We start from the raw sequence: 122,554 nt of genomic DNA, 5'->3' as shown, positions 1-122,554 counted from the left end.
TGGCCCTTGCAACCAGGCAAAAGAGGACCTCTATGTTCCACTCTTCAGGGGGGCAACACACCAACCGGTGTATCACAGTCATGCAATCTATTATCCGCCATTATCTTAAAAACATTAAAACCTTTCAGGTGGAGCCATCTTTAAGATTTCATTTCGCCTTCCGTTGAGGCTGTAATATCTCAGAAATGTGAGACAAGGCTAAATTGCTCTGCCATTGCGTCATTTGTCTTGGTGAATAGGTTCAATGTGTCTCCAACTTCCTTTGATTGTTTTGTCTGCTGGTAGACTTACACAGGGACACACACACTTTACACTGACAATGAGAGTAACCACATGAAATGCACATGATGAGGTGCAGCTTTGTATTGCAGAGTGGAAATTGGGAACATGGGGAATGGTAACAGTGGTGTCTACAGCTTTGATATGACAAGTTGAGCGTTCTTAAACAGTTCCCCAAAGAGGCATTAGGCATTGTTTTTACGGCCCCCGTTATGAAACGTTCTCGGCAATGATGGCGAGATTAAGGAACGAGTGCAGGTTGTGTTACAGTATTCACATTGCTGAAATGGGAAAGTTATTCTGTAGCCTACAGTGCCTCTGCCAATACTAAAATGATATTAACCCTCAATGGCATGATATCACAAGGAACTATATATTAAAGCAAGTGGTACGACAACAAAGAAGGGAAAAGAGGACTAACTTATTTTGTTCATTACTTTTCATTACTTTGCATTATTTTGTTAACATAGATTTTTACATGGACTCTAATGTGACATTTGTGGATGCTGTATTTATGCAAATCTGGTGTGTTTAATTTATGATGTGATCATAATATAGATTAATTCTCTCATTTACAGTTGATAAGAATGCAATTAATATTTAAATACAGGTACAATGCATTACACATTATGGACACACATGGTTTGTTATTGTAGACGTACTTTGTCAGGGACTTGTGGAATAAAAAAAACAGAAAAATCCGTTTAATGACTTCGCAGATGTGGGGAGTGTAAATTATTCTAACACCATGCAACAGGAGAGCTGCAGCAACTAAATAGTTAACTTCCTGGGGAGTTTCCTTTGGTGAAAAGTTTCCTTATGTATAGCACCTGTTGGGTCGTCAGTTGGCTTCTCCAAAAATACAGATGCGGTAGTCCGGGTTTTAGCGACAGCTAATAGTTCCAGTCTCCAGCAACCTCACTAAACAACTGGAGTCATGTGTGCTCTGCAAAATCATCCACTTTACAAATTGTATCAAATTGCGCTGCACTCTCGTGGTATCTGCGATGACTGTGAAGTTTATTCTAATGCCTGCTAATCTTTGGACTGGAATTGCTTTGGCAACAGATTTTGGAAACTGAACGTCGCGGGCAGGCTACAGTATCGCACTTCTCCCTGGGCAAAAAAGTTGTACATTTCAGCATTTGCGAAATTTTTCACTCAATATGTAACTCATTTGTTTCATTTGATGGAACCTCAAGCTGGATATGGAAATTATTTAAAGCGCAGCAGCAATTTTCTAACGTCCAAGCCAATTTTCCATAAAAGCAACAGGTGCGCATCCGAACCAATAAGACTAGCGCATAACGGCCATTAGTTTCAACGTTTTCTTATTGTGGACACTAGAGGATTTTTATGACGTACATTGTTTTTCTCAAAGGACTCCGTTTTTGAATGAGGTTATGTGGATTTTACTCTGCGTTTGTCCGCTGCAAAATGTCTCCAAAACAGCATTGGTGTCGTCCAAACAACTGTTGTGCGTGGTGATCGAAAACGTCCCGTGAACAGTGCATTGTAATCGCTTTCTGCCACTAATCCAAAAACTAATCCAAATGATCCTTCCATTATTCATCCTACTTGTGTCGCTTCTCCAAAAACATGGCTCAGAAGCTGAATCAAGTCACATCAGCAAATTCCAACAACCAAGTTTAAAGGAACAAAACGGTAAGTTGCGTGTTTTGGACTGTGTGTGTGTAGAGTTGTAACTTTTAACATGGTTTGAGTTGGAAATAAAGGTGTTGAGAATCTCACACATCCATTGCTGCTCATAAACTAATGGGTTTTTATAAGAGGAGCAGGTTTAAGCTACATCTTGCTTGAGTTTAAACTGCAATAAATATATATCTTATTCAGCTCAAGCAGCATTATCCGGGATAGGAAGTGGAAATGGCCTTTTCAAGTGTGCCCATGTGTGTTTTTAAGGGGGGACCTGAGAGCGTTTTTTTATGATCATAAAAGGCTCCATTCATTCAGTGGTAGTCACTCCAGATGATGTCATTTTACTTACCCTTTGAACCCCACTGATTTAGAGTGTCAAATAAAACATTTCCCGTTTTAAAGTAAAAAAATAAAAAATAAAAAATGGTGAAACACATTATTTATTCTTTCCAGCATGTGCAACTTGGAATCAAGCTGTTTGTTGTTGTGATGAGGTGTATATGCATGCATGCTTAAGTGCATAAATAGCCTATGCGCTTGCGCCTAGGTAGTGCTGCAGTTAATTTAACATTATTTGATGAAGCATACACAACGTGACCTAGCAATGTACTCTGTCCATCATTAATGTATTCTATGTAAACAGTTTGCAGGTTTTTGCTTTACACTGATACTGAATCACTTTCTCTAAAACATTGTTTATTCTACACTTACCAGCATCCTTACCAAGTCATTACAAACCCAAAATCGTTTCCTAATGCAGAGCCCCCTCATGCTGTGGCAGTTCATATGGCACTCTATTTTCTACTTTAAGCTTTAGTAGTCGTTGTCCTCTTCTACCGTCATCCCAAACAGCTCATTTGCATATTTCCATTCCTGCATGCGGCTCCTCTATCTGAATTTAACCGGAGATCTTTATATAATGATGAGATGCTCATGTCTCCGCCCTAAAACTAGGCAGGCGACAAGCATAGGTCTGCATAGAAACCCATTGGGCCTATTTTGGTGAGAGTGAAACCTCTCGCTTCACCACTTCATCTCTAATTTAAGTACTTGTTAGCATATGGAGGTCAAGGGCAGGAAGTGTTGTCCTTCCGTTGGGCCCTGATCAAAGCCTCGCCCCAGGATCCCCATCTAATCAATCTGGCCATGGACAAAAACAAGTGGGCTGTTGAACCATAAAACCTGCTCTTAAAACATTGGCCACACATGGAATGATATTAATGGCCCTGGCTAGCGGTAATCGTTGACTGATGTGTGAGTCGTTTCACCAAGAGCTCTGGTGTGGTTGATTGCTGATGCTCGGCCACAATTTGATATTGGTCTGCTGGAAAAGCTAGACCTGTCTGGCATGTTTAGTGGTGGTTGCTGGGAGAGTTACAATCTGGGGTAATTTAAGTCTTTATTTATCTGTTATTTTACCAGGTAAGTTGACTGAGAACACATTCTCATTTGCAGCAACAACATGGGGAATAGTTACAGGGGAGATTTAGCCAATTGTAAACTGGGGATTATTAGGTAATCATGATGATTTGAGGGCCAGATTGGGAATTTAGCTAGAACACCAGGGTTAACACCCCTACGATAAGTGCCATGGGATCTTTAATGACCTCCGAGTCAGGACACCAATTTAACATCCCATCCGAAAGACTGCACCCTACACAGGGCAGTGTCCCCAAATGTGCAGTTTTTCACGTGTACACGTGAAATGTCTGGGGAATGGGGATAGAGAAGTGCAGTGTGCATTCAAAAGGTCCCAATAAGAACAAGTCAACAGGCAATCTGTAACCGACATGCATAATGGGAGAAAAACATGGGGTGGTATAGTTGTTCGCGACAGACCGAGAACTTGGGACTTGAAATGTGTACATGGAAGTGTAACTTTAGTTTCATACATTGATGTCAATGGATATCTGCATCAAAATTCATGTTACTCGTGCAAATCTCAAGTCACCCTCTAGTCTAGCCCATATGTATCTGGAGATTTGACCAAACCTCTCCATGTAATTTTTTTACTTACTCTACTGTAGTTTCATACAAAGCCAAGCATAATTTCCTCACATCAAAGCCATAGTCTTTTGTGTGGCATGGGATTGGTTGAAGTCAGCGTATTGCATGTTTTGTTCTGTTTAGGAAGTAACGCCTCTCCCTATCAGGCAATTATTACCCAACATTTGCTGGCTTGACTTACTAGGGTGGTTTATATAGCTGTTAGCCCATGCTGTTGGCAGCTACCAGCTTGGCAGCTTGGATTCACATTGCCAGTCTGTTATTGTGTTAAATGATTTCCATAGTAGTTTATATTTTAATTGGAAATTACGGTATAGCTGTAAAACTGGTGACATGGCACCAAAAAGATTTGGAATATACAGTTATCCTTTAATAATAGAAGTTTCTCTGGGAAAAGTCGTTTTCAGTTAGAGTAAGTTGTAAATTGACAAATCTTAACAAAGAACTAATGTACAGTTACTCGCACTATAGTAGTTAGCCTACACTGACAACTACGGTCTAGTTGAGGAAAAAAAAAGCTAATTGGATGATGCTTTACTTAAAGTAACTTGCAATGAAACTGCAATACAAATATACCTGAAAATATACTGACCACACAAGCGCTTTCCCGCGCTGAGACACTAAACAGTCTGTCTCGTTGCCACAAGCAGTCCATGTAGACTTATTTCCCCCACACCACTTCAGTCTCAAGTGAGGACTAACAGTGAATAACAGTGTCTATATTTTTGCTGTCAGTACAACTTGAACATCGGAGCACTGCATTTGGCAAGCGAGCATGCCACCGCCTGCCTGCTGTTTGTCATTTTGGGCAGCGAGTGTACATTCTCCTCAGGCAAGAGGGAGTTTCTCAAGGGAACTGGGTCACAGTTTTTTTAAGCTCTGCATTGGCTGAGAAAGCCTCCAGGCAGGCAGTAGCTTCTCTCTCATTTGCAGTATCAACATTGCCCCAGATACTTTGGAAGGACCTATTGTTTTCAGCAGAATCAATGTCCTCTTGAGGTCAGTATGCAGCTCAAAACATCTTGACATTGTCATCGATATGTCCCTGTGAGGAGTGTCACCCATCCAGCCAAAGGTGTGTGTAATGTGCGTGCCTTTTCTTTTAGTATCACAATAAATGCCCTCCGTGTCCTTTTAAATAGTAAGTGTGGAATAATCTTGTTATACTATGTGGATAGGGAACACCTGCGGATTCTCAACTTTTAATTAATTTACCAGTCAAGGCCTAAACTATAGCCAGTATGCTGATTGTCAATGCCAATTATGGATTCATGTAAATCATGAATAGAAGTGACATGTACGTAATATAATTTTTGTTTTCAGCTTGAATCATTTCAATGCAACAATTTGGCTGTTTCCACCTGTGAACCAGTGACCAAATAACTGTCTGGAGACACAGAGCCAACCAATCCCAAGAACATTCTTTCCTTATCTGCTGCAAATCCTTATCTGCTGCAAAATGAAATGCCTCATTGGAAAAATCAATTCATGAGCGATTCTTAGATAACATTCATTAAAATCTACTGCTATCAGCTGCATACAATTGCTTCAGCACATGGAATATAGTGAGCACTTCTTTAGCTATTTCATCGATGGATTAGGTCTACAGCTGAAAATATATTCAGTATGGAAATGAGCACCGAGTCCAAGCACAGAGGTCCCCAGAGGAGACAAAAATATAAAGAGCTCATAAATTTGGTCATATAAACGCGCCACTGTAAATAGCCCAATGCTAACATTGACATTGAATGGGAGAGAAGATACAGTCTAGACATGAGTATGTCTGTCTCAAATTAGGATTACCTGTCAGTGCAAATACCTGTCATTTACTCCTCTGCAGAATCTTTTCCTCAAGTTTCTCTTGTTTCTCAGCTGCACTTCGGCCAGTGGTTTATGTGCTCATTGCCACGCACACGACGTAATCCATTGGCATTTTCAAAAACATTGAGGTGAAATAGGCTACATGTAACTACTGTGTTACATAAATAAAATAGACATTACATAGGTCTAGGCATACATTTCCTTGGAAAATGTCTTGAGGAGAAAGCATTTCTGAAATGACTAAACGAGAAAATGTAAATATAGCTGTTGGCATAATCAGTGCATTGCTATTGGGTAATTAGCGTGTTATCATTCTTGCGGTGGCTTCGTCTCGAGTGCAGCTCATATTGGCACTTCCAAATGGAATACATTTGTACATTGCTGGAACAGCCCTGCACTTGAATGGATTTAAACTGTCTGTGGGGATATTGGCTGTTTTGAAAGTAAACTGAATTCCATTAGACTTACAATTTTGACCTTGGTTACCGTCTCTGGAGGGTATGTCTACATAGTTTTTGCAGATGTCATCGCCCCCTTTCAGAGAACTATTTGAAAGTGTCTTGTTCTGTCAATACGCCGGGCTTGTGCGTTGCCTTGCAGTTGATTGACAAGGAGCGTGACCCTGAACAAGTACCAAAAAGTAGTGCAGCAGTGGTTTCTAATATAGAGATGGATTGGGAGAGGCAGATGCAACATTTTGCTGTTGATTCTGTGCTTACATTTAGCAGAGAAGGGAACAAAGTAGTATTGCTTTGGTACAAGAAGAGCAGAGCTGGTTATTGAGGGATTGGTCACTATGCTAAATGTTCACAAAATACTCAAGAGATGTAAAAAGATTTGGCATGGGTCCCCAGATCCTCAAAAAGATCTACAGCTGCACCATCGAAGGCATCCTGACCCGGTTGCGTCATCCAGGTTTGGCAACTGCTTTGCATCCAACCGTAAGATGCTACAGAGGGTAGTGCAAACGGCCCAGTACATCAATGGAGCCAATCTTCCTGTCATCCAGGACCTACATATTGTTGAAGTCAGAAGTTTACTTACACGTTAGCCAAATGCATTTAAACTAAGTTTTTTTCACAATTCCTGACCATTAAACCTTAGGTCAGGTTGGATCATCACTTTATTTTAAGAATGTGAAATGTCAGAATAATAGTAGAGTGATTTATTTCAGCTTTTATTTCTTTCACATTCCCAGTGGGTAAGAAGTTTACATACTAATTTAGTGTATTTGTCAGCATTGCCTTTAAATTGTTTCACTTGGGTCAAATGTTCCGGTAGTCTTCCACAAGCTTCCCACAATAAGTTGGGTGAAATTTGACCTGTTCCTCCTGACAGAGCTGGTGTAACTGAGCCAGGCCTTGCTCACACACTTTTTCAGTTTTGCCCACAATATTTCTATGGGATTGAGGTCAGGGCTTTGTGATGGCCATTTCAATACCTTGACTTTGTTGTTCTTAAGCCATTTTGCCACAACTTTGGAAGTATGCTTGGGGTCATTGTCCATTTAGAAGACCCATTTGCGACCAAGCATTAACTTCCTGACTGTCTTGATATTTTGCTTCAATATATCCACAATTTTCCGTTCTCATGAAGCCATCTAGCCATTTGTGAAGTGCACCAGTCCCTCCTGCAGCAAAGCGCCCCCACAGCATGATGCTGCCAACCCCCTAGCTTCACGGTTGGGATGGTTTTCTTCGGCTTGCAAGCATCCCCGTTTTTCCTCCAAACATAACGATGGTCATTATGGCCAAACAGTTCTATTTTTGTTTCATCAGGCCAGAGGACATTTCTCCAAAAAGTTAGATCATTGTCCCCATGTGCAGTTGCAAACTGTAGTCTGTCTTTTTTATGGCGGTTTTGGAGCAGTGGCTTCTGCCTTGCTGAGCGGCCTTTCAGGTTATGCCGATGTGGGACTCATTTTACTGTGGATATAGATACTGGAGGAAATAGGTACACAAGTATTTTCATAGGGTCCTTTGCTGTTGTTCTGGGTTTGATTTGCACTTTTCGCACCAAAGTAAGTTAATCTCTAGGACACAGAACGCGTCTCCTTCCTGAGAGGTATGACGGCTGCGTGTTCCGATGGTGTTTATACTTGCGTACTATTGTTTGTACAGATAAATGTGGTACCTTCAGGCGATTGGAAATTGTTCCCAAAGATGAACCAGACTTGTGGAGGTCTTGGCTGATTTCTTTTGATTTTCCCATGATGTCAAGCAAAGGTGCAGTGAGTTGGAAGGTAGGCCTTTTTAAATACATCCACAGGCACACCTCCAATTGACTCAAATGATGTCTGAAGCTTCTAAAGCCATGACATAATTTTATTGAATTTTCCAAGCTGTTTAAAGGCACAGTCAACTTGGTATATGTAAACTTCTGACCCACTGGAATTGTGATGCAGTGAAATAATCTCTGTAAACAATTGTTTGAAAAATTGCTTGGCGTGCACAAAGTACATGTCCTAACCGACTTTCCGAAACTATAGTTTGTAAACAAGAAATGTGTGTAGTGGTTGAAAAAACAGTTTTAAGGACTCCAACCTAAAGTGTATGTAAACTTCTGACTTCAACTGTATATACTAGGTGCCTGCCTCTGTGGAAGGCCCAAAAAATTGTGAAGCACTCTAGTCACCCGTCAGAGCAGTCTATCTGCTACCACAAGGCAAGCTCTACAAGAGTTCCAAGTTTTTAAAAGGCTCCTTAACAGCTTCTACTCTGAGTAGCTCAGCGAGGAGTGATGCAGCGGTCTATGGCACTGCATCTCAGTGCTAGAGGCGTCACTACAGACTTGGGTGTAATCCTGGGCTGTATCACAACCGGCTGTGATCGGGAATCCCTAATGGCGGCTTACAATTGGCCCAGCGTCGTCCGAGCTTGGTTGGTGTAGGCCGTCATTGTAAATAAGAATTTGCTCTTAAATGACTTGATTAGTTTACTTTACACTGCTGATTTTTGCTGTTACCTGTTGTATACGGAGCATGCGACAAATCAAATTTCATTTGATTTTATGTAAGCATATGTTGTCTTTCAATTATTGACCAGTTATCAAACCCAGACTATTATATTCAGAAATTGCCATTCTGATTAATTATGTTTTACAACTTCCATTGTGACCATGGATTTCCTGAATAAGTGTTGAATAAGTGTTTTACAGGCATGACTCCAATGTATGCATCCAGCAGCCCCCACACACCAAAGAATAACAATTTATCCTCACTTTTGGCATGATCCAGGGTGGCAGGACTACCAATCCAGCAGTCTGGGAACAATTACATTTACATTTAAGTCATTTAGCAGACGCTCTTATCCAGAGCGACTTACAAATTGGTGAATTCACCTTCTGACATCCAGTGGAACAGCCACTTTACAATAGTGCATCTAAATCATTAAGGGGGGTGGTGAGAAGGATTACTTATCCTATCCTAGGTATTCCTTGAAGAGGTGGGGTTTCAGGTGTCTCCGGAAGGTGGTGATTGACTCCGCTGTCCTGGCGTCGTGAGGGAGTTTGTTCCACCATTGGGGGACCAGAGCAGCGAACAGTTTTGACTGGGCTGAGCGGGAACTGTACTTCCTCAATGGTAGGGAGGCGAGCAGGCCAGAGGTGGATGAACGCAGTGCCCTTGCTTGGGTGTAGGGCCTGATCAGAGCCTGGAGGTACTGCGGTGCCGTTCCCCTCACAGCTCCGTAGGCAAGCACCATGGTCTTGTAGCGGATGCGAGCTTCAACTGGAAGCCAGTGGAGAGAGCGGAGGAGCGGGGTGACGTGAGAGAACTTGGGAAGGTTGAACACCAGACGGGCTGCGGCGTTCTGGATGAGTTGTAGGGGTTTAATGGCACAGGCAGGGAGCCCAGCCAACAGCGAGTTGCAGTAATCCAGACGGGAGATGACAAGTGCCTGGATTAGGACCTGCGCCGCTTCCTGTGTGAGGCAGGGTCGTACTCTGCGGATGTTGTAGAGCATGAACCTACAGGAACGGGCCACCGCCATGATGTTGGTTGAGAACGACAGGGTGTTGTCCAGGATCACGCCAAGGTTCTTAGCGCTCTGGGAGGAGGACACAATGGAGTTGTCAACCGTGATGGCGAGATCATGGAACGGGCAGTCCTTCCCCGGGAGGAAGAGCAGCTCCGTCTTGCCGAGGTTCAGCTTGAGGTGGTGATCCGTCATCCACACTGATATGTCTGCCAGACATGCAGAGATGCGATTCGCCACCTGGTCATCAGAAGGGGGAAAGGAGAAGATTAATTGTGTGTCGTCTGCATAGCAATGATAGGAGAGACCATGTGAGGTTATGACAGAGCCAAGTGACTTGGTGTATAGCGAGAATAGGAGAGGGCCTAGAACAGAGCCCTGGGGGACACCAGTGGTGAGAGCGCGTGGCGAGGAGACAGATTCTCGCCACGCCACCTGGTAGGAGCGACCTGTCAGGTAGGACGCAATCCAAGCGTGGGCCGCGCCGGAGATGCCCAACTCGGAGAGGGTGGAGAGGAGGATCTGATGGTTCACAGTATCTAAGGCAGCCGATAGGTCTAGAAGGATGAGAGCAGAGGAGAGAGAGTTAGCTTTAGCAGTGCGGAGCGCCTCCGTGATGCAGAGAAGAGCAGTCTCAGTTGAATGACTAGTCTTGAAACCTGACTGATTTGGATCAAGAAGGTCATTCTGAGAGAGATAGCGGGAGAGCTGGCCAAGGACGGCACGTTCAAGAGTTTTGGAGAGAAAAAAAAGAAGGGATACTGGTCTGTAGTTGTTGACATCGGAGGGATCGAGTGTAGGTTTTTTCAGAAGGGGTGCAACTCTCGCTCTCTTGAAGACGGAAGGGACGTAGCCAGCGGTCAGGGATGAGTTGATGAGCGGGGTGAGGTAAGGGAGAAGGTCCCCGGAAATGGTCTGGAGAAGAGAGGAGGGGATGGGGTCGAGCGGGCAGGTTGTTGGGCGGCCGGCCATCACAAGAAGCGAGATTTCATCTGGAGAGAGGGGAGAAAGAGGTCAGAGCACAGGGTAGGGCAGTGTGAGCAGAACCAGCGGTGTCGTTTGACTTATCAAACGAGGATCGGATGTCGTCGACCTTCTTTTCAAAATGGTTGACGAAGTCATCTGCAGAGAGGGAGGAGGGGGGGGGGAGGGGGAGGAGGATTCAGGAGGGAGGAGAAGGTGGCAAAGAGCTTCCTAGGGTTAGAGGCAGATGCTTGGAATTTAGAGTGGTAGAAAGTGGCTTTAGCAGCAGAGACCGAGGAGGAAAATGTAGAGAGGAGGGAGTGAAAGGATGCCAGGTCCGCAGGGAGGCGAGTTTTCCTCCATTTCCGCTCGGCTGCCCGGAGCTCTGTTCTGTGAGCTCGCAATGAGTCATCGAGCCACGGAGCGGGAGGGGAGGACCGAGCCGGCCTGGAGGATAGGGGACATAGAGAGTCAAAGGATGCAGAAAGGGAAGAGAGGAGGGTTGAGGAGGCAGAATCAGGAGAAAGGTTGGAGAAGGTATGAGCAGAGGGAAGAGATGATAGGATGGAAGAGGAAAGAGTAGCGGGGGAGAGAGAGCGAAGGTTGGGACGGCGCGATACCATCCGAGTAGGGGCAGTGTGGGAAGTGTTGGATGAGAGCGAGAGGGAAAAGGATACAAGGTAGTGGTCGGAGACTTGGAGGGGAGTTGCAGTGAGGTTAGTGGAAGAACAGCATCTAGTAAAGATGAGGTCGAGCGTATTGCCTGCCTTGTGAGTAGGGGGAAGGTGAGAGGGTGAGGTCAAAAGAGGAGAGGAGTGGAAAGAAGGAGGCAGAGAGGAATGAGTCAAAGGTAGACGTGGGGAGGTTAAAGTCGCCCAGGACTGTGAGAGGTGAGCCGTCCTCAGGAAAGGAGCTTATCAAGGCATCAAGCTCATTGATGAACTCTCCGAGGGAACCTGGAGGGCGATAAATGATAAGGATGTTAAGCTTGAAAGGGCTGGTAACTGTGACAGCATGGAATTCAAAGGAGGCGATAGATAGATGGGTAAGGGGAGAGAGAGAGAATGACCACTTGGGAGAGATGAGGATCCCGGTGCCACCACCCCGCTGACCAGAAGCTCTCGGGGTGTGCGAGAACACGTGGGCGGACGAAGAGAGAGCAGTAGGAGTAGCAGTGTTATCTGTGGTGATCCATGTTTCCGTCAGTGCCAGGAAGTCGAGGGACTGGAGGGAGGCATAGGCTGAGATGAACTCTGCCTTGTTGGCCGCAGATCGGCAGTTCCAGAGGCTACCGGAGACCAGGAACTCCACGTGGGTCGTGCGCGCTGGGACCACCAGATTAGGGTGGCCGCGGCCACGCGGTGTGGAGCGTTTGTATGGTCTGTGCAGAGAGGAGAGAACAGGGATAGATAGACACATAGTTAACAGGGTACAGAAGAGGCTACGCTAATGCAAAGGAGATTGGAATGACAAGTGGACTACACGTCTCGAATGTTCAATGTGTCTGTTGCTCCATTAGAACAGTGGTTCTCAAACGTATTTAGGCCAGGGACTCTTTTTGTGATAGCAAATTCATCAGGGACCCCCCTCATGAATAAAAATAGCGTACAAGGAGTTCTACTCGACCATGGCAGTGCAGTCCCAACGAACCAAGTCTCGGGCCCCGGGAAGGAACATTTTTAAGGCCCATCACTTGACATTGGAGAGAAAATGTTACAGTTGTCAAGCAAATAAAAATAAAAATAGTCACGGGACGAGTATTTTAATCAGCTTTAAAGCCAATATCCTGTAATTCTACACATTTTGACATGAGGCTGAGAAAGAAGTTAGCCGTTTTAGAGGTTAAATTACAGTGCATTTTTTACAAGAGAACAAGAGAAAGAGAAATTCTAAAGAACAAATTCTTATTTTCAATGAAGGCCTAGGAACAGTGGGTTATAACTGTCTTGTTCAGCTCGGATTCGATCTTGCAACCTATCTGTTAAAATATATATGCCTGTTTCTGTCCTGCCCTTGACTTTGGTGCATGGCATGTGATGTTCATAGCCTCTTCATTGCAAAACTCCCTGATATTCTCAAAAAGATGCATTTGTCCAGCTGTGTCCAGGTGATGCTTCTACATGCAGACCATCTATGGGAGGATGTCAGCGTTGCGCAGCAGCTGAAACCTGGTCCCGACTGAGTCTGAACTGCTCCTTGGCGTCAACAACACCAGGCTCCAGAGCATCGAAGCTGTAAAACAGGAAATAAAAAATAAAAATTTTGAAGACATTACAACATTACAATTCACCTCCCAAGTTTAGATAAGAAGAATAACCCCATACAATGAAATAAAAATGATATTCACCTGAAATGCTGGTACTGCTTGAACTGGCAGCGGCGTGAAATACGGAGTCAGGTGTTGCCACCCATAGCTTTCCACCAGCACCGTACCATCCTCCAGTCCAACCAGCTGTGTGTTGGATGTTGACCCCTGTGCTGGTGTTGTGAAGGACACCAATGTGAATCTCAGACAAAATGCCAGTCATGTTGGAGGTCAATTAAATATTAATGTGTTTATTCTTTACATACCAGGTGCTATCATCAATTCCTTTGGAGACGCCACACTGCTGCTTTTGTCACATTGGCTGGCAGCAGCTTTCTACCAAAATGTTTGTCCTGGGTGGCGTCCTGGTAATACTATTCAGTTATCCTCGGCGTAGTTGTTTAAGTTCTCCACTCTCTGCAAGTCCTCATGCTTCAGCTGTAACCCGTGCTTGCTTGGGCAAGCTGTCTAATGCCTCCAATCAAAAAGACCATTCTTCAATATTACTGGTGGAGGAGAGTCAGGAGTGTTCTACTGATGCTGAAAGGCAAATTCCAGATACAAATATTTTAGCATTATTATACAATAGATAGCCGTAATCACCGTCAGACACACCTGGCAAACTTGATAGGTTGTCAGCTAGCTAGCTAACAGTAAGCTTTAACTTGGTCTTTTGTTTAGACATGTAGCTCGCTAGCTAGCTTAACAATGAACAGTAATCCCAATTCATGGAGTACTAGCAATACAAACTGATTGTCAAAGCTAGATAAAGTTAACCAAGTAGGTTCAATGTTAGCTAGATAACTAGCTAACATTAGGCTATAACCAGCAATGTGAAATGGCATCCTGAGAACATTAGTACAGGCAGATCATAAACATAATGTTAGCTAGCAAGCCATCCATCTAATGTCAGCTAGCTAGCTACCAGTAAGCTTTAACTTGCAATGAAAACAACTTTCTGACAAAATTAGATGTATAATATCTGAAACTGTAGCTAGACTTACCCGTGCGTATACATGGATGAATGCTTCACGGCATACTGCAACCCCTTTCATTAAGTAAGATTTTGTTTTTGTTTGTACAGCTTGCTTGGCCTGTTGTGTCAAGTTACTCTGGTTAACACTGACTATTTGCAATGCCACAATCATCTTAAGCTTTACTTCCCACCAACTGACCATTTTACTCGCACTAGCAGAGCTGTTTTCATGTTATCTAGAGCGTTGGTCACTGTAACAGCGCTCCTGGCAACAATTTAATTACGCTTTTTTCCCCGACGTTTACCTACACAGCTCAACACCTATTGAATATGGCCATTGGTAAAGTCATCAGTTATTCTGCACTCTGGCACATTCAGATGAGAGTGCTCTGAAACAGTTGTCGCAGTGACATTCTATTGAAATGGATACTTGCATAGTAAAGTCTTGTTAAGTTTTACTATACGATACATATACATAAAAATAGAAAAGGCCTTTGTTATACAGGATTACCTACACATATTGACCAGCTGAAATAGACAGAAGCGTGCTATATGGCAGACCAATCCAAACATCTCTCTGCTTGTCCAGCCCACTCATTATCTCAGTCAATCATGACTAGCGGGAAGGTCGATTTTTTTCTGTGGCTTAACCAGCTACGCTCGTAATTTAACAGTTATCTTCGTGTTTACAGATGGCATACACGTCTGGTATTAAGGCACATGAAAGTTCACATGTTCGAGAGGGCATTTCTGCCAAAAAATGCAATTTGATCAACATCGTTGTAACTTAAATGACTCCTGTGAACTAGTGACCTGTGACATATGCCAAGTTTCCTGAAACGGGTCACATTTCTGCCAGAAAATGCATTTTGATAAAACAAATGTTTACGGTCAAATGCCTCACCTGTGAAGTAGTAAGTTTAGGCTATTTACTCCATGGTGCCGGCCATGTTGCCAGGTGAGAACTTTTTTTGTCTGTGCTCGCTCCTTAACATTCCCACCACCACAATACACAAGACTCCTTACCCCCTAGTCACACAGTGGGTTCCACATAACGTTGGTGAGGACGGCACACCCTAACAGGTCATGGTGAGGGAGGTACCAGCATAGTCTCTGGCGACAGCCTCTGTGCCTGTACACTACACACATGCTGCCCCTCGCAGTACCCACACTAGGTCCCCTTGGAGGGGGTATCCAATTGAATGAAAATGTACATTGGAATGTTAGGTAGCTCTTGCGACCTACTGATGATTTGAGCAACTGTTCTGGAGATACGTTTGGTGCACGGTGCAGACCGAATGGCCTGTCAAGATAATCGGGAATCTCCTTTTTTGATGAAGGCACATTATTACAATCGGTCCACTAAAGCAGAGCCAGGATGGGTCTGTCTTATTGGCAGGCATGGCTGTCTGACAATACAGAATGACATTGGCAGCAGATGCAGATTTTTTTAAGGTAAACATCGTCTCAGGCTTTTCACTCCCAATGCCAAGAACACAAGGATTGCATCAATCATGAGGTGATTGCATTTGGAAACAATAGCAATGGGCTATTATCCCTATGTCAATAGTCTGCTAGTGCAAGCGTAGCTACCCTGATAATGCAGTCAGGGCCAAAAAAAGGATGACAGACTGGGTAAAGATTGAGCAACAGCAGCGCCTGAGGGGAGGCCTAATTTATCAACCAATTGCCATCTGTATAAAAAGTGGTAGAGTGACAGGTCAGCTGGTTATTTTTAAAGGTGGTAGGCCTTCTTTTTTTTCTCCTCAACGGCAAGGCAAACATCTGCTCAGCGGTTTCTCATTAGCGCTTATCGTTGACAGTATTGAAATCGCCCAGGAGCCCTGCTGGTTAATGAGATGCCATTGACAAGCCCAATCTATCATGTGTCACCTCTGTTTGTCAAACTCCATCTTTCATTCTACTCAGCTTGACAGCCAACGTTTGTTCAAGTCGTCTCCCCTCCCACTTGTTGACAGGCATTATGCAGACATTTAGACCTAGGTCATTGAGTTGGCTTGTATCTGGAACAGATTGGAGATTTTGCTAGACCCAGTAACGAGTCCAATGCTATGTGCACTGTGATGGTAATCAATATAATGTGGCCCTGGGGTACCAACATAATCAAACTACGATGGATCTTCCTTTAAAAGTTTTGAGCTTATGCTGTGACCGTTTGCGGTAGATGGTGGTAAATTGCGTTGTTCTGCTTCACAGGAGAGCCAATTGAATGGAAACTTTTTGTAATTTAACTCGTTTGTCAGAAATGCCTTCTTGAACATGTGAACTTTCACGTGACTTAACACATTTGTATGCCATCTGTAAATATGAATAAAAAGATTAAATTACGAACCTAGTTGGTTAAGCCACAAAGACAGGAATCTTTCCGTTAACCATGATTGGCTGAGACAATGAGAGGGCTGGACATGCAGAGAAATGAGTGTTGGATTTGTCTGCCATATAGCACAATTCTGTCTATTTTGAGTTGGCCAGTATGTATTGGCAATCCTGTCTAACGAGTCCTTTTTTGAAATACAGGATCAGTCTAAGTTTGGACACACCTACTCATTCCAGGGTTTTCCTTTATTTTTACTATTTTCTGCAATGTAGAATCATAGTGAAGACAGAAACTGTGAAATAACAAATGGAATCTTGTAGTAACCAAAAAAGTGTTAATTAACCTGAAGGGGCTGCAGGTTCCCAACTGGGAACACACCCCCCCCTTCAGCCCAAACGGTGGCACAGGGAAAGCAAAAATATTCTTCAAAATATTTAACCTCCACACATTAACAAGTCCAATAGCTTAAATGAAAGATAAACACCTTGTTCAGCTACCCAGCATGTCAGAATTTTAAAATGTTTTAAAGCGAAAACATAGCACATATTTATGTTAAACCACCACTAGGAAAGCATTCAATATGTAGCCACATTCCTATGCAAAATAGCACAATCACAAACGCAGGATTAAAAGAAAAATAGTTCACTAACCTTTTTGAAAATCTTCATCAGATGATAGTAATAGCACATGTTACACAGTACATTTGTTTTTTTTCAATAATATGCAATTTATATCCATAAATCTCCGTTTACATTGAGCCAGGTTCAAAAAATGCAGCAGAAATGTCCGGAGAAATTATAAATAGCTCCGGCAGCTAACGCCAGATAACAGCAATAAACATCATAAACTTTGACTAAATATACATGTTCTACATATATTTAGAAAGATACACTTCTTCTTAATGCAAACGCTGTGTTACATTTATTTTTAACGTTACAGAATTCGTTCACTATTCAATAATCTGAGACGGCGCTCAGGCATTAGCATTATTTCTCTACAATGTTGGATTCGACAAAAATACAATTTTTAACATAAATATTCCCTTACCTTTGATGGTCTTCGACAAGAATGTCGTGGAAGGAGTTATACTTACCTAATATAACGTTTGGTTGCTGTTGGTGTGTCTTTGTATTAGCAAACGCTAACATCTTCAGGTGAATTACCCCAAAAAGGACTTCTGATCACGAAAATTGCGCATCAAAACTTCAAATTTACATATTATATGTCGACTAAACTGGTCAAACTAAGTGCAGAATCAAGCTTTAGGATGTTTTTAACGTACAAAACAATTGGCGATTAAATCAAACATAACGAACTCTCCTCATGCAAGCTGGAAAAAAAGACCCTTTTCACAGAGCGTGCACCTGAAAACTCGTGACACCTCAGTATTTTGCCCGCCAAGCAGTCAAAGCTCGTGCTATTTTCTACGTTCCACGTCTCATTGAAAGACGAGAGCGCGCTGAAGAAATAGAAACTGTTCCCAGATCCGTAGCTGGTTGGGAAGGGTGGGGGCGATGACGTCAAAGTTGGAGCAACTTTCTTAGGAGAGAGAGAGAGTTTGGGAGAATGGCTGCCCTGTGAGTTCTGCTTTACATACAGACATAATTCGAACGGTTTTAGAAGCTTTAGAGTGTTTTGCATATATTAGCAATTTTTGACAGTTTTTTTTAGTTTACTTTGGGCACACAATTCACACAATTCATCCAAAGGGGGCAGTATTGTCCCGAGCCTTAACAGGTTTTAAACAAATCAAAATATATTTGAGATTCTTTGAAATAAAATCTAATTTTATTGGTTACATACACGTTTAGCAAATGTTATTGTCGCTGTAGCAAAATTCTTGTGTTTCTAGCTCCGACAGTGCAGTAATATCTAACAATTCCAAACATACACACACATCTAAGTAAAGGAATGGAATGAAGAATATATAAATATTTGGATGAGCAATGTCAGAGCGGCATAGACTAAGATACATTAGAAGAGAATACAGTATATACGTATGAGATGAGTAATGCAAAATATGTAAACATTATTGAAGTGACTAGTGTTCCATTTATTAAAGTAGCCAGTGATGTCAAGTCTATGTATATAGGCAGCAGCTTCTAATGTGCTAGTGATGGCTATTTAACAGTCTGATGGCCTTGATAGTTTTGGCCTTCCTGTTACTTCGTGTGCTGTCGGTGTCCTGGAGGTTAGGTAGTATTCTGCCGGTGATACGTTGGGCAGATCGCACCACCCTCTGGAGAGCCCTCAGTTGCGGGCGGTGCAGTTGCCGTACCAGGCGGTGATACAGCCCGACAGGATGCTCTCAATTGTGCATCTGTAAATGTTTTCGGTAGCCACCCTTTGCCTTGATGACAGCTTTGCACACTCTTGGCATTCTCTCAACCAGCTTCATGAGGTAGTCACCTGGAATGCATTTCAATGAACAGTTTTGCCTTGTTTTAAAAATGTAAACTTTTATTTAACTAGGCAAGTCATGTAATATTCTTATTTACAATGACGGCCTACCCCGGACAACGCTGGGCCAATTGTGCACCACCCTATGGGACTCCAAATTTATGGCTGGATGTGATACAGCCTGTATTTGAGCCAGGGACTGTAGTGACTGACGCATCTTGCACTGAGAGACAGTGCCTTAGACCACTGTGTCACTCGGGAGCAGTGGTCCTTTTGTTTTATGTGAATTTGTGGAATTTCTTTCTTTAATGCGTTTGAGCCTATCAGTTGTGTTGTGACAAGGTAGGGGTGGTATATAGAAGAGAGCTCAATTTGCTAAAAGACCAAGTCCATATTATGGCAAGAACAGCTCAAATAAGCAAAGATAAATTACAGTCCATCATTACTTTAAGACATGAAGGTCAGTCAATCTGGAACATTTTAAAGGAAGTTTCTTCAAGTGCAGTCGCAAAAACCTTTAAGCGCTATGGTGCAACTGGCTCTCATGAGGACCGCCACAGGAAAGGAAAACCCAGAGTTACCTCTGCTGCAGAGGATGAGTTCATTAGTTATCTGCACCTCCGATTGCAGCCCAAATAAATGCCTCACTGAGTTCAAGTAACAGACACTCCTCAACATCAACTGTTCAGAGGAGACTGCCTGAATCAGGCCTTCATTGTCAAATTGCTGCAAAGAAACCACTACTAAAGTACACCAATAAGAAGATGAGACTTGCTTGGACCAAGAAACACAAGCAATGGACATTAAACCGGTGGAAATCTGTCCTTTGGTCTGATGAGTCCAAATTTGACATTTTTGGTTCCAACTGCAGTGTCTTTGTGATACACAGAGTAGGTGAGTGGTGGTGTGGTACCCACAGTGAAGCATGGAGGAGGAAGTGTGTTATTGAGGGGGGTGCTTTGCTGGTGACACCGTTAGTGGTTTTAATTAGAATTCAAAGCACACTTAACAAGTATTGCTACCACAGCATTCTGCAGCGATACACCATCCCATCTGGTTTGGGCTTAGAGGTACTATCATTTGTTTATCAACAGGACAATGACCCAACACACATCCAGGCTGTGTAAGGGCTATTTGACCAAGAAGAGTGGTTGTGCTGCAGCCAACAAGTGCTCAGCATATGTGGGAACTCCAAGTCTGTTGGAAAAGCATTCCAGGTGAAGCTGGTTGAGAGAATGCCAAGAGTGTGCAAGGCTGTCAAGGCAAAGGGTGGCTACTTTGAACATTTTCAAACATTAAATATATTTTGATTTAACACTTTCTTTTGTTGGTTACCTCATGATTCCATGTGTTATTTCATAGTTTTTGTCTAATTATTCTACAATGTAGAAAATTGTAAAAATAAAGAAACCCTTTTATGAGGTGTGTCCAAACTTGGCTGGTACTGTATGTGTGAAATTAGTTTAGATTTTTGAATGAAGCATTATTATGCACCTGTCTCGGAGCAGGAGCAAATCATACATATCATCTGTGTACTTAATAGCGCGTTGAGGATGCTTTCCCGTGGTAATTTCCATGCCAGCCAGGTAGGCTATACTCCTGTTGCAAAGTGAATTAGTTTGCTTAATATTAGGAACGTTGAGGAATAAATATAGTAGGCCTAGCCTATAGAAAGCCGATTGGATCCTCTTTTAATAGATGCACCAAAACGGTTTCTCACACAATTGCATACCCTATAGAAATGTTGTTCAACATGAGCTTATGGGCTCTCATGAAGTGTTTGATTTGATATTCGATGACATTTGCATTGCCATCAGAGTGATAACAGGGACAATGGAGTGTGGAGTACCAGGCAGTTAGCAAGTTGGTAATGACCATCAGCAGCAGCATAGCTTGGAGAAGCCTCGTTACCTTGACTAAACATTCTCGTGGAATTTGACTGTGGCCATGACTCGTGACTGCTGATGTGGCGGTAATATGATCACCATAACAGCCCGAATCATAGCCATTATGTACTGTAATCATGCAAATACGGCAATAATTGGTTAGAAGTGGGCTGTGTAATGACTTTTCATGTAATCAGTTTAAGAAGACATTTTGAGGCTCTATTCGAAAGGGATTTGTTTGTAGTCTGTCCACAATGTTCTTGGTGACATTATACAAGACTTCCAATTTTGAGCATGTAGAAATTCTCCCCAAAAGGAATGGACCTCATGCCACTTGAAACCATGTCAGTGCAGGGACGTGAGAGTGACGGTACTAAACATGAGTTTTACCTTAGCAAGAGAGGAGTGTCCGGTATAATGTCAAAGGTGTGAAACTGTGAAATTAATAAGTTCTACAAGGCTGTTTATTTTCTGCTTGTTTTCTCGATTCAAAGACCGATCCCTCAATATCTCAGAGAAAGTGTGACAGGATGTGCTGAATTCAAATGCCTCAATATTATTTTGATTACATTTTAAGGCATGACATATGGATGTTTTGCAATAGTTTCCGAAAATGTAATTGTAATCTACTTCTGTGATTTTTTTTAGTTTCCTTAAACTAACTTCTTCAAGATAATACATTACTAATCAAGAGGATTGCACAATTTACTGATTAAATTGGAATCTATCGTCTTGATTGCACCCATAAAGTTCAAGTAGCTAGAGGAACTGTTGAGCAGTCAGGGTGTGTCAGAAATGTTCATGTACTGTACATACAACACGTCAACACCTGTGATAGATCTTACCTTGCGGCGTGTAAAAAAAAGGCAAACTTGAGGAGAAAGGCGGTATTAGTACAAACCTGACATGATTAAAGAACAAATATTGAGGGAATAATAGTTGGCTTAAAGAAGGAAAAAAGTACTTCAGTCAATGAAAATATTTCCGTAATATTTACCCTCTTTAAGTTATAGTGTACTATGGGTGTGTCTCAGTAGTCCTCTCCTTGAGGCTTCCTCACCTTGTGTCCTCTGTATTGATGTGAAGGAACTGGACAGGTGAGCACTACTTCACAACACATCCACCATATTTATTTCACAGGAATTTTAGGTTTGTTCAGTTTAAATAGATTAGATTGAGCAGCAGCAACATCAGAACATTGAGACATGCCCTTTGTCCCCTTCACCCTGAAGCAATTGCTACTGTACATTTTTGGACCAGCCATCTGCTTGTATGGGGTCATTTAGAGGTCATAGGTGATCTCATCTCTAGACTCAACGGCAGTTTCTTCTCATAACAAAAAATATAAATGTTTACCAAGATGTAAATTAGCATTTTACGACTGCTTTTGAATTTAAAGCTGCAATTTGTAACTTTTTGGATGACCCGACCAAATGCACAAATTTACTTCTGGTTTTGTACACTAGCTTCAAACAGCTGAAAATACAATATTTTAGGTTTTGAAAAATATAGTTCACAGATGGTACAGTGATACAAACTTAATTCGGCAAACTATTAGAATTATAGCAACCAGGAAATGGCGGAGCAATTTTCTGCATGTTGCACCTTTTATTTTACAGGTGCTTTAGAGAGAACCTCTGTTTCCCAGGCGTCCATCTAGGATGAAATTAGACAGCCATTTTTCCATAATTGCAACTGCACATGAATATTCATCTTTAAAGATCATATCTAAGCTTTTAAAACTGGCTGCTGCTGTTATAGTTCTGCTTTTGCAATATATATTTCTCGAGACTGTTTGCTTTATGCAATGGCTTATTTTGGAGAGAAACAAGTAGCCACAGTTAAGTAACAATTAAGTACCTTACTGTAATTGTTTTTTAAATGAAAAATGGTCCAAAATGAAAAGAAAAATGGTTTCTTAGCAAAATACAATTTCTTAAGCAATAATTTTGCTAGGACTGTCTGGGAGCGATCTGAGAGATGATCCTAAAAGGGAGAGATGTGTAACCTGAAAACTCTCTGCCAATAACAGCTAGGAGGGGAAACGCTTTGTTATTGGTCTATTCATTTAAGTGAAATGTCTCATTTTGTAAATTTCTGTTTCTGAGTACTGGAGGCTGTAAATGACGAGTGTTTTTCTGCATTCAGTTCCCTTGTTTTAAAACGCCACAGGTCATTAAAGGGGCAGATCAGACAAAAACATGTTTTATTTATATTTCCACACTGAGGTTGGAATAATACTGTGAAATTGTGACTTCACCAGGCGGTCAAAATATCCCACCCAGCCAAACACAAAGCAGAAATTTCAGGCAGTCTTTTTTTACAATAAGTGCAATATTGTAATTGTCACAATTTCATAGTATTATTCCAACCTCATAGTGTGGAAATATAAATAAAACATGTTTTTGTCTGATCTGCCCCTTCAAATTGCTTTCAATCACCCATTTTTGTAAATGTAATGCATTTTAAACTTCACATTTCTCTAGTAGGGCCCTATAGGTTATTTATCATAATGAACGATATCAGCAAAACGTCCATGATAAGTGGATGGTTCGTTTGTTGTCGATACTGTTCGTTTTTTCGTCCCAACGCTTACCGTCAATACCGTTTAAAAAAATGTTTTTAGCTTGTTCTTTTGTAAATGTGAATACCTGCAGTCGACTTATGCGCTAGGCTAATTGATTGAGCCAGTCACATGGTATGTTTGTTTACAATTATACAACGGGTGGGTCTAATCCTAAATGTCAGTGTCTATTCCAACAGCTAATTAAAAAAATATTTACATTTTATTTAACCAGACAAGTCAGTTAAAGAACAAATTCTTATTTTCAATGACGGCCTAGGAACAGTGTGTTAGTGTGGCAGATTTGTACCTTGTCAGCTCAGGGGTTTGAACTCACAACCTTGTGGTTACTAGTCCAACACTCTAACCGCTAGGCTACCTGCCGCCTCAATCTGATGTTAAAATGCATATTTACCCTGTTCCATCTGACTGTGCAATCCACTGTCTCATCAGCACAGCCAGGCAATTTATAAACTTTGATAGTTATCTCACATTTTTGTTAAGACTAACATTTAGTTTACAACAGCAGAGATTTGTATAAACCTTGATGTCTGTCTCACTGACATTTGCAACATTGTTTCAGTATTCAAATGCGATCTCCAGCTGCCCCATAGTAATGGACGAGACAGAGAAGCATGCCGTGTTTCTCAGCCAGTCGAAATCATGAATCAGCTGACATCATTTCTTTATGGATATATACAAAGAAATGTGAAATTGAAAAAATGTGAGTGCAGCTAAGTACAGCTAGTTTGCAGTCTTTCCAGCTACAGTTTGAAGTGATTGTGTTAGCTGTGTTGTTGGCTAGCTCTGAACAACAGTGTCCTGACAAGTAAGCACAATTTCTTTGCCAGGGGAAATCACGCCTCATTAGCTCATTGTAACTGCTACTTTGCTGTTATTCTGGCTGCACTGTTGATGTGACTGTAAGTTAGCCATAGTTGGCTAACTCGAGAGCAAAGTGATAACAACTTTTCCAGCCAGCATGGCATTGGAACGTTTTAGAACGAACGACTGGGTCGCGTCTGTAGATGCAGAACAGAAAGACTGAACGACTGGGTTTGGCAACCACACTGCCAGCAGGCTTGGGTACCAACCCTAGAGTTGTGCCATAACTATATCTTCCGGAAGGATGAAATAGTATGAATAAATCAATCAAAATAATGTTCATGAAAATATATCAGTCATTATTTGAATATGATGGTAACCCCCGTAGCCAGCGTTTGAGGATATATTGGTATGGTTTGCCGGCACTCTAATTCGTCTTGGGCCTAACAACACGCGTGCCAATATATCCTCCAAAAACCGACATCACTGGCATTATCACGTAAAGAGCACACGGAGTAAATGGAAGCTTTGTGAAGTGACGATCCATTGTTGTGCAGAGTGAGATAAGTAGTGAATGTGAAGTGTACATTGATCACCTATGTTTGCCAGCTACACCACTATCAGAAACAATTCATACCCCTTCTTACAGCCTGAATTCAAAATGTATTACATTTTATATTTTTTTCTCACCCATCTACACACAATACTCCATAATGAAAACATGTTTTTATAAATTGTTGCAAATTTATTGAACATATAATACAGATATCTAATTTACACAAGTATTCACACCCCTGAGTTAATACTTTGTAAAAGCACCTTTGGCAGTGACGACAGCTGTGAGTCTTTCTTGGTAAGTCTAAGAGCTTTCCACATGTGAATTGTGCAATATTTGCCCATTATTCTTTTCAAAATTCTTCAAGCTCTTCAAACTCTTCAAACTTGGCCGCTCAGGAACATTCACTGTCTTCTTGGTAATCAACTCGTGTAGATTTGGTCTTGTGTTTTAGGTTATTGTCCTGCTGAAAGGTGAATTCATCATGTCTGGTGGAAAACAGACTGAACCAGATTTTCATCTACGATTTTGCCTGTGCTTAGCTCCATTCCGTGTTCTTGTATCCTGAAAAACTCCCTAATCATTAACGATTACAAGCATAACGATAACATAATGCAGCCACCGCTTGAAAATATGGAGAGTAGTACTCAGTAATACAGTGGCTTGCGAAAGTATTCACTCCCCTAGGGATTTCTCCCATTTTGTTGCCTTACAACCTGGAATTAAAATATTTTTGTTAGGGGGGTATCATTTGATTTACACAACATGCCTACCACTTTGAAGATGAAATATTTTTTGTTGAAAAAAACAAGAAATAAGACAAACAGAACTTGAACTTGCATTACTATTCACCCCGCCTCCCAAAGTCAATACTTTGTAGAGCCACCTTTTGCAGCAATTACAGCTGCATGTCTCTTGGGGTATGTATCTATAAGCTTGGCACATCTAGCCACTGGGATTTTTGCATATTCTTCAAAGCAAAGCTGCTCCAACTCCAAGTTGGATGGGTTCTGCTGGTGTACAGCAATTTTTAAGTCATACCACAGATTCTCAATTGGATTGAGGCCTGGGCTTTGACTAGGCCATTCCAAGACTTAAATGTTTACCCTTAAACCACTCAAGTGTTGCTTTAGCAATATGCTTAGGGTCATTGTCCTGCTGGAAATTGAACCTCCGTCCCAGTCTCAAATCTCTGGAAGACTGAAACAGGTTTCCCTCAAGAATTTCACTGTATTTAGTGCCATCCATCGATCCTTCAATTCTGACTAGTTTCCCAGCCAATGGAAAAACTGTGGGGATAGTGTTCTCGGGATGATGAGACGTGTTGGGTTTGTGCCGGACATAGTGTCATTCTTGATGGCCAAAAAGCTCAATTTTAGTCTCATCTGACCAGAGTACCTTCTTCCATATGTTTGGACTCTCCCACATGCATTTTGGTGAACACCAAACTTGTTTGCTTATTTTCTTTTCTTGAAGCAATGGCTTTTTTCTGGTCACTCTTCCATAAAGCCCAGCTCTGTGGAGTGTATGGCTTAAAGTGGTCCTATGGACAGATACTCCAATCTCCTTCAGAGTTATCTTTGGTCTCTTTATTGCCTGTCTGGTTAATGCCCTCCTTGCCTGGTCAGTGAGTTTTGGTGGGCGGCCCTCTCTTGGCTGGTTTGTTGAGGTGCCATATTCTTTCAATTTAATGGTGCTTCGTGGGATGTTCAAAGTTTTGTATATTTTGTTTTATAACCCAACCCTGATCTGTACTTCTCCAACTTTGACCTTGAACTGTTTAGAGAGCTCCTTGGTCTTCGTGGTGCCCCTTGCTTAGTGGTGTTGCAGACTCTGGGGCCTTTCAGAACAGGTGTGTATATATACTGAGATTGTGACAGATCATGTGACAATTAGATTGCACACAGGTGGCTTTATTTGACAAATTATGTGACATCTGAAGGTAATTGGTTGCACCGGATCTTATTTAGGGGCTTCATAGCAAAGTGGGTGAATGCATATGCACGCACCACTTTCCAGTTTTGGATTTTCTTTTGAAACAAGTAATTTTTTTTTTCATTTCACGTCACCAGTTTGGACTATTTTGTGTATGTCCATCCATTACATAAAATCCATTACAGGTTGTAATGCAACAAAATAGGAAAAATGCCAAGGGGGATGAATACTTTTGCAAGGCACTGTATGTTGTATTGGATGTGCCCCAAACACAACCCTTTTGTATTCAGGACAAAAAGTTAATTGCTAAGCCAAATGTGTTCTAAGATTACTTTAGTGCCTTGTTGCAAACAGGATGCATGTTTTAGAATATTTTTATTCTGTACAGGCTTTCTTTCCTTATCACTCTGTCAATGAAGTTAGTATTGTGGCGTTTTAATTGACTGAACTTTTATGTCTAAAACTAATGTACTGTCATTTCTCTTTGCTTATTTGAGCTGTTCTTGCCATAATATGGACTTTGTCTTTTACCAAATAGGGCTATCTTCTGTATACCACCGCTACCTTGTCACAACACAACTGATTGGATCAAATGCATTAAGAAGGAAAGAAATTCCACAAATTAACTTTAACAAGGCACACCTGTTAATTGAAATGTGTTCCAAGTGACTACCACATGAGGCTGGTTGAGAGAATGCCAAGAATTTGAATAGCTGTCAAGTTAAAGGGTGGTTACTTTGAAGAATCTCTCATATATATATATTTAAAAATATATATATTTAAAAATTGGTTGCTATATGATTCCGTATGTGCTATTTCATAGTGTTGATGTCTTCACTATTATTCTACAATGTAGAAAATAAAGAAACTCTTGAATGAGTAGGTGTGTCCTAACCTTTTGAGTGGTACTGTACAAACAATGTCCATACTGCTTCCTTTCTCCAGATGTAACGGTTTTCTTCCTGGGAAGGAGAGGTGGACCAAAATGCAGCGTGGTTATGGTTGATCATCTTTAATAAAGAATATAACGTGAAGAATATACATATACAAAATAAGAAAATGTGGAAAAAACGAAACAGTCCTAACTGGTGCAAAACACAGAGACAGGAAACAATCACCCATGAAATACCCAAAGAATATGGCTGCCTAAATATGGTTCCCAATCAGAGACAACGATAAACACCTGCCTCTGATTGAGAACCACTCTAGGCAACCATATACTTACCTAGAATACTACACTGAACACAACCCCATCAATCTACAAAACCCCTAGACAAGACAAACACATAAGCACCCATGTCACACCCTGGCCTAACCACAATAATAAAGAAAACACTGAATACTAAGCCCAATGGCGTGACACCAGACAGCTGAACTCTGGGTTGTGGGAGCCTGGCGGGGTGGCCATTAATTAGAAGTACAGGGGAACACTCTTAAAGAAGCAGCTCTATATCTTAGAGACTAAAGCAAAGCTATAACATTTGTTTTTTAATTGCCCAGATTAAAATGTTCTTTGGTGCTTGTCTCCCCTTTCCTGGCTAGGATTAATCATTCAATTTGCCGCTGATGGAAATCACTTTAGACCGTTTGAATAGCTTTATCCAGATTCGCTTGCATAGCTCCAAGCTTATTAAAGGGTTGGTCAGAATTATTATTATTTTTTTTTGATGTACCGAAATTTACCAAAAATGAACTTCCCAACTTTGCAATATCTGCCTACCGTAAGTGGCTTTTGCTTAATGGCTGTAATGCTATCTGTTTTCAAGGGCATGACAATGAAATAAGTGTGGTCTTTGGTGAGAAGTCATAAGTAGAGCTGACTTCAGTCTCCAACTCCATCCAACAACCTGGATCTCTAATCAGCCTTTAGCAGTATGTGGATCTTGAGAGGCAAGCTGTGTGCCAATATGGCCCGCCCAGATAAAACTGTAATTTACTCCAAATATCCAGCTGCCCATTTCAGACTACAAAGGGGCCCGGAGCAGCCTCTGCCATAAGATCTTACAGCTGTGGAGGGAAGTTAAAAAAATATGTGGCCTGTCTGTACACCGGCTGGTGCTGAGCCAGACAGAGGGTTAGACTTATCTCCCTGCGTTTTGTAAGGCACGTCTCGAACCTCCCATTCATAAGATTTGTAATTGGTAAGAAGGAGAAACAAGAATTATCTTTTGATATTTACCCATAGCTAATGCTGAAATTAAGGCAAATCTGACCACCCGCAACAATGGCAGTTTGTTTTGGCATTTGGATGTCCTGATCTACCTATTTGGATAACTAGACTGCCTTTTGATTTAGCTCACAATATATAGATATCAGCTTTGACAGTGTCCCAAAAAATATGTTTGAATGTGAGGACTGGTTACAGTTCACAAGATGCCTCTGTCATTCCCAGCAGGAGTCTTTTACATTATTATCCATATCGAACAACTTAACACTCTCAATGATTTAGCGTAATTGTTATTCATTATGTGAGACTTAATAAATGCAAACAAAAATAAGTCTGTCCCAAAAATCAGTCCATCACAGAGAAGCTCATGCTTGAAGCAAGCAGGGAGAGAGGACAGTAGTACAGTGGTTCCCAAACTTTGAGTCAGAGACCCAGGTGGGGTCCCCTAAAATTTAAATGGGGTCCTCTGAGAAACTTTAATCTTGTCAAACATTAATAACTGGTTTCTCTTGAAATGGGTATAGAATACAACATTTTAGACTAAACTAAGGGACTTTTTACACTGTTATAATTCACTTTTATGTTAAAATATGTTGGTACAGCCTGTGGGACCTAACGGTTTGTGAAATATAAAGACAATTTCATATTATTAGCATGTACAATGAGCAAAAATATAAATGCAGCAATTTCAAAGATTTTACTGAGTTACAGTTCATATAAGGGAATAAGTCAACATCAGTGCTGACTTATCACTCCTGTATGTAGTTAATTAGTAGTGAAACACGTGTATTATTGAGTAGAATTCAGTGATGAATAGTCGGTGAGTTGGGTTTTTTCATGAGTTTGTCGCTGCTATCTGGTGGCAACTAGAAACAACAATTGATGGCCCGTGAAAATATTAGTGCTTGAAAAAGTACTTGAAAGTCCTTCAATTTGACTTTCCACTGTTTGTACGAACCCTGGGATTCTATTCTGTGGTTCATCAGACAACATTAAGGAGTGTACCACAATCAGTCCACATGATAAGTGCATCAACGGCGTCGTCCCCACAGTGACTGTATGTACATATCCCAACCAGAAACCATGGAGTATAGGCAACATATACATTGAGCTAAAGGCTATGCTTCTATGCTTGCTTGAAGGCAAGCAACACCGAACCATACATGAGCGCGCCAGCTGTTCAAGATGACTGTGTGATCTTGTTCTCTGTAGCTGACGTGAGTAAGACCTTAACGTTCACAAGACGGATTACCAGGATGCGTACTCCGAACATCCGCTGACCACGTGGCAAGTGACTTCACTGAAATTATTAACTTCTCCCTGACCCAGTCTATAATACCTACATGTTTCAAGCAGACCACCATAGTCCCTGTGCCCAGGAACGCCAAGATAACCTGTCTATCGCCCCGTGGCACTCAAAGCTTTTCATGGCTACATATGTGAAAGGCTGGTCATGGCTCTCATTAACACCATCACAGACACCCTGGATGCACTTCAATTCACATACCGCCCCAACAGATCCACAGATGACGCAATCTCTATTGCACTCCACACTGCCCTCTCCCACCTGGACAAGAGGAACACCTACGTGAGAATGCTGTTCCTTGACTATAGCGCAGTGTTAAACACCATAAAGCCCTCCAAGCTCAACACTAAGCTCAGGACCCTGGGACCGAACACCTCCCTTTGCAACTGGATCCTGGACTTCCTGATGGGAAGCCCCCAGGTGGTGATAGTAAGGAACAACACAACCGCCACGGTGATCCTCCAACATGGATGGCTCTCAGGGGTGCGTGCTTAGTCCCTTCCTGTACTCCCTGTTCACCCACGACTGCGTGGCCGCGCACAACTCCCAACAACATCTTAGTTTGCTGACAACTTGACGGTGGTTGGCCTGCTCACCAACGACGATGTGTCATCCTATAGGGAGGAGGTCACTGACACTGCCAGGACAACAACCTCTCAAGTTCCTCTGTGTCCACATAACTACGGAATTATCATGGTCCACACACACCAACACTGTCGTGAAAAAGGCATTTCAACGCCTCATCCCCCTCAGGAGGCTGAAAAGATCCGGCATGGGCCCTCAGGCTATATACAGTAGCGGGTCTACTTTATATAGACAACTTTATATAGACTACTGTCTTTTTTACATTTATTTCCTTATTGTTCGCCTAATACCTTTGCACTTTTGGTTAGAGCCTGTAAGTAAGCATTTCACTGTAAGTATTGTATTTGGCGTAAGTGACAAACTTTGATTTGATCCTCAAAAAGTTAGAGCTGCACCATTGAGAGCGTCTTTACTGGCTGCATCACCACTTGGTATGGCAACTGCTTAGCATCAGACCACAAGGCGCTACAGAGTTTAGTGCATACGTCCCAGTACATCACTGGGGCAAAGCTCCCTGCCATCCAAGACCTCTATCACTCAATGTCAGAGGAAGGCCCTAAAAATAGTCTGACTCCAGTGACCTAAGTTGTAGACTCTTTTCTCTGCTACCGCATGGCAAGTGGTACCGATGCACCAAGTCTGGAACCAACAGGACCCTGAACAGCTTCTACCCCCTCCCCCCCAAGCCATAAGACTGCTTAATAGTTAGTTTGGGTAGGTAATGGTTAACTATTTAACTACCTGCAAGGTCCCTTTTTACACTAACTCATTTGGATGATCACATGTGCTGCTCCTACTGTTTAATCTATCCTGCTGCATAGTCACTTTATCTATACATATATGTACATATCTACCTCAATTTTCCTCGTACCCCTGCACATCGATTTGGTACTGATACCCCATGTGTATAGCCAAGTTATCGTTTCTCATTATGTATTTATTCCTTGTCATTATTTTTCTATGTCTTTTTTTCTCTACATTGTTGGGAAGGGCCCATAAGTAAACATTTCGCTGTTAATCTACACTTGTTTATCAAATTTGATTCAATAGCGTCTGCAGATGTCTTGCCATGATTCAGCAGGACCTGCTAACAGATGGCCACTCCTGGGGTCCCATGTTTTGACACAGAGGGCCTAAGGGGAAGTACATCCCCCTCACGTGGCCAGGGTGCTTACTTTACTGGACGAGGCCAGTGTTTCCCCAACCCTGGTCCTCGAGTACCCCCAACAGTACACCTTTTTATTGAAACCCTGGGCAAGCACACCTGATTCAACTTGTCAAGCCCTTAATGAGTTGAACGAGTTGTTTGTCAAGGGCTACAATGAAGCTGTGTGCTGTTGGGGGTACTCAAGGACCAGGGTTGGGGAACATTGGACTAGGGTGCCTTACTGTACTATAAGCCATAAGGCTTCTAATTGTGAATCTCTTGTGACTGGACCAAAGGCCTTTTTGAAAGAAAAAAACCCCCAGCTGCATCCTGGCTTGCGGGTCTTCTGCTGAGTGATGGATCTTCCAGACAGACAATTAACATTCAAATCCCACTATTTACATTTAGCTTCATAATCTCTTAAAGGACCTTGCTCTCTCTCTCTTCCTCCTCCCTCCCTCTTTCCATCTATCCAAGTAAAGGAAATCAAATGTCAAAACAAACTGTAAATTTTTTTGGTGAAACCTACAGGTGCATATAACTTCATCAACAGCTGAAGTTAATTATCACCGTTGAAGATTTACCGATCTGTGAGTCTACTGTCTTCATGAGGCGAAAAGTCAATAGTCTTAGGAGGTCTTGTCTGCTCTGGTATGTCTGTCAGTAACGAACAGAGATAAGCCTTGGCCACATGGTGTCAAAGGGTTGTGTCATGCTGTCAATCAAATCTCAATGATTTTTTTACCTTTTGATTGTCTTTGACACTAGCCAAAGTGGTTTTCATATGTTGTCAGGAGATACAATTTTGCGAGTTGAAGGTTTGTTAAAAGTTTAGAAAACGCAGTTAGTAGAATGAGGAAGCCTTTTGTGGACTTAAACCAACACAAATGCACTCAATTACTACAAACACACACTTGGAATACAAACCGGTATGTACAGTATAGGCCTTTTCACGCACAGTGTCTAGGCGTATACAGTGCCATGACTCAGCCAGGCTTCTGTGCTCTGTCATCCCTGCCTCAGCAGCCGCCCAGTAGCATCAGTGACCTCCGCAATTCAAGTGTCACGCTTTATGTTTAGTCTCATACAGAAGCATATTGCCAGTCAGATTGAATCATTACAGATGTCAGCGGTTTATTTTGTTAAAAAAAATTGTGGTATGAAAAATCCCATGGTGTATTTTTGTCTGACCAACTGTAAACCTGAAAGCGATAAATAGCCCAAAGCTGCCCTGGAATTTTTAAGCAACAGATGTGTGAGCCATTGCTTTGGCCTGAAAGCAACGAGGGGAAAAACAAAAATGAATTGTTGGGTATTGTTTCATCACCTGTGCAAAGCGGCTTGGACCCTGTCGCTTAGGGATTCATAGTGACTTTTGATTAGCAGGTAACTCGGCTCAAATTAAAAACAATTTTGATTTAATACCCTAATGGTTCTCCTGTCGTTTTATAGGAAGGGAAATTGCTGTCACGACCGCTTTCGGCTTGACGTCGGAAACCGAGGCAAGACAGTCGAGGGCGCAGGTGTCACGGTGTCGTCTGATTATTGCTGTTCCGTGTGAAAATACTGTTACGTGTCCACTTAACAAGCGTAACCTCATGTTAATGCAATCCATAGCAATTGGATACAATTAACCTTTGACCATTGCCAACTGAAATTGAGAATGATCAATGTAACCTCTGTGAGAACCTTGCCTTAAACTCTGAGCGGAATGCTTACCATTTTGTCAGAGTTGAAGTGTGTTGTGGTCTGACATGAATAGTGCTGGTCTATTAGGGGAGCAAAAGTTATGTCTGACAAATATTACAACATGTCTGTTGCGAAAAGCTCATTGATACAGGCTTTCTAGAATGTGTCATTCATGATATAATAATGAAAACATGAGAATTTAGTAATGTTACAGCAAAGCCAGATGAGTTTTCTTCTTCTTCAAATCTCACTTTCCCATTGTGATAGGACACATACACCAAGTCCAGTGGGTGCCTTTTTACATTGGGTGGGTGGGTGTGCATGCTCTTGAGTGTGATTGTGCATGTGAATGCAGAGTGCAACTACCTACTTAAGTGTTGTGACTGTGACTGTAGGTAATTGTACATTAGTGTGGGTGTCCCTTCATGTCCCCCAGTGTGTGCGTTCATGTGAGCACTTACTCACTGTCCTCTGTTTTGGCAATTGAAAAGTTAATGTTTTAATAGTGTTAGCATAGGCCCAAATGGTTTACCAAGTAATGTGTCAACAAAGTACAATGGTAGCACTGTGTGTGTGTGTATACAGTTGAAGTCGGAAGTTTACATACACCTTAGCCAAATACATTTAAACTCAGTTTTTCCACAATTCCTGACATTTAATCATAGTCCAAACCCCCTGTTTTAGGTCAGTTAGGCTCACCACTTTATTTTAATAATGTGAAATGTCAGAATAATAGTAGAGAAAATTACCTATTTCAGCTTTTATTTCTTTTATCACATTCCCAGTGGGTCAGAAGTTTATATTCACTCAATTTAGTATTTGGTAGTACTGCCTTTAAATTGTTTAGCTTGGGTCAAAAGCATCCCACAATAAGTTGGGTGACTTTTGGCCCATTCCCCTTGACAGAGCTGGTGTAACAGAGTCAGGTTTGTAGGATTCCTTGCTCGCACACGCTTTTTCAGTTCTGCCCACAAATGTTCAATAGGCTTGAGGTTAGGGCATTGTGATGGCCACTCCAATACCTTCACTTTGTTATCCTTAAGCCCTTTTGCCACAACTTTGGAAGTATGCTTGGGGCCATTGTCCATTTGGAAGACTAATTTGCGACCAAGCTTTAACTTCCTGACGGATGTCTTGAGATGTTGCTTCAATATATACACATCATTTTCCGTTCTCATGATGCCATCTATTTTGTGAAGTGCACCAGTCCCTACTGCAGCAAAGCACTCCCACAACATGATGCTGCCATCCCCATGCTTCACGGTTGGGATTGTGGTGTTCGGCTTGCAAGCCTCCCCTTTTCCTCCAAACATAACGATGGTCATTATGGCCAAACAGTTCTATTTTTGTTTCGTCAGACCAGAGGACATTTCTCCAAAAAGTACGATCTTTGTCCCGATGTGCAGTTGCAAACTGTAGTTTGACTTTTTTATGACGGTTTTGGAGCAGTGGCTTCTACTTTGCTGAGCGGCCTGAGAAAGCGTGTGCGAGCAAGGAGGCCTACAAACCTGACTCCGTTACACCAGCTCTGTCTGGCGGAATGGGCCAAAATTCACCCAGATTATTGTGGGAAGGCTACCCAGAACGTTTGACCCAAGTTAAACAATTTTAAAGGCAGTGCTACCAAATACTAATTGAGTGTATGTAAACCTCTGACCCACTGGGAATGTGATGAAATAAATAAAAGCTGAAATAAATCATATTTTTTCTACTACTATTTTGACATTTCACATTCTTAAAATAAAGTGGTGATCCTAACTGAACTAAAAGATAATTTTGACTAGGATTAAATGTCAGGAATTGTGAAAAACTGAGTTTAAACGTATTTAGCTAAGGTGTAAGTAAACTTCCGACTTCAACTGTGTGCATGTATATTTATGTACTTGTCCTATTTATTCAAACTCACTTACTCCCATAATCGTGGTTACACTTTCCTCGCAGAAAGTGGGTCAAGGAAAAGTCACGTTTGAGGTAATTCACTCCTGGGATTGGGCCTATTATGTGACATTGGTTAACCTGGGGAGAGAGGTCATTTGGAAGTCTGGGTTTCACGCAGAAATGGACAGACCTAGAGGAGTGTGTGTGTGTGTGTGTGTGTGTGCCACTAAAACAGTGGAGGTTGAAAGTGGGTGTGTAATATAAAGATGGTGTGTGGCCTCATACTGTATTGTAGCTTTTTTTCTCTTTTTTTTAAAAAGGTCTTGTTCAAGGGAATAGTTCTAATTTCAGGTTTTAACACAGACATGACAGAAGATGTACATATTTTCCCCATTTATTACAGTAAACCACACTGCGACTGTACCATCAGTGGGCTACCGGCAAACGCATCCGATGACATTTGCACCTGCAAATAGAACTTGATTTCTATGATATATCAGACTGTCGATTTAAGAAGTTCAACATGCAGCATAATATCCCTTTTGGTTTTGTGGACAGAGTAGGATATAACTTTTTCTTCCCACGTGTCTAAAAACCTTTTAATCAGGGCATAACCTTTTCTCTCCTTCCCTCTCTCACTGACAGTAAGGCCAGATTGTCATTTAATAAAAAGGCATTCCATTCAGCATTTAGCTGATTTTCCCCAAGGAATTATGTTTGGGAATGGTTCCCAAATGCATGTGTCTATTTTTAATTGCAACAAGTATGTTTTTAAAGGAGGTTGGTTGTTCTCCACCTACATTAAAACCATGTGTATCCTACTATTCTTAATGTGCCGCTTGTACTGTATATCTGAGGTCGTATTTTCACAATCATTATGTACTTTATGAGCCTCTGTTTCCCGCGCTGTAATACGAAGGTAATTCAAGACATGCCATTGTGATGGAAAGCCTTAACAGGATTAAAGAGCCTATCGGCTGGCTGGTTTTATAGCTGTTAGTGGTCCAGCCAACCAATGACTAGCAAGCGAGCAGTCAATCAAATGGGCCCAATGATGCCGTTACTTGCACCTCCAGATGAAATGCGCTATAAAACCTTTTTTATTGACATCAAAGACATCAAAGACATCAAATAAAAGTTGGCTGAAGCAACAAGGATGATCTGTTTATCTCTGACTGAGAACATAAGGTGTTTTGTCTTCTGGAAGAAGTGTATCTGAGGTGTACAGCCATGAAATACTGCTTGAAGGGTAATAGGCTCTTTTGTCTGGAATGATATTGCACAAAATGTCCGTTTTCTATCTCCGGGGGAGTGAAAGAATAATTTTGCTGCAACAGCTTGCCTACCCAAACAAGGTGGCTTTTCTTTTTCCTCGCTGTGGTTGGTGTTGGAAGCCAAGTTTTTTTTTTTTTTTACTTCTTTGAAAGAACCGACTTCATTGAGAAGTCTTGACATGCGACCGTTCCTTATAATTTGTGTCTTACGTAATTCTCTCCCTTTCCTAGCTGGCGTGCCACCAACCCTAAATGGAAACATCAAAATCTTTTGACGGTATCTGATTTGTTATCTCACCAAGCTGTGTCATCCCAATTATTTATCTCATATTTGTGGTCGACAAGCACTGTATTTCGTGCCAGATGTACAACTTGTGTCACAGTGGATCAAATCGAGTTGATTCTTGGATCAGACACTTCCACACAATGTCTTTCTGTTGTCGACGACTCCCTTGGTCAGCAATGTTGTCCAGACAACGCAGTCAGCACTCGGGGAAAACTCCCTGCTATTGCGACCTGTAATAGTGATCTGGGGTCATCTGACCAACACTGGCAGAAACCACTGTGTTACAGACGTATAGTCTACCCTTCCTTGTTAAATCATACTAACATGGCAAAATTTGTGAGATGGTTTTGCAGTCTCCCTTTGCCTGACTCTTGATTAGAGAATGGAAATGCTATCCTGCACAATTAAAATCCAATTGTTCATCTGGAAAAGCTTACTTTCCTCTTATTCCTCAAAGCTGCCTGTTTTAAAGCCGATCTCCCTGATCCATCTATATGTGACATCATAACGACACTGTTTCTTAGGAGATTGGTTCAGCTCGCTATTATTGTCGTGGTGGGTGGTCAGGTGGGAGGCAGGCAGTGAATTTTGAGCCGGTAGGCTGGCAAACAGACAAATTATTGACAGTGTATTCCCCTTGAGGTGACAGGCCCTGATGGAGAGAGGGAGTGTAGAGGGGCAGCGTGAGGGGTGTGATTTAAGACCCCTTGGCTGCAGGTCCCGGGGGAAACCGGCCCGTTGTGGGTAGCTCGTTAAGTCATTCCAGGAGTTTATGGAGACAAGATGCTGAATCCTAGTGTATTGTAGCTGTAATTTAAAATAAGGAACCGCTGACAGCGGTGAGAGATTTGTGCAAACGATAGTGTCAGAAAGGTGTTGGGGAAGCTTTGAGATGTTTTTTTTTTCTCTGCTGTGGTTGTAAAAGTCACTCAAATACTTTGCCCATATAGGGAAGGACACGTGCTTCTTGAGGCAACACTTGATCTTTTGTCAAACGGTAGTGTTCAGGCAATTATTTATTTCACCAAATAAATGATGCTTAATAGATGTTGTGATGTTCAGTTGTTTAGGCAGGGGCAGTGGACTGATGCTTTACTATGCCGAATGGCAAACTGGAACAATTATTTTGGCCCACTCAAATATAGTATGATGGCCCCAATCATAAGTGACCCTGCTTTAGTGTTTGCCCCTCTGACCATTCAATGTTTTAACAGTTTTTTTCTTTCTTCGATTAACAAAAGTAGATTATTTGTCAGACAGAGACTATAGTGAGAATGACTGACATTGCAAGCAGACCTTACATGTTTCATACTTGCACTCTTACCAGCAGAAACTAACTTCTTGTGAGTAAAAACTTAGTGTATAGTGATTCCTTTGAGGATTATTGCATTGATCCACATCAACTCTCTGATACGGTGCTGCGTTGGCAGAACATAACACCGTGTCCACATTTCAACACAGAGGTCTCATAACCATTTATTAAGTTATACTTTTATTACTCCACTGTATTACTTTTAAAATATTATCAGAGGCTCTGACGATCAATATTTAATGAAGATGCAATTTAGCTGGTAACTCATAGCCTCTGTCGAATAAATTATTCTTTATCAGTTCGGTGTTCGGATATTTAGCCTGGCAGAACAGTTCTGCGCATTCTTCCTCTTTCCTCAGAGATATTATTTACTTACTTCTGTATCGTCATGACTTTTTTCTGTGTTTACATTGTATTATATTGGAGGTTGTGAGCCTTCCACCCCATTTGCATTTCCCAAAAATTGATATAAGGTTTGTTATAAGTATGGCATTTCATTATTCCAATACATTGCCATCCAAAAAGTGTATTTTTTTTCTTAGCCTTGTGCATCAGTAGGTTTCTACCATGTCCTGAAATGGCCAACATCTTTAATAAACCACAATTACAATGCCAGCAGGGATGAAGTTGACCATTCCTATTCATCTTTACACAATCTTTCATCTTATCTCAAACAACTCTTCTACCAATGTAAATATAATATAAAAGTAACATTTCCCAAATATTTTTCCAAGGAGTCCAAGATTCCCAGCATGAGAAGATAATCCCCGTCACAGGAGAGGGAGTGATCCATAGTCCGGACTTCCCACTCACCTACCCCAGGAGTACCGTGTTGGTCTGGAGACTAGTGGCCTCCAATGACAACATGAGAATCCAGTTATCATTCGACGAGAGGTTTGGCCTGGAAGACCCAGAGGATGGAATATGCAAGTAAGATCATAAGCAAAAACACATATGAAATGTGCATATTACATATTGTGAGTACAACTAAGATTTATATTAGAAATGCAACATATAGACAACATAGCTACACTATATATAGAAAAGGATGTGGACACCCCTTCAAATGAGTGGTTTTGGCTATTTCGGCCACACCCGTTGATGACAAGTGTATAAAATAGAGCTCACAGCCATGTAATCTCCATAGACAAACATTGGCAGTAGAATGGCCTTACTGAAGAGCTCATTGACTTTTGCCACCTTTCCAGCGAGTCAGTTCGTCAAATCTCTGCCCTGCTTGAGCTGCCTCGGTCAAATGTAAGTGCTGTTATTGTGAAGTAGAAACGATTGTTCTGCCCTCACAATATGTGTAAGTATAAAGCTTGGCAGACAGCTTATAACTCCCAATAAAGACCCCGGAGGCAGGAGCACCATCTTTTTATGTTTAGTGAGATGATTTTTGCAAAACTGTAAAGTACAGAATAAAGAAAATATTATTTGTACACATTCATACATAAATGCATACACAAAGAATAGACTCCTGCATGAACCATCACGAGCTAACAATACAATAGGTCTAGATAGTCAACATGACATTGCAGAAAGGATGACAATTTACCTGACAGGAAAAGTGCCACAAAATTACTAAAAAAGCAATACACATATTAAAAAATAATTACAACTGTATCATCTTGTAACATAGAGATACCTAGGCACTCACATTAGCTTCCTGTACTTTATATTGTTGTTTATCTGGCTAAGTTTCATGTCAAAAAGATAGCTAACATGCTAACACCTAATGTATTCTACTATGGTGATTAGTTAGCACACATTAGCTTAGCATCATTGCATCCCTAAAGCCTAGAATAAATCTTCTAGAAAGCACAGCTTGAATGAACAAAAGCATGTACAAATGACTCAAAAACCAAAGGTGCCTACTTAAAAATGTATCTTTATCAAAGGCCTAGTAGGTAAGGAAGATGAAGCTTATCTGTATGTTTCTGTTGGAATGAGCTCTGAACACGAAGTTGGTTGATTTAAAGCTACGGTACCCACGTTTGCCACTAGATGACAGAGTAGCGCAATAGAGCACTATAATACTATGTATAGATAACTATCTGTCTATCAGAACAGTTCTCACTTAGTTTAAATCATTGTAAACTCCATGGAGAATAAGAACACCTCCTCCCAGCTGCACACTGCACTGAGGATAAGAAACTCTGTCACCACTGATAAGTCCACTATAATTGAGAATTTCAATAAGCATTTTTCTACGGCTGGCCATGCTTTCCACCTGGCTACTCCTACCCCGGTCAACTGCACTGTACCCCCCACAGCAACTCGCCCAAGCCTTCCGCATTTCTCCTTCTCCCAAATCCAGTCAGCTGATGTTCTGAAAGTGCTGCAAAATCTGGACCCCTACATATCAGCCGGGCAAGACAATCTGGACCCTTTCTTTCTAAAATTATCTGCCAAAATTATTGCAACCCCTATTAGCCTGTTCAACCTCTCTTTCATGTCGCCTGAGATTCCCAAAGATTGGAAAGCAGCTGCGGTCATCCCCCTTTTCAAAGGGGGGGACACTCTTGACCCAAACTTTACAAACCTATATCTATCCTACCCTGCTTTTCTAAGGTCTTCGAAAGCCAAGTCAACAAACAGATTACCGACCATTTCGAATCCCACACACCTTCTCCGCTATGCAATCTGGTTTCAGAGCTGGTCATGGGTGCACCTCAGGCACGATCAAAGTCCTAAACGATATCTTAACCGCCATTGATGAGACACAATACAGTGCAGCTGTATTCATTGACCTGGCCAAGGCTTTTGACTCTGTCAATCACCACATACTCATCAGCAGACTCAATAGCCTTAGTTTCTCATATGATTGCCTTGTCTGGTTCAACAACTACTTGTTATGGCAAATGAGTGAGGAGGTGTGGAGTCAGGCGCAGAGAGCAAAAGATGTGGGAAAAAACACGCTTTAATGTCCCGGAAAAATAACATGAACAAAAGTAGGAAAACAAATGATGAGAAATATTAACGGACAGCGCGAAACCCAAAATACACTCAAACATAGAACAGACGAACAAGCCCGCACGAAACCGAAGCGGGCTGAACAAACTATATATAACCCTACCCTAACAACCAAACAAGAAACAGGTGATACCAATCAGACAAAACCAAAGGAACAGAGAACAACGGATCGGTGATAGCTAGTAGACCGGCGACAACGACCGCCGAGCGCCACCCGAACAAGAAGGGGAGTCACCTTCGGTAATATTCGTGACACTACTTCTCTGATAGAGTTCAGTGTGTCAAATCGGCGGGCCTGTTGTCCGGGCCTCTCGCCGTCTCTATGGAGGTGCCGCAGGGTTCAATTCTCGGGCCGACACTCTTCTCTGTATTCATCAATGATGTCGCTCTTGCTGCAGGTGATTCTTTGATCCACCTCTACGCAGATGACACCATTCTGTATACATCTGGCCCTTCTTTGGACACTGTGTTAACTAACCTCCAGATGAGCTCCAATGCCATAAAACTCTTCAACTGCTCTTAAATGCAAGTAAAACTAAATGCATGCTCTTCAACCGATCGCTGCCCCACCCGCCCAGCATCACTACTCTGGGTGGTTCAGACTTAGAATATGTGGAAAACTTCAAATACATAGGTGTCAGATTAGACTGTGAACTCTCCTTACAGACTCACATTAAACATCTCCAATCCAAAATTAAATCTAGAATCGGCATCCTATTTCACAACAAAGCATCCTTCACTTGTGCTGCCAAACATTCCCTTGTAAAACTGACCATCCTACCGATCCTCGACTTTGGCGATGTCATATACAAAATAACCTCAAACTCTAATCAACAAATTGAATGCAGTATATCACAGTGCCATCCGTTTTGTCACCAAAGCCCTTTAAACTACCCACCACTGCGACCTGTACTCTCTCGTTGGCTGGCCCTCGCTTCATACTCGTCGCCACTGGCTCCATTTCATCTACAAGTCTCTGCTAGGTAAAGCTCCGCCTTATCTCAGCTCATTGGTCACCATAGCAGCACCCACCCGTAGCATGCGCTCCAGCTGGTATATCTCACTGGTCACCCCAAAGCCAATTCCTCCTTTGGTCGTCTTTCCTTCCAGTTCTCTGCTGCCAATGACTGGAACGAACTGCAAAAATCTCTGAAGCTGGAGACTCATATCTCCCTCATTAGCATTAAGCACCAGCTGTCAGAGCAGCTCACAGATCACTGCACATGTACATAGCCCATCGAAATACCTCATCCCTATACTATATATTATTTATTTATCTTGCTCCTTTGCACCCCAGTATCTCTACTTGCACATTCATCTTCTGCACGTTCTACCATTCCAGTGTTTAATTGCTATATTGTAATTACTTACTGGCCTATTTATTGCCTTACCTCCCTTATCCTACCTCATTTGCACATGTTGTATATAGACTTTTTCTATTGTATAATTGATTGTATGCTTGTTTATTCCACGTGTAACTCTGCGTTGTTGTATGTGTCGAACTGCTTTGCTTTTTCTAGGCCAGGTCGCAGTTGCAAATGAGAACTTGTTCTCAACTAAACCTACCTGGTGAAATAAAATAACTTTTATATCACTTTTTTGATGAGTAGGATGACTTCGGAGACAGGTCTGAAGTACACCTTAAGGGTGCCCTGTTTCATGGCTTTGACTTCAACCTTTCAAACTTTTGTCAATGATGGGTACAGTTTTGACGATGAGTCCAACAGGCCATTCGTTTCTGTGGACCTGAGTGTCCTTCAGTAAGATGACATCTCCAACTTGCCGGTTAGATTTGCCAACTTGCCTTTTTCTGTGTGACTGGAGTGTCACCAGGTATTCTTGTCTCCATCTCCAAAATGTGTCTGCGAGACTGAACTTGTTTCCATTGCTTGCTGTAGAGATCGTTGAGGTCGAAGTCGCCTGGGGGTGCTGTTGTTTTATTCTTCTGTGTCAGCAGCATTGCTGGTGTCAGGACTGCTGGCATCTCCAGATCTGTAGACACTGGAACTAAGGATTGAGCATTCATGATGGCTATGAATTCAGCAATTAGTGTGGTGAGAACTGTGTGTTCCAACAGCATGTCATCCAAAATGCGATGAGCGACTCCCAACGTCCTCTCCCAAGCTCCTCCCATATGCGACACATGAGGAGGATAGAAGGTCCCTGTGCATCCTTGATCTTGAATGTAAGTACTCAGAGACCTGAGTGGAGTTGCTTCGCAGGTCCTCGGATAGAGAAGAATCTTCTCAAAGCGTTGTTGAAGCTGGTGGTAGACAGACTCAATCAACTTGATGTGTATCGCTCTTGTACTCATGCAGGAGAACATAATAGCCTAGGGTTTACTCTCTGCGCTACTTCTTCTGGTCCGGTGAGAGGTGAAGTTCCAGGGTCCGAAGATATCCAGTCCAACATGAGTGAATGGTGAAGCTGAGGTAAGTCTGTCTGCAGGTTAGTCTGACATCTTTTGGTGTTCCAGTTTTCCTCTGAGTTTCCTGCAGGTTGCACACTTATAGACCACACTGGATACCAATGTTTTACTTCCAACGATCCACAATCCAGATGACTGGACTGTGCCCTGGTGTGCAACTTGCTCATTGTAGTATTTTACCAACAGTGGTGATGTGGTGGTTCTTGGGGATGATGAGGGGGTGTTTCTCTTCCCACGTCATATCAACTGCTGTTGTGCGGCCTACGATTCCCATCAACCCGTCTTCATCAATGATGGAGTTCAGATGACCACTTTTTTTCATTTTTTTCTTTCTTGGTGACCTCTTGTGAGTTGCCTGATTTTGTTTTCTTTGAAGACTTCTTGCTGTACGCATCTGATGGTGGTTTTGGCTGGTGCAAGATGGTTGCTGTTACACTTGTCACTGTTATTAGCCCTAGAGAAGGATTTGGCCAGGTGTATGAGCTTTGCTGTTGCTTGGGTGAGCGACTTCCAGCTGGAGAATCGTTCAATCCTGTGTGAGCCAAGCTGGAATCCAATAGTTTTGGTAGTGAAGGTTGCGGCCGGAACTCGGTATCTGGTCTGACAAGGTCAAAGTTGGTGTCCTTGTAGGCAGTTGGTGTCCTTGTAGGCAGCTGTTGGCACAGGCCTAGTTTCATGATCTGCAGGATTGTCAATTCTGAGGTAATGCCACTGGTCTGGGTGTGTGGACTTTCTGATACGTGTAATCTTCTGGGTGTGTTGTGAATATATCTTAGCATAATCTTGCTATGTGTGTAGTACTTCACTGCATGAATCTCAAAGTCCATTTCATTGTTGATCATGCGTGCCATCTCAACTGCTAAGACTGTGGTACAAAGCTCTAGGTGTAGAACAGTAAGAGCAGGTCATGCAAGTTTGGAATTTCCCATGATGAACCTAACATGACGATGTCAACCATTGAGTTGTGCTACAGTTGATTTGGCCATCGTGTATGCATCTCAGAAAACACAGTTCTCTCTGCTGTGTGAAAGACAAGGAGACAGGTACATGTGGCCTTTGATGGTGAGCTGTTCGTGTTCCATCAATGAGTCTTTCCACAGCTTCCACAGCCTTGCATGTTCAGTATAGAAATCTCTCCATTAGAGCCTTGCCCTGCATCGTTATAGGTGCTACGAACCTTAAGGGGTAGTACAGGCTGTTGACCGTGGACAGGACAGGACACCTCTTCTTGTGAATGGCTACTCTTCTCGGTATACTTGTCCTCTGTTGGTGACACCAGGGTGAACGTAAAGGTAGGGGATCTACCCAGCTGTTCATCTCGTCCATGAAGACTTCCCTGTCCATGATTTCGGGGGAAGATGTGATCTTTGACAGATGGGGCTGACTTGTCATCGTTGTGTTCCTTCAAACACTTCCGAGGTTGTCTGTATTTCTGGTTGGGATGGTGGCCTCCAACCAGCTCTGTGGTCCCTTGGCGCAGTGTTGTGTTAACCAGTCTCACCTTGATCTGGATCTTGTTAGAGCAAGGGCTAAGGAATGTTGTGCGTCCATTGTGTAGCACTTTTGTTTTGTGAAGGTTCACTTTCGCTAGCTTGTGAGCTCCGTCCAGACATGCGTAACTCCCCGATGATGACCCAGCCTAGGTCTAGACATTGCGCGTAGTGTGCATTGTGCGGCCCATTGTACTCATCTCTGATTTGTGCATTCTCAGTAGATCTCTTACAGCAATCCTCCTCCTGCTTGGGTCTGGGAAGAGTACTGGAATCTTGTCTGTGACTGGCTTCAGATGAGGGTGATGACGTGCAACTTCAGGTGAGGGGGTTCTCTGATCTGTCGTCTGGCATCATGTCCAATTCTATGTGAGTGGTGAGAGTGAGCTGAGTCTTGCCCTCCATTGACTCAATGATGTAGTTGCTTCCACTCCTCCCAGATGTCTCCACATTTGCTGAAAATGTCTTCAGAGTGTATGGAGCGTAATCGCCTCGGACAGCAAAGAGGTCGAAGAACTTGGTTCTTGCTAAAGACGTATTACTTTGTTTGTCTCAGACAGCGTATGTTCTGAACGCCTTTCTTGCGGCCTGCGGGTAACACTTTGTCTTAGCATATTTTAAAACATGACCTAGAGCTGAATGCATCTCCACAGATCTCAGTGCACTTTGAGGTTACTGCAAGTGTTGCACTCTCCTCTTGCTTTCCGCCATGATTTTCCTTGGTAGCGGAGTTCTGTTCTCCATGAGGCTGGCCCGGGATGCAGCGTGGATGGATGTCTATCACTGTCACATTCTTTTCACAGCACCCCTTTCCCACCATCTTTTGCGTGATGACTGGTTGAAGCACAGCATCTGTAACATGTGGTTGTCCTTGAGACTAGACTTAAGCTTTATCTAGTATCTTGCTCCTGAAACTGCAACATTTTCTCATTGGATGATGATTGTTGTGGAACAACACTGCCTGGGTCCTCAACTTTCTTCCCTGAGAGTCTGGTTGGCTTCTGACTCAGATGAGACTTCTGTCTTCCTTATGGACACTGGTGTTCTGTTTTTTGTTGTGCTTCGTAGGTGGTTTCTCAGTCTTTGAAGAGCTATAGCCTCCTGTTCAAGAAGGCAAAGCTTGGAACATTGTGTGGCTTTGCTTGGTTTAGGATGAACTTGGCAAAGAAGGAAAAAGGTAGGAATGCAACCCTATTTATCTTCCTTGTATTTTGACGCTGTAGGAAGCTTCTCTATGATAGGATTGACTTCAGCTCTAGAAGCAGGTCCCCAAGCTCTCAACTTCTGGTTGTCTTTGTTTGTTATCCTCGGAAATCTTCAATTTTCTTCAGGTGAACCATAGCAGTCTTCAATTCTCTGCCATACAAGTGTGTGCCCTGCTATTGCGTTGTGTAAAATGCACCTATTTTATTCTCTTGGCCTGCTCAGATGACTCAGCCATTTGGAGAATAGGTCCAGCTCTTCTCTGGTTGTCAGATTTAAGTCCTGGGTGCTGCTAAGGAAGGATGGTTTCCAGGCCCAATAGTTTTCTGGATGGTCGTCAAACTTCAGAGGGCCAGAACTCACCATTTTCACAACATATCAGGTACTTGGTTACATCTTTAGCTCCTGAAGTATTGGCTGAGTAGTGTCTGGGTGAATCCTCTCCGGAGGCAGCCGACTGTGGCTGGCGAGACGGCAGGTGGGCTTGGTTGGACCCTCTTTTGTTATGTGGTTGTTCTCCTACATTGATAATCTCTCCTGTATAGTGTGTAATCGTGTTCTGAAGTGGAAAGATTATGTCGGTGTTATGCTGGTTTCCTGTAGGACTGACAGGTCCCTGCTTGACTTTTCACATCGGAGGTCTGTTTCTGTATTGTAGCTTCTGACTGTATCAATGTTGACCACTGCTAACTTGACCTGTGATGGTCTCAATGGCTTTGTGTCACGAGGCCGTTCAGCAGTGTCAACACAATCTCACACTCAATTCGTACAAAAAGTATTTCAGCAGATTTCGTGTGTCTAGTGAACAATGGATACGCAACAATGGGGTAACGTAACATCTCTACAGGTGTGATCAAGTCTTACATCAACATTTCCTGAAGCTGAATGGAAAGTGCTATTCCCTGACCAGTTGTTCAGAAGAAAACCCTCTGTATAATTTACTAAAGTTAACTTACCAGTGTGGACCCAAAACAAACACATTTTACACATTTACAAACGACCTGTTTGTCATTACAACCATGGTTTTCCTTTGTTAATGAAGCTTATATCAATTACCCTGACAATGATCCACATCATATGGGTAGACAAATTATGTAAGTAGATTCTTCTGGATAACACACTATCCTTTTTCTAGGATGTAAAAACGTAACATGAATCACTATTGATCCATTCTGTTCTGATCTAATGAGATGTAGGATTTTCTACAGCCTAGAATCGAGGATTTTCCCAGTCATGAAGGACTAAGCTAGGCCCCTGTTTGTTCTCATTGGCAAAGACTGAACTCAAGTATGTCACTCTCCTATACCACTTTACCCAACATGTTATATTCCAGAGGTTGTAAATATACCCTTTTAAGGCGGTATGACTTGTATCATTATTATAGGGCTGTGAAACCCATAGCCGAATGGCTTCAGACTAAGCATTTCTCATTGGAAATTGCTGCTGACATTGAACATAGCTTAGGGTATTTAATTAATTTCAGCTTCTCCTATAACACCATACTTAACATCTTATAACCCATAGGTTGTAAATAAATACTTTTTTTAAGCTGATATCATTTGTATCCTTATAGGGCTGTGAAACCCATAGCCAAATTGCTTCAGACTGAGCATTTCTCATCATTTACACTACCTTTCCAAAGTTTGGGGTCACTTAGAAATGTCCTTATTTTCCATGAAAACATACATGAAATTAGTTGCAAAATGAATAGGAAATATAGTCAAGACGTTGACTACGTTATAAATAATGATTTTTAATTGAAATAATAATTGTGTTCTTCAAACTTTTTCTTTTCGTCAAAGAATCCTCCATTTGCAGCAATTACAGCCTTGCAGACCTTTGGCATTCAAGTTGTCAATTTGTTGAGGTAATATGAAGAGATTTAACCCCATGCTTCCTGAAGCACCTCCCACAATTTGGGCACTTATGTACCATACGGTCAAGCTGCTCCCACAACAGTTCAATAGGGTAGAGATCCGGTGACTGTACTGGTTGAATACAAGCTGACTGCTTCTTCCCTAAATAGTTCTTGCATAGTTTGGAGCTGTGCTTTGGGTCATTGTCCTGTTGTAAATTGGCTCCAATTTAAGCACCGTCCACAAGGTATGGCATGGCAAAATGGAGTGATGGCCTTCCTTCTTCAAGATCCCTTTTACCTTGTACAAATCTCCCACTTGACCACCATCAAAGCGCCCCCAGACCATCACATTGCTTCCACCATGCTTGGTGGCATCGAGCACTCCTCCAGCATCTTTTAGTTTTTTCTGCGTCTCACAAATGTTATTCTTTGTGATCCGAACACCTCAAACTTAGATTCGTCGGTCCATAACACTTATTTCCAATCTTCCTGTCACATTCTGACCTTTATTTCCTTTGTTTTGTCATTATTTAGTATGGTCAGGGCGTGAGTTGTGGTGGGCAGTCTGTTTGTTTTTCTATGATTTGGGGATTTCTATGTTTCGGCCTAGTATGGTTCTCAATCAGAGGCAAGTGTCATTAGTTGTCTCTGATTGAGAATCATACTTAGGTAGCCGGGGTTTCACTGTGTGTTTGTGGGTGTTTGTTTCCAAGTCTGTGTTTTTCACCACACTGTACTGTTTTGGGTTTCGTTCATTCCACGTTTATTGTTTTTGTATTCAGTTGTTCATGTATACTATTTCTTATTAAAAGAACCATGGACACTTAACCACGCCACATATTGGGCCTCCGATCCTTTTCGCCTCTCCTCTTCGGAAGAAGAGGAGGAAATCCCTTACACTTCCTCTGTCCAGTGTCTGTGTTCTTTTGCCCATCGTAATCCAGTCTGAGATTTGGCTTTTACTTTGCAACTCTGCCTAGAAGACCAGCATCCCGGAGTCGCCTCATCACTGTTGACGTTGAAACTGTTTTTTTGCCGATACTATTTAATGAAGCTGCCAGTTGAGGACTTGAGGCGTCTGTTTCTCAAACTAGACACTAATGTACTTGTCCTCTTGCTCAGTTGTGCACCGGGGCCTCCCACTCCTCTTTCTTTTCAGGATAGAGACAGTTTGTGCTGTTCTGTGAAGGGAGTAGCACACAGCATTGTATGAGATCTTCTGTTTCTTCAGTTTCTTGGCAGTTTCTGTAACTCGTCAGAAGAGACTGACGAGTTACAGAAGAAAGGTCTGCGTTTCTGGCCATTTTGAGCCTGTAATCGAACCCACAAATCAAGATACTCAACTAGTCTAAAGAAGGCCAGTTTTATTGCCGTTTTATAATGGGTAGGTTCCATTTATTTACAGTAGTGTGTTAATTATTTCTTTCTTCAGTGGAAATACAGAATATGTATAAAAATGCCAAATATTCCAAAGGCTAAATCAAGCAGAGATTTTCAACTATTTAATCATTACTGAAACATGCAAACTACAAACATTAAACCAGTTACAGATAATGAATACCTGACAACTAGATATAAATATTTTATAAAAAATATTCATACAATAGTCAAGTGTTTAAAACATGAGTACAAAGTGAGTGTGTGTTTTACAAACTGTATCCCCATTTCAAAATCAAATACCTAGATTGATACTACGTTAAAAAAAAATATATATATATTTTTTCCTCATGAAATTTGACATAGCCTTGTTTAAATGCATTCTGAAAGAATGTACACAAAAAAGTGGAGCCTTGTATTAAATGAATCATGAAGAAAATTGTAATGTAGGCTCCACGAAATATAAAATAGTTATGAAGAAAATCGTGTAGGCCTACAGGTAAGTCTTTCTGACTACAAGGGCGGCTGTATTTCAAAGTATTACGTGAAAACAAGCATAGAGAACACTTGGCATTAATAACCTGAACAAACAAAACATTTTGGTGTCAACCTGGTTGATTAACAATATTGGGTTAACACATTTTTTTTATACAGTTGAAGTCGGAAGTTTACATACACTTGGAGTCATTAAAACACATTTTTCAACGACTCCACAAATTTCCACAAAATATATTTTTGGCAAGTCGGTTAAGACATCTACTTTGTGCATGACACAAGTCATTTGTCCAACAATGACAATGATGTAGTATACTGCAACTATACAGAATGTAGGCCTATACTTTAACTCTATTTACAGTGGTAGTAGTTTACCTCGTCTTTCTCTATGCTTTAGCCAGCTTGGACACTCCCCAGTTCAGTTAGCATGCAGAGGCTTTGCCCGGGGAGCATGACATGTTGCTGTGTTGTGGGCCATTTTTAAAGATTTATAGTCAAACCGGGCCCATTTGTGAAATTGCCTTTTTCCCCATGTGGCTGCTGATGAATATCGAAAAGCACAGCAACCGAGTGATTTGTTTTGCCAAGGCTGCCGCAGCCATACGCCATGGGCACATACTTTGTCGGCGGCGAGTTCCCTGTGGACGGGCCGTGTGATTGTACAAAATGATCGGGAGGTCTTAGCCCCCCCCCCCCCCCCCCCCAGCGAGTGGCTGGCTATTGTTGGAGAGTCCCCTGATTGCAGCTAAGACGTATGACATGACAATGCCACAGCCAGCCAGATCCCCAGAGATGTGTTGTCATCATACTCAGGCTGATCCTAGATCATCTCTCCCTGCCACAGCCCTTAATCTCACCTACGATATGATGACATAAAAGGCCAAGCTTATTCTGCCGTCAGAAGAACCATCCGGATGTTTCAGTCCTGGTAATTTGACCCCACGTTCAGCCATCTTGGGTGGGTGGATGTATTTTGATGAGTGGGGTCACTGTGGTGTCTGATGCCCAAGAGGAGGAGTCCCACATTGGGCAAGAGTGAGGATTTGCAGCCTTTGTTCTGGCCCTACTTCCATACAAGACTGCACTAGTTTCCCGAGGAGGGGAGCAGACAATAACATCCTCATGCAGGGTCATGCAAGTCATTGCCACGTCTACCTCTCTCTACTTCCCACATTTTTCATTTTCAAGCAGAGGCAGAGAACCTGTTTTAATCTGATCAGGTTGGCAGGGATGGCAAACAAATGACTTCATGCGCACACAAGCAGAAGCAGACAGATCTCCACAAGTGTCTCTCACACACATGCTCTCTCTCTCTCTCGCTCTCTCTCCCAATCACTGTCACTCTCGGTCTCCTCCTCCCCTCTCTGCTTCTCTCTCTCCCTCTCTTACAAACACCCGCACACACCCTCTTGTTAGCTCTACCCCCTTCCAACTCATCGGTAACATCCACGGTCTCTCTCCTAGTCTGTTGAAAAAATGAATCCAGTGCACCCCCGTAGGAATCCATTCCAAGCTGCGTTAAGGTTCTCTACCCTACGTCTCACATCACAATAACCAGTAAATAAATAAGAGAATGCAAAATCCACAAATCCTTGGTTCTCTAATCAGCAGCAGTAGCCGGGAATAAAACAAATAAAAGGGTGGAGGTGGGGGAAAAGCACTAGAAAGGGTGTGAGAGCACCTCCAGCGAGCGGTCATCCTCAAGATGAGTAAGATCTTCAGTTGTTCAGATGCTCAAAACATGCTGCCCAAATCCACCAAAGAGCGCAGTCATATTTATCTTGCAACGTGTCGTTTGGCACAGCAGCACAGACACTTGAGACACTTGGCTACAGTGCTATTTAACCATTCTCGGGAACTGTTACTGTATTTCTTTAAACAATGCGTGCAAGTGATGCATGTACGTTGGTGGATTTGCAAATCCAAAACGGGATGTTGAATATGTAGCATCGGAAAATGTGAAACTATGTAATAAGCAGGTTGCACTGCATTATAGATGACCCATCTGCCACCGTGGGGCTGTCAGCGATTTGATCCGAGAGTGCACCGCCCTGCTTCAGTCTTCTAAACCGTGTCAGGAAAGGCTGAATATTGACTGCTAATCAGTGCCGATAATTTTTTCTAATGAGTTTGGCCTTATTTCCATGGCAGCATATTTGATGAGTCATTCATTTTCCTAGCTCAATGTAACATCGATAGGTTTAGACTAGTACATGATAGTCAAATTTTTCCTACACCCATGAGTTTACTGCATCCTAGCCTATGAATGAAAGTTTAAAACGTAGGTGTACTTGTTGAGAAATTTTTGTAATCAAGGTGAAAGACAGTGAAACATTTCAATATTGCCTCGCACACGCTTGCCTGCATATTTTATTATTTTAAATGTTTTATTTACCCTTTAATTAGGCAAGTCTGGTAAGAACAAATCCTTATTTACAATGACTGCTTACCCCTGCCAAACCTGGACGAAGCTGTGCCAATTGTGCGCCGCCCTATGGGACTCCCAATCACGGCCGGATGTGATACAGCCTGAATTCGAATCAGGGATTGTACTGGCGCCTCAAGCATTGAGATGCAGTGGCTTAGACTGATGCACCACTCGGGAGCCCATCTAGCTGATCTAGAGTGTAATCATTTGTCCACCAGTTGCAAATGAGAGTTTCTATTGGACAAATGCAGGTATGTTTATCCCCATTTAATTCTGTTTGCTTCCGTTTAAGAAAATAATTTAAGCAGAATCGGCGGAATTAATACACCTCTGATCAAACACAGTTCACTTTCATAGCAGCCACATAAAAACAGCATGATCATTATATAATTTATTCTCACAACCATCTACACTCTCCTTTCACCTTTTCCCTTCGCTTGTGGAAGACAGTGTCTGTTACCAGGCAAAAAAAAACTTTCCAAGCCAAACCTTCATATCATCACCACTTACTGCTACACACCGCTGTTATGTCATAGTCAATATACAGTTGAAGTTGGTAGTTTACATACTTAGGTTGGAGTCATTCAAATTCATTTTTCAACCACTCCACAAATGTCTTGTTAACAAACTATAGTTTTGGCAAGTCGGTTAGGACATCTACGTTGTACATGACACAAGTAATTTTTCCAACATTTGTTTACATACAGTGAATTATAAGTTAAATAATCTGTATCACAATTCCAGTGGTTCAGAAGTTTACATACACTAAGTTGACTGTGCCTTTAAACAGCTTGGAAAATTCCAGAAAATTATGTCATGGCTTTAGAAGCTTCTGATAGGCTAATTGACATCATTTGAGTCAATTGGAGATGTACCTGTGGATGTATTTCAAGGCCTACCTTCAAACTCTGCCTCTTTACTTGACATCATGGGAAAGTCAAAAGAAATCAGCCAAGACTTCAGAAAAAGAAGTGTAGACCTCCACAAGTCTGGTTCATCCTTGGGAGCAATTTCCAAACGCCTGAAGGTACCACGTTCATCTGTACAACCAATAGTACGCAAGTATAAACACCATGGGACCACACAGCCTTCACACTGCTCAGGAGGAGACGCATTGTCTCTTTGAGATTAACATTCTCTGGTGCAAAAAGTGCAAATCAATCACAAAACAACAGCAAAGGACCTTGTGAAGATGCTGGAGGAAACGGGTACAAAAGTATCTATATCCACAGTAAAGTGAGTCCTATATCGACATAACCTGAAAGGACTCTCAGCAAGGAAGAAGCCACTGCTCCAAAACCGCGATGATAATGAAAAATCCACACTACGCTTTGCAACTGCACATAGAGGCCAAAGATATTTACTTTTTAGAGAAATGTCCTCTTGTTTGATGAAACAAAAATAGAACTGTTTGGCCTTAATGACCATTGTTATGTTTGGAGGAAAAGGGGGAGGCTTGCAAGCCGAAGAACACCATCCCAACCATGAAGCACGGGGATGGCAGCATCATGTTGTGGGGGTGTTTTGCTGCAGGAGGGACTGGTGCACTTCACAAAATAGATGGAATGATGAGAGAAGAAAAGTACATGGATATATTGAAGCAACATCTCAAGACATCAGTCAGGAAGTTAAAGCTTGGTCGTAAATGGGTCTTCCAAATGGACAATGACCCCAAGCATACTTCCAAAGTTGTGGAAAAATGACTTAAGGACAACAAAGTCAAGGTATTGGAGAGGCCATCACAAAGCCCTGACCTCAATCCCATGGAGAATTTGTGAGCAGAACTGGCAAATTCCACCAACTTATTGTGGGAAGCTTGTGGAAGGCTACCTGAAACGTTTGATCCAAGTTAAACATTTTTAAGGAAATGCTACCAAATACTAATTGAGTTTATGTAAACTTCTGACCCACTTGGGAATGTGATTAAAGAAGTTAAAGTGGAAATAAATAATTCTCTCTACTATTATTCTGACATATCACGTGAACAAAGTCGGGCAACAAAACCTATTATGCCGGAATACATTATTCAACACACGACCACAGATGCACATTTCTCCCGTTTTATTTTTTTTATACATATATTTTTCCTTTACCACTGAGGAGTTGAGTAGAATGTAATCCCAAGTGAAGTACTGACGATTGCGTTTTGAATCATCTGCAATACAACTTTTGCAAAAAAAAATTTTTACAAGGGGCGGGCAAAGTAACTGTTGAGGTGTCAAGAGGCATCGTTGTGAGTGGAGCACTATGCATTCGCTAATGAGCACAGGCTTGATTAAAAAGTGAATCCACAGCTCAACAAAAGACGTACAGTGCCATGAAAAAGTATTTGCCCCCTTTTTTTATTGATTTTTCTCCATTTGTGATAATTTGTGACACTAAATGTTATCAGATCTTCAACCAAAACCTAATATTAGATAAAAGGAAACAGAGTCATCAAATAAAACATGTATACTTGCATAACTTGTTTATTAAATAAATTAACACCGACTGCCCCTGTATGAAAAACATATTTCCCCCTACACTGAATAACTGGTTGTGCCACCATTTAGCTTCAATGACCAAACACTTCCTGTAGTTGTTGACCAGTCTGTAACATCACTGTAGAGGAATATGGGCCCACTCTTCCATGCAGAACTGCTTTAACTCAGCAACATTTAGCTAAGTTGTTTTAGGGGGTATTTGCTCGTTATATTTTTTTGACTACCTTTTACTTCACTACATTCTGAAAGAAAATATATTTGTACATTTTCCCTGACACCCAAAGGTTTTTGTTACATTTTGTGCGCACAGCAGGGTGCAGTGCACGCTAACCAGATCCCCAGGTGCACGGTGTTTCCTCCGACACATTGGTGTGGCTTCCGGGTTGGATGCGCGCTGTGTTAAGAAGCATTGTGGCTTGGTTGGGTTGTGTTTCGGAGGACGCATGGCTTTCGACCTTCGTCTCTCCCGAGCCCGTACGGGAGTTATAGCGATGAGACAAGATAGTAACTACTAACAATTGGATACCACAAAATTGGGGAGATGAGGAAAAATAGAATACAATTAAATTAATTCAATCAAAATAAACACAACTTGTATATATCAAATATGGATCAATGTGATGTGCCACTATGCAGGTCCCTAAGGTCAATATTACAACACGTTCAGAAAACCATTCTCTTTGTGTTTAACACTATGATCAGCAATTAAGTTTTGAATTGCATTAAACCCATGCTAAAGGCAAGAAATGTCCTTCTGTACTGAGGTGACGGCAGTACATATGTATTAACTGCTTAGAGTTAATGCTAAATGTGGTGACAGAGAGACGTACTGTATATTGTAATGAATAAAAAAAGGGAATCAAGATCAAATGAATACTCACATACTGTATGTGACGACTTATGTTTTTAATTAATTCAGATTAAAAAAGGTTTAAATGATCACACAAATAATTCTCAACAGAACACATTGGACATAACATTTTCTACACTAGGAACATCTTAAAATTAAATTAATTCAATATATTGTGCTGGTTCAAATCATACACAAATTGATTCACATAGAAAACACCTACTATACATTTAATTGCCTACAATATGGGTGACATGTCTTCTGAAATGTATTCAGATTCAACATACTATACAGGTTCAGGGGATCATAAACTCATTTTGTCTTCACCCACTTCATTATGCAGCTTGCCACCTCAATGGACACTCGGTGTGCAATCCCCTCATGCCAAACACACATGTATGCAGGATCTTCTTTTCCAAGTTCCTGGATGCAAAAGTTAAAATTTGACAGCTGCCGCTGGTAGTAGACATTGGAGTGGGTCAGATTATGGGTGTACATCACCCCCTGTAGATCTACAGAAATGACATGGCAGTCAGCATTGGCTTTAGCTCACTCAGTGTCACTTTGAAGCTGTGTGTAGACCTTTTCGGCTTTTCGATGGTGCAACTCACTTTTAACTGCAATCTTCCTCTTCTCCTCTTCAGATGTTTCTGCTGACATCTTAGTGAAGAATGCATCACATTTGCCACAGGTGTCACTCCTGGGTTGGCCGAAATTGAGAGTCTGCTGTTTGAAAATGTAAACCCAGAATTTTAACCTGACCAAAACAATTACATTTCAATTAGCAGGTTATTAAAAACTAGTACAGAGAATACAATATGTTTTGTAATTGATATTCATATAGACATTAATTAATATTTTCACTTGCCTGAAGACGGCTGTTGGTTAGCTGGAACACAGACATGGAAGTGACCTTGCACACATTCAATCTCTGGCCTGCTTGCTGTACATGGTATTTGAAGGTTTGTTTCCATCGTTTGTTCTCCTTTGTATCCTCAGGTTTACGTCTCCGTTTCACCTCATGCTGCAATAAAAATTGACAATGATGAATTCAGAATTTAATATACTGTAGCACATTCAGGATATTGCTTGATCAGGACCTCCATCTTTCACATACTCCCAATCTACACACCGAATGAGTTTGTATTGCACCATTGTGTAACACAGCACTTTTAGAGTTAACGTTAATGTACGTATCATTACTGTCAAAGTTAAACTATGCAAGTGTTCAGTATAGCTATTATAATAATAGGTGTTTTGTCTTATTTATAACCTGTTCTAAGCCGGAGAGAATCAAAGCTTATTGTTTCTCGTATGGGACAGTGTAGAAACAGTTGAACAGATGCAGCTTGCGCTCATCAGTCAACTTTCTGCACGTCGTGGAACACGCTCTTCCCTGCAGGATACAGTGTAACTAGCTAGCTACTGTAGCCATGTCGAATCATCCGGTGGATGGATAAAAAGTAGCTAGCTATGTTTCTTCTATAATCTAGCAATAACATTTGTAACAATAATGTATGAGTTAGTAGCCAATGAACTTTAGCTAATATGTTTTCTCTGTAGTTACAAATTAGACAACCCACAACATACATGTTAGTTACTGTACTCTATAGCTAGCTAGCTTGCTTGATTGTTTGATATACGGTTCTTCCACATACCTCTTTTGGACAGCTTTTCCCAGTTTTCTTCTTGACCCTTATGATTTGAATAGGGTTTTCCCGCATCCCGTAAGATCTTCCTTTGCCTGTTTTTCCATTCTTTTAGTTTTGTTTTACGTTTCTTTCCCACATTTCTGCGATTTTCATCAGCAACAGAAAGGTTGCGCTTGTCCATCCATTCTGAGTGGTGCACATAGGCTCTCGTGGAATAACCGTTTATCTTTACATTTTAAATGATTGTTATTTAGCGCGTGGAAGGCTTATGAAACCGGTTCACTATAGAAAAAGGGTGTCCAATAATGATTTTCCATGTATGTCTCTTTTTTTTGTAAATGTCACATATATGGTTCTTCCCCTGTAGGATTATCTTTCTGTGTTATTATATTATAATTTAGTCTATGATTTGATCGAGCGGTCTGACTGAGCGGTGGTAGGCAGCAGCAGGCTCGTAAGCATTCATTCAAACAGCACTTTCCTCCGTTTTCCAGCAGCTCTTTGTAATGCTTCAATCATTGTGCTGTTTATGATTTAAAGCCTATCAACTCTCGAGATTAGGCTGGCAATACTAAAGTACCTATTAGAACATCCAATTGTCAAAGTTATATGAAATACAAACAGTATAGAGAGAAAAAGTCCTATATCTACAACCTAAAACTTCTTAACTGGGGAATATTGAAGACTCACGTTAAAAGAAACCACCAGCTTTCATATGTTCTGAGCGAGAAACTTAAATGTTAGATTTTTTACATGGCACATATTGCACCTTTACTTTCTTCTCCAACACTTTGTTTTTGCATTATTTAAACCAAATTGAACATGTTTCATTATTTATTTGATACTAAATTGATTTGATTGATGTATTATATTAAGTTAAAATAAAAGTGTTCATTGTTCATACAGTATTGTTGTAATTGTCATTATTACAAATATATAATAATCGGACGATTTAATCGGTATCGGCTTTTTTTGGTCCAGTAATCTGTATCGGCGTTGAAAAAAATCTGTCGGCTGACCTTTATTTCTATCCAATGGTACCAATTACAGTATATGCATATCCTGGCTTCAGGGCCTGAGTAACAGGCAGTTTACTTTGGGCACGTCAATCAGACAGGAAGTGGAGAAAAATAGACCCTAGCCTGAAGAAGTTTTAATGCAGACAGAGAAGAGCTTCAATTTCTTAATCATAGCCTCAATTTTGTCCTGCACATGAATATAGTTGTGGAGTCAATGTAATCCTAGATTCAGATCATTCAGGCGAGAAAAAACATCACCCAGATAGGCCAGTCATGTGAGAAACTCGTCATCATGCAAGCGGTCACACAATTATGGTCATTAAAAACTTTAAGCTCGTCTCTCAATTTAAAAACATGTCAATACTATGCCCCTTGGTAACGCTTTTACAACATACAGAGAAGTGCACTGGTTATATGGTAGCTGTCCATATCATTGCATAGTGCAGAAAATACACAAGGGTTCAGGGGCCTTGCTTTTACAAAGTTAACCATTTTCACTGTAGTGTCCAAAACGTCCTTCTAGTTGTCAGGCATTCCCTTGGCCGTGTACACAAGTGGCGTCGGGAGCAACTGCACGTGCATTACCACTCCACTATGTCTCTCTGTTATGGCATTTGCGCCATTAGTACAGATACCAACACATCTTGACCACCAAAGTACATTTGATGTCACAAAGCTGTCCAGTAGTAAACATAATGGACTTATACTAGGAGCTGTGCCAGGCCCCCCACATCTGACTCATCCAGCTGTAACACACAGAAATCACTGGCTTTTATGCAAAGCAGTAATTGTTTCAAAACATCTACTGTCATGTCACTTATGCATCGTGAAACAGTGTTGTTTGATGAAGGCATTGTCTGTATAGCACGAAGACTTAATAGTATGGGGCTTGCCTGTCCTAGCCACTCGGTAGCTCAACATATCAGACACTTCTAGACCCTTCTTTTTAATGGTATCTCTTGCTTTTATACATGTCTTACTACTCGAAAGTCGTCTTAATTCTCGCTAAAAAAACTCCTGTGGTTTATTTTTCAAATTGGCGTGTTTTGTTTCTAAATGACTGTGCAAGAGTGAAGGTTTCATTGAGTTGAGATAGTACTTTTGAACAAATAACATACTGTGGCTGAGAAAAGGCACTACCAATATAAGTGAACCCCAAATTAATGTAGTTCTCATCATTTATGCGTCTCTTAAATGGTCCAACGTCCCTGTCTGTTCGGTGCTTTCCCGGGTAAGGGGGCAGCAGCTCTTCGGCTGCATCAGATTCACAACTGTCAGTGTCTATGCTAGCTGGGCTAACAACAAATGTAGAATTACTGATGCTAGCATTGGATGTGCTTGTGGAAGCAGAACAACTTGTCGTCGACAGGTGCAGGTGTAGTACTACGGGTAGTAGCAGTACTAACAGTAGAGCTGTTATTTGTCTATGGACTCGGGCCTTTTTTAAACCATTTTAATAAATTGTTGAGCAAACGGAATAGCAGAAGCTATGTTTGGCTACATATGTGGAATTCCCGCGAGAGTGTAACGGTTAATGTGATTGGATGTTAATTATTTGATGAGGCTACCTGTATATGACATTGTGTTGTTTCGCTGAACACTAGATGGTTGAATTTTATTTTTGACATTGAAACGAGGCTACTCAGGCAAGGAACAAAAACTCTCCCAAATGTATAGCCCCATTGGAAAATGTGAAGAAAAAAATGTGAATCGCATTTTTATTTGGTGTACCCCTGATGGCAGGGTTATGGGTACCCCAGTTTCGGAAAAGCTGCTCTACCATAAGCCTTTTTAGAGAATGTTGCTGTAAGTCCAACCTGCCTCACAAACGCAGACCATTTATGGCGTTCTGTGGGTGAGCGGTATGCTGATGTCAACATTGTGAACAGAGTGCCTGGTGGTGGCAGTGGGGTTATGGTATGGGCAGGTATAGGCTACGAGCACAATTAAATTTGAACGATGACAATTTGAATGCACAGGGATACCGTGACGAGATTCGGTGACCCATTGTCATGCCGTTCATCCGCTGTAATCACCTCATTTTTCAACATAATGCACGGCCCAATGTCGCTGAAAATGTCCCTGTTCTTCAATGGCCTGCATACTCACCAGACATGTCACCCATTGAGCATGTTTGGGATGCTCTGGATCGGAGTGTACGACATCATATTCCAGTTCCCACCAATATCGAACAAATTCACATAGCCATTGAAGAGTAGTGGGACAACATTCCACAGTCCACAATCAACAGCCTGATCAGCTCTTTGGTTCAGTATAATATTAGGTTTTGATTGAAGATCTAATAACAATCCATGTCAAATATATAAAAAAATAGAGATAATCAGAAAGGGGAAAAATACTTTTTCACTGCACTGTATGTGATTACTGCATTAGCCTAATAGGCTTGTCCCAGGGTCTGCGTCAGGCCCATTATCGCTAATCGAACGCGACTGCTGCTAATGCCACTCTCCTCCCCAAACCCACCTGAGGTTGATCGCTGCACGATTACACGGGAAATGCTCAGCTCTTTTCTTAACTTAATATCGACACTAAATTGTGGAGCTGCCCATTGCTCCCCGTGGAGACACTGTGAGCATTAGGCCCCACCGTTCGAAACCGTTCAGTGATAGAATAGCTCCTTCTCCTCAGAGGGAACTGGATGGATGGGCGGGAGTGGAGGAAAGTAAAAACGAGGGGACCATGTTGGTCAGATGCAGCTCAGTGGGGTTGTATTAGGGCTCAAGAGGGACAAAGCTGACCTCACAATAATCAAGATGGCGCCGGAGGGGTTGGCTGCCATCTTATCGGCTCATAACCAACCATGCAATTTTTTTTTATTTTGTACATAATTTATGTTTTTATATATATTTTTTATTATTGTTGTTTTTGAGGGGTGGATCAGTTTGGATGTTGCGGAGATATATACACTTTTTTAGAATATACCTTTATTATTCCTTGTAAACCCTACCACCCCTCCCCCGATTGGAGGAAACTAAAACAATAACACTTAGGCTTCTACCTTCAGTTTATATGTATTATAGATATTTTACTATAGTTATATTTTGTTTGTTTTTAGTCCTTCCCCTATTGCTGATGTCCATCCAGTTTGATTTCTATTTGTAACTGTGCTTTTTCACATTTCTGAACCTATATAGATTTTACTGACCCCGTATGCTTTACATATGTTATCTTGTTGTTATTAGTCCCACCCTTCAGCTCCATTCAACCTCTCCCATTTATCTCTTAACACCATCCATTTTGGATTTCTATTTGCCATATATTTTTCAACTGTGCTGTGTCATGACGTTGGCCTGTGGGTAAGGATTTTGACCCCCCCATAAATACCTTTCTCCCTTCCCTCTCTCTTGACTCTGCAGAGGGACTCTTGAATAGCCTTTGTTAAACATAGAGAGTCTGGGAACATCAAACTAGTAGAGGGAAAGGAACCAAATTTCGGTTATAGAACCAGTTGAAAATATGCGTTGGTACTTAATGAATATGATGTCAGTTCGGTTGTCATCTGAGACATGACTGATGACAGGATGGCCAAAGCTGTATCGGGGAAAGTCTACACATTATAGTCATCAGATTCACATGGAATTGTTGTGCAATTCAAATGTTTAAATATAAAATGATTTGTGAAAAGATGGAATGTAATTTTATCTTCCAAATGAGAGGTTTTCATAAGGTTAGGGCTCTGCTCTGCTCAATCAGTGGCCCACCCCTGTGAAGAGACATGGTTTATAAACTATGAAACACACCCTTCTCCCTCCACTATATAAGCCCTTGACGAAAGTGTAACCTCCTGTTCCGAGCACAATAGGACGATGGTCCATACGTTGAAAAGGACTAACATGTCAACTACAGAACTAAGCCAACTTCAGCGTGACCTTTGGTTGCGAATGGTATGAACTTTTATTCACTACAGAAGTGACACCTCCTAGCCGTTGAGTTAGCAGCGGCCGCTGGAAATGTGGGCTATGAGAAGACGGACAGAGTATCCCATCTACCACACAATAACAACACCACAACGTATCTCATTCACCACCAGAGACACCGGTCAAAGGATTCTTTTGGGCAACACGGCCTTCCATCTACCACCAACCAATTGAAGCGCAGCTCAGAGTAAATATTTATTGCATTTTCCTTTTCTAAATGGGCGGTAATTTAGAATGCATTAGATTCTGTATTTACGATAGAGTAGCTGCCTACGGCCCGATAGACATAGCTTCTCCCTTTGTTCCTCAAGTCTTCCCGCTCTTTCACTCAAACCCAACCCCAGTTCTTTGTGTAACCAGCTGTCATATCTGTTCTGTCCGCCAGGGACGTTTTCCTTTATGACATAATTTGTAATCATTGTATGATTAATTCTGTGTATATGCAATTCTGTGAGATTTAGTTAGGTATATAGTAAATAAATAATTCAACCCAATTTTGTATTGCGGATTCAAATTGTTAGCCAGGGTTTGTAAAGATAACCAAGAATTTACAACTTTCAGATGAAACTGAAATAAGGTGACGATTAATATTGACTGCGATCGATATTAAAAATATTACTAGGTCTTTAACCTATCTAGGGTACGTGGGACGCTAGCGTCCCATCTGGCTAACATCCAGTGATATTACAGAAAACAAAACACATATTTTACATAGGTTTAAAGATTAACTTCTTGTTAAACCAACCACAGTGTCATATTTATGAAATGCTTTTTGGCGAAAGCATACCAAGCCCAGAACATACCTAGCCCAGAACATAGCCCAGTTGACAAATTATTACAAACAGTAACCAGCCAAGCGGAAGCGTTACAAAACTCAGAAATAGAGAGAAAATGAATCCCTTACCTTTGATGATCTTCATATGGTGGCAATCAGAAGACATTAGTTTACTCAATAAATGTTCCTTTTGTTCGATGAAGTCTCTTTATATCCAAAAACCTCAGTTTTGTTTTCTTCAGTATCCACAGGCTCAAACGCAGTCAAAACAATTAGAAAAAAAATCCAAATTGTATCCGTAGAGTTCATAGAAACATGTCAAACGATGTTTATATTCATTCCTCAAGTTGTTTTTTTTAGCCTATAAATGATCTATAATATTTCAACCGGACAATAATGTTGTCAATATAAAAGGTAAACAAGAAATGCAAATGCTCATGGAAAAAGCTCTGCGACACGGTAGGGTCCACTCATTCAGACTGGTCTTACTCCCTCATTTATAAGAATACAAGCCTAAAACGATTTCTAAAGACTGTTGACATCTAGTGGAAGGCATAGGAACTGCAAATGGAGTCCTAAGTCAATGGATACTGTAATGGCATTGAATAGAAAATGACACACACACACAAAAAACTACTTCCTGAATGGATTTTTCTCATGTTTTCTCCTGCTAAATCTGTTCTGTTATACTCACAGACACTATTTTAACAGTTTTGGAAACGTTAGTGTTTTCTATCCAACTCTACCAGTTATATGCATATCATATCTTCTGGGCCCGAGTAGCAGGCTGTTTAATTTGGGCATGCTTTTCATCCAAAATTCTGAATGCTGCCCCCTACCCTAGAGAAGTTAAGAGTTTATTCGGAAGATAACTGCTCTATAAATATTCTTCCATAGTGCCCGGAACTTTCTAGTTAATTGCATTTACATGATTAGCTCAATCAGGTAATATTAATTACAGAGAAAGGATTTTACAGAATAGCATGTCATATCACTTAATCCGGCATAGCCAAAGACATGACAGCTGTGATGCTTTACAAAAGTACTGAATCTTTCTATTCTCTTAGCTTCTACAGATTGAGAATTAAAGAAACATTTTTGCTAAAATAATTATATTATTGATTGATTGACTGACTTTTCAGATCAGCCAGTATTGCCATCTGCAGCGTTAGTTCTAGGTAAATGTTGCTGCTACCGAAAATAGCTTCTGGACATCAGAACTGCGATTACTCACCTCAGATTAGACCGTTTTTCTTCAATGAGTCGGTACGAGTGTGATATACTACAGACACCTGACCAGTCCCAGATTCCCGTCATTCGCTGGAGAAGGAAACTGAGATTTCCCATCCTGCTAATGTTGAATCGTACATTAATAACTGTAATATCTTATTTCACCGAGTTGTTGCTGAGCGACAACATTAATAAAATACAGCTGGCGGGTTGTAGACTCTATCGACAGGATAGAACAGCAACATCTGGTAAGACACGGGATGGGAGCCTATGCATATATGTAAACAACAGCTGGTGCATGATATCTAAGAAAGTCTCAAACAGGAAAACGCTCATCCAGAGGTGACGCTCCTAGTAGCCGTGGATTTTAATGCAGGGAGTTTTACATAATTTCTATCAGCATGTTAAATGTGCAACCAGAGGGGAAAAAATTCTAGACCACCTTTACTCCACACACAGAGATGCGTACAAAGCTCTCCTTTGCCCTCCATTTGGCAAATGTTTACAACCAAAAATGAAAGCGAGAAGGAGGAGTACACCACATTCGCTGGCTTTATCAATATGTGCATTGAGGACGTCGTCCCTACAGTCCCTACAGTGACTGTATGTCCATACCCCAACCAGAAGCCATGGATTACAGGCAACATTCGCACTGAGCTAAAGGGCATGGCGAGTGCTTTCAAGGAGCGAGACTCTAACCCGGACGCTAATAAGAAATCCCGCTACGCACTCCGTAGAACCATCAAACAGGCGAAGCGGCAATACAGGACTAAGATCGAATCGTACCACACCGGCCCCAACACTTGTCGGATGTGGCAGGGCTTGCAAACTATTACACACTACAAATGGAAGCACAGCCGAGAGCTGACAAGTGACACGAGGCTACCAGACGAGCTAAATCACTTCTATGCTCACTTCGAGGCAAGTAACATTGAAACATGCATGAGAACACCAGCTTTTCCAGATGACTGTTTGATCACGCTCTCCGCAGCCGATGTAAGACCTTTAAACAGGTCAACATTCACAAGGCCACAGGGCCAGATAGTTTTCCAGGACGTGTACTGCGCTGATTAACTGGCAAGTGTCTTCACTGATATTTTCAACTTGTCCCTGACTGAGTCTGTAATACCAACATGTTTCAAGCAGACCACCATAGTCCCTGTGCCCAAGAACACCAAGGTAACCTGCCTACATGACTACTGATCCGTAGCACTCACGTCTGAAGCCATGAAATGCTTTGAAAGGCTGATCATGGCTGATCATGGTGCACATCAACACCATTATCTCAAACCCTAGACGCACTCCAATTTGCATACTACACCAACAGATCTACAGATGATACAATCTCTATTGCACTCCACACTTCCCTTTCACACCTGGACAAAAGGAACACCTATGTAAGAATGCTGTTCATTGACTACAGCTCAGCGTTCAAGACCATGTTGCCCTCAAAGCTCATTACTAAGCTAAGGAACCTGGGACTAAACACCTCCCTCTGCAACTGGATCCTGGACTTCCTGACAGGCCACCCCCAGGTGGTAAGGGTAGGTAGCAAACATCCACCACGCTGATCCTCAACACAGGGGCCTCTTGACTGATTGCTCAGTCCCTTCCTTTACTCTCTGTTCACTCATCACTGCAATGCCAGGCACGACTCCAACACCATCAAGTTTGCTGATGACACAACAGTGGTAGGCCTGATCAACGACAACGATGAGACTGCCTATAGGGAGGGGGTCAGAGACCTGACCGTGTGGTGCAAGGACAACATCCTCTCCCTCCGCGTGTTCAAGACGAAGGAGATGATTGTGGACTCAAGGAAAAGACAGACCGAGCACGCCCCCATTCTCATCGACGGGTCTGTAGTGGAGCAGGTTGAGATCTTCAAGTTCCAACAAACTAACATGGTCCAAGAACACCAAGACAGTCGTGAAGAGAGCACTACAAAACCTATTCCCCCCTCAGGAGAGTGAAAAGATTTGGCATGGGTCCTCAGATCCTCAAAAGGTTCTACAGCTGCACCATGGGCAAGCATGTTGATGGGTTGCATCACTGCCCGGTATGGCAACTGCTCACCCCCCCCCCTTCTACGCTGCTGCCTCTCTGTTATTATCTATGCATAGTCACTTAAATAACTCTACCTACATGTACATATTACCTCAAATACCTGCACGTTGACGCTGTACCGATACGCCCTGTATATAGCCCCGCTATTTTTATTTACTGCTGCTCTTTGAATTATTTGTCGTTCTAATCTCTTACTTTTTTTGGGGGGGGGGGGGGTTTCTTAACTGCATTGTTTGTTACGGGCCTGTAGGTCAGCATTTCATTGTAAGGTCTACTACACCTCTTGTATTCGGCGCATGTGGCAAATAGGATTTGATTTGAAGCAGTCGCTGGCAATTTATGAAATAGCATTGTGCTACATGGCTAAGGAAACACCCAGCTTCAGTGAAGGAACCATAAAACCCCTTTAGATCGAGACAGCAATTAAATTCATGCTCTCAGAGGATAGATGCATGTGCCAATCCCCAGTTTGGTGTGCAACGTACAGTACCAGTCAAACGTTTGGACACACATACTCATTCAAGGGTTTACTTATTTTTTTTTTTACTATTTTCTCCATTGTAGAATAATTATCAAGACATAAACTATGAAATAACACATATGGAAACATTTTGATTCTTCATAGCCACCCTTTGTCTTGATGGCAGCTTTGCACACACTTGGTATTCTCTCAACCAGCTTCATGAGGTAGTCACATGGAATGCATTTCAATTAACAGGTTCAAAGTGAATTTGTGGAATTTCTTTCCTTCCTATTGCATTTGAGCCAATCAGTTGTGTTGTGTCAAGGTACGGGTGATATACAGATGCCCTATTTGGTAAAAGACCAAGTCCATATTATGCCAAGAACAGCTCAAATAAGCCAAGAGAAATTACAGCACATCATTACTTTAAGACATGAAGGTCAGTCAATCCAGAATATTTCAAGAACTTTTAAAGTTTATTCAAGTGCAGTCGCAAAACCCATCAAGTACTATGATGAAACTGTCTCTCATGAGGACCATCACAGGAAAGGAAGACCCAGAGTTACCTCTTCTACAGAGTATAAATTCATTAGAATTAACTGCAGCCCAAATAAATGCTTCACAGAGTTCAAGTAACAGCCACATCTCAACATCAACTGTTCAGAGGAGACTGCGTGAATCAGGCCTTCAAGGTTGATTTGCTGCAAGGAAACCACTACTAAAGGACACCAGTAAGAACACGAGCAAAGGACATTAGACCGGTGGAAATGTGTTCTTTGGTCTGGAGTCCAAATTTGAGATGTTTGGTTCTAACCGCTGTGTCTTTGTGAGATGCAGAGTAGGTGAACGGATGCTCTCTGCATGCGTGGTTCCCGCCTTGAAGCATGAAAGAGAAGGCACAATTCCAGGCACACTTAACCAGCATGGCTACCACCGCATTCTGCAGTGGTACGCCATCCCATCTGGTTTGCATTCAGTGGGATTATCAATTTTTTCTTCAACAGCACAATGACCCAACACCTCCAGGCTGTGTAATTGCTATTTGACCAAGAATGAGAGTGATGGAGTGCTGCATCAGAAGACCTGGCTTCAACAATCAGCCGACCTCAACCCAAGTGAGATGGTTTGGGATGAGTTGGACTGCAGAGTGGAGGAATAGTAGCCAACAAGTGCTCAGCATATGTGGGAACTCCTTCAAGACACTTGGAAAATAATTCCAGGTGAAGCTGGGTGACAGAATGTCAAGAGTGTGCAAAGCTGTCATCAATGCAAAGAGTGGCTACTTTGAAGGTTTTAAAATAAAATAAAAATATTTGGATTTGTTAAACACTTCTTTGAATACTACACTCCATATGTGTTATTTCATAGTTTTGATGTCGTCACTATTATTCTACAATGTAGAAAGAAGAACCCTTTTAATGATTAGGTGTGTCTAAACATTTGATTGGTACTGTATATGCATTAAGTGCTTGCTTTCATTACCACTTTGTCTCATCTCCAATGTGAATTCATGGGACTACACACATTGAGCCAAAGCTCTCCTTTTTTTTCTCTCTCTCTCGTTCTTTCTTTCTCTTTGGCCTTTTTCCAGGTATGATTTTGTGGAGCTCGAGGAGCCGTCTGAGGACACCATCCTGGGCCGCTGGTGCGGGTCCCAGGTACCCGCCAGCCACATGTCCAAAGGCAGTCAGATCCGGGTGAGATTCAGATCTGATGAGTACTTCCCCTCCGAGCCTGGCTTTAGCATTCGCTACTCCCTGCTCCCCATGGTAAGCCATAAGTCATCTTTCCTCTGAGCACATAAACGGCAAACGCTCCCTCACATAATAACCTATTTTGTAACGGCCACTGCTATTCTGTATGTATAAACCTCTCTCGACGTGTTTGTTTTGTCCTGCGTTCATAGCTAAGTGCTGTTGTGATAGAAATCGTGACCTGGATTGCTGTTTGAGGCACCTGTGTGATTGTCTCGCTCTCACACTGCTGTCGATCCAATCAGACAAGGTTTCAAAAAGAGGTGGATGGTGGTGGAGTGTTAATGGTGTTGGGTGAGATTGAGTTTGAGCTCGGCCCAGATGACGTCTAGACTCTCAGACACAGCATGGCCCGCTGACCCTGGTTGGATTCAATCCATGTCTTATTCCTCTCCTCCGACTGGATATAAAAGATGGATTAAAAAGCTGGAAGAGTGGCTCTTTTTCGCTGATTCTTCCGTCCTTTCTTTCTCGGTTCAGTCAGGCTCTATTGGCAGGAGGTGTGGCAGTAATCCCAATTTAGTTCATGAAAGATCACACAACTTTGGATCATACCGCTGTCACTGTCTGTTTATATCCCATGCCTCACATCTTATTAGTCTCTCCTCTTTCTCTTTTTTACTCTCTCCCCCTTTTCCCCATCCTCCCCCCTCCCCTCACTCTTTCTCTCATTTTATATATATATATATATATATAGCCCCCTTCATACCCACACCTTTCACTTGCAAATGCCCAGATACACTGAAGTGAAGGCTGCTGTTTTAACCTGTCATGTTGCAGTTGTGTGCGCCTCTTAGCAAACAGCTCTTCCCTTCATTAATCTGCAATGGCCTGCAGCACAGTCAAATAGTTTCTGTTGCTGACGAGCACTAATGGCAAAAGGAGTTCAGCGACGGTGCTATTTTTTTGGTCTGTTTGACCTTTTTTTTGTCAGCGGAAGAGGCAGGATTTGGTTTATAATTACCACATTCTTTCAATTGGTTTTATTGACTCTGTTCCCTTTGGTAGATGAGCTGACAGTTCTTGAAAGACAGCGACCCGGCTCTACTTATATTACTGGTTTTTGACACTGCCCCAGTTAGAGGGGAATAAAGCAGACTAGAGTTATCACACACAGGAACTTTATTCACACACAGGAGAAGATGAACATTGGGATGGTTTGTAAAGGTATTTGGCAATGTACATGGGAATGAAAAGTGGGAAAACTAGTAGAATGGTTCTGTAAGGGACAGGAACGGGTAATGAATACACACAAGCCGACTGAATACACCAAGGCACAAATGCACAGATACAGAATATAGCAGTAATACTTGTAAAAGGACTGTATATATCGCATATGCCACCTGCAGAGTATTACACCACACAATAAAGTCTCCAAATAGAAGTAATTAACAATGAAAAACACGAAACAAATGTCACACAATTCACTTTGTGCATGCGCACCAGCCCACAAGTCCAGTGATACTATATGAGTAGGCAAGTGGAGGATGCTGAGGGGAGGACGGCTCATAATAATGTCTGGAACGACGTGAATGGAATGGCAGCAAACACATGGATACCATGTGATTGATGCATTTGATACCATTCCACCGATTTTAAGCTGTCACCATCCTCCTGTGGAGCGAGTCCAGTTGTTGATGGGCAGAGACAAATATGTTGCTCTCTGCCACTACTTGAGGGAGACTGCAAGTATTGTGTGTCCTGCAGAGTCAAGAGGATGGGCAGATGTCCAGCCCCCTAAAAAAGCAGACATTGTATATCCCTTTGAGCATGGTGTATCAATACACCCGGTCACTAAAAAGATACAGGCGTCCTTCCTAACTCAGTTGCTGGAGAGGAAGGAAACCACTCAGAGATTTCACCATGAACCCAAAATAGTTTTTAAATTACTTTGATAGGAGAAAACTGAGGATGGATCAACAGCATTGTAGTTACAAACCAGCTTCACCTGGAATGCTTTTCCTAAAGTCTTAAAGGAGTTCCCACATATGCTGAGCACTTGTTGGCTGCTTTTCCTTCACTCTGCAGTCCAACTCATCCCAAACCATCTCAATTGGGTTGAGGTTGGGTGATTGTGGAGGCCAGGTCATCTGATGCAGCAATCCATCACTCTCCTTCTTCGTCAAATAGCCCTTACACAGTGTGTTGGGCCATTGTCCCATTGAAAAACAAATCATAGTCCCACTAAGCGCAAACTAGAAGAGATGGCATATCGCTAAAGAATGCTGTGGTAGCCATGCTGGTTAAGTGTGCCTGGAATTCTTAATAAATCAAAGCAAAGCACCTCCATACCATCACACCACCACCTCCGTGCTTCACGGTGGAAACCACACATGCGGAGAACATCCGTTCACCTACTCTGAGTCTCACATAGACACGGCAATTGGAACCAAAAATCACACATTTGAACTCATCAGATCAAAGGACAGATTTCCACCGGTCTAATGTCCATTGCTCGTGCTTCTTGGCCCAAGCAAGTCTCTTCCTCTTATTGGTGTCCTTTTTAGAAGTGGTTTCTTTGCATGAATTCAACCATGAATGCCTGATTCACGTCTCCTCTTCTGAACAGTTGATGTTGAGATGTGTCTGTTACTTACTGCCATTTATTTGGGCTGCAATTTCTGAGGCTGGTAACTCTAATGAACTTATACTCTGCAGTAGAGGTAACTCTGGGTCTTCTATTCCTGAGGCGGTCCTCATGAGAGCCAGTTTCATCATAGTGCTTGATGGGTCTTGCAACTGCACTTGAAGAAACTTTCAAAGTTCTTGAAATATTCCGGATTGACTGACATTCATGTCTTAAAGTAATGATGGACTGTAATTTCTCTTTGCTTATTTGAGCCGCTCTTGCCATAATATGGTGGCTCAAGAAGGTGTCTTTTACACAGGTAACAAACTGAGATTAGGAGCACTCCTTTTAAGTGTGCTCCTAATCTCAGCTCGATACCTATATAAAAGACACCTGGGAGCCAGAAATCTTTCTGATTGAGAGGGGGTCAAATACTTATTTCCCTCATTAAAATGCTAATCAATTTCTAAACATTTTTACATGTGTTTTTCTGGAGTTTTGTTGTTGTTATTCTGTCTCTCACTGTTCAAATAAAACTACCATTAAAATTATTGACTGATCATTTCTTTGTCAGTGGGCAAACGTACAAAATCAGCAGGGGATCAAATACTTTTTTCCCTCACTGTACATATCCCAACCAGAAGCCTTGGATTACAGTCAACATCCACACCGAGTTAAAGGCTTGAGCTGCCACTTTCATGGAGCGGGACACTAATCCGGACGTTTATATGAAATCCCTCTATGACCTCAGACAAACTATCAAACAGGCAGAGCGTCAATATAGGACTAAGATTGAATCCTACTACACCGGCTCAGACGCTTGTCAGATTTGGCAGGGCTTGCAAGCTATTATGGACTACAAAGGGAAACCCAGCTGCGAGCTGCCCAGTGACGCGAGCCTACCAGATGAGCTAAATGCCTTTTATGCTCACTTCGAGGCAAGCAACACTGAAGCATGCATGAGAGCACCAGCTGTTCCGGACGACAGTGTGATCACACTCTTGGTAGCCGATGTGAGCAAGACTTTTAAACAAGTCAACATTCACAAGGCCACATGATCAGACGGATTACCAGGGTGTGTACTGGACCAACTGGCAAGTGTCTTCGCTGACATTTTCAACCTCTCCCTGACCGAGTCTGTAATACCTACTTGTTTCAAGCAGAGCACCATAGTCCCTGTGCCCAATGATGTGAAGGTAACCTGCCTAAATTAGGCTACCCGGGGCTGCAGGGTAGCCTAGTGGTTAGAGCGTTGGACTAGTGAACAAAAGGTTGAAAGTTCAAATCCCCGAGCTGACAAAGTAAATCTGTCGTTCTGCCCCTGAACAGGCAGTTAACCCACTGTTCCTAGGTCGTCATTGAAAATAAGAGTCTGTTCTTAACTGACATGTCTAGTTAAATAAAGGTTAAAAAAAAAACTTAAATTACTACCGCCCGTAACACTCATGTCGGTAGTCACACCTTCATCCCGTAAACCCTAGACCCACTCCAATTCACGTACCACCCCAACAGATCCACAGATGACACAATCTTAATTGCACTCTACACTGCGCTTTCCCACCTGGAACACCTATGTGAGAATGCTGTTCATTGACTACAGGTCAGCGTTCAACACCATAGTGCCCACAAAGCTCATCACTAAGCTCAGGTCCCTGGGACTAAACACCTCCCTCTTCAACTTCCTGACGGACCGCCCCCAGGTGGTGAGGGTAGGTAACAACACATCTGCAATGCTGATCCTCAACACCGGGGCCCCTCATGGGTGTGTGCTTAGTCCCCTCCTGTACTCCTTGTTCACGCACGACTGCGTAGCCATGCATGACTCAAACTTCATCATTAAGTTTGCTGATGACACAACAGCCTGATCACCGACAACGATGAGCCTATAGGGAGGTGGTCAGAGACTTGGCCATGTGGTGCCAGGGAAACAACCTATCCTTCAATGTGAGCAAGACAAAGGAGATGATAGTGGACTACAAGGAAAGGAGGGCCGACAGGCTCCCATAAACAGACTGGGCTGAAGTAGAGTGGGTCAAGAGTTTCAAGTTCCTTGGTGTCCACATCACCAACAAACTATCATGGTCCAAACACACCAAGACAGTCGTGAAGAGGGCACAACACCTTTTCCCCCTCAGGAGACTGAAAAGATTTGGCATGGGTCCCCAGATCCTTAAAAAGATCTACAGCTGCACCATCACCGCTTGGCATGAGGGTAAGGCAATACAGAGGGTAGTGCGTACGGCCCAATACATCACTGGGGCCAAGCTTCCTGCCATCCAGGACCTGTATACTAGGCGGTGTCAGAGGAAGGCCAGTCACCCAAGTCATAGACTGTTATATTTGCTACCGCATGGCAAGCGGTACCAGAGCACCAAGTCTAGGTCCAAAATGCTCCTTAACAGCTACTACCTCCAAGATATAAGACTGCTGAACAATTCATCAAATGGCCACCCAGACTATTCACTTTACCCCTACCTACATGTACAAATTACCTCGACTAACCTATACATCCGCACATTGACTCAGTACCCCCTGTATATAGTCTCGTTATTGTTACAATCTTATTGTTACTTTTTATTCGATTTTTTATGTTTATTTAGTAAATATTTTCTTAACCAACAACGCAGTTCAAGAAATAGAGTTAAGTGCTTGTAAGTAAGCATTTCACAGTAAGGTCTAAAGCCTGTTGTATTCGGCGCTTGTGACAAATAAAATGTTATATGATTCACCTGTTCAGTCTGTCATGGAATGAGCAGGTTTTCCTAATATTTTGTACAGTCAGTGTATATAATCATCACTCATACAATGCAAGATTGACCATAGACAATGTCTGAAAGACCAGATGGGACTTGATATTTGTTTGGTTCTTCTCCTTTATCTCTAAGCCAAATATCATGGGAGAGATAGTTATAAAGCAGATAGATTTACGGAGAATAAGGATCTCACAGATTTGAAGGTTTTGGTACCCTTTTACAGAATAATGTACGCAATGACTTCTGTCAATCCATAGAGAATAGTTACCCCACAACCTTAAAATCTGGCCCACCAACATCAACTTTTATTGCTTAGAATCCCATCCAAGCACTATAGAAGTTCTAAGATGGGGAATGAATCTATTTTATTTATGGATGTGAAAGTCATGAGGGTAGAGAAGATGAGGACAGCTTACAGTACTTCTACTCTAGTATGTTTTTATTCACAAATCACAGATCATTTTAACGATCTCAGATCTGAACCCTAAATCGCTAGGTAAACTTTTCTGTATTCTGCATCAATCCTAATCGGAGTGAAAATTTGTAAATACTGATTATCTTATCAAATATTATCTTACACAATATACAACACCATGCTTTAGGCACTCCAAATCTCTAAATCCATAACCGAGTAAGAATCCAGTTTGCTGTAGGATTTGTGCCTCCTTAAACATTGGTTCCCAAAAGCAATGTTGAGTTCTCCTCTAAGGTCTACAATTTGTAAATTTGTTTTTCCTCTGTGGTATTTACAGTTGTATATTTTTCTTGTAGAACTGTTCTGTTCTGGGGAAGGAGGTGTGTTTTGGCTTAGTCTCCGGCATAGGGTGCACATCAAGAGTTGTGGCTGGATCATGAGGTGCTATTTATAATGGAGGGGAATATATTGTAGATCCTACAATTCTGCTGCCTGCTGTCTTCTCCATGGTACTGATGCATTTTAGGGGCATTGTCATTTTGTTTCTTTCCCATTTGACATTTCATTTTGGAGTCTGTGGTAGTACCGTACATCATAAGCTATAGAATAGGAGATTCTGTCTGTGTAATGAAGTCATGTGGATAGGATATAAATCTTTCTCATGCATCCACTACCTGACAGAAACATGTATATTCGAGACGGAATCATTGATCTTCATGAATGTTTAGGCTTCTCAGGTGATTGCTTGGGACTTGACTTCTTTACACTACTCTAACCACGCTTCCATCCACAGTTCGTGTAATATCATGCCATATAAAAAAAATCACACAATGTGATGCAAAATGGATGTTTCGGGTACAATTTTCTAAATGCAGACCGATCATTTGAGCATTCGGTATGGTGTCTTTTTGTGTCTGAAATGTAATATGTGAGAAATGGCATATCAGTCATGTGACTCGTTGGGATGGCATGCATTATTAGGCTGGAGATTAAATAAATTATGATCAACTTCACAGGGTGGTGCAAGGTGATGCGCTTGAGGCTCCTTTCCAATAAATATTGAGGATCTTATTCTGGTGACATGATGATCGATGCTTGCAACAGTTTTTCTGACAGCTATCGGTAGAGTGGAAAATGCAATGGAAACACATTGAACATTTCAATTTTTATTCGACATGTGAAAACTTTTGTGTGCTACGTCATCGCGCATTGACTTTTACCCGCAACAAGTCAGTTTGGTGGAAACACACCACTGGTGGGAAAATGCACATTTTCTTCATGCAGATTTTTTGAATATTTGCATGAAAATCTGTCGCCAATTGGATGGAAACCGATAGTGGGATTGAATCAATTCTATTTAGTTTTTCATTAGTTAGACACTCCATTTTGTTTTTCCAGGTTTCTGTTTTTTCAGGTTTTCTCTGTCAGTCACACTTAGATGATTATTAAGTCCACAACAGTGCTTAAACCATACCAGGAGACTACTTTTCAGGTCTGGGAAAAGTCTAATGCATTTTGTGGTATGGTTACCTTTTAATTGATCTGTGCACCAGCCATAGACCGTTGTTTGGTTAGCAATATTTCTGTAGCGCTCATGTGATTAGAGTTTGCAAAACAAATGTCCACTGGATTGATGCAAATTGATGCAAAAACTACTTTGTAGTTAATACAAAATTGAGAAGGCTTTTGGAAACGGTACTGGTAGAAAAACGGACACACCAGACAGTGCCTTTGCCTCTTCAGACAGTTGAAGGAAATTATGAATCACTGCTGCATTTTGTTGATGTCATGGCAAATTACTGCATTTTCTCCCAAGTTCAATACATTTAGGTGATTTAGTGATTTCCTACTAAGTTCAATACATTTTAGAATATTGTTGAATTCCATTTTAAAGTCTGGATTCTGTGTTTCTGTCCTCATTCTCCGCAGCGCAGATTTTATAGCTCCATATGTACAGGTAACTGCCAAAATGATGAAAACACTTAAGTAATTAAGGGATACAAAGTACATTGAAAGCAAGTCCTTCCACACATTTGTGGTTCCTGAGTTTATGGAGGAATTAACATCCCATCATGCTTAAGGTTATATACAAATGCTGGGCAGGCCTCTATTTTGGCCATTTATTTTGGCACCCATAGGTTGATAATGCTGCCATCCAAAGGGCAATATGAAGCATTTGTCATGGCTGTCTCAGTCACTAGATCTCAACCCAATTGAACACTTATAGGAGATTCTGGAACGGCGCCTGAGATGGCGTTTTCCACCACCATCAACAAAACAACAAATTATGGCATCTCTCGTGGAAGAACGGTGTCACATCCCTCCAATACATTTCCAGACACTTTTTGTTACCGGTCTATTGATCATGCATTTATAATTGCATACATCCCTAAATACTGCCTCTGTCCATCCATGCATAAACGAGAGGAAGAACAAGGTGGCATGTCATTCATGTTTCGACTTGGGGCAGACAATTAATGGCCAGCAAGAGTGTTTATTGGTGGAAATCACGAGAGGAAAGGTTAGCTTTGGCCTCACTTCGGCCTGGCTTCTCTCTGAGCATTCCTCGGGCACTGGAAGGCCCCAATGAACAGCAGCACTCTGTTCCTCTGTGGTTAACCAACGCTACTGGAACCTCAGGTCATGGCGGCAGCACTTGTTTATATTTAAACAAGCAATAATTCCTCTTTACCACTTCCAAGGAAAGGGGATATTCTTAGGAAGAGATTTATTGTAATTCGTGGGAAGAGATTTTGGAAACGCTAAAAAGGTCCAGGCGAAGAGGTTGTTAAAACACAGCGTGGCTCGAGAAAAAATTTGTTTCTCTGAATGGGAGCGAAAAAAGAAAACTGAAATGCCATTGTCTCCCTAAATGTCAGCGTCACGGTGACCCATTTGTCACACGATACCTCCAGTAAGTTGACCTTCGTTCTTTATGGGACTGAGGTCCATTGTGCCTTGACACTTATTGTGGAGAAACATAATACTATTTTAAATATAAAGTACCAGTCAAAAGGTTTTCTTTATTTTTCATATTTTCTACATTGTAGAGTAATAGTGAAAACATCAACTATGAAATAAAACAGATGGAATCATGTAGTAACCAAAAAAGTGTTAAACCAAATCCAAATATATTTTAGATTTGAGATTCTTCAAAGTAGCCACCCTCTGCCTTAATGACAGCATTGCACACTCTTGGCATTCTCTCAACCAGCTTCATGAGGTAGACACCTGGAATGCATTTAAATTAACAGGTGTGCCTGGTTAAAAGTTAATTTGTTGAATATCTTTCCTTCTTAATGCGTTTGAGCCAATCAGTTGTGTTGTGCCAAGGTAGGGGTGGTATACAGAATATAGCCCTTTTTGGTAAAAGACCACGTCCATATTATGGCAAGAGCAGCTCAATTACGCAAAGAGAAATGACAGCCATTATTTTGTGAGCCATTATTTGACCATGCTGGTCATTTATGAACATCTTGGCCATGTTCTGTTATAATCTCCACCCGGCACAGCCAGAAGAGGACTGGCCACCCATCATAGGTTCCTCTAGGTTTCTTCCTAGGTTTTGGCCTTTCTAGGGAGTTTTTCCTAGCCACCGTGCTTCTACACCTTCATTGCTTGCTGTTTGGGGTTTTAGGCTGGGTTTCTGTACAGCACTTTGATAGATTAGCTGATGTAAGAAGGACTATATAAATTGATTTGATTTTGACAGTCCATCATTACTTTAAGACATGAAGGTCAGTCAATGCGGACTTTTTCATGAACTTTGAAAGTTTCTTCAAGTGCAGTCACAAAAACCATCAAGTGCTATGATGAAATTGGCTCTCATGAGGACGACCACAGGAAAGGAAGACCCAGAGCTATCTCTGCTGCAAAGGATACGTTTGTTAGAGTTCACTGCACCTCAGATTGCAGCCCAAATAAATGGTTAAGTGTTGAAGTAACAGACACATCTCAACAGCAACTGTTCAGAGGAGGAGACGTGAATCAGACATTCATGGTTGAATTGCTGCAAAGAAACCACTACTAAAGGACACCAATAAGAAGAGACTTGCTTGGGCCAAGAAACACAAGCAATTTGCATTAGATCGGTGGAAATCTGTCCTTTGGTCTGATGAGTCTAGATTTGAGATTTTTGGTCCAACCGGCGTTGGTGGAGAACGGATGAGTAGGTGATCGGATGATTTCTGCTTGTGTGGTTCCCACCTTGAAGCATGTAGGAGGAGGTGTGGGGGTGCTTTACTTTGTCCTTAAGCCATTTTGCCACTACTTTGGAAGTATGTTTAGGCTCATTATTCATTTGGAAGACCCATTTGAGACCAAGTTTTAACTTCCTGACTTATGTCTTGAGATGTTGCCTCAATATATCCACAGAATGTTCCTTTCTCATGAAGCCATCTATTTTGTGAAGTGCACCAGTCCCTCCTGCAGCAAAGCACCCCCACAACATGATGCTGCCACCCCCGTGCTTCACAGTTGGGGTGGTGTTCTTCGGCTTGCAAACCTCCCCTGTTTTCCTCCGAACATAACGATGATCAATATGGCCAAACAGGTCTATTTTTGTTTCATCCGACCAGAGGACTTTTCTCCAAAAATGGATCTTTGTCCCCATGTGCAGTTGCAAACCGTAGTATGTCTGTTTTGAAGCAGTGGCTTCTTGTTTGCTGAGCGGCCTTTCTGGGAATGTCGATATAGGACTCGTTTTACTGTGGATATAGATACTTTTGTACCTGTTTCCTCCAGCAGCTTCACAAGGTCCTTTGCTGTTGTTCTCAGACTGATTTGCACTTTTCGCACCAAAGTACGTTCATCTCTAGGAGACAGAATGCATCTCCTTCCCAAGCGGTATGACTGCTGCGTGGTCCCATGGTGTTTATCCTTGCGTACTATTGTTTGTATAGATGAACGTGGTGCCTTAAGTAATTTGGAAATTGCTCCCAAGGATGAACCAAACTTGTGGAGGTCTACAATTTTTTTTGTGTTCTTGGCTGATTTCTTTTGATTTTCCCATGATGTCAAGCAAAGAGGCACTGAGTTTGAAGGTAGGCCTTGAAATACATCCACAGGTACACCTCCAATTGACTCAATTAGCCTAGCAGAAGCTTCTAAAGCCATGACATCATTTTCTGGAATTGTCCAAGCTGTTTGAAGGCACAGTCGACTAAGTGTATGTAAACTTCTGACCCACTGGAATTGTGATACAGTGAATTATAAGTGAAATAATCTGTCTGTAAACAATTGTTGGAAAAATTACATGTCATGCACAAAGTAGATGTCCTAACCGCCTTGCTAAAACTAAAGTTTGTTAACAAGAACGTTGTGGATTGGTTGAAAAATACGTTTTAATGACTCCAACCGAAGTGTATGTAAACTTCTGACTTCAACTGGTGTCACTTAGAAATGTCCTTGTTTTTGATAGAAAGGCAGATTTTTTTGTCTTTTAAAATATCATCAAATTGATCAGAAATGCAGTGTGGACATTGTTAAGGTTGTAAATGACCATTGTAGCTGGAAATGGAAGATAAAAAAAGAATAATGGATTATCTACATAGGCATACAGAGGCCCATTATCAGCAATCATCACTGTGTTCCAATGGCACGTTGTGAGCTCTTCCAAGTTTATCATTTTAAAAGGCTAATTGATCATTAGAAAACCCTTTTGCAATTATGTTAGCACAGCATACAACTGTCCTTCTTTAGACTAGTTGAGTATCTGGAGCATCAACATTTGTGGTTTCGAATACAGGCTTACTTCTGAAACTCATCCATCTGTTCTTGTTCTGAGAAATGAAGGCTATTCCATGCCAGAAATCTCATACAACGCTGTGTACTACTTCCTTCACAGAACAGCGCATACTGGCTCTAAGCGTCAACAGTGAGGAGGCTGGCCTTCTAGGCAGAGTTCCTCTGTTTAGTGTCTGTGTTCTTTTGCCCATCTTAATCTTTTATTTTTATTGGCTTTTTATGAGATGGCTTTTTCTTTGCAACTCTGCCAAGAAGGCGAGCATCCCGAAGTCACCTCTTCTAACTTTTGAATGTGTGTGTGTGTGTGTGTGTGAGATTACACTGAGTGTACAAAACATTAAGAACACCATTCCATGACAGACTGACCAGGTGACTCCAGGTGAAAGCTGTGATCCCTTATTGATGTCACTTGTTTAATCCAATTCAATCAGTGTAGATGACAGTGAGGAAACATGCTTAACAGTTGCCTTTGCTTGTTTTGGTTGTTTCAGATTAGTTTGTCATTTACAGTCACCCTTATTTTAAATGTAGTAAGAATAGAATGTTTCCAAAGACTTCTACATTTATGCGGGTGGTATCATGATTACGGATAGTCCTGAATGATTCGTGAATAATAATGAGTGAGAAAGTTAGACACCCAAATATCATACCTCCAAGACATGCCAACCTCTCATAATTACAATAACAGGGGAGGCTAGCTTTTTTAGATGGGGGAATGATATTTGTTTGTCAGTAACTTTCTCACTCATCATTATTCACGATTCATTCAGGACTATCAGTAATCAAGTAGGAGTGTTAAGAAACATATTATATTCTTGTTTGCATTAAAAGTGACTCCAAAATTAAGCAATACATGATTTCAATTGGGCACAAAATAATTTGAAATGCAACCAAAACAAACTATAAACGTGTTAGAAGCGTTTGGTGAGTCACAAGCTTGATGTAATCATTGTGTGCTTGAAATATGGAACATAATACTAAACTTTTGACTACTTTAATAAACATACAGTGCGTTGGTATTCAGACCCCTTGACTTTTTCCACAATTTGTTACGTTACAGCTGTTTTCTGAAATGGATTTAATGTTTTTTTCCCCATCCTCGGTCGAGACACAATACTTGATAATGACAAAGCAAATACATGTTTTTGGAGATTTTTGCAAATGTATTAAAAATAAGTATTCAGACTCCATACTTTGTTGAAGCACAGCCTCAAGTCTTCTTGGATATGATGCTACAAGCTTGGCACACCTGTATTTGGGGAGTTTCTCCCACTCTTCTCTTCAGATCCTCCCAAGCTCTGTCAGCTTGGATGGGGAGTGTCACTGCATAGCTATTCTGTTCAGGTCTCTCCAGAGCTGTTCAAGTCCAGGCTCTGGCTGGGCCATTCCTGCATTGTCTTGGCTGTGTGCTTAGGGTTCTTGTCCTTTTGGAAGGTGAACCTGAGTACTCTGGAACAGGTTTTCATAGTCTCCCAGTCCCTGATACTGAAACACATCCCCACAGCATGATGCTGCCACCCATGCTTCACCGTAGGGATGGTGCCAGGTTTCCCCCAGATGTGATTCTTAGCATTCTGGCGAAAGACTTCAATCTCCACCACCAAGACTCTTCCTAGAGATGTCTACCATCGGGTTCTTGGTCACCTCACTGACCAAAACCCTTCTCACCCATTTGCTCAGTTTGGCTGGGCAGCCATCTCTAGGAAGTCTTGGTGGTTCCAAACTTCTTCCATTTAAGAATGATGGAGACCACTGTTCTTGGGGACCTTCAATGTGTTTTTTTTGGTACCCTTACCCATCTCTGTGCCTTGAGACAATCCTGTCTCAGAGCTCTATGGACAATTCCTTCGACTTGGTTTTTGCTCTGACATGCACTGTCAACTGTGGGACCTTATATTGACAGGTGTGCCTTTCCAAATAATTTCAAATCAATTGAATTTACCACAGGTGGACTCGAATCAAGTTGTAGAAAATGTTTACCTCATAGTCATTGTATCAGTTTAAATTCAAATCGCTTGACTACAAAACAACAACAACAACAAAAAAATGCGTCATTGTCCCAATACTTTTGGAGCTCACTGTTTGTGTAGTATTCTGTAACAATGTATCTACTTATTTATGCAATATTTGTGTCATATTTCCCAGCAGTGGAGCTGATCACATTCCTCCACAATATGCAACCCTGCAAGAAAGTGACAATGGCTTACACAATGGGATTGAGGTTCAACACTTTTTTTATATGTTTTCCTGGATTTAGACGTTCCTGTCAGACATTATTCATTGCCCCCTGGCATAGTTAATGTGTATATACATACACTGAGTGTACAAAACATTAAGAACACCTGCTATTTCCATGACAGACTGACCAGGTGAAAGATATGATGCCTTATTGATGTCACCTGTTAAATCAGGGTCGATCAAGGGGAGGAGACAGGTTAACAAAGGATGTTTAAGCCTTGCAACAATTGAGGCATGGATTGTGTATGCGTGAATGGGCACGACAAAATATTTAACAGCCTTTGAACATGGGATGTTAGTAGGTGCCAGGCGCACCGGTTTGTGTCAAGAACTGCAATGCTGATGGGTTTTTCACGGTTAACAGTGTCCCGTGTGTATCAAGAATGGTCCACCACCCGAAGGACATCCAGCCAACTTGACAAGACTGTGGGAAACATTGGAGCCAACATGGGCCGGCATCCCTTTGAAACGCTTTTTGACACCTTGTCGAGTCCATGCCCCAATGAATTGAGGCAGTTCTAGGCGTGCCAGTCAATATTAGGAAGGAGTTCTTAATGTTTTGTACACTGTGTCCATTCACCTCTGCACATGCCTCAGATGTCTAGTTCTGCTCTACCACTCCTCACTCTACACACACACACACACACACGGTCCACTCTGTCATTTCTGGCAGGAGTTGTGGTCTAAGCCCCTTGTCTGCCTGCTAAGCTATTTTCCTTATAAAAGATTGACACAGCTTGCAACCAATTTTAAACACCTTTTAGCTATGGCTGCAGAATACAATAGACGCTATTCTGTGCTGGGCTAATTCTTAGCCGATGAAGTTGTGGCTAAGATGAAATACTTAGTATCAGGCACCACAATAAAAAATAAAAAAGTTAGAATGTGAACATGTTAACTGCAGTTATAAGGCAAAAATATTTGCAGGGTTGCTATGCAAGGAGATGTCATAGCTTAGTTATGTCAAAGTGAGCCGAGTTGATGACTTGCACATTTTGATAGCAGTGCAAATAATTGGCTAAATACAGGTAATCTGACTCAGTTCAGTCGCATTTTATATTGGTGGTTTTGTCTGTCTTTCCTTTTTATTACAAATACAATTGTATTGTGTGGTGGTGCTGTTAGTTACAAGTATAAGGAAACATTCAATTACAAACACAATCACTCAAAGGTCTTCAGACTTTCACATTTAAGTCAACGTTGGTATTGTTCCACCAATGACAATTTTCACCACATTGGTATTTGGGAAATAACCCTCTGCGCTTCCATATCTACCATCCCATAATGGATGATCGCTTCTGCTACAACTGAACAATTTGGAGGAAAAACTAAGACTACAGAACGACCGTACTCGTGATACCACAGTTGAACAATTTCAGAGAAGTCATGCTAGTCCAAAGTTATGCCTTTTAGTCAGGGCTCTCATCATCTTCACAAAACTTCACATTTCATCTGTCTCTTTAAGGAGCGCTTGGCTGCCACTTCTGACGCCGTGCCTACAGAGTGCCGTTAATTGGAGGAGTGTAGCACCGTCTGCATTCACAAGCTGTTAATGGTTCCCATTCTACACTGGTATCCACTGCCAAGACCAGGCAACAGTAACAGGATTCACATTGCGTGCTTTTGCTATGAAGCAAAAATCTCTACTTTTCTCATAGAAAGGCAATGGCAAGATGTTTTGCCTTTCGTTGATCTCCAGAGACAATTATTTCATGCTCTTGATGTTCTTTTTTGGTATTTATGATAAATATTGTCTTTTTAATCAAACCGCATGACCAGTGCATTTGGATGACAATTCCTGTCACATTTGACTTTGCCCACTTTTCAAAGAACTGCCATTCACAGTAAGTCTCCATGTTTTTTTTATTCAATGTGAAGTTGTTCAGACAAGGCACCACAAACATCAACAGATCACTAAACCACTTGGCATAAATACATTTGCATAAACTACATTTTCCAACCTCTGCCTCAGCCATGTTGCTAAACTCTAGCCTTCCTCTCTAATCTTATCATGCAGTGGCAGCACCAAAGGGAGCCAAATGTTGAAGAAGTGCTGACGGTAATTTCAGAGTGTATTACATGGTATTACATTGTCAGTGAATCAGAACAGACGTTCCCGTATCGCTTCCATTATTCAATGTGACATTGCCAATCCTGTGGCGACTCCTTTTCCCTGATTCGTTCTGTATCCCTTTAGTCTGTCTGAGATGAAAACTGTCCCCCCCCCATCAAATCTCTCTTTTTCCTCTATTATGACTCCTGTCAAGATTTCTTGATTGTTTGATTGTTTGTCATCTAGGCATTAGACATTTTACATAGGATTTTTGTCAAAGCTTTTGATAGGCCTTCACTGTGATAATATAGGGAGTTGGATTCCACTAGTAATCAATGTACAAAATAAAGTAAAGGTTTTAGTGCTGCTTTTTAGTGTCCATATTAGCAGTGCTCGCTTGCTGGTGTCACAGTGATGCATTCAACTTGTCAGTCACACAGGATTGGGTCTGTATTGCCACGTAAAGCTACACGCAAGCTGACATGTCAGACAGAATGAGCAGAGATGGTGCACTACTTTTCAACACAGGCAATGGACCTTAGTCAAAAGTAGTGCACTATATAGAGAATTGGGTGTAATAAGCCAGAGTATCACAGACCAGAAAGGTATCTGGTGGATTAGTCTCATGTGGGGATACCAATACCCCAGGCATCAATCTACTGCACCGCTCTGTGTCTTAGGTGGAGATATCAGTCAGGGAAAACAAATGGAACTGATGAGTCTTAACTTGAGCCTTGTTGCTGCTGTAGTTATGTCAGGATGAAAATGTAGCTGAGAGAAGTGGAATCTACAGTGATGCCAAAACAAATGGAGCTTTGATGTTCGGTTTTGTAATGCACTGTAGCACAATCACTCATTATGTAGAGCTTAAGTTACTTTGTATGGGGATTTTGCTGGTAATAACTGTAACTCAGTTTAAACCTCTCTCTAAAAGTGGCCATTAAATTATGTTTAATTCAGTTTAGACCACTGTGCCTGAAGTCTATGAAACTTTTTCCCCATTTTCCTTTGTGTCGGTTTTCTTATGTGTGTGTCGAAGCCCGAGGTAACTCCATCTCTGCAGAGCGCAGATGCGTTGTCTGAGGCCGTGGCTGGCCTCGGTACCGTGGAGGAGGTCATGAAGTACCTGGAGCCTGAGAGATGGCAGCTTGACATGGAAGACCTATACAAGCCTACGTGGCAGATCCTGGGGAAGTCATTCCTCCACAACAAGAAATCCAGAGGTACAGCGACTGCCACTTCTCAAACAGCTAACAACAGGGGTTCTAGTGATAGGAATTGCAGTGGAAGAAAGGTCTGTCATGTTGAGATGGAGGGAAAAACAGATATACAGCTGCAGTTGAGCATAACCTTTCACAGACAGTTTTATCTTGAAATGATATCTTGGCAATTGAACCTGTTTTAGAAATTGATGCCCCTTTTTGGAATATAGTAAAAGGTATCTAATCCGTTTAGGTTGACGTGGTGAGGTTTAATCTATTTCTTGAACAGGAGTGGATCTCAACCTGTTGAGAGAAGAGGTGAGACTGTACAGTTGCACGCCGCGCAACTTCTCCATCTCCCTGCGCGAGGAGCTCAAGAGGACGGACGCCATCTTCTGGCCCAGCTGCCTCCTGGTGAAGCGCTGCGGGGGCAACTGTGCCTGCTGCTCGCATCGCTGCTCCGACTGCCAGTGTGTGCCTACCCGGGTCGTCAAGAAGTACCACGAGGTAAAAGTGTGGCAACTTTCCCAATTTTCTGAGATTTTAATAACCCTGGAATCAGAAGGGAATGACCTGGAAATCCAGGATTTCTGGAAAACCTGGGAATTTTGGGAAAGTTATTAGAAGTTAACTTTGCAGCTCTAGACAAGGGTCATAATGTGCTACTTAAACTTGAAGTTAATTCTTTTTCAGAAAGATCAGCATAATAAATGCAAGATAATGTATCACAACAAAATGACATTTGGTTATTTATGTGTATATTCAAAAATCCACAAAGAAAATATTGGTGTGATTCCACCAAACAGACTTGTTGCGGATAAAAATCAGTGGGTGACGACGTAGTGCACACAATGTACTTTTTCACTTAAGCTTTCATGTACCAAATAAAAATATAAAGTTCAATGTGTTTCCATCGCGTTTTCAACTCTACAGATTAAATTGCGTTACGAGCCAACAGCTTGCAAGATACTATGCGGGTAGGCTCATCTACATTGAGATTATTATGGATAACAGAGAGAGATTTTTATTTTATTAGTCAGATTGCTGTCAAGCTTCAATCATATCATGTTACCAGAATAATACTCTCGATATTGATTGGAAAGGAGCATCAAGATTACGTGCACTTTCACCACCCTGTAAAGTTCATCATAACGTTTTGCATCTGTAGCCTAATAAGCTGCATGGTTTCCTGAGTCGTAGTGGGAGGACCACACACCATATCATCGCGTGACTCCAAGTTTACGTCGATATGATGGTCTTTATATCCCTTTTTGGCTCATAAAGGTGTTTCCACCACCATTTCCCGCATAAAACATTTTACGGACACAAAAAGATTCCACCATGTCAAAAGAACAAATGATCTGTCGGCATTTATAGAAATTGTACAGAGACTACCTGTTTCCATCACAGCTGTGAATATAATATATATATATACATACACACACACACACACACACACACGTATCAATGTGTTTGAAGTTGTTTTGGTGCAGTGCCTGTTCCAAACTCTCAATCTGAGCTCTGGCTTGCCACTCTCTGTAGGTTCTCCTGCTGAAGCACCGAAGCGGGGGCCGAGGCTTGCAGAAATCCATGACCGATGTGCCCTTGGAACACCACGAGGAGTGCGACTGTGTTTGCAAAGACGACTGGGACTGATCTCAAACCTGTGTACCGGTGCCACCGGCATCCCAGGAGACACTCGAAACTGCACTCGTCTTCCAGCATCTCCCAGGCAAACCCTAACCATCTCCATTGAGAGTGAGGAGAAAATGGGATTGCTTTGCTTGTCCTTTCTCATCTTGCTAATTGGACGAGAATACAAACTGACTGGAACTAAATCATTTGTGGATGGATCTTGACGCTGTGGAGGACCTGTAGCGGACTGAGTGCATTGTAGAGACAGGAATGATAGACCTATCTTATTCATTGTTCACTCTGAAGGCTCTCTCTCCCTTTGCTTCTCAGAGATCGGAACTGGTGCTAAGGGACATCTTTGGCAGCGCCGGTTTAGCGTCATTCTTTTGTGTGCCTTTAAGGGGTCTTGTTGAAATTCAACACACGTGGTCAGAGAGTATCTCGGAAAATGGGCTCCTTCTTCAAGTACTTTTCTGTACAGAAATGAGCTTCCTTCAGGCCAATCCCTCTGGTACTTTATTAGTCCTTATAAAACAGGAAAATAATGGTCCTTTTTATCAGCGATTCCCCACTCCCCTCTGTTTTCCCATCTATTAGATCTTTGGAGTGACATAATGGTAATGTTGACTGTCTTACTGATACAAAATATATTATGTGTAAGTATTTCATTTTCATGGTTTTTCCTGTACTGTTGTATTTTTCTACCAAAGATACTTGTATTCATTGAGGAGATAAAGTTGCACACTTAAACCAAGTGGGTACAGTTTTGTTGCATTTCAACGTACATACCGTCGTAGCAAAGGTGTAAAAATTTGCTTGCTTTATAACTTCATATAACCCCAACTAGTGCGTGGAACAGAATGGATACTCAATATTTATTTGTTCAATGAAAGGGAAGTTATTGTCCAGAATGCTTTTTTGTATGCTGAAATGGTCGTTTCTCTGTCATTTGTACAGTTGTTGAGTGTCCATCTTCAAATATTTTAATTTCTATGTCCACACCATGTCAAATGTGGGTGTGTTCTCTTCTCTGCATACCAAAGTTATTTAACATGACCTTTTATGATCTATTTTGTAGTATTTATCTGTCAGTAGAAATAAATCAGTCAATGTGTTACTGGAGATGGGTACTTGTATTTTGACATAGTCCTCTGCAATTTAAGGACTTTCAGTTGGTGTCAAGATAAAGCATTGTGTCTGTTTCTCATTGTTATTGTAATGGTATAAATTAGTATTATCAGGGAATTTTGACTGAGGAAATTGCATTTGGTTGCATATCAGTCATCTAACAGAATAGGATTATGGTAATAGATCCTTCTACATACATGCCTACGCTCTTAGAAAAAAAGGGTTCCAAAAGGATTCTTTAGCTGTCCCCATAGGAGAACCCTTTTTGGTTTCAAGTAAAAACCCTTTTGAGTTCCATGTAGAACCCTAAGTGGAAATGGTCCTACATGGAACACAAAACAGTTCTACTTGGAACCAAAACTGTTTTTTCCCCCAAAGGGTCTCCTATTCGGACAGCCAAAGGACCATTTTAGGTTCTAGATAGCACCTTTTTAAGTATGCCTGTTGTGACACCTTATACACTTCATGGACAAAGTATAATAGGATGTAAAACAGTGAAATTACTTTTCTGACTGTGCATTTCATCAACAGTGGGTACTGTCAATGTGAAAAACCCACCACTGTCAGATATCAGTGTAAATAGCTGTTATATGCACCAGTAATCTAGGAACTCTACTCATGTCTCTCAATTTATGAGGTCGGAAAATAATCAAACAATTACATTCACAGTTGTTGTTTAATCAAGGAATGGCTAAGGTAATGGCTGATTGGATTTCCAATGTGCATATTTTATTGCCACTCTATAACAAAACAATTAGATATAACTTCTCCCTGCATTCATTAAATAAATAGAAAAGGCAAGACCGTTAAAAAATAATTGCTGTGTAAAGGAGGGGAATGAGAAACGTTAAGAACATTAACCAACTGATTGATGACAGAGACACATTTAGCTGAGCAGCCCTCAACCAAATCAGAACATCACAGGCAGGAGGGATTTTTGTCTAATAAACAATTGACTACTTTGTCAATTTCTGACATGGATAGAGCCTACACATTCTAGCACCATCTTGAATTTCTAACGCAGTAGGGATAATAAAGGGAGTGGTTTGTGACATGAGTAGCCGCTCACCGATTCTGTCAGCTCATACCTCCAACACTGCCAAAACATCTGCTATGCGGATGTCAGCCAATGCCGGTTAACACTCGATCTGATTGAATCCAGGCCTTACTGTTGAAATATAACTAGTAGTACAGTTCTTCACTGGCGTAGCACAGACCCCCACAGCCCCACAAGCTTTTTCTCTCAGCCTCGTGGCAAAATGTGTAGAATAGCATTTGATTAGCTATAAAACTACAAATGCTTCTCTGCCTCATGGCAACAAAATGTAATTGAAATGTAATTATATTTATAATTTTTGGGGGAGTTGGGGTTGCCCCGCAGGTCAGGCCCACCAATAGCATATGAACATCAGAAGCCACGATTAATTATATTTTTTATTACAGGAAATTAGCTTCAAACTGCAAAATGTTCTCTCAGGCTCATGACAAAATGTTTAGAATTACAGGAAAATTGGCTCTAAACAGCCACATTTTATGATGGCAAAATGTATAAAATGAGATCAGCTATAAAATGGCAATTTTTTTGCTCTGCCCCATGGCAATAAAAAAAATCTATACAATTCAATATAGTTTAAACTGCGATACACCGCAGTTAATTTAATCTATTTGATAGACATCAGGTTCACTGAAAAATTATGTTTATATGGTTTAGAATTATTCACCAATTATCTGCGCAGAGAGGACAATCTGGAATGGGTTGTGCTTACAAGCAGAGTGAGAGGATCTCCCTGATGTTAGGACATGCTGAAGATAATTGTTTGTGTGTGTGCATGCATGCTGTAGAGTTATGTAATTCTATTTAGTGTGTAAATGCACGCTGTCCCGCATGCGCGATGAATAAATCCATGACTCCTCTGTCAAGATTGGAGAATGTAGCATAGTCTGGGGTGGGCCATCTCGGCAACGTCAGCAACCAACCTGCTCTACCCATCGTACAGTGCCAAAGGTTTGGATGCCAGGTTGTCTGCAAGGCATATTGCGTTAATGTCTTTCCAAAAACACCTAAGGAATGGTTTGATTTTTGTATATTGTGTACTTCAAATCCATTGATGACCGAAACCATTCCAAACATTACACAAACCCTAAATGCCTTTCAACAGTCTCTCTGGTTTCTCTACATTTCTATGGGTCACCACACCCTGGAGGGCTTGTATCACCACATATCAATATACTGTGCAGCGTTGTTCCATCCAACCCTTTCGGGCCATGAGGTCAACCAGGGGGAGGTTCTCATTTGTCCGTCTCCGATAGCTGTCCCAGCCAATTATTCTGATCTAATGTACGGCCTGGCAGACGTCCGCTGTGACGCCAGATGCTACTGCATAAACCCGCCGAGTTCCACTAGTTTATAATATTAAACAGACTCCCTCCCTCGGCCCCGGACAGACTTTCTTTTTTTCTCTCCCTTTGCTGGCAAAACACACGAAACAGCACGGTCAGTTGTGTGTGGTATTCAAATGCCCCTTTTCTCACAGTCTTCTTTTGTAACAAGACATGTTCCACAACCACTACTTGGCCTCAACTTTTAGGACAAAATTTACCAATGGAAAAAATATCAAATTTAAAGAAATCGTAAACTTGCATGAACCCAAGTGTGCAGACCCCACTCCCTATCCAAGCACATGAACCATCCTCACCCGTGTTCCATGGTACTGCTATCATTCAGAGTTCTTAGCTCAACAGACCTTGAATACTATACATTGCAGTTTGAAAAGACTCGTACAAAATAAGCCCCATCTGTTGGGAGATTTTTGTTCCCATGGGCTCCCCAAGATACAGATCCAGTTTCAGACTGCACTCACAACATCACAACAGCTTTCCACCATGGTCCATATTCATAAAGAATGTCAGCGTTGGAGCGCTGATCCCACTGGTCCATATAACCGTATGGATTAAGATATAAAAGGCAAAGCAGATCCTTGATCAGCACTCTTCTGAGCCACTTTAATACAGCCTATATGTACTGTCTAGCAGAAATACTGTTCTGAGTATCCATCTCCAGACTACATGTCCAATGTCTAATTAGGTCTGTGAATGGATTGAGAAGCCAAATTGGCAATTGATAATTATAGACCTGCCTAGAGCTGCGGTGTCTAGCAAGCGGCTGCCGTACTGGGAAATGCAATGTCCCTCTGACATCAAATTGGTTTTAATCTCTGGCTTTCTCTCAATTAGATTTTCTCAACTCCTGCTTCCTCTCTCCTCCATCCTTCCTCGCGTCCATTTGAAAAGGTCAAAGGTAATCGAGAAGAGGCAGCGAGGAGAGTGAACTTGGACAAAAAGCACTTGTATTAAAATAAAAAGCTCCTCCACTCACACGTCATCAGGCATATTACGTTTACAGGAGTGCATTCCAAAAAAGTGATTTTAAAAGATAAAAGAATAAGTAGCATATCGTTTAAATACAGTGGGGAGAACAACTATTTGATACAATGCCGATTTTGCAGGTTTTCCTATTTAGAAAGCATGTAGAGGTCTGTAATTTTTATCATATGTACACTTCAACTGTGAGAGACGGAATCTAAAAGAAAAATTCAGAAAATCACGTATGATTTTTAAGTAATTAATTTTCATTTTATTGCATGACATAATTATTTGATACATCAGAAAAGCAGAACTTAATAATTGGTACAGAAACCTTTGTTTGCAATTACAGAGATCATACGTTTCCTGTAGTTCTTGACCAGGTTTGCACACACTGCAGCAGGGATTTTGGCCCACTCCTCCATACAGACCTTCTCCAAAGCCTTCAGGTTTCGGGGCTGTCGCTGGGCAATACGGACTTTCAGCTCCCTCCAAAGATTTTCTATTGGGTTCAGGTCTGGAGACTAGCTAGGCCATTCCAGGACCTTGAGATGCTTCTTACGGAGCCACTCCTTAGTTGCCCTCGCTGTGTGTTTCGGGTCGTTGTCATGCTGGAAGACCCAGCCACGACACATCTTCAATGCTCTTACTGAGCGAAGGAGGTTGTTGATCAAGATCTCGCGATACATGGCCCCATCCATCCTTCCCATCAATATGATGCAGTCGTCCTGTCCCCTTTGCAGAAAAGCATCCCAAAGAATAATGATTCCACCTTCATGCTTCACGGTTGGGATGATGTTCTTGGGGTTGTACTTATCCTTCTTCCTCCAAACACGGCAAGCAGAGTTTAGACCAAAAAGCTATATTTTTGTCTCTTCAGACCACATGACCTTCTCCCATTCCTCCTCTGGATCATCCAGATGGCCATTGGCAAACTTCAGATGGGCCTGGACATGCGCTGGCTTGAGCAGGGGGACCTTGTGTGTGCTGCAGGATTTTAATCCATGACGGCGTAGTGTGTTACTAATGGTTTCCTTTGAGACTGTAGTCCCAGCTCTCTTCAGGTCATTTTCCAGGTCCTGCAGTGTAGTTCTGGGCTGATCCCTCACCTTCCTTGTGATCATTGATGCCCCACGAGGTGAGCTCTTGCATGGAGCCCCAGACCGAGGGTGATTGACCGTCATCTTGAACTTCTTCCATTTTCTAATAATTGCACAAACGGTTGTCGCCTTCTCACCAAGCTGCTTGCCTATTGTCCTGTAGCCCATCCCAGCCTTGTGCAGGTCTACAATTTTATCCCTGATGTCCTTGCACAGCTCTCTGGTCTTGGCCATTGTGGAGAGGTTGGAGTCTGTTTGATTGAATGTGTGGAGAGGTGTCTTTTATACAGGTAACGAGTTCAAACAGGTGCAGTTAATACAGATAATGAGTGGAGAACAGGAGGGCTTCTTAAAGAAAAACTAACAGGTCTGTGAGAGACGGATTTCAAATGGTAGGTGATCAAATACTTACTTATGTCATGCAATGAAATGTAAATGAATTACTTAAAAATCATACAATGTGATTTTCTGGATTTTTGATTCCGTTTTTCACAGTTGAAGTGTACCTATGATAAAAATTACAGACCTCTACATGCTTTGTAAGTAGGAAAACCTGCAAAATCGGCAGTGTATCAAATACTTGTTCTCCCACTGTATGTGTGCATGCTTTTCACCTCCGACAATACAACAGCTGATTCAATGGGTGACAGATATCAGAACTCTACTGTGGTAGGATACACTTGTGCTTCCTCGCCAAAAGGCGGCTATCGAGAAATTGACACACTCCTCGACCACTTCGGTTTCTGGGTGACGGAGGAGAGAGGAAGGAGGACAGTCTTTTGCCCAAATGAGAAAAGGCCATGGACCAGGAAAAGTTTTGTCAGCACAGAGGTAAGTATAGGTTAAAATGTTTGACAGATGTCACCCTTACTACCTCACTCCTCAGATGTTAAACCAACTGGTCTCCCCCTCTACCCTCACAGAAATGACAGGTCTTTGCATCTCCTCCAGAGTTAGCAAGAGCGAGTACAAAATCAACACACAGAATACCAAAACAGAACACTTTATTGACTCTCTTTTGTTTTGTTATCTCTCTGTTTTATCTCTGTCCAGGCTTTATAGATTTTTCCATTTTAAATCAAATCAAATCAAAAGTTTATTTGTCACGTGCGCCGAATGCTTACATACAGGCTCTAACCAATAGTGCAAAAAAGGTATTAGGTGAACAATAGGTAAGCCTCACGCTTCAACACTCTTAGTTGTTGCGGGAAATTGAACCACTGTGTTGTTTATTTTCTGCATATTTGTAATATCACTCATATCAGTCTACCTTTAAAGAAAACAAACATGTGAACAGTATCATGGATGTTATGACTATGGTCTCCTACTTTTGGATTCAGGGAGCCTGCAGCTTGCTCGCTGGTGTAGCACACACACCCCCGTCCGGGGGTCCCCCAAAGGTTGGGCCCCCCAGATAGCATATGAACGCGTCATAAGCCATGAATATTATTTTATTTAAACTACAGGAAATTAGCTTTAAAACTGCTACATTTTCGCTCAGCCTCATTGTAATAATTCTGATCATTTATTCAACTTCTATAGCACTTTTCATAACAGAAAAAAATCTCAAAACTATTGAAAAGAAAAAGAAACAAGCCCCCCCCCCCCCCAGCTAGAAATTAATATTTTGGGTGTTTCAATCCCCTACAGATGGGACGACAGTCGAGAGGGATCCACATAGCTTAAGCAGAAGGAGGGGTTTGTCAACGGGGAGGAGATGAGCAGGTCCTCCAGTGGCAGGAGGGCAAATTTATGTGCATTTCAGGCAGCACAGTTCACTTTCCATTCAAGGTGTCTCACCGGCGCATCCCCGCCCCTGTTGTCTGACTGCCTTGTACAAGATGAAGTTAGTCGCTCAATAATGAGAGCCCGCACAAAGCTTTGGAGTAGTCCTCTGACAATGCATTCCTCACTGCCAACTCACCTTCCATTGCAGTCCTTGTCATAGGTCCGGAGACTGTGGAAACAACCAAAAATAGGGTGGTGTATTCAAATCAAAACACACTAGCTAACTAGCGAGCTAGCTATGACTATAGACTTGAAAGCTCTGATTTTGCCATCAAATTCACAGACAGGAATTAATTAGATGTAACCCAGAGCTATTCAAAACCAAAAATAAAATACAAGACCTCACAGCACCATGACAAAATGGAGTAATGTGTCGAATAGCAGGAAATTTGCTCTAAAACAAAATTTTCTCTGAGCTTCGTGGCAAAATGTGTAAAATAGCATGAGATTAGTTATAAAACTGTGCTACGCAACTGCTTCAGTCAGTTGTTTGCCACACCACTCGTATGAAGTGGTGCATGTCATCTGCGTGGCGTTGCTCACATGTGACAGATGCCTGCTCCATATGGCCCTGGGCTCTGGAGGTCAGATGGGCCGCGAAGGGCCCCGGGGGCCCGACACTAATCATTCACTGGGATCTCCCTATGGAGGCCAGGGGACACCACTACCAAGAGTCTAAGACCCCCCACTGACGCTGATAGATGCACACCCAGACTCTCTCACACTTGAAGAATTAACCCAACAGACACTACTGTCCATGTGTTTCCTCACTCAAAAGGGAAATATATATATATAGACTACTGGCTCTGTTATTTTCAAGGGTATATGGGGAAGAATGTAATGTTTATTTGTTGATTTTGTGATTTAGCTTTAGGATGAGGAACGTCTCCCATTTGTTGCGTAGTTCTATGAGTACAGTGAACACAGAGAAATAATGCTCATGAGATGAGACGTGGGTAGCGTGCTTGGAGTCATAATGATTTTCTACAACAATCTTAAATCAAATCAGTCTTAAATCAAACAGATTAGGACACAAGGTCAAAGTTAGGGAAGAGGGTGAACCATCTGTGTCACACATCCTGGAAGAGGTAAGTTACTAGTAAACCTTTTTGTACTTGGAGTTTATTGTTTTCTGTTTGTCTTCGTGGGAGTGATAAGGATTTTATTTCTTACTGGGTAGTTGAGTAAGTTTCTCTACCTCTTTCTGACAAATTAGCCGTGATCTGATAACTGTGAAAGTAGTCCATTCACTCCCAAACACGTCATGCTCCGCTGACCACAATAGATTTCTGACACAACATTCAAGAAAGTGTTGACCTACTGTGACCCACTGTACGTAGTTCAATAGATATAGAGAAGCAAGACTTCTCAAACTCTCATTTCACAAGAAAGTTGCATATTGCTGCCTTGCTAAGAATTCTGTAATGCATTAACCAACCAACGCATCGGTCCCGTACGGTATGAGTAGGCATCTCTTCTATAGATGTCATGCCATACAATACAGTCTTGGCAATGAAAAGCCCAAATAGATTGGACCATCACGCTAGACATAAAGAGTCGATTCAAACACACCTGAATGGGGAATCATAGAATGTGTGTCTGTTAACTATGATGGACAGTGTTTTACAATATCTCAGTGTAAAGTTACTGTACAGTTACATCTGCTGTTCCCAGCTTGGTCTTGACCCTCATGAGTGGGCACATTCCTTCCTGTCGCTTCAAAGCCCTCCAAAAATAGCAAGGATCATTTCCTTATTTTCTTCACCCACTCGTGGCATGACTCAGAGGGGGTGTGACCTACCTTCGCTCCATGTTAGCATTGCACATCAACATTAGCAAAACACTTGGCTTCTCTGTGATTCACCAGCCAGAGATTAATGGAACTTAATGCCATTTTTTATTCCTTCCTAAAAGAAACCTACTGAACAGTTACTGTTTAAACTGAATCTGATTTTTTCTATACAGCATCATTAAGTAATGAGGAAAGGAACCCCCAGGATCCCGAGTAACATTACTCAACGTGAAGGCCAAAAGGCCTTATTGTGAGGTAGTGTGTGTTTACGTGCGTACGTGAGTTCAAGTGGAAAAATAACAGTCGAATCAGGATTGCCGTTTTGCAGCTTTTTCCACACAATTTATTTATATATTTTTTATGCATTTGTCTTGAAAACATATGTCAATGATTATAATTGTCACACCCTGATCTGTTTCACCTGTCCCTGTGATTGTCTCCACCCCCTCCAGGTGTCTCTTGTTATCCCTGGTGTATATATCCCTGTGTTTCCTGTCTCTCTGTGCCAGTTTGTCTTGTATGTTTAGTCAATTCAACCAGTGTGTTTTTTCCCCCGTACTCCTTTTCTATTCTCTTTTTGACCACTGCCTGACTCTGGACTACTTTCCCGCCTGCCTGCCCTGACCTTGAATCTGCCAGCCCTTCAGGTACCTATTGGACTCTGAACTGGTTTTGACCTTTTGCCTGTCCACGACCATTCTCTTGCCTACCCCTTTTTGGCTTAATGAACATTGTAAGACTCCAACCATCTGCCTCCTGTGTCTGCATCTGGGTCTCGCCTTGTGCCTTGATAATAATTTCTTCCTATACAAGGAGAACATCAGTAACAGAGCAAATCATATTAATTCGAAAATGTAATTAATTTAGTTAATTTTGGATTACCACATTCCAGGGTAGTGCAACAGAGACATGAGTAGGCTAGAATCACTCAACATTCTCTGATCTCAATTCTTACTTTTTTAAAACTTTGCATTGTTGGTTACTGACTCGTAAATACGCATTTCACGGTAAGGTCTACACCGGTTGTATTTGGCACATTTGACAAGTAAAAATGTATTTGATTCTGAAAGAACACTCTAAAAACAAGAACTTCACTCTGAATCAGGGAGTCATTTTTTAAATGTAACCTTTATTTTATGAACACTTTATGCACGCTGAAACCTACTCAGAAAAGAGTTATAGCATTTTATCAATGGCCTCATCTTGAACAACACAAACCAACACTAACTCCCTTTCTTTCCATGTCTTCGTCTTGGCTTGCCTACTGTCGGAACATTACAAATAGCCTCAGTAGTTAGTCACACGCATAAACTGCCCCCTTTCAAATGTTTTGCGAATTCTTTTTTCTTTTAAACCTGTTTGAAAGGAGGGTCATAGACCACATGTAAGGCATTACACAGCACTAGTCAGCAGTCCCCTAAATGTGCCATTCATGTCGAAGCACTACTGGCCTGGTCCTTTAATCTACTTTAGTGATGTGGTCAGCCAGAAAACAAAGGCCAGAGTCAGTTTACTCTAATAGTGAAGGTTTACAAACTTAAGAAACCACCCTTTCCTGACGACATGGGGTGGCCTCTTTACTAAGGGAAAGTTTCCAGACATTTCCAAATCGGCTCCTGGAAAATCTCAACAAAATGTCCCTCTTAATTATGTAAGGTTCTCGTGAACACGGCATATATTCACCGCCAATTCCATGGTCAGGGAGCTAATCTGAAGCAAATGTCTATTTACAGTGTCTTGGCAGGAAATCGATCTAGCGCATTGCACAAACTAGGACTTAGAGGTCGCCCCTTAAATATCCTTTTAGGCTTAGCTGACGCACACATCAAAGGAGCGCTCTGTCGATACTGAATATTTCATCCACTTGTTTCCTTTCCCTGTTAACAACGCAGACAAGTATTTAATATCCAGCACTGAGCCTAAGTGAGCCTAAAATAAACTCTTTGTCATCCTAACCTGATAAAAACGGGTTCGTCATGGTATTTTATGGTGAGAAAGAACAATGTTTGAACATACCAGCGTTTATGAAACATGGTATGCAATTAAGAACTTTGAGGACAAGCGAAATTCAATAATGGCTGCCAAGCATTTGTCTTCCGGTGCCAGTCTTTAAACAAAACGTTTAGGCCTCTTCCCCACTGCAATAAAGCCAGTGGTAGCAGTGTTTGGTAAATAAAGAATGTAACCATGTCTTTCTGCATTCAGTTTATGTTACCTTACCCATGCAGCCATGTGTTACACTAAGCCTTGTCTAGTCCATTGGGGGCTCTTACTTTGAAGTGTATAAATGGCCAGCTGTGATTCTCTCTGCAGTCGTCGGGGGAGGAAGGTCTTACCTGCTAATTATGTCTTGTTTCTGCACCCAGAGTTTAGCCATGGTGGGGAGAGAGTGTGTGTGTGTGTGTGTGTGTGTGTGTGTGTGTGTGTGTGTGTGTGTGTGTGTGTGTGTGTGTGTGTGTGCACGTATTCATGTGAGTGTGTGTGTGGTGGGGGCTTCCATTAAATGTACAATACTTTTCCATTAGATTATCAGTCCTATATATTACCACATAATTTGTATTTTGAAAGATGGACTGGGGTCAGCAGAGTTTTTCTAGGTGTGGTGAAATACACTTGAGAGTTTATCTGAGACTTTCCACAGGGGGAAGCTTTGTCTGGGTGGAACCTATCTAACTTTGTTGGGATGGGCAGCATCCAAGACAAACAACTCACACTGAAGCCACTGGCCTAAGCATAGGCCTTCACAATGCATTGAATATGCAAGAGCAGATTTTGGTACATAGACATTGTGATGACTTGTTGAAATGGCATTTATCTATCTTGTTTAATTCAATCAAAGTGTCCGTCTCCAATTTAGGCCACCAGTGTTTTGACGATTTTCAGAGATGGAAATCTAAGCTATTGGTAGTGCTTCTAACTTTGAAGTGGATGATCGTACCTTTTCTGATGAAAGACGTTGTCACGATCCGAAGAGACAATGGCAATTCCAATCTCCTCTCTAATATTTGATGCCTTTGATGTAGAATTGCAGAAACGCACCTCGATGTTAAGCGTTTCTGAAACTTATCAGAAGTTCTACTCGACTTATTTTGGACTTGCAGGACAATAGCCATGCACTTTTGTATTGTAAGGCTTTTACAGCAAATCAAACTCTTCAGTAGTATGTATAAAAACGTCTTTGAAGTCTGTCTCGGATCTACGAGATCAAACGCTCCAATACAAAACTGTTCTGGAATCACTAAACGTAAACCGTATCAAAAACGTTACCCACCTGTGGTGGGGCCTAAAGCATATGAATCCTCAAAGCTTCTGATCTCCCTGGGTATTGTCTTTTATGTTACCTACAGTATGTATGACATGATTTCTGGATAAGCAACATATTTTATTTATGTATCGAACTGTCCAGCTGTCTGCAGAAACATTCCACCACGGATGATGCTGTCAACAAGGTCTGGATCACAGCATTTTAAACTCAAATTGTCTCTTTGGACGGGTTTATTGAGGTCACTTTTCTGGCAAGGGCTCTCGATTCCTGAACTTTCTCCAAGCCCCCTGTTCATACTCTATTGTCTAACTATTTTCCTCCAAATGATCTCTAATCTTTATGTTGTATTTACTCTGCTGTATTGTCAGTGGGATAATTTGTGTTTATAACATCTTTTTTTGGTATGGTTTTATATTACTGTGCTTGGCGGCTCTTTCATAAAAAAAGATGAAGTGTTTTGTTTCACAGAAAGAAATGGACTGTGTGTTATCTGACCACAACAAGCCCTGCTGTTCCAGATGGAGACTTCTGACTGGGGACTTTATAGTAGCTTGATAGAAACTGTTTCAGCAATAGTCCTCAAAAGCAGGTGGTTTCAGCTTTAACCTTGGCACCAAGGCAATTAGACACCAGTGCCTTTTGGAAAGGAACACAATCCCACAGGGGCTGAAAATAGTAATGCCTCATGCCAGCTCTGCAGACACAATAGTACATTTAAATTTCACCCTAAAAAGTACACTGTGCACTGTCTCAATTTCACTTAAAAGTATGGCCATTGCTTCAGACGATGAGAATAATTTTGCCAATCAGCAGAATAAAACTATATCCATGTGAAATTCGGGTGAATATGCCCTGTAGCAACCAGAGGCTAAAATGCAGGTAATTATGGTTTAAATTAGACTCAATATTTTTATTGGCCTTAGTTCTTGGCTCAGGGTGAGGTTAAGATGAGTTGGAAATGCTCGTGGCATTTTAAATAGCTTATGGTCCCGGGCTCCTTTCAACTTTTAATTAGCGGGTTGGTTGGTAAACATTTTAACCATGCTACAGTAAATTACCTTTGACCAATTAATAATGCTCTTGTCCCCACATGTTTTTGATCTCCGTATGACGCAAGCAGCACTACGAACACGAACCCTAGAGCTTGGCGCAGGACCACTGAAATGACATTATAGCAGTCGTTGTGGTCAGTTTCAATCAGCGAGCTACCAATTCTAACTCATTTGTGTAAAAGCTTCCCTGTACTGTATTTTCATCATCTAGGTTTTGAAGCTATTAAAAGCTCGGCACAGACGTCAATTCAACATCTATTCCATGTTGGTTCCACGTCATTTCATTGAAATGATGGGGAAACAACATAGATTCAACCAGTGTGTGCCCAGTGGGGTGTGTTACAAATTCCCTTCCGGTGGGTGACTCATAACACCATTTCACAGCCATCTCTCAGAGACACAAACTTTGTGCGTTTTTAAAAAACACTACCTTTCCTATTACCATTTCTGATGTGTGTCAATAAAGCATCCCTGTGTGTAACTCTGAGAGGTTGCCTCATTCCCCTCTGTCAAGTGCAGGTGTTAGCTGGTCACAGATCAGCTCAAGCAGAGAGTTGCTTTCAAACGGAGAGAGCAAGCAAATTGTGACATGTTAGCTTGTTTTAAGCGAACAAGATCTGAATGCTGTGTTTAAAATCAAGAACCAAGTTTTTTTTGTTGATTTGACAACAACAACAGAAAAGATCTAGATGTTTAGAAGATGAACTTGCCTGATGTTCACAACATAAGATCCTTTTCAACCTGTCACTTTGATGTATGTGTCAGCCTGACGATTATTCAGGGTGATGGCCGGTGGGGCCTTACTTCACACTCTCGGTTGTGCCACTCTCAGATAGAACCTGCGAGGGTATCTGCTTAGAATCACAACCCAGTGTTATGATGACAGGCAATGAAGGGATTACCTCTCAAAAAGTCAGTCTCCATTTGCTATACTGTCACCGGCTGTCATGAGCACTACACTCGACGGACACAGTGAGAGTCAGAAAGGCAGAGGTTTGGAGGGTTTTGCATTAGGATATGTTTCTCCATAGCACATTATTTGAAAATGGGAGATGACGGACAATTGTATAGCATAATCGTAATTGGGTAAGCCTGTCATCTGTATTTCAGAGGGAATTTTCAACGCTGAAATGATTTTACCATGGTCAAATCAAATTGTATTGGTCACGTACACATGGTTAGCAGATGTTAATGTGAGTAGTGAAATGCTTGTGCTTCTAGTTCCGACAATGCAGTAATATCTAACAAGTTATCTAACAAATTCAAAACAACTACCCAATACACAAATATGAAGGGATGAATAAGTAAATGATGAAGTAGCTAAGCAGACATATAGTAGAGAGAACATTAGTGACCTGATGTGTTCTATTTCTCTACGTCCATTCCAAAATGGTGGGTATACACGACAATATAACACACCAGACAGGAAATTATTTTGAACAGAGGCAGACTAAGTGTGCACAGTGACCCTCAGAAAGACAGCTGTGACACCACATCATAGTTCCTGTAAAAGGAGCAAGAGATGCATTTATATAGGGCCGTTGAGATGAGGTTGGTCACGACAACAAGAAATGACACATATCACTCTGTGAAGAGGAAATCCATCTGTCTTTGACCAGACTGATGGAATGGAATAAATAAAGTTGTGACAGCTAGTGTATATCGCACAGAAATAATTAAAGGCCCAGTTCAGTTAAAATTCCGTTTTACTGTGTTTTGTATCATATTATACAACGGGTGGGTCTAATCCTGAATGCTGATTGGTTAACAGTGCATTCCAGCCTGTGTATATTCCATAAGTTACCACCAGCTAAATCTATGACATTAAAGTGCATATTTACTCTGTTCCAAAACTGGCCACTGTCTCATCAGCCTTACCAATTTATAAACTTTATCTCTTTATTTTAGACTAACATTTAGTTTTCAAAAGTGGAGATTTGTATAAATATTGCTATCTGTCTCTCCAACATTTGTAACATTGTTTCAATATTCAAATTCGATCCCCAGCTGTCCCATAGTAATAAACGTGTCGGGATGAGAAAGACAGGCAGGCAGCATTTCTCAGCCAGTAGAAATCATGAATCAGCATAATTTGTTTGGATATATAGAAAACAGGTCAAACGAAATGAAGTGCAACTAGTTTGCAGTCTTTCCAGCTTCAGTTTGAAGTGATTGTGTTAGTTGCGTTTTTGGCTCGCCCCTCTGAACAACAGTGTCCTGACAAGTGAGCACATTAGCTCATTGTTATGGGTCTATCCAAATAAATGTCACGAGAAAACAGCTTAAACAAATGCAAATGCAGCTACTTTGCTGTTATTCTGTCTGCACTTTTTGACGTGACTAAGTTAGCCGTAGTTGGCTAGCTAGCAAGCAATGGACAAGAACATTGCCAGCCAGTATGGCAAAGGAACATTTAGAACAAACGACTGGGTCATGTCCATAGATACAGAACAAAAAGACTGAACGTCTAGATTGTGTCACTGGCAACCGAACCAATTGAACGAACGACCAGCCAGCTTGGGTAGCAACCCTAGATTTGTGTTGTGACTTATGGAAGGATGACATAGTATGAATAAATTCATCAAAATAATGTTTTTAATAAAAATATAACATATTTCAATATGTTTATGTTGGTAAATTGACTTCTTCTCAGGCCTGACCACACCCATGCCGATATCCTCCATATGCTGGCTTCTCGGGCATTATCATTTAATGGTACAACAGCTGATGAAACTAACACTGTACAATTGTGCAGAAATTTGATCAGTGTTATGTCCTTATAGTTGCTAGTTTAAAATAACATCTACAGAAGACCTTATAATCAGTAGATTTTGCATGGGTGGAGTTTTGGCTTGCCTATTGACATTACCAGGAGGTATAAGTTAATATAGACTAATACCAAACATATACTGTACATATATCAGTGTTCTATATCTGTGGTTCCAATCTTTTTTACCAATAACAGTGAGCTTTCAGATTACATATCCCTCCCCCTCCCCACTCAGACCACTCCCAGACAGTCCTAGCAAAATTATTGCTTGAGAAATATTTTTTGCCAAAAAGCTATTTTTGTTTATTTTTTAACAATTTTCATGGTGTCAGAGTCGTGTGTGTGTGTATAGGTGGCAGGGAAGTCAGGCGCAGGAGAGTCAAACGGAGTGTAAAATGGAGTCTTTAATTGAACGTCCACGTAATATGCTCCATAACACTAATAAGAACAGATATAAACAAACATGGGTACGAGGACCCGTCGCGCACCTATACAACAAACACAACACTGACAATAAACAATCTCTGACAAAGACATGAGGAGAAACAGAGGGTTAAATACACAACAGGTAATGAATGCGTTTGAAAACAGGTGTGTGGGAAGAGAAGACAAAACCAATGGAAAATGAAAAATGGATCAATGATGGCTAGAAGGCCAGTGACGTCGACCGCCGAGCACCGCCCGAACAAGGAGAGGCAACGACTTCGGTAGAAGTCGTGACACATGGAAAACTATTACAGTAAAGTACTTAATTGTTACCCAGAAATGATTTGATATTGAAATAAAAAATGGCTGCATTGGGCCTTTAAAGAACGGTAGTACCGGTATGTTATATAAGAGCATTTAAATACGCAAATAGACATGAAAGAAAGGAAACCTCTGGATCATATTTTAGTCTTACAAGAACTCTTGAGAGATTAGTTATAACAATTAGCAAGATAATATTTGATTTTAGTTTGCAGTCATATTTCCCTTAGATATCTTAGAGAGTATTAAAAATAGCTAATGAAGGACACACGATTTCCCAGGAGTATTATACTATATAGTTCTCTGAGGTCATACATCTTTGATAATCCTCTTAATTAAGTGCAATTAAACAAAGCTGCAATCAGTATTGATTTGAGTGTGTTCATGGGAGATGTGTGATGCTATGTATGAGCAATACTTGGACGTTTTATCTTCCAATATCTTGCATTGTCAAGTGTTTGCTGCATATACACCACACCCTCCACGGTCCCACAAGGCCACTGCGAGACACACCACGCACAGTTGCTTTGACAAGAATTAGGGAAGCTAGTAGCAGTGTTCTGGTGTGACTTTTGTAGTGCTTTCATGGAAGTTATTGAGCATAAGGACCAATTATTGTGAAACTAATAACATTTTGTGTGCACAAAGTGTGTAAGTGTTCTTTACTGAATAGCTGTTTCATTATACTGTATTGTTTATGTCAATGCAGACTTTGGATTTGTGGGTGCTTTATAACCAATCTCTATGTCATATAGTTTTTCAATATACAATTCAATGTATTATTAATGCACAGGCAACCAAATTCTAATATTTTCTTCATTATTTGGTCTTTCTGATGTGATAGCAATATTGGAAAGAATATCAGATTTGGGCCTCCTGTCTAAATGCATCCAATGCATCCATAGATACACATGATGCAAATGTTTGTTGTCAAAATGCAGCTAATGTAAAATCGAACTCTGTAAGAGGAAGCGACCAGGTTGGTTAGACACCGTTGGCACAGGTTAGAGCATTTCCACGGGCGTTGCCAACTGGTCGCGGGCGCTGCCAAGGTAGAGATGGATCAAGGTGACGGGCCGTGGCATTCCCGGAACACGGATCACAGAAGGTACGGTCCACGGGGAACTCTGAAAATCCATCTGTGGGAACCGCTCTCATTTCGGTCTCAAAACCGAGCTCAGGAGCTTGGACTGACCCAGGGCTGCAATCTTTTAATTTCAGATCAAAGAGGCCCAACCCTACAACCCAATTCTAGTCTTGCAAAAAAAAAAAACAACGCTGAAAACATCTGCAACAAGAATATTTCCTCAAGGAATATCCCATTGTGGAAGATATCCAAACAACCTCATTGAGGCTGGCTGCCGCACCCTTGACTTATTGAGCCATGAGAGTTCGACATGTGCAACAGCAGCTGCACCCCCATTGTGTTTTGAAAGAAAGATCACCGCAGTCCATATCAGGGGAGCAGGTTTGGTCATGATTTATACACTTACATATACTATAACCCCGCTGCGTAAAAACTGTACTTTACTTTTCTCTGCAGGGCCTAAAGCAACCATTTTAAGTACATAGAGACATTGCATACAGCCCCATTGTGCATGCTTTTACCACCCACCTCATCCAGTTTGCTAGACACAAGATATTTTCAAGGCCGTAATAACGTCAGAGGGCTGTGCATTTATTGCATCACCAGAAACTAAAAGACTTACCAGGGATTCGTTAAATCAATTGACGAGAACTACAGCGTTACAGCACACCAATGTAATAAAGCATTTCAGCATTACAGCGGATCACTATTTTAACAGCCCTGAGAATGTTTTCAGAAATACAGAAGTTGTTGGCTATTTACTGAAGGCTATTTTGTAGAGGTAGTAACACAATGCTTTTATTCAAGTGGAATCAAAGAGAATGGTTTCTAAGATGATCAAACGGGCATACTTGACAGTCAGCTATGCATGGATGGCATGGCTACTCTGTTTCAAAGTGCTGCTCCTCAAGCTGCCTCTGAGATATGGTTGCTATGGTAATAAGCATTCTTGGTAAAACAGAGGGGATATGGTCTCTGTGAAGAGAGATATACAAGCAACTCCTTCAAGCAGTCCATGAATGACATTGACAGGCCGCTGGAGGGCATTTGAAAGAATCAGGGTCTGAAAGTACCAGTCAAAAGTTTGGACACAGCTACTCATTCAAGGGTTTTCTTTACTGTTAATATTTTCTACTTTGTAGAATAATAGTGAAGACATCAAAACTATTAATAACACACATGGAATCATGTAGTAACAAAAAAAGGTGTTAAACAAATACAAATATATTTAAATGTTTGATTCTTCAAAGTAGCCACCCTTTGCCAGCTTTGCGCACACCAGGCATTCTTTCAACCAGCTTGATCAGGTAGTCACATGGAATGCATTTCAATTAACATGTGTGCCTTGTTAAAAGATAATTAGTGGAATTTCTTTCCTTCTTAATGCGTTTGAGACAATCAGTTGTGTTGTGACAAAGTAGGGGTGATATACAGAAGATAGCCCTATTTAGTAAAATACCAAGTTCAACACACTTCCAGGCTGTGTAAGGGCTATTTGACCAAGAAGGAGATTGATGGAGTGCTGCATCAGATGAACTGGCCTCCACAATCACCTGAATTTAGATGGTTTGGGATGAGTTGGACCGCAGAGTGAAGGAAAAGCAGCCAACAAGTGCTCAGCATAAGTGGGAACTCCTTCAAGACTGTTATAAAAGCATTCCAGGTGAAGCTGGTTGAGAGAATGCCAAGAGTGTGCAAAGCTGTCATCAAGGTAAAGGGTGGCTACTTTGAAGAATCTAAAATCTATTTTTATTTGTTAAAAAAAACGTGGTTACAACATGATTCCATATGTGTTATTTCATAGCTTTGATGTCTTCACTATTATTCTACAATGTAGAAAATAGTACAAATCGATAAAAACCCTTGAATGAGTAGGTGTGTCCCAAACTATTGACTGGTACTGTACATTACCAAACACTCACCCTTCTCACACTGAAACCCAAACACAGCCAAGAGAAGTGATACCGCAACATTCTCTTGGAAAAGTTTGCCGCTGCTTTACAGAGTATCACTGAGCAGTGATTGTGAAATTGAAGTAAATTGTTTGTTTTTTTTATGAGCAGTGAAACACATTTTTGAATGAGCTGTGATTTTTAATTGAAGTACACACATTTTTCTGAATGAGCAGTGATTGAGCAGCGATTGTTAATTGAAGTAAATCCGTTTTTTGAACGAGCAGGGATTATCAATCAAAGTAAATCGTTTTTAGAATGAGCAGTGATTGTTATTGAATTCAATTGTATATAAAGGAATCAGCAGTGAGTAATGTTTCTCGATTTTAAAGTCAATCAAATCAAATTTCTTATGTTTATAGTCTTGTGTTATTCATGAATGCAATATAATAAAACAATCACTATCTGTTTTCCCTGGTAGTTCTGTTTTTGTTCCTTCTGGAATTAAGACATTCTATTCTATTACATTCCATTTCATGCATCTCAACCATTGAAAGGGCAATTTATTTATTTTAAATGGACACCAGAAATTGTGCACAAACAATTATATATATTTTTAGAGCAGGTGCATTATGTTGTCCATCTTCTGGACAGCCTGGTTCTGGAGGGCCACTCTGTTGTCTGGACTGGCTCGATGCTATGTGCCTGTGCCACAGCACGGTCCTCATTCAAGTCCATTCAAGTCATTCAAGGTTTTAACTGTACCGTGCAGATGGCAGACAGCATGCATGGCCTTGTGTAGGCGAGCGGTTTGCTGACGTCAACATTGTGAACAGTGTCCCATGGTGGCAGTGGGTTTATGGCATGGGCAGGCATAAGCTAAGAACAACGAACACAACTGCATTTTATCGATGGCAATTTGAATGCACAGAGATACCGTGGCAAGATCCTGAGGCCCATTATTGTGCTATTCATCCACTGCCATCACCTCATGTTTCAGCATATTGGGTTTATATTTTTGTTCAGTATAGTATATCATTATTTGCCACCATTTAAACGGCCTTAATCTTCTTGGGCTGGCTGACTGGACAGAGCTCACCCTTGACCATGCTGTTTTCTAGGTACATACAGACAACACTGGACTTTTTACTCTTACTTGCACTCTAAATGCACACATTTATATCAGGTTAGGGACTAGTTAGGCAGGCTATAACCTCTATAATGACAGGTTAGAACCCCTATCATGAGATAACGAGGGTCGTTTTTATTTCTGTAGTCTAGCTAATTCATTTCGTAACACTGTATTGAAATGTCAAACAAAAAATGATCAACTCCATGTTCCAGCATTAGTACTATTGTGGGTGCTAGCTGAAAGATTAGTGGAATCTGTGTGGGTAGCTGGACAGGTAGGATGACTGACAGTGAAGGTGAACAGGTGGTCACGTGTCAGGTGACAGGAATGGATGAGACTGAGGCAGGAATTCCTTTAACCATAAAGTGGTATATTTACTGAGTAGTCTGTGCTGCATCACAAAGGAAACAGATAACATGTATCCAATCAAATTCATAATCAAAGATCAAATCATATCATCCATTATTAACATCATTTAGGGAATTCAACAGTCCAGTTCATTAAGAAGTCAATAGTAATCATCCGCGAGTCATTTAGGCTCGTAACTATTTATCATAAATCATGAAATAATACAAACAGTGAATACAATACAAAATATAATCCCATTATCAAAGTCAATCAGTTAGCAAACAATGATGTTTCTCATTTCACTCTTTCAATTGTCTTCATGTGTCCATATAATTAATTTCCATACACATGAACCATAACGATTGCATAATTGGCCTATGACGATCTGTAGGGATGTAATAATTGACAATTCACATTACACAATATGTTTGAAGCGTGCGCTCCAATCCGCGCTCCGCGGTGATAACTATAAACAATAACTGAATGGCCCACTCTCCCGATCGCCACAGATAATTCAGATGAAAGGTAAGAGTCGGTGGACTTACGTGGATTCATGGACGCACAGAACTTCTGGATCAGATGGTGTTAAGGAAGAGAAAGCAGCGAGATCAGGCGATGTCAATTTCCTCCTTTTATGAAGTTGAGATCGGTCGGACATTTCCACCTGAACTAATTAAAGCGCCCATGGCCCAGCTGAGTAAATGGCAATGAATTAAAGGATTATTCCACCAACTCCATGGGCCTTTTCTACAGCCACCCCGGAAATTTGTTAAATTCCACACTCCTCAAAAGGCTCATTACTCCCCGTCCTCTGTCATCTCAGGGAGAGGAATTAGTCGGGCAACTGGCCTGATATATGTCCGGTTCTTCACCTGGATCTCCACTGATCTAACGCGACCATCGGCCCCAGGCATGGTCTTAGTTATACGGCCCACCGGCCAGGAGGCATGAGGCAGCTGAGGGTCCACCATCATTACTACTTGGCCAGTTTCCAGGCTGGCCATTTCTCTCCGCCATTTCCCTCTGTGCTGTAGACTTGGTAGGTAATCCCGAATGAATCGGGCCCAAAAATGGTCAGCTAAGATTTGGCTGTGTCGCCACCGGCCTCTGCCTACGAGGTTGGTATCAGCATACATGGCTTGAGGAAGTGACGCATCTCGGCGTCCCATTAAGAGCATATTCGGTGTAACCGGATTGGGGTCAGCGATGTCTGCAGAGATATATCCCAAGGGTTTGGAATACAGAATCCCTTCCACCTCTATCAGGACGGTCCTCAAGACAGTTTCAGTGACAGTTTGGTCCCCTAGTACGACTCGTAAGGCCTTCTTTACAGATTTGATCTTTCGCCCCCATGTTCCTCCAAAATGAGGAGCGCCTGGAGGGTTAAATTTGAATGAGATTTGTTGGTCCATCAGCTGATCCTGGAGGCTGGGTTCCATGGCTTGGAAGGCTTCCTCCAACCTGGCTTCTCCTGCCTTGAAGTTCGTACCCCTGTCAGCCAGGATCTCGTAAGGTTATCCCCGTCGGGAGATAAACTGCCGTAGGACCATGAGAAAGGCTTCCGTATCCGAACTCTCCAGTAGGTCCAGGGGGACACATCTGGTTGTCAAACACTTGAATAGAATGCCCCAGCGCTTTTCCACACGACGACCTAACTTGATCATCAAGGGGCCAAAGCAATCTACTCCTGTTGACCGGAAGGGTGGTTTAAGGAGGCGCAAGCAAGCAGGGGGTTGTTGGGCACCGTGGCTCCGGCCCGCCATCTCTGACATTCTATGCAGGCGTATTGGGGCTTACGAATGGCTCCTCGTCCTCCAATTATCCAGTACTTCCGCCTCATCTCCCCATAGACCCTCTCAGGCCCTGGGTGGAGAAGCCGCTCATCATAACTCTTGATGAGGAGCCTGGTAAGAGGGTGTCTGGAGTCAAGGATAACTGGGTGGATAGCATCTGGGTCCAAAACCTCTGCTTGGCGCAGCCTCCTCCGACTCTGATCACTCCAAGGATTGGATCATATTCTGGGGCAAGAGAGAGAAGACGGCTGTCCTTAGCCACTTCCCTACCGGCTTTCAGAGCTTTTAACTCCTCAGGGAAGCTAACCGCTTGTGCTTGCTGGAGGAGTAGCATCTCTGCCGCAAGGGAGGTGGGTATAGAAGCCACCCCATCTGAGGTCTGGTTTGTGGCGTTGATCAGATCCGGCAGTGTTTGGCATTGTGTTAGGTCAGGGAGAGCCGTTGTTGGTTCCATAGAAATGCTGTAGCATTGGGCGGACTTCCTTAACTCATGAGCTTCAGTTGGTTGCGGCGGGGCCGTACTCCTGGGGGCTGTCGGCCACTCGTTCTCTGGTTGGGACAAGAATGGTGGTCCCAAGCTCCAGCGATGGGGTTGAGCCAGTTCCTGAAGGGTTTTACCTCTAGTAATGTCATCAGCAGGATTGTTTATGCTATTAACATACCTCCAGTCCTGGACTTCTGTTAGGTCTTGGATTTCCGCAATGCGAGTTCCGACGAACACCTTATACCTGCAGGACTCAGACTTGAGCCAGGTCAATACAGTGGTCGAATCACTCCAGTAGATGACCCTTTGGATTGACAAGGTGAGCTCGGCTCGCAAGGTAGAGGCCAACTGGGCTCCGGAAAGGGCAGCACTGAGTTCCAGCCTAGGCATTGACAACTGCTTCTTGGGTGCGACCCTGGACCTGGCCATGACAAAGGAGACATGGGTGTGGCCTGCCTTATCCTCCACTCTAAGATAGGAAACCGCCCCATACGCTCGCTCCGAAGCGTCACAGAACACATGCAGTTCCAGGCATGATCCCTGTTGGTCAGCACAGGATGGTACATAACATCTTGGCATTTGGACCTCAGAGAGCTCCGTTAACTCCGTTTCCCAACAGATCCATCGTTCCACTAGGTCAGCCGGATGGATTGGTTCATCCCAGTCCCTCTTGGTCTGCCACAGGTCCTGGACTAAGACTTTGGCCCGTGTTGTGTATGGCAGGATATACCCAAGGGGATCGTATTGACTGGCCAGGGTCCGATAGATGGTGCGCAGAGTGGGGGTTTCGGTACTCAGGGATGAGCGGTGCTTATACCCCAGGGTATCCGGTATGCAGCTCCACCTCAGTCCTAGAGTGGGCTCTTCTGGGTTAGCACCCGACTGCGTTAGCCATAGTTCACTGCTACTGGACCTAGCTTGTGGCGGGAGGTGCTGGATAACCTCCACTCTGTTACTAGCCCACTGTCGGACCTCAAAACCCCCTTTAGACAGGAGATTCCGTACTTTATCAAGGAGTGCTTTTGCTTCAGCTGTGGATGGGATGCTCTGTAAGCAGTTATCCACATAGAAGGCATTTTCCACTGAATTCAATACTTCTGGGTCACTGTCTGGATGCTCCCGTGCGTGTCTCTGCAGAGCGTATATGGCACAGCAAGGACTGCAGGTGGTGCCAAATGAGAGTACCTGCCATTCATAGATTGTGGGCTCTGCATCTCATTCCATATCTCGCCATATGAACCGGAGCAGTGTGGTGTCGGAAGGCAGTAAACGAATCTGATGAAACATGGCTTCGATGTCTCCACTGATGGCTGTAGAGTGCTGCCGGAACCGGAGAAGGACACCGAGCAAGGAAGGACCTAAGGTTGGTCCAGGGAGTAGACAGTCATTCAGGCTTTGACCAGCAGCTTGGAATGAACAGTTGAAGACAAGTCTATACTTCCCACCATGTTGCTGGATAACATGGTGAGGGATATACCAGGATTCACAGAGTGCGTTTCCCTCTTCATCTGCCGTCACTTCAGTGACGAAGCCTGCCTTCACAAGGTTATGAATCTCTCGGTTATGAATTTCTGCAAGCTCAGGATTCTTCACCAGGTGTCGCTCCATTCCACGCAGTAGTGCAAGTACAGCCCGTGTCGTGGTTGCCAGAGGAGGATGGTTGGGCACCCGTAGCAGTGGGGTTGCATACCTGCGAACGCCATCCATTTCAGTGGTGGTGGTGCGCTTCTCCAGGAGGTCTAATGCATAGGAGTCATGTTTCGAGCGAGTGACCTCCTGTAGCTTCCAGTTGGAGAAGGTGTCCATCTTCCAGAGCATCTCAACATTCCGAAGGAGGTCAGTGGCTGCATCTGGATTGCTTCTGGTGAAGAGGACGTGCTGTGACTGTACAGCTTGGGTGGAGAGAAGTAGATGGGATGGACCTTGCACAGCCCAACCCAAGGATGTATGGACAGCAATGGGCCCTCCTTCTGGTCCAGCTCGTATAGGCTCAGTCGGGGTGACGAGATGTGGGTGGTCTGACCCAATCAGGATAAGTGGCGCTACTCTGGCCAGGTTAGGAAGTGGTAATCCTCGTAGATGAGGATATTGTTTCTGTAGAACCCTTACCGTGCAGGAGAGCTCTGCGAGATTCATGCCATCTGCCTTGAAGGCATTGGTGATATTATAGGCCACGTCCCTGTTTCCTGAAGGTGAAATGCTAAAGGTTACAGCAGAGCCTTTCATTTGGATAACATCATGTCGCACCGTTCTGAGATTAAGGGTCTCGGGGGTCCCCTCCAGGTTAAGCTGACGGGTGGCCGCCGTGAGAATGATTGTTCTTTCTGACCCATCATCTAGAACAGCGAATGTATCAATGCTTCTCCCTTCACTTTTCAGAGTGACCTTGACCACCTTCAACATGACCCTTGGAGACCGGTTCTGCTGGTCGAGGTATAGCTCCTTTGCAGCTCCTACCATGAGCATACTCTGCTACTTCTGTGCTTGGGGAATTAGATCATGCAACACGGTGAGATGGATTTCTTTACAGCGGTTGCATGGTTTCCTCAATGTGCAGGTCTCCACCTTATGGCTATGGGCACACTTGTAGCATCGCTCGCCTGAAGTGATCCAGGCCTTCAATTGAGTTTGAGTGAGCTTTTTTACCCTGGGGCATGAGCAAAGGAAGTGCCGCTTACTATTGCAATATGGGCAGTAAGGCTGGAATTTGATGTTCTTGCTCTTGAGAGTGGTCTTCTTCCCGGGTTCCTCCCCGGCTTCACTATTTAAGTACATGGTAGTGGGATTTGGCCTTTTCTGTCCCTCCTGGCATTCAAACTCCTTCCTTCCCCCCGGTGGCTATGGCTGAGATTGTGTCCTGGTGAGCGATGCTTTTCGCCTTTGCCTTCACCTCCAACCATGCGGCCAGGTCTCTAAGAGCATAGGTGCTTCTCGAACCCTCTTTCAGGATGCCCTTATTCAAACAATGTTCAATGAAACTGTCTCTGAGGTACACTGGAAGTTTGCTAAGAAGCCTGTCCACGTGTGAGCCACATTTCAGCTCGTTCCCATCTTCTCCTTCAACGGATTGAAGCATCGAGGTCAGGGATTGGACAGCCAGGGAGAATTCTTGAAAGGCAGCATGGTCTCCCATTTTAATTGGAGATGTGTTCAGGATGTTGTTTAGTTCATTCTGGACTAGCTGACGTGGCTCACCATATCTCGCCTTCAGGGCCTGGAGATATGGTGAGCCACGCCAGTGTATGGTGTTACGGAGTGCATAAAGGATTGAGCCAGCCTGTATGCACTGGGAAACCGCAAATGATCCATTAGTACTTGGTATTTGTAGCGTTCTGACAGATGACGGTGAATACCCAGTAGGCTCTCCAATGCCATTTCCAAAAGGACAAATTCACTCTCCTTCCCGTTTTCAAAGCATGACAGTTTGGGTCTGGGAATTCCATAGGCTGAGGCTACTAGAAGTTTCATAATGTTGGCTCCCTCTTCTGGTTGCGTGAAGGATAAACCCGGGACTTCTGATGAGCCCACTGTGGCCTCATTGGGCCGGTCCCCTACTGTCCCAGACCCTCCCAGTTGTGGCAGCCGGAATTGGGCGAGAGCCCTTCGACCTGTTGTTTGAGGACTGGCCTGGCCCTGGACGACAGGAACGATTTGCCTTGGTTGGTAATTGGCGGAAAGGCGAAGGAGTGATGCTTTGTCCAGATGGAGGAATGCTAACTTGTGTCACTGGCATAGAGGGTGTTGGCGGAGCGGTCTGTCTCCCGTGCTCCGTGTTGGCCGTTGACCCCGGAGCCTCCGGGGACTGTGTGTCATGCTGTACCAGAGGGGCAGATTGGGAAAGAAAGGCAGACAGTTCAGGTCCATGTGGAGGGGTGGCCAGGTCAACTCCCTGTTCGTTCCTCTCCAGGAAGGATGAGACCATCCGTGCCTCCTCCAATTCCCTTCTAGCTTGATGGTGCCGTCGCTGCTGTGCCAGGTCCTTGGCAATGAATTCCCTTTCCTGTAGAGCTCTACGGGCCTGCACATCCAATTGGTGACATCGTTCGTCAGCCTGTCGTTCCACCTCAATCTGACACTCAATTTCTTCCAAAGCTAATAGTTTCATCTGCTCTTGTAGGACAGCGGTCTGTGAATTGCTGCGGGCTAGTGAACGGCGGCTGCCATGGCCACTTCCAAAGGGGTATCCACTGGTCGAACTCCCACTCCATCTAGAGTGCTTCGACGATTTCCCATTAGTTAAGGGGTGAGCGGAGCCTGCCTCAGGAAGCTGTTCGACCTGTGCGGTGGGAGTTACCTCCTCCATAGGTTCTTCATGTCGACCACTTTCCTGCTCCAAAGCAGTTTCTGGTCCTTGGCTCAGAGGAGATGGTTGATGGCTGAAACGTATAGTTGATCCATCAACTCTTTGAGCTCTGGTGGGCTTGCCTTTTGATGTCGGAAACTCAACCACATAATCCTTAAGATAACCAGGTGCTTGCCTGGTTCTTCGTTGCTGCTGGTGGTTGAGGATGAAGCCTTTGTTGCTTTAGGCTTAGCTCCTGGATATTTCCTTTGTTCCAAGACTTTTCCCTCAGCTGATCTCTCCTCCTCTCTTCTTCCTTCCAGTGGAGACAATTCTTCCCTCTCCACCTCCATTTCCTTTCCACCTGTCTTTGGTTCAGTCATCATCCGGCTCGAAGGACCATTGAAAGATTAGTGGAATCTGTGTGGGTAGCTGGACAGGTAGGATGACTGACAGTGAAGGTGAACAGGTGGTCACGTGTCAGGTGACAGGAATGGATGAGACTGAGGCAGGAATTCCTTTAACCATAAATTGGTATATTTACTGAGTAGTCTGTGCTGCATCACAAAGGAAACAGATAACATGTATCCAATCAAATTCATAATCAAAGATCAAATCATATCATCCATTATTAACATCATTTAGGGAATTCAACAGTCCAGTTCATTAAGAAGTCAATAGTAATCATCCGCGAGTCATTTAGGCTCGTAACTATTTATCATGAAATAATACAAACAGTGAATACAATACAAAATATAATCCCATTATCAAAGTCAATCAGTTAGCAAACAATGACGTTTCTCATTTCACTCTTTCAATTGTCTTCATGTGTCCATATAATTAATTTCCATACACATGAACCATAACGATTGCATAATTGGCCTATGACGATCCGTAGGGATGTAATCATTGACAATTCACATTACACAATATGTTTGAAGCGTGCGCTCCAATCCGCGCTCCGTGGTGATAACTATAAACAATAACTGAATGGCCCACTCTCCCGATCGCCACAGATAATTCAGATGAAAGGTAAGAGTTGGTGGACTTACGTGGATTCATGGACGCACAGAACTTCTGGATCAGATGGTGTTAAGGAAGAGAAAGCAGCGAGATCAGGCAATGGCAATTTCCTCCTTTTATGGAGTTGAGATCGGTCGGACATTTCCACCTGACCTAATTAAAGCGCCCCTGGCCCAGCTGAGTAAATGGCAATGAATTAAAGGATTATTCCACCAACTCCATGGGCCTTTTCTACACTACCTTATGAACTCTTTCCACCAAGGGATGTGAGTTGCAGTAAGGCAGGCTTTTCCACAGGCTTTTTAATTGGTTTTAAAGTTTGTTTCTGTGAAGAATGTTTCAAAGACTTCTTGTGACTGTATTTTCAAATTGACAGTGCCAATGTTATATTGTAGGCGTCACTGAAGTGTTATTTGATTAATTAAAACTTCTTCAGGCTAGGGTCTATTTTTCTCCATTTCTGCCTGACTGACGTGCCCAAAGTAAACTGCCTGTTGCTCAGGCCCTGACGCCAGGATAAGCATATAATTGGCACCATTGGACAGAAAACACTCTGAAGTTTAATATATTTGTAAAGAATAATGTAGAGGACTATAACATAATAGAATTGGTAGGAGAAAATCCAAAGAAAAACAAATCAGATTTTTTTTTTTGTGAGCCAATGCTCTTTCAATGACGAGTATAGGAAAAAAATGTAATCTAGCTCCCAGTATGCAATTCCTATGGCGTCCACTGGGTGTCAGTAGCCTTTGTTCAAGGATTGAGGCTTGTTTCTACCAAAATGAGGAAGAATAATGAGTTTTATTTCAAGGACACAGACTTGGAAATCAGTTTATGCGAGCGACGAAGAGGACAACCACTTGCTAATATTGTTTTCCTATTGAACATACTACTTTCACCCTAAAATGTATTTAAACTATAATATTTTATGTGATCTGAGGATTGAATAGAAACTTGTTTTAACAAAGTTTAGTGGTAGCTTTTGGGATTCCTTTCTCTGCATGTTGTAAGAGTGGTTTACTCAAATCGATGGCACCAACTAAACATACTTTTTGGTATATAAAGAAGCATTTTATCTAACAAAATTATACTAAATGTTGTAGCTGGGACCCTTTGGAGGACAAATCAGAGGAAGATTTTCAAAATCAATTGAATATTTAATCGCTATTTGTGAATTTATGAAACCTGTGCCGGTGGAAAAATATTTTGATGTGGGGCACCATTCTCAAACAATAGCATGGCATGCTTCGCTGTAAAGCCTACTGTAAATCGGACATTGAAGTTGGATTAACAAGAATTTAAGCGTTTAACCGATATAAGACACTTGTATGTCCATAAATGTTTAATATCCATAATATTTATGATTATTTATTTGAATTCCGCGTCCTCCAGTTTCACCGGAAGTGGTCCCGCAAGCGGGACGGCTATCCTTTAAAGACAATAACAATGGCTATAATCTTCTAGCCATATCTCTCTTCACACTTGGTATAGCTAACTGTTGGTTGTTGTAGGTATTATACAGTATAAACAAATTGGCTTTGTCTCTGTCCATATCTGTGCCTTTGTATGTTACCTGCTGGTGACAATAGTAAACTACCTGTTAGTCCTCATGCTTGTCTCGCATAAGTGTTTGTCCCCAGAGCTAGGGTCTAAACACTAATGGATTTTGCTTATCTTCCATCACATCCATTTCAGAATTGATAACACTTCTAATACACTGGCCCCCACGACAACAGAAAGATTGATCACACTGTTGGGATAGAGTTAAAAAAGAAACAACTTATTCTTGTTCGCTTGCTAAAGGCATTACCAAGCCTGGCAGGACATCAGCTAGGGTTAGCAGCCAGTGACTATTTCAGTGGCAATAAAGTTACACAACCGCTTTTAAGATATGTGATTTCTGCTTTTTAATTTGAAGATTATAGAGCACAAGAAAAGCTTATGTAACAGCACTACCAATCATGTTCATTTAAAAAATAATCACTTTTCTATCTATCCCTTGAATACTAATTCTGAATTGCAGAATTTAAGTGTTATAGGTGATACAGTTGGGCAAAAAAGTTTTTAGTCAGCCACCAAGTGTGCAAGTTCTCCCACTTAAAAAGATGAGAGGCCTGTAAATTTTCATCATAGGTACACTTCAACTATGACAGACAAAATGAGAAGAAAAAAAATCCAGAAAATCACATTGTGGGATTTTTTTATGAATTTATTTGCAAATTATGGTGGAAAATAAGTATTTGGTCACCTACAAACAAGCAAGATTTCTGGCTTTCACAGACCTGTAACTTCTTCTTTAAGAGGCTCCTCTGTCCTCCACTCGTTACCTGTATTAATGGCACCTGTTTGAACTTGTTATCAGTATAAAAGACACCTGTCCACAACCTCAAACAGTCACACTCCAAACTCCACTATGGCCAAGACCAAAGATCTGTCAAAGGACACCAGAAACGAAATTGTAGACTTGCACCAGGCTGGGAAGACCGGATCTGCAATAGGTACGCAGCTTGGTTTGAAGAAATCAACTGTGGGAGCAATTATTAGGAAATGGAAGACATACAAGATCACTGATAATCTCCCTCGATCTGGGGCTCAACGCAAGATCACACCCCATCAAAATCAAAAATATCTTTGTAATGAATCGCCAATCAAATTGTCTGGCCTTGGGGCCTCCCGGGTGGCTAAGGGCACTGTACTGCAGCACCAGCTGTGCCACCAGAAACCCTGGGTTCATGCCCAGGCTCTGTCGTAACCGGCCACAACAGGGACGTCCCGCCTCATCCCCCGCCTCATCACACACCAGCAACCCCCGTGGCGGGCCAGGTGCAGCGCACACCAACCAAGGTTGCCAGGTGCACACATGCATGGTGCGGCTGGCTTCCGGGTTGGATGCGCGCTGTGTTAAGAAGCAGTGCAGCTCAACCTTCATCTCTCCCGAGCCCATACAGGAGTTGTAGCAATGAGACAAGATAGTAGCTACGAAAACAATTGGGGAGAAAACAGGGTAGAATTTAAAAAAATATTGCATTGCAAAACATTTTTGATCATCACTTTCAAAACAAATACATCCGTGGAGCAGATATTACTCTTTTAAACATCGCTTTCTTTGTCAGTGGACAAGTTTTATTTTTTATTTTAGAGGACGGTGTACATTAGATCTGAAATGAGTAATATCAGACACTGAGTTCTCTGTCTACAGGCACCAGCAACATCAGACCCGCAGTTCTCTGTAAATCTATCAAATAACCTTTCTTTTATATGAGACCATAGCTCTGTGAAATAATGACATCATCGCCTCCAATACAGTATGTGATATGGTATCTATTTTGTGCTTGGCTCAGGTGTTTACACCATTCTACCTTCTGGCTTGCTCGGAGAACTGGAATATATGACCATTTATGTCCCTCAACATATTTTCAGTCCTTGTTAAAATACCTGCTGTCTGTCCAGTCAGGGAGCAGAACATTCCATAGATCTCAGAGATCAATACAATGCAATTTAATTTATTTTTGCTTAATCTGTGGGTTTGATGGGGCGGTATGTAAATTGGAGTGAGTTTAGAGTTTCTTGGATAATGGTGTTGATGTGAGCCATGACCAGCCTTTCAAAACACTTCATGGCTACAGACGTGAGTGCTATGGTTCGGTAGTCATTTAGGCAGGTTACCTTAGTGTTCTTGGGCACAGGGTGGTCTGCTTGAAACATTGGTATTACAGACTCAGTCAGGGACTGGTTGAAAATGTCAGTGAAGACAGTTGGTCAGTGCATGCTCGGAGTACACATCCTGGTAATCCGTCTGGCCCTGCGGCCTTGTAAATGTTTAGAGGTCTTACTCACATGAGCTATGGAGAGCATGATCACATAGTCGTCTGGAACAGCTGGTGCTCTCATGCATGTTTCAGTGTTACTTTCTTCAAAGCGATCATAGAAGTAATTTAGCCCGTCGGGTAGGTTCGTGACACTGGGCAGCTCGTGACTGTGCTTCCCTTTCCCGTAGAACTCATGTCCTACAGTGTCAGCGTTTTTGATTACTACTATGATGTACAGTTTCAAGATGACATGGCGTCATACCCTGGGTTGTTCTGAACAGAATGTTTATCTATTGTGAAGAAAATAAACAGAACACTCATCTGAATGCACTTGTGACTACTTTCTGGGTGGATTGCCTTCTGAAAGCCTTTGACTGTATGACCGTATTTTATAACTTAGATGGTCATGTAGGCAATGAAACAAACCTTCAAATGATGACCACCTGACCCAGAATGTGATTTATAATAGACCATTTTTGGATTGGGTAAACAGTAATTGTGTGATGGCGGGGATGCAGGGTTGTGTTCAAAGCAACTACAAGTGTGCTTACTCTCGTTCATCAGAGGCACAGCTAGGATAGTTAATCTTGAAACTCCCCATCCCGGATCCGGGTTTGTGACTAAAGCCTCAGGCTCATTAGCATAACGCAACGTTAACGATTTCTGAAAATCGCAAATAAAATGAAAATAATGCGTCTGCTCTCAAGCTTAGCCTTTTCTTAACAACACTGTCATCTCAGATTTTCAAAATATGCTTTTGAACCATAGAAATTGACTAATTTGTGTAAGAGTATGCTAAGCTAGCATAGCATTTTGAGTAGCATTTAGCACGCAACATTTTCACAAAAACCAGATAACCAAATAAATAAAATCATTTACCTTTGAAGAGCTTCTGATGTTTTCAATGAGGAGACTCTCAGTTACATACCAAATGCGCAGTTTTTCCTGAAAGCGTCTGTGTGTAGGAGAAATCGTTCCGTTTTCTACATTGCGTCTGGCTACCGAAACGAACCGAAAATTCAGTCACCTACAACGTAAAACTTTTTCCGGATTAACTACATAATATCGACCGAAACATGGCAAACGTTGTTTGGAATCAATCCTCAAGGTGTTTTTTCACATATCTCTTCATTGATATGCAGTTCGTGGAAGCTTGCTTTCCTCTCTGTATCGCATGGAAAAATACTGGCAGGTGACTTTTGCGCACCAATTTCGGCACAGGACACCGGGCGGACACCTGGTAAATGTGGTCTCTTATGGTCAATCTTCCAATGATCTGCCCACAAATACGTCACAATGCTGCAGACACCTTGGGGAAACGACAGAAAGGGTTGACTCACTCCTCTCGCATTCACAGCCATATAAGGAGACAATGGAAAACAGAGCCTCAAAAATCCTTGTAATTTCCTGGATGCCATCTCATCTTGGTTTTGCCTGAAGCTCACGTTCTAGGGCACGCACAGAGAATATCTTGGTATTTCTGGACACGTCAGAGTAATTTCTTTCGAATGGTATCAATTATATGCATAGTCGAGCATCTTTTTGTGACAAAATATCTTGTTTAAAACGGGAACGTTTTTCATCCAAAAATGAAATAGCGCCCCCATAGATGTAAGAGGTTAAAAAAAATGCACCGTACAGTTGAAGACTCTTCTTTGAGTCAAAAGTGAAATTACGCAGGAACTGTGCACACTTTGTAGATATGTGTGGCCACTTGGACACCAGTCCACTCAAACACTTGTCAATTCTCACCTACCCCACATTTTCCAGGAATATTCTTATGTTACTGAAAGTATCCAAAGTTGTTTCTGATTTCATTATCAACAAATATGGTGTAAAGTACAATAAATGAAATGCAAATAAATCAACAGTGGAATGTTTGGATTCAGTCTTGTGTCAGGTGAAATGTTGTGTCCTCACCTACAGTATGTTTTAATAATTTTCAGACTATCTGTAACGGCTTTCGTCTGGTGGAAGAGAAGCGGACCAAAATGCAGCGTGGTGGTTATTCATGTTCTTTAACCTGTCTGGCCCACCCAGGACGCAACCGCACCCCCTGCCAACAATAAATGCAAATGCGCTACGCCAAATGCTAATAGCACTCGTTAAAACTCAAACGTTCATTAAAATTCACATGCAGGGTAGTCAATTCAAGCTACACTCGTTGTGAATCTAGCCAACGAGTCAGATTTGTAAAATGCTTTTCGGCGAAAGCATGAATAGCTATTATCTGATAGCAGGCAACACGCCGAAATACCAGAAGGGGACGTAAACAAAGGAATTAGCGTAGCCGGCGCTACACAAAACGCAGAAATAAAATATAAAACATTCATTACCTTTGACGAGATTCTTTGTTGGCACTCCTATATGTCCCATAAACATCACAATTGGGTATTTTTTTCGATTAAAACCGGTCCTTGTGTACCCAAAATGTCAATTTATGAAGACCGTCAGATCCAGTAAAAACACGTT

At 42.0% G+C, this 122,554-nt stretch overlaps 1 protein-coding gene across 1 annotated transcript; it reads left to right on the top strand.

Annotated features, from left to right (window-relative positions):
* The first annotated feature begins 1,140 nt into the window (after positions 1-1,140).
* Positions 1,141-88,347, top strand: LOC135545980 (platelet-derived growth factor C-like). Its single transcript, XM_064974003.1, has 6 exons — positions 1,141-1,944; positions 38,866-39,061; positions 68,455-68,632; positions 85,430-85,613; positions 85,882-86,099; positions 87,135-88,347. The coding sequence occupies exons 1-6, from the start codon at positions 1,833-1,835 to the stop codon at positions 87,246-87,248; spliced, it is 1,002 nt and encodes a 333-aa protein (XP_064830075.1). The 5' UTR covers positions 1,141-1,832; the 3' UTR covers positions 87,249-88,347.
* The last annotated feature ends 34,207 nt before the right edge of the window (positions 88,348-122,554 follow it).

Source organism: Oncorhynchus masou, chromosome 9, assembly GCF_036934945.1.
Source record: "Oncorhynchus masou masou isolate Uvic2021 chromosome 9, UVic_Omas_1.1, whole genome shotgun sequence".
NCBI lineage: Eukaryota > Metazoa > Chordata > Actinopteri > Salmoniformes > Salmonidae > Oncorhynchus > Oncorhynchus masou.
The sequence above is the reverse complement of the archived record's forward strand: the minus strand, read 5'-3'. Positions and strand labels throughout refer to the sequence as shown.

Bases quoted from the DNA above. Each gene is read 5' to 3' on its own strand.
- LOC135545980 (XM_064974003.1), top strand. From the start codon at position 1,833: ATGATCCTTCCATTATTCATCCTACTTGTGTCGCTTCTCCAAAAACAT. The intron at 1,945-38,865 runs GTAAGTTGCGTG...TATTTTTCCAAG, and splicing joins AAGTTTAAAGGAACAAAACG to GAGTCCAAGATTCCCAGCAT. The intron at 86,100-87,134 runs GTAAAAGTGTGG...CACTCTCTGTAG, and splicing joins TCGTCAAGAAGTACCACGAG to GTTCTCCTGCTGAAGCACCG.